The sequence below is a fragment of the Schistosoma haematobium genome, chromosome 3 (assembly GCF_000699445.3).
Source record: "Schistosoma haematobium chromosome 3, whole genome shotgun sequence".
NCBI classification, from domain to species: Eukaryota; Metazoa; Platyhelminthes; class Trematoda; order Strigeidida; family Schistosomatidae; genus Schistosoma; species Schistosoma haematobium.
Window position 1 is genome coordinate 19460927 of NC_067198.1, and position 107256 is coordinate 19568182.

The 107256-nt window shown below is 33.3% G+C and overlaps 2 protein-coding genes across 3 annotated transcripts; one reads left to right on the forward strand and one right to left on the reverse strand.

Annotated features, from left to right (window-relative positions):
- The first annotated feature begins 13373 nt into the window (after positions 1-13373).
- Positions 13374-63302, forward strand: ADAMTSL3 (ADAMTS-like protein 3). Its single transcript, XM_012938980.3, has 9 exons — positions 13374-14095; positions 23722-23754; positions 45719-46003; positions 53602-54046; positions 55158-55385; positions 56934-57533; positions 59362-59532; positions 60989-61142; positions 62195-63302. The coding sequence occupies exons 3-9, from the start codon at positions 45786-45788 to the stop codon at positions 62362-62364; spliced, it is 1986 nt and encodes a 661-aa protein (XP_012794434.2). The 5' UTR covers positions 13374-14095; positions 23722-23754; positions 45719-45785; the 3' UTR covers positions 62365-63302.
- A 608-nt stretch (positions 63303-63910) lies between these two features.
- On the reverse strand, positions 63911-93569 carry ADAM10_1 (Disintegrin and metalloproteinase domain-containing protein 10; the record flags this gene model as incomplete). Of its 2 annotated transcripts, none has more annotated exons than XM_051218982.1 (11): positions 63911-64829; positions 73388-73669; positions 77878-78423; positions 78550-78768; positions 81629-81808; positions 82719-82886; positions 85222-85407; positions 86823-87056; positions 87146-87631; positions 90549-90841; positions 92665-93569. In XM_051218982.1, the coding sequence occupies 10 exons, from the start codon at positions 93335-93337 to the stop codon at positions 73589-73591; spliced, it is 3066 nt and encodes a 1021-aa protein (XP_051069183.1). In that variant the 3' UTR covers positions 63911-64829; positions 73388-73588. The 2 variants fall into 2 exon arrangements, with proteins under 2 accessions (XP_051069183.1, XP_051069182.1); XM_051218983.1 differs by having other exon boundaries at positions 77882-78423; positions 92665-93337.
- Positions 93570-107256: the final 13687 nt, after the last annotated feature.

Consider the following 107256-nt stretch of genomic DNA (forward strand, 5'->3'; position numbering starts at 1 on the left):
AGGTGTCTTTTCAACAGACTCGACCGTATTTGTACCAATGACGCCATTGATGATGATGTAAAGTTGTTAAATAAAACGTTAATAGAAAATGGCTATCCTCTGAAATTCATAAATAGATGGAAAGTCCATGGTTCAGCGAGACCTACTGTAGCCTCGGTAGAGAAAAAGCCTGTCTACATCACCTTACCATTCAGAGGTGATTCAAATAGCCTTTTACTGAAACAACGACTTAAATCAGTCATCAATAAAACCTATTGCGCAGCAAAGGTCATCATCAAAGAAAGAACAAGGTGCATGCTTCATTCAAAACCTAAAGTACATGGAAACGATTGCGTCACATCCCACTGTGTTTACCAATTTAAATGTGTGTGTGGTCACACATACATAGGGAGGAGTAATCGTGATCTCAACATTAGGGTGAGTGAACATGTACCCAAATGGCTTCAGAAACAAATACAATCAAGTGAACCGATAAGAGCAGAGGATAAACATCCATCATCCTCTATTGCTAAACATATAATTGAAACAGGTCACAAGATTGATCTAAATTCAGCTTTTGTAGTGCTGTATAAAAGTGTAAAAGGGCGTATACTAAGGTTCATTGAAGCCTTAGCCATACGAAAATTCAAACCCCCTTTATGTGTTCAAAAACAGTTTGTTCTTACCTTAAACCTACCCTGGTAATATTGACTTATTATCCAGAGTGATTAGGTTTCAAATTGTGTTCACATTATTATTATTATTACTCTTATCATTATCCTTATCTCCTCTTACCCCGTTTCCTGTCTAGTTGACCTTTTATTTTTATATATAAATGCTCTTAACAAGTATATGTGTGACCAGATTGTTCGAAATGTATTGCGCTAATATATCACATAGTTCTGATAATCTTCGTCTTCTAATATCATTATCGAAATTTATCAAAGGGACTAATTGTTTTAAATTTCTTAACAAAAATTATTCATGACAGCATTCTTTACATTAGAACTAATTGATTTCAGTATTGACTTATTCAGGTATTGAAATTAAAAACCCTTGATAAATAATTTTAGTGACTTCAATTTCCGAAGCTTTCTACCAAGGTAAGATTTCAATAAAAAACTAGGTAAATATTTTTTTATAAATTGCAATCTATAGTGACAGGAACACATGTTTCCAGTGATTTTACATTGAGGCTTTGTATTAAAATAAATGAAGTTAAGATTCATAATTTAATTTATCATTAAAATAATGTATCGACATATATTTGACAGTTTAGATTACATAATGAATATACAATGTTTTATTATCCTAACATAATGTATCCAAATCATAAGTTATATTTCAAAGTTTATTCTTTTAAATATCATCTTATATATTGATTGGTTTGCAATAAATTAAAATACCCCTCTATTCTTAAATATTATTCTATTCGACACAAAAAATAAGTTCTAATGAGAAGCAGTGACCAGTGGAGTTCAACTGGGTCTGTTATGAGATAATAACTTACTGAAGACAATGATGGACGGTAGCTCAATTTCGTAGGCTAGTTGAAATTAAACATTAACATCATTAGATACCGGTCAGCTCAGTGATCTAGAGGTTAAGCGTTCGCGTAAGAGACCGATAAATCCTGCGTTCGATTCTCATGAAGTGGGATCGTGGACGCGCAATGCTGAGAAGTTCAACAATAGGACGAAACGGCTATCTAGTGCTTCTAGGTTTTCCAAGGTGGTCTAAGTTCAATTAACTAATGAACTCAATTATTAAAAAACTAATTCCTTAAGAAATCGTTGACAGACGGAAGGTTACTTTCAATACTTTCTTTTCTTATACTACTAAATCATTTTGAAATATTTTGTAACTATCTATTTTTTTATTTATTTGTATCTTGTATACATTTTTGTTGTTGCCATATACATTGACATAAGTCTATTCAAATAATACAAATATTTTAAGCTACTTATCAGGATATAAATTTTATTTCGAAAGATGTGTATATGTTTTAGATAATAAGTGTTGAATAGTTTGAAATATATACATCTTTCTATTCATCAAAAGTAGTCATATATATTAAGAGAAATATTTGTAATTCTTGTTATATAGGCTGACAGAGTAAAATAGAATTTTGTAAATACCTTGTCAACTATTACATTTATCTCTTTTTTGTTTTACTGATTAGAAACAAATTTTCATTCATTAAAATTCAATCGATAAATAATTTAGTGATTATTATCCATCTAGAATGTTTGATCATTTTCTCAATGATTACAGTTATAATGTAATTTATAAGTAACATAACCTCAAATCGTTTATTAATTTTTATTTATTTGTTTAAACATATAAACATTGGCGCAAAAACGCACCAAATGGATATGCGCCTTATAAATGATTCGATTTGTGTAAGGGCTAGGATACTGTCCGGGTGCCCAAACCGAAGTAGGTGGTTTTCTTAAAGGGTCATACCCAGAACCTTCAACCTAAAGGTCTGGTCCACAATGTAGCGGGGCAACCTTAGAAGATGCAGTCCCATGGTAGCCGGTGACGAACAATTGGTTCATACGCCATTTTTTCCTTTACAATCCTGGAGTCCATGTACACCATTGGTTTGGAACTAGGGTTTCCCAACTCTCCTAGGTGGATCCTCCATATCTACCAACCCGGTCAGAGCGTCGGGCATTCACTTTCCGTTCTCTCATTTTCGTAAACAACACCCGCGCCGCGAGAAGGCAGTGAATAGGACTTCTTTGGCAGTGGTTGTATTTCGACAGGGAAGGCTGACTCTCCTCACTCTCGGCCGTACCACGGCACTTAAGAACCATTTATTTATAAAAGTTTATAACATTCTCTATACTACACATGTTGAAATTATTCCAATAGCAGTGAAAAAATCGATGAACAGGGCAACTAAAAATATTGTCGGCTTGGAAGTGTAAATTCAGAAACACGTAAAAGTGGTCACACGCTGATAACTTGGATTAAACAACCTTATCGAAAATCATCGCGGATGACTTTTATATTGCTAATTGAAGATTGTTCGCCACCGCATACTCAACAAGTGGCCTTCATCTAGACTACATGAAAAACTTTTACAATATTTTTGTCGATGAGAGTCCTTAACAGTTGTCGATTCGTGTATCATGTTTGGCTACCGTATCGTTCTCCCCAGAAATCTTCGACACCAAGTCATTAAGCAGTTCCAGAGCGGGCACTCGGGGATAAGTAAAATGAAATCACTAGCTCGCAGTTATGTATACTGGCCGTCAATGGACCGTGATATAGAACAAAAATGTCGTAGTTGTTAGTCCTCTCTAGAGACTGCGAAGAATCCAACGAAAGCTGAACCACAACCATGGCCCAAACCGGATAAGGTTATCGTACCAAGATGTCATTTACCTTTGAACAATTTGAAGCCTTGCTGGAACGCCAAGAAAAACGTTTTGAACAGTTCCAGATTCGCATGATAGAGACGCTAACTCAGAAAATGAACCTGGATCAAAAAGAAGTTACAGATGACCCCCTCAAATCTCATGTTAACCAGATTGTTAATTCTATCCATGAATTTAATTTTGATGGTTCAGCTGGCATTACTTTTGAAACTTGGTTCAAGAAATATGAAGATTTGTTCAAGGTCGACCTCAAAAAACTTAATGACGCCGCTAAGGTCAGAATACTCCTGCGAAAACTTGGAACTTTTGAACATGAACGTCACAGTAACTTTATCCTTCCAAAGAATCCAAGAGATTTTTCTTTTGATGCAACGATTGAAATTTTGTCGCAAATCTTTGCTGAACAGTCATCCTTGTTTAATATTCGTTATCAATGTCTCAAGATAACAAAAGCAGGTGATGATGACTGGGTGAAGTATGCGGGGTTAGTACACCGTGAATGTGAGCGCTTCAACAACCCAGTTAGCTCATAGTGCATCTGGAGGGAAATTAAATATTGTTGGAGAGGTTTGTTGTATAGTTTCAAAAAGAAACGCGAAGACGAATGCAACGTTATATCTCACAGAGAACCCAGGACTAGATTTACTAGGTCTAGACCTGATAGAAACACTACAATTAACAAATCACCCCATTAACCACATATGCAGCGCCGTGAAAACCAATAAACCAGTGGAAAAGGATCTGAAAGATGTTGTGTTGAAAAGACATAAATCAAATGCAAAGAGACGGCTGTACAGTGGTCCCAGAAAGCTGACTCCCATTTCAATTGCTCATGGATTCATCTCAGAAAAGCCCTCAGAGGCGCAAACATAGAAGAGATAAACGACGCAGGGGCAAAGCAGTGCAACCCTCGAGAGTGATGGACCGCAAGAGGAGTGCGGCAACCAATTTTCAGGTGGATCCGGGAAAAAAGTCTTACACAACAGAGTTTAAAGGAAGGAGGTGTGACGACGGACCACAGGTGAACTCGAGGAAGTTGTAAGAGGCTCAGAAGGAGCCGAAGATATTCCATTCAACCACCCTTTGGAAGAATATTCCAGAGTTCCTACGTGTAGTTTCCCGATTGGACAATGCTGATAACCCTCTGTATGCGGATTGGAGGACTGTAATGATGATTTCGTTCTTACTAAAAACTTTAAATACCTGACAATTTTGTACTGTAATTGACACTGTCTGAGAATGATATTTCTTTCACTAGTCTTCTGTCTTCTCATTGCGACTTGGAAGGGTTCTTGCGTTTTAGTGCTGACGTTATACGCGGTATATCAAGAACAACCTTCTAGATATAACAACTAAATTATGGGTTAAGTTTATTTTTGACGGTTATACTGTTAGTGTTGTGAAGTTTGATAACTGATAAATTATCATCACATTGAGTTAGAGATGACTCTGAAAAATGAGTAACTGTTAGTACGATCGTAATTTGATAATTAATCGCTCCAAGTTTATCGAAATAGCTACTGTTTGTCTGCAGAGTTCTTTCTTAGTATATACAATTTTCAATGTAACACGAAGTTTAAGTTATTCTATAATCAGGTCACTTAAAGGTCATCGATTGATATTTCAAAAGACTTCATAAAAATTTCAATATTCAAATGTACTGGAAAAACTATTTTTATTACTCTGAACTTTATTTAATACAATCTACCAAGTACAAATGGAAATACATAGAAGACTTCAAATTATATTGAAGCATATTTATCGATAACTAATAAACAAATACCAGTTTCCATTTGAAGAGGAAATTCAGGAAAGACTGTGGAAGTGGATAGGATATACATTATGGAAATCACTAAACTACATCACTAGGCAGGCCCTAACTTGGAATTGTGAAGGGAAACGAAAAAGAGGAAGACCATGAAACACGCTACGCTGACAATTGGAAGCAGACATCAAAAGGATGAATAGCAACTGGAACCAACTGGAAAGGATTGCCCAGGACAGAGTTGGATGGAGAGTGCTGGTAGGCAATCTACGATCCTCCACGAGAAGTAACAGACATAAGGAAGTAAAAATATCAATAATCAACCACTTAAACTTTTAAATACAACGAATTTAGATAAAATTCTACATGGAAAGTACAATTTTTATGAGGATAATCTAATTGCATGTATTAATTAATATTCTAGTGAAACTTATTTTCAAATAAATAATCAGATGTAGCTTATCGAATAATTCGAAACGTAGACGATTGAAAAGATACCGTTTTTTCAAGTAAAGGTGATGTTTTCTTCGAGAATCGAATTCATTTAGTTTAGTATTAGAATCTTTAAAACTTCAATATGAAGTGGAGTAGCGTGCTTTAATGCAACACATCAAGATCTAAGAATTTGCACATATTTTATTAAAATATATTCATCTGCCATTATCTAGGCTTTCAAAAAATCTAAAGTTGTTGGGGGTTTCGGTGTGTAAGGGTTCGAACTTGATACATTCAATAATTTTTACTTGTATTGTGGTAGACTAAACAAACAATGGGTTTCGTTTGTTCAAGGGTGCTGCATTTATTGACACTAGGTTATTTGATAAATTCTAGTTAGCTGCACACTTCCATAATGAAATGCTTTTATAGGATAAACGTCAATAAAGATGTGCTTGTTTCAAACCAGATGAGAAGAATATTTTAACAGCTTGTAATTTTATAGAAAAATAAATATGAGCGATATTTTATTATATAAACTAGTAATTTTGAAATGTGGAATATTTGTAGTTGTAATTGGGTGATTATAATGGAGTTTCATTTATCAATCAATAAGAAAGATCATGGGCAAATACAAGATCAAGAATTGGATCTAAATGAGAGACAATCAGAATAAATATGCATACAATGACAGACTAAAGGTAAACAATAACTAATCAAAATCAAATCGTCTTCTGCGGAGATATTTGGAGGCCTGACTTCTACCTAACGTTTATGCTGATGATGCTGTTCAAAAGACGAAGCGGTGAGACTATAGTTTATGGACGACCTTTGAGCGACGGTAGACTGACCTTAAGAGTGTCCACATATAAATTAGTATGAGGAATTCAAATTATGATTTACAGCTGATGGTTAAGGTTAGGAATTAGATTTAAGTTTTTCATCACGAACGGACATCAGCTACAATGTCAAGACTCTATTTAGTCAAATGGATGAGTAAATTTCGTGCCGAAATTCGACACCTGTTATCTTATACCTGATTGGTTCGTTCATAAATCATAGTTTCACCCAAAGCTCCACCTAAAGCAAAACAGTAACGATTAAAAATCAATCTAGAAGCAGAATATTGGATAAAACACTCAAATGGATTATAACAATCTGAGGATGAAACGTTACTTACCATTTCTTTTATTTTTATTCATACATCTCAAAAGTACATTCTAGAAAATAATTCATCAGAAATGTGAAACCTTTAAATCCTTCCAAATTTAATGAAATCACAGAAAATGTTATCATTGTGTATTTATCTCAAATAAATAGATCCATCTAAATTATCAAACCGAAAATTATCTAATTTATCAATTTCTTTATTAATGTTTATCATGTCATCTTTTCCTGACATAATCTAATATATTTTATTTTTACTGTGATGATTGACAAATAATTAAAATGTTGTGGATATCAAAAAAACAAAAAACGATAAAACTCTTTAATAAATGAATAAAACTTAACATTCCGGAAAAAATATATATGTGAACTTACACTGAATAGATTCTCTGAAAGTAATCTGAAGATATCTTTCACCCCAGTTAGACAGCATGAATGGTTGTTAAAATATATACAAATAGTCATTCTTCGTATAAAGTTATAGACTTAACTCGCGTTGGTGAATATTGAAATTAAATAAGTCAAATACGAGAATAGATATTTAAATACATATATTTCGTACACTCATTGGTCTGGACAGACAATCAGAGGAATGAACCTCATCAAAATGAGGCGCAGTGGAGAAAACATGTGAGCCAACTCCGTGTAATTAAGCGTTAATCGATATTTATAGTCACACGAATATATAAGTTACAAACGTGTGATGAATAGCATAAGATGTTTACACGCATACGCTCATATAAAAGCAGTCAAGATTGATAAGTGAATAATTAACAAGGTCAAAACGTGACTCAAGAAGAATGGATAAATTGGCCTGTCCAGAAAATAGAATAAGTTATATGGGCTTAACAAAGTAACTGACACTAAAATAGACTTAAAACATTTTGTTCTACATGTGTTCATTGAATAAACAATTTGTAATATAACAATACCAGTTGTTTGAACTTTCGACTAACGTTATCTAGGATGTTCTATTGATCTATTGAATTGTTTTTATTGAGATCATGCCAGAATAAAAGTTTCAATTGGCATACGTTATGAAATAGGGCTGCGTGATATATGTTTATAAGACTAAATATAATAATTTTATTAACATAGTAATTTGAAAGAACATTCAGAGATTAGTTTATATCTTGTCCATTTGGAATTTCCCGTATCTGTCAGAATTTGAACAATAATATACCAATCATATAAGCCTAGAAAACTAATTCTTAATAAAAAAAAAAGAGTTGTGGAGTCGCTCTTATTATGGTGGAGATGATGGAGTTTTGTTCTCCGAGCTGGATGGTTCGCTCGACTAAACCATCCAGTTCAGAGAACAAAACTCCATCAAAATAACTCTTAGTATGTATAACCAAAATCGACAAAACCAAGTGAAAATGAATAAACCGTTTTCTGTATCAGTGTTAGTTTTTTTATTAATAATAGCCTGTAACTTCAAAATAAGACTATCAGATATCAGAATGTGTTTATAGTGTGCGGAATGACAAAAAAATATGTTGAGATTCCAAGTTTCTTGAAATGATTTCTCGTTAAACTAATTGACATTATTTAGTAATGATCATTTAGTTTAGAACATAAAGAAAATCTATTTATAGTTTATAACTTGAAAATACCACTGTGTTAAGTGAAGTTAACTTTCTTGAATACACTTCTGATAAAATTCTGAAATACAAATACACCTAATTATCAAATGTTTAATTTATCATATAATGTTATATAGTGTTTTACCAGTGTACAAGTATTTGACAAATAAACATGACAGATAATTCCCATTTAAACATTAAAAATTAAACACATGAAGTACAGCGCAGGGATCTTTTCTCAAAGAATAAACATGATATTTAGTCTGGAATATATGTTGAACGTCCTAGTAACAACTGAAAGTCTCTTAAATTACTACCAAAAACAAATGAATTTATGGCGATAAAAATATTTCGATAAATTGTTTTAAAACAATAGAGAATTTTATTGAACTTTTTCACACAGAAATGTAGTACTTCTCTATTTCTACTATTCTCAACATATATTTTTGTTGAGATCATGATTCAATTGAAGCTAAACCACCATAGAAAACCTGGAAGCCATGTCACTCAATTTCACCAATTAATTGAAGCTAAACATTTACACCGTTGGATGCCAGTCAGCTCAGTGGTCAAGTGGTTAAGCGTTTGCGCGCGAGACTGATAGGTCCTGGGTCCGAATCCCGGGAGGCGTGATCGTGGATGCTCACTGCTGAGGAATTCCACAATAGGATGAAACGGCCATTCAATGCTTTCAGGTTTTCCATGATGGTCTAGCTTCAATTGACTCATGATTTCAACCATTGAAATTAATATCATATCCACAAAATCCCTCCTGATATATTTATGTATATGGAATACGAATAAATGTTAGAAATGGTTACCACTTATTTTATCTCTCTCTTCATAAAACACCAGAAGAAAAACATATAGAACTAACTAAAATGATTAATTAGATATAAAACATAACAACTTCACCTATATGCCATGGCGTCAACTAAATATTCTTGAGAAAGAAGAAAGATAAATTATAACTTTACAAAATCCATAGTAGACATGTTCTTCCTTTATAAAAAAACCAATTAAATTGATGATAATCAAAATATAGGATTAACAGTTTCACATGACTGATTCAAAATGGATTTATTTACTGATTCTATTGACTGAATATTAAAAAAACAAAAACAAAATTATTTTGATAAATGACCAAACTTATTTACTTTAACTTAGTTACTAAACTTTATGATATACAAAATCAACAATGTAATTAATATCTAAAACTAGATCATTCAATTTCAAAATTAGCGCGTAAAAATTATTGAATTGAGTTAAATAAAAATAAAGTTATACGTTTATATAAGTTTGTTTTGATTTTTTCGTTCCTAAAAGCATGAAATTTGAGATAGAATTCAATTTTAATAAAATATGTCAGTGAAAGTTAATGAACTTGATCTGAATACTTGATTACACAGTTTCAATTATTATTATTATTGTAAAAGTATTGTGGTGCGTGCTACTTATATTGACATAAGTAGTATATGACGCGAGTCAGGAATGTAATGTCTGGCAGCAGAAGATTAGAAAGATCAAGAAAGGAAGAATGGGAATAGAAAGCATTTGGTATGAAAATGCAAGAACAATGCAGTCCGAGAAAATTATTGAATATTTTGCAAATTGGGTATTATAGTATGGTTTTTGTATTTTACCAAGTAACTCTGCAATTTTGTACTAAATATAATTCGGTTATTCTCACCTATATTCTCCTTCACTACGGTATCATCTTGATGTTAGTTAGTTTGGGAAGTGATATGTTTTTAGTGTTATGAATAAACTAAGCATTTGTGCTGAACAAGTAATTATCACTTGACCATATAATGAATCTGTTAACATTCAACTGATATTAAGGCAACATAAACCACTTTTACAATTGAAGTGATAATCATTCACATATGACTTATTTGAAGCTTCATAATATGAAGATAAAATCAAACTGGGACATGTAATGTATCCGTATCAATTATATATATTGGTTTATTAATGAAAACAATCTCCATCGAAACTCCCAACCTTTATATTACTTAATAATTTTATTCATATTATCATAGTATACTTTTCAGTAACCATATTACGATTGTTCTCTTGTTAAAGTTACAAGCAACTTAATATTCAACTTTATATGGATAATCAATTTTGATAGTTTGTTTATTTCATTAAAATAACAATAAAACGAACTGTTTCACAAGAAACAACTAAACATGCTGATTATCCACTTACACTGTACTGTGGCATAGAACAAACTAGATTCCAGTGAAGGAAAAAATTAGGAAGAAGCGCTGAAAGTAGATATAATACACATTGAGGGAAGCACTCAACTGCATTACAAGGCAAGATCTCACATAAAATCTTAAAGGTCAAAAGAGAAGAGGAAGACTAAGAAACACATTACACTGAGAAACGGAGACAAACATGAGAAAAATAAACAAAAATTGAATAGAACTAGAAAGGAAGGCCTAGGACAGAGTGGGTTGGAGAATGCTGGTCGGCGGCCTATAATACAGTGAGGGTAACAGCTGTAATTGAATAAGTACGTGTAAATTCAGTAAGTTATTACATAGACATTTTTCACATTATCACAGTGAAATAATGCCAGACAAATAGAATTGATTTATTTGATATTGAGTAATTTGTAATAACGTTATATGTATATTATATTTCTAATTTATTTGCATATAATTATCATTCATTTTAATGAATTAAAATATATTTGTTAATGTCAGTTAATCTCAGTAGAATATTTACTGTTGATCTATGAGTTATACATTTTTCTCATGCTTATCTTACTGACCCATAATAGATGAAGTCAGAAAAAAGACATGTGCAGATACAATGAAACAGGAGGAGACCGTCTAGACAGAATAGACTTATTAATTACTGCGCAGTTAAATTCAAGACTTTTCTGGTGGATCAGTTCATTATATTCACGTTAGCTTCATTTAGATAAATTTTACTTTCTGAGATAGATCTTTGACTCATTTGTTGAAAATAAACCAATACAGTATAGAAGATCGACTTTTTTTATCTAATTCCATTATGACCCCGTCCCAATCCGGTTGAATATTGCCGTATTTTGAAATCAACCTGAATTTGATGATCCGTGGATCTTTACTAGATGGTTTTCGGTAGGATTAAATGTAAATTCCTATAGCCAGGTTATTTAAATTTTGTTTGTTGGGTAATCTTTCGCAAATTAAAATAAAGAAAATTCGAATTAACTAATCTTTTGTAGTAAACATCATAAATGACTGACAGTATTACTAGTTTGATAGGTAGTATTACGAGTAACCATACTGTAACAGTATGATTCTTGTCGCATGTAATTATAAAACATAACTGTGGAAAACATACAGCGCTTTGTATTAGTTTATTTCAACATTGGAAGACCTGAACAGTTTACCACTAGGACGACGTACGAAACTTAAAACGATAGAATACTAGTCTGCTGAAATAGCAAGTAATATCAGTTTATACCAGGTTACTCATAGGAATAAAATAATGTGGTATTTATACTAACTGATGTTTCTTTCGTATTTTATTCAGCAGCCATTTCGACTTTCAAATATAAAACGTTCTGTCGCGTTCGTCGAGTTCTGTTTGTCTTAAATTGGACTATTCTGGGAATTATGAGTTAACAAGTCAATTCGAATACTTGTAATTGCACACATAAGTAATCAAGTGGATGGTTTTGTAGAAAGTTGTTCATTCTTCTAAGTCGACGCCTTTACAAAAAACAACAACTCAGCAAACTCCCTCCTTCCTTGGAAGATGGAAATGTCATCTAAGCTGTAAGTGATACAAGTTGGTAAATGCCAATATAACCTAGTGAAACCGTCAGACACCAGATCATCAGGATTGATGAAATTCCTATGGTCGATGAGGAGACTAGTCCATTCAACTACTTTACTTCCCATCATTAATCGAGACTATGACTCAAGTTAATCCTGAAGCAACATTTGCATTTGAAGGAAGAGAATCGCATTACAAAACATGCTTGTATCTTTCTATTATCCTCACTATTCCTGCAATAACCAGACATTGCTTTTATTTTTAGCTTGATTATTGATGACCTTCTGGAAACAAACCTGAAGAAAATGCAATTAAGAGGGATACATCTTGTTTATGGCGCTTATCGTCAGTAAGTTTTCTGTCAGCTACCACTACGTAGTTGTAAATTTTCCTTTATTGAATTGCAAGATGATGTTGTGATACCTCGGATAATTTACGTTCCACAGTTGACGTTGAATTTACTGGAAACATTTCATGAGTTCTCGTATCTTAGTAGTTAAATGTTTCAGAAAACGCTGAGTTAATTAAGACCATCATCAGGGTCTCCGGTACAAACAAGTACTCTGTAAATTTGTGACTCAGGATGTCTGATATGTAACAATATTCGGAGGCATTTCACCTTCATTTGTTGTTGCATCAAAAATATCTTTTACATTCAGTGATATTGACTTTTCTGGTTAAAACCAAAGTCGAAGCCCTATAATCTTTCCAGCATATCAATACATTGATTTCTATAACTCTCGTAAATTTGAAATTCATCAAAGTCTTATAAAATTCTGACAATAACTTTATATCAATAGTTAAAATCATGAGTCAGTTGAAGCTAGACCACCACAGAAAACGTGGAAGCACTGGACGGTCCTCTTGTCCTACAAACTATGTTCTGTAAAGGTTAAAATATTTCTTTGCGAAAACTTTTAGAAGTTTTACATCATAAATACTTATCATACTGTTCAGGTAGTTTAAATCACAATTACATAAACTTATCAAATCTAAACGTCCTTAATTCATTTGAGAATTCGAAATATTTCTTCTGATCTACGGTAATTGTGTTTTTATAAATTTAGTAAGCACACTATATTCTTGTTAGCCAATCAACAGTGCTTATTTATTTATTTATTTCAATTATCAATGGATGACGTATTGTTCTAGTTGTACTACATGTATACACTCTGATTAGTATCCATATTAAGAACAAATTAAATCTTGCTATTTCACTGATTGGTTATTTCGTACAAAACTATTATCGTTGTATTATTATACTTGATGCCAAATAACTAACCTTGAGAATAAAGGTATAACCTTGGACATTTATTAGTAGTTAATGTTGTGGGGAATACTTTTCTAATCAGAGAAACAAAATTAACTATAATATAATCATAATCATATATTGTTTTTACATTACAAATATTGGCTAACTGTGTTCATTTTTTGTCATGAGATAAAGATATGATAACTCGTGTGATTTCAGCATAATCTATCTATCTGCCCACGTGTTGTCGAGTAAGAGAAACACATCAGTGAAGTTTATTTCAGTTTATCACATGAATATCTAAACATTGAATTGAAATAAAACAATCAAGTAGTCTGTATTCATTAGAAAAGGATAAATAGTGGAATTTGGTCTACATGTGAACTACATCATATCCTCCGTGATGAATTTCAAATATCCAAGCAGAAAATGTATGTTTTCAGATAACTTTTGTATATTCACTCATCTTATTTCTAAAATTATCAAAGAATAGATGAATGCTTGACTGCTGAATTAATCATCTTTTGATTTATAAAGACATATTATTAGAATATATCTAATAGGCAAATTTATTTTTTAAAGTATTGGAAACAGTAATAAACATAGCAAAATACCTAAATATTATTTAATTCAAGGAACTATTTCGATCAGTGAACATTTTCATAAAAATCAACAGGAAATCACATCCATTTAGATTAAAATCTTGAAATCGAGATCTCCATTCAGAAGTATCCATCTGCTGGTAAGTCACACTTATTTGTTCATTAATAGTGACTTATATACACTAAATTTCATTTTATGAAATATTTCCCAGTGTTCAGTTAAGCTTTTTAATTATGACCAATATTATAATTGTGTTTAAACATAAACTCATAATTATGTCTCTATTGTATTTGTTAATTGTTGATATACTTCATATTACGTACGTGTTTGTAAATAAAAGCGAATTGTGAACAGTCAGTAACTTAATATTCCACAAACTGTACTAAATTAATGTTTGGTGGATCTATTATCGTACATTTTCCTCCCTATGTTTTAATAATTCTAACTACTAAGTTGATTCAATTCATTCTGTAACAAATTCATTAGTTCCTCAGCTTAAAAAATTATCATTTATAAACGTTATTCCGAAAATTCTCTGAAGAAGTGGCTTACACTAAGTCACGATACGTGAGAAAATCAGATTTTTCTACTCATTAGGATATTAGAAATATATTATTTATTTATAGATTACCAGACAATTTTTTAAACAACAATTTACTATTGTTTTCTACATTCACTGTATAGTAAATAAAGCAGGTTTTTCATAATCACTTTTGTAATGAGTTTGGCCATTTTTTTACATTTTGATGCCTTTCTCTTGTAATTAAGTAAATATCAACTTGTTATAAACAAATTTTATATTGGCTATCAAAATTTCTAAATGATGAAATATGCCATAATAATCGTTTATTGATTAGAAATTATAATCACTGTCATCTACATTGAGTTAACTTCTTGTAAATCATTGTAAACAAAAACAACAACACGAATAGATACATAATAATCATTTTATGATCAGTAAAACAACAGTGTGCTCTGATGTGTAAAATTCAATGTCAATCTTCTGCTCTTTAACAAGTTTTTCATCCGGAGAATTTTTAAGTATAATGTAGGAATTTTGAAGTGGACACAAAAATCCTTTGAGTATATTTATATGTGTATTGATTCAATGACAAAGCAGAAATGTATCTCAAACACCTCAGATGTAACATAAGTCTATTACAAAATATCCATAATTGAAATGTAGTATTTATCTATTCAACTTCCAATCATACGCTCTATGTAAATAATGAATTAATACAATCTATCATATATTCAGTTATTGAAAAATGTACAAATCTATTAAACATTTTAAATGATTGTTACTTTAGGTTTCAGATCTTATATATATAGATAAAATTTATTTGGTGATACAAATCTCGAGCAACCAAAAATTGTTTACTTGTATGATGAGAATAACAACTACTCTATTAATTTAATGACCAAAAATAGCTTAGAAGCACAAATAATCGCTGAAAAATTCCCATTATATTAAAAACACAATTGTATGAACGAAGAAAATTCTTTTCAATGAATTTCCCATCAGGTTCTACAATTATAAAACCAAATTAATAATCCATAAAATTGGTCAGATTTAAAGCAGAGTACATCATTTGAAAATTGTAATAAACGAATCAAGATTTGTTGTTTGTCATATAAAATCAAATCAGATCGTCAATTTTGGGACTGACTAATATGAAGTGTTAACTTGTATCAGTTTATAATCGAAATGAAATTGTGAGATAAATGACCAGAATATTTATGATCAACATGGAGTGAGAGAAAGAGAGAGAATAATGGAATATCACAGGTTGAAATCATGAGTCGATTGAAGCTAGACCACCATGGAAAACCTGGAAGCACTGGACGGCCGTTTCGTCCTAGTATGGGACCCCTCAGCAGTGCGCATCCACGATCCCGCACCACACGGGGTTCGAACCCAGGACCTACTGGCTTCGCGCGCGAGCACTTAACCACTAGACCACTGAGCCGGCATCCAACGCTGTTAATGTCCAACTCCAGCCTGTGGAATTTCTAAAACTCTCCACAAAACCCATTCTGATAATAATGGAATAAAAATAAAAAAATTACATAATAAATGGAATAATATGAATTAGGTCAGATATAGTAGATAGGGGTGAATGCTGAATAAATTTCTCGAAACAGTTATCAAGTGTATTAAAAATAACATTGATAAGGATAATAATAATAATAATAAGATAAATTTGTAACATAAAAACGAACATTAGTCAAATTACGTCACCATATTATAAAATTGATTCATAACTAGTTGGCCCCGAAGTTGGCCAGGGTAAAAGGACCGGCTGAACATATTTCTTTTGGATGCAAAGCTCTGGCGTTTTGATCCGAACAGTATTGGCTTCAGCTGTCTGAAAGATTCTCAGTCTGGCGGAATTAGGTAGACTGATGTTAACACGATATATTATTGTGAAAGATTGCTCATTGTTGGCTGAACACATGTTGACTGAATTAAGGTTTTTGATAAGGAAGTTTATTTTGAGCTATTCTTATCGTATAAAGGAATATTCTGTCAACTGGAAATGTCAAAAATATCTCACTGGTACATTTTACTTTCCAAAAAAAACAATATAAATTAACCATTCAAGCATTTAAAAGTGATTTTATCATAGATAAGAGATATCATATTAATTCAATTCTCTATTCTATCTCCATTAAGATATAAGAATATTGACATATTTTTAATCATTATCATTTAAAGTATATAAATATTTGTGTTAAAATATATTACCGATATAATCTCTAAAACTAATTATATATGCACCTGTGAATTTGTTGTTATTCAAATAATTGGAGCAATACAACTATTTTGACATTTTAATGAGAGATACTAGTTCCAATGTATGTGATTAAGTATATTAACGTTATTTCAAAAAGAAACACTAGTAAAAGTATTCAAACATATACAACTTAATAGTTGAGATCATGAGTCGATTGAAGCTAGATCACCATGGAAAAAACTGGAAGCACTAGACTGCCATTTCGTCCTATTATGCGACTCCCCAGCAGTGCGCATCCACGCTCCCGCTTCGTGGGATTCAAACACAGGACCTATAGGTCTCGCTTAACCATTACATCACTAAGCTGACCGGCATCCAACGGTGTTAACGTCTAACTTCAACGAATCCACAAAATTCAATGACACATTCACTACTGTCATTTGTGAGTTACTACCTCACAACTGGTCCGATTGAACTCCAGTGATCACTCCAGGAAATCACTCTTGAATCCATTCATTGATGAGTATATGTTGATTAATATCAGAAGGGGTTTTATGGAGATTTTAATAATTTCAATAATTGAGATCATGATCCAAAGCAGTCTAGCTTCAATTGACTCATAATCTCAACTATTGAAATTACTCAAATCTCCACAAAACCCCTTCTGATATACACCTTATTTACCTCTTTTTTGTTATATTGTTAATAACCTGAACTTAGTTTTCAATTCACTATTCATTTTAAGTTATACTATCGTATATGTTTATTGTAATTAATTAAAATTTACCGATTATTTATTGAAATTATCAAATGAAATTATATAACTGTAAAGTGTCCTTTGATATTTTAACTTCATAATTATATCATATTCTATCATTATTTATTATTATGGTTTAAAACAAATACCATTACAGTAACAATATTATATGTCTCAAATCAGAGTTTATCTTATATGAAATATAAACACAAATATTATATTGAAATGATCTAATTCATTATTGTATACTATTTCCTTGATTCATCATGTATCATATATATCAAATCAATAAAACTAACCCCATTTTCAAATCATTCCACCTGGTTATTTGTATTATCATTAATCATAAACTCACTACTTGTTTTCATAATCTATGTACATGAAATATGAATAGCTATTTAAGGGTACATTTGTTATTTTCCAGTATTTAATTGATATAAAATTAAATAAATTTTTGTTTATTTATAATTTCCGGTCATTTTTTTTCTGTTTAAAACAAATCTATCCATTTAAGTTTTAATATTCACTTTATGGATTTTATAATAAAAATCATTTGATAGTGATTGATTCTTTTAAACAATAAATTAGTTTCAAAACGGGGTTTTGTAGAGATTTTATTAATTTCAATCGTTGAACTCATGAGTTAATTGAAGTTAGACCACCATGGAAAACCTGGAAGTATTGGATGACCGTTTCGTCCTGGTATGAGACTCCTCAGCAGCGAGCACATTAGCTCAGAAATAAATGAAGATTTGAATTAAATGCTTGAATATATCTGTATATGATAGATTTTTAACAGTAACTTCAACTGGTGAATAGCTAGAAATCAGGAAGCGTTAAAATGATGTTTCACTATGAGATTGAACTTATAAGTAATATCAGTCGAAGATCGTAGTAAGGATTAAATCCAGAAAATTTAAGCGGAGTCCAAATTTTTAACTTTAATTATCTAATGATATATGCTTTATTCCTAAGATGTTTAGACTCGATTGAAATGAAAACTAGTAATCATAAAACCAAGGATAAAGTATTTAGAGTTTAACTGTTTATTATCTGTCTTTTTGTGATACCTATTACTAATTGTCAAATTTCCTATTTTAGGATGTTTTATTTGTCTTGAACAGATATCTTTAAAAGAAACTAAAAAACGAGAGAGTTTAGGGTAGAACATGCATAACAACATTTTAAGAGTAACTATAAACATCTGTTTATATATTTTTAAAAATTGATGCATACATTTAATGTGTTATAATCATTAAATGATACTTAATCAATAAGATTATATTAACTAACTTCAAGGATATGAACTAATCAAACTCGTTGATCATCTTAAATGAAACTAAAAAAACAGAACATGAACACTCTATGATATTATATCTACAGTAGTACACTAGTATGCATAAACCCTATCAGTGAAAGTATAAATGTTATCATATATGCAAGGAAAAATTTTTCATATGGTAGAAACAAATTAGATTTATGATTATTTCATGATTGAAATATAGTGTACTAACATTTAGATAATTTAATTAACCTTTAACAGACGCTGGAATAGATTAGAAACGATTATGTAAGCCGTAGCTAACATTTTTTTCATAAATAGGTTTTTAAAATCTTATTGAAAGGATACAGGACAATCTCTAGGAAAAGTAGTGATTATATAATACAACTTGAGTGGCAAGTCTTATTATTCTTGAAGTCTTATACCTTCCATACAATACATTCTATTTGTAAGTGTACGAAAAACATTATGTAAACACAGCTGTATATGGTTTTATAACATCAATAATATTTTAGTGGATGATACTCACAACATTGTTTGTTGTATGTATGTATGTATTGAACATGGACTGAAAGTTGTCTGATGGAATGAAGGGTTTCATTATAGGGAAAGCACGGCGTTGTCATAATAAATGGATATTAGACGAGTAAAGAAATCAGATATCAGAACACGGAAATATGCAAATGAACAACTGTACCCAGTAAATACACATTTCTCCTGACTATTGCTTTTCTTTTACAAAATAAATATAACTTGTTTTTATAAATAAAGGGTTTATAATCTGAAGACTAAGTAGAAAAGTTGCTCAAATCAAATAATACAGAACAATCAGAGTTATTTATGTAACATTTAACAAGATAAATTACTAAATAAGTACTTTCACCTAAATTTGATGAATTAGTTGCACAGTATTTGGGCGCCGAGTTGATATGAGACATTATTGAGGAAGAATGTATTTCTAAAATCTCAGCGAATGAATATGAAGTAAATCCAACATTTTGCATGGCAATCTGGTCCAAGCTTTTTCAAGGAAATATAATCAATTATCAAAATTATCGATATTCGAGTTTTTACAAATACATTCTTCCCCTTTAACGTGACTTATTATTTACAGAAACAAAAATGGAACTTTCTTCATAATGAGTAATGATTTGGTCTAGTTGACATATTTAATGAAATAAATACAATAATCAGTACAAAAGCCTAAAGATTCATCTTCTAGAATGCTTTACTTTCCACATTCATGCAGAGGATTTAACAACTCGAATCTCAGGCACTATTCATTAAAATTCTAGCCCTTTTTTTAATTAATAACCATTCATTCGTCTTAATTACATTTAACAATAATGCAATAAATTACCTTCATAACTTAAAAATAAATAATTTTTATTCTAATAAATACTTGAATTCACAAGTCAATTGGAGCTAGACCATCATGGTAAACCTGGAAGTACTGGACGACCGTTTCATCCTAGTAGAAATTCAATTATTCAATTACTAAAATCTCTATAAAGCCCCTTTCTAATTTTAATAAATACATTTATAGTCAAACCTAAAATTGTAAACATCATTTTAACACTTAATTATTAAAGTTACACTGAATGCTTTTCATTGTTCATATGATGATTTATTCTGTATTTTATTGTTGCTATTGTTGTTATTGTTGTTTTCATTAAATGTTATTGTTGTTTGGCAAAAAAGAAGTTTTTATTTGTTTTTAAGATCAGTTTAGATTATTCTCTCCACAACAGAATAATAATGATGAATAAGTAAATTTTATTATTTTCATAACTATAATGTTACTAATGTAAACATGAATCAATGGAACGTTTAAATAAGAATATTAAAATCGAACATGTGTCCAATTATTCACATTAATGATGAAATTTAAACTTTACTATGGACTAAGGTATGTTTTTAATTGTGATACATTTAGGCGCCAAATTAATATATCTAAACAAAATTTATTGTAAATGGTTAAGTTAAAAATGTACTTCCTTTGACTGTTATTGTTTTGTTGCTAAAATATTTATCTATTATTCAAATAAAAGATTAGAATAAAAATACTGTTATTATATCTTAATTTATTCTAAAATATTCTCAAATTAAAAAATATCATTCTGAAGAAGTGAGCCTAAAATCCTTTAGTCTATAACAGAAATAAGATATGAGACAATTTAGCATAATCACTAAGTAACGGTGAAAAAAGTTTGTTAAACGTTTTACCTGGGAACTACATCAGTATTACTTATGTTAATAGTACATATATTTGACAATGGCACATGATTTGTCTATGTAAGTATTATGTTTAAACATGATATCAGCTGATCTCATTTTTATTGATTTTCACTAATTATTAACCAGATTTATTCATTGATTAGATCATTGAAAAGATTAGTGTTATTATCATTTCAATAACATTGTTCAATGTAAATTTATGAATTAAGCTAATTAGCTTTTCGGCAATCATCTCGATAGCTGAAACACTTTTATATACTATATTCTGTTAACATCCTATTCTCATCAATAAAGAATTCAATGGCGATTTGAGAAATCCCACATAAACCCATTTCGTATTCAAACTTGTATATCAGAGTTACTTTGTTGGACGAATGCAAACTATTTACCATTCCACGGCTATTTAATTATAGTTTAGAACAACTTCTAAACACAATTTTAGCCAAGATATAACCTGTAACTTTTACATTACGTTGCTAGCACAATACCTTTAAACCGATAATTCAGAATTGACATTTGTCCATGATTTCAGCCAAAGTGAAAGAATCCAGCGTTTATAAACCAATTAACCTATTCTCTGTACTTGATTATTACAAATGTTACTGATATTTAGTGAACAGGGATATGACGAAATTGTTCCAAATAGCCACGAAGCATTACTACAACACAATCCAATGACTCTTTTTCATTTCATTAATAATAAATATTGTAACTTTTAAGACAATAACTAAAATATATGAAAACAGTTTTTTATCAATTACACGTAGTACCACATGTGAGTAACCTTTTTCCCAGTAAAACCACTAGAAACCAAAAGATAATTTTTATGAAAATCTTGATAAGAAAATGAGTATTAAAAATCCAAATAAAAAAGAAAGAATGGAATGCATCTACTTCATCTATTCATTTTACAATGAATTCAGTTTTGCAAACCAGCAATAGTTTCTTTTCTACATTAATTGAGTTGGTATTTATGTAGTTAAAAGTGGATCTTTGTTAGCACACGTTTGCTGATGTATATGTTACGTTTTATCCTTAAGTATCTCTCTACTCCAAGAGTAACTAGTTAATCAATACTAATACGCAGACAGTGGACAAAATAGTAAAATAATCTAACTACTCCTAAACAATCAGTAAATTTGGTAAAGCGGAAATTCCCATTTGAACATAAGATGAAAAGTAAACGTAACAAAGAAATGTTTCTCTTCAATCAGTTCTTCGTCATGGATCTACACTAACGTGTATGTATTTCACAATAATAATAGAATGGCAATCATGTAGTATTGTTGCATAAAAATATTATCATTTCACAATTCAATTAAGGAATAACATCGAATGATAGCCCAAATAATTAAACAAAAGATGATAAAGTGAATATAATATTTAAAATAGTTATTCGTAATGTTGATCAGTTGGCGAGTAAAATAATATATAGGATAATTAAAATAACCCATAGTGTCATTGGATTAGAAAAAGAGAATTGAGCGAAGAAAACTTTCTTTTCGACGAAATCATTTACTTAAGATGTACATTCGTATATATCTAAGAAGAGAATTACTACGATATTTTTCTTAGCATGTCGAGAACTCATTATCGCCATATTGGAGTAAAAAAACGTAATGAATACAAAACTGAAAGAAATTTAGGAAGGGAGAGAATACAAATTCTGTTATGAAAAACTCTGGTATAGCTTATAAGAGTGACTTGAAAATAGAGATGGGCTGTGACAGTTTCTCTTGAACACAAAATTTCGATCTGTGTATATGAACTCCGATAGCTTCAAAAGATGAGCAAGCAAACTATGCGTTTCATTTAATGTAAAATGTTGGATAAATTAAAAGCTTTCTTGTCTAGCTGATACCATAAGTTATGTAAAAGAAAAACAATAAAGATAACAATTTATCTCTAAGTGTTCTTTTGTTCATCCAAATTGGATTGTATTCAAAGATTTTATGAAGGACATAAATAACTCTATGCCCTATGTAACTGGATTCACTAAAACAGTTACACTAATAAAAACACATAAATGCAGTGAACGTAAGCAGTTTGTCTTCGTTTGGAGACTATTGTAAAATACCACAGTTTGGCTTTAATTCACTATCATTTTAAATGGGTTTGTTTTAGTTTTTTCGTGTTAATATTTCATAGGCAACAATGTGTTTTCACTACGGTCTGAGAAATAATGAATTCTACAAGACATACACTATTCTCAGGTTTATTTTCATCTAGTTCATGTGTTTATAATTGAGTTTGGTAAGATATCCGACCGTACAATTCAGGTTATAAATATTATTTTATTATTATTTATTGTTATCGGTTACCAACCTATTCAAGGGTAAATTTATATTCAACTATGATATATGTAATGAAGATTATGTTAATATTGTAGAAATTCAAAATTATTTCACGAAAATCCATAAGCTAATAGCAGATGAAAACGCCAATCTTTCCTAATTGTTAAAATAGTAATTATAATCATCATTGTAGGAATTCTACACACACACACACACACACACACACAAAAGGAAACAATACTGTGAACGACCAGATGTCTACTATAAATAGAATTCAAGTGAAAAATAATATTGTCGATAATTACTGGCCAGTATTACACTTCAAATACACAGTGATAAAGAGAACATAAATACAAAAAAAATTGAAATCTATTTCTAATTTCTATTTTGAACAGAATTTATTATTGATTGTTGATAGAATTTTGTTTTGTAATACTCTTTTTTTTACATTTTTAGGTGGCTAGTTGTTTAAAAAAAGAAGGATTTGTGGTAGGTACTTCTTTTTATTTATTTATTTATTTAAATTTATTGTACATTTACAAATTGATGCTAAACTAAACTCATTAGACTAAATAAGTACAGTGCATGGGATGTCTAGTTGTTTAGATTTACATTGGAATTTAAATGATTCAATTTATTCAACACTCAAAAAAGAATAAGATAAACTTAATTCTAGTCCTACATAAAGTTAATCACAACTTGAATAGCTCAGCGGTAATGTATCAAACTGAGAAAGTGAGTGACGTTGGATTGAATCCATCAGGAAATATCGGTTCTCACAAGAATAGAGGTATAACTACGTAATGAATACCAGTCATTAAGAAATCTACATTCACAAACATTTAATGCTAAACTATTTTAAATCATTTAAAATTTAAGGTTAGTCTTTGGGAATTAAATATATATCAAAAGAAAACCACTCAATGTCGAAAGCACGGGTTTAAAGAATCTGTCACGGATAATTCAGTTTTGATGAAGAAGTAATAACTGTAGATGTATATTTATTATACATATGAATGTCTCAATCTTACTTGTTGACAATGATAATATGTTAACTAGGATTTTTAACGATAACAAAAATTATAATCTTAGAAAAATTATATTAAAAATTATAGATAAAAAAAATATATATTTGTAATATCCCAATGAGTAGAAACATTAGATGTTCTGACGTCTCGTAACTCAATATAATCCACTTCTTCAGAGAATGAATAACCAAATTAAAATTACTCCAATTTCAGATAGTACAAAAAAACAACGCAAAAATATTATGTTCGATCAATCAAAAAGCAGATCTAAACAAGTCGAAATCCAACTATAAGAGTATAAATCGTTTTACCAAGGAATGTCTTGAATAAAATCATGTTTCTCACTAAACATTTTAGTAATAAAGTGATCCTATAAATAGATAATCATATATATGTATTTATATATATGCCGGCTCAGTGGTCTAGTGTTTGAGCGCTCGCGCGCGAGACTGATAGGTCCTGGGTTTGAATCTCGCGAGGCGGGATCGAGAATGCGCACTGCTGATGAGTCCTATGAAAAGGCAAAACGGCCGTCCAGTGCTTTCAGGTTTTCAATGGTGGTCTAGCTTCAATTGATTCATGATCTCAACTATTGAAATTACTATAATATCCACAAAACCCTTTCTGATATATATATATATATATATATATTACGCAGAAAACAAACATGTAGGAAATCTTACTATCACTTATTTTCAATCAACCATTTATGTTACATTTTTACCTATACAATGATTTTTTTCATATTGGTATGGAGAGTGTCATGTATCTAGGATAACAAAATTTTATTTGTCTTCGTACAATAAGCTAAGATATTTCGGATATTTCAAAAAAGTCACAGATAATCAGAAGTTATTTTCTGCATACTTTTAACAGTCACAGTTGATTTTAAATTGTTGAACTGAATGACTGATAGAATGTAACAAACTATTTACAATACAGTAAAACATTAAATGTCCAATTGTCATAAAAATCATTAATTTTTTGTGAGCTTTGGGTTTTTATATGTAAAATACATACCTTATACTCTTTTTATAAAGTGAAATATTTCAAGTTATCGATCAATAAACTATTTGTACTTGGCAAAGATGAGTGGTGGCTAGCAGTAGAATCCAGGACGCGCGTTTCGTCCTATTTGGGACTAGTCAGCTGGATGTACCTGCATCCCAGAGTTAATGATTACTCCGGGACTCGAACCCAGTACCATTTGCTTATAAAGCTTGTGAATTAAGACAATATCGAGGCAGTCCTCACAGGATGCACATATGCCAACAAGATCAATTGCAGCCCTAAACAACAACGGAAAGATACATATAAACAATACCAAATGGATTTGTTTTTTCTTAGTTTAATTTGTAAAAGTTGGGATCATCTGGTTCCTGATATATTTGGACTGAGTTTTTATGAGTCCTAGTTGACCTATGTGCATTCTATGAGGATCGCCTTGACAAATTTGTTGTCTCGCGAACGAATATAGCTGACGGTGAAATCCAGGACAAGCGTTGCGTCCTATTTTAGGCTCGTGAGGTTAATCTTTCTGCATCTCAGAGATTATTTTCACTTAAGGATTTGAAAACAGTACCTTTTTACTTAAAATTCCAATTCAATGTCACTTAGCTAGTGAGTTCAGATAACCACTTTCATCTATTCTACATAAATGATTGTTCTTAGGCTCAATTATCTAAGCCAACAAAATATTAAAATTTAATGGAAATCTCACCATAGTTGTATCTTTGATTTTTTTTGTCGCATTACTTTTGAAATGAATATGTAAATGTTTGCATTTAGTGCGTTCTTTGATAAGCAGTGGTTAATGCATAATAATAATAGTTTAATAAATACCTAACAAAATAAGGATTTGTGGAGTTGTAGTAATTTTAACAGTTGAATTCACGCGTCGATCAAAGTTAGTGGTCTAGAAAGAATTCAATAAAATCGCAGTAATGTTTCACATCCAAGTGTTTGTTAAGAAATTCATATAGATTAAAATTAACTAGTATGAATCGCATTTGTACTTTGACATATAAATCCTAAATCCATCGACAAAAATCGATATGGTTCCATCTATAAATAGACAATTAGATAATAACTTATTGGATAAGGGTTGCTATACATTGTACAATGTATTCTAGTTTTTATAATTAAATATATATGCCGCAATTGCTGCTTTCGACGTAAAATATTACTGTGTAAAAGTACGAACAAATTATTACAACTTTTTAAACTAGTACGAAATAATTATTGAGTAATTTATTATCTTAAATTAGTTTTCAATATATGTCCATTGGTTATGAACACCTTTTTTCCCCTGTTTGATGAATATAATCCATACATAGTATAAGATTAAAATTAAACAATGTGGTAGGCAGATAATTTTTATTTTATTTACTCTATATACCAAACAATAAACCTGAGTTATTTATTCATATCAATTTGACAATGAATAATAAATTGTAGGCAAAACAATTTTTTTCTTATACTAAATGACATATTTAGTAAACAAATCTGTAATTTATATTGTAACTATGCCTAAACGTGTTTATTTTCTTGTCAATTCACTAACTGAATGAAACAAACAGTTTAGAAAAAAATAAAATAAAATCGTTGTATTTTGATTTATAGTTATGAATAATTGATTCACTACTTAAATGCCTATCCATAAGTTGTTACAAACTATATGAAACTTAGTTTTTGTCAAATTGATCCAGATTATTTATTGTAAATGCAATTATACAAATATTGTTACTTTAAAGTTGTATTAAAGTAGGTTATAGTTACCGTGAGATTACATTTTCATCCTGTCAAATGAGTCAAATTGAAATCTGGTATATTGCCATGACAACAGCAACTATAGGAGTTTTCTTTAACTAAATGGTTACTTAATAAATTATTTAAAGTATAATTTCTAAACAAATAACTTTCAGATGTAAACAATCAGTTGAAACTTTACCGTATATACATCATAAAGCTTTCATCATTTTAAAGATTTTCTCATATTATTTTGCCCAAGTTATCTGGTATTTGAGTCAAAAGAGACTAACGTTTTACATAAAACCAAATAATAAATTTGTAATGTAAGTTTGTACACAGCTATTCTCACTTTAATCAAATCCTATGGCAATGAGTGAAGTTGTAATTTCGATATTTGTGTACTTTTGACATACTTAGTTACTTACACGTGTTACCCCTAATGAGTAATCCATTCCAGCTACCTCTAGTTGTTATTCATTCTTTTGATGTCTGTTTCTAATCATCGATACAATGTGTTCCTTTGTGGCGCAGTTTGACATAAGATAGGTATTATTTCATATTCATTGGATTATTATAACAATAAAGACACTAAATATACTTAGATAATTTTTGAAATATGTCAAAATATCAAGTCTAGTTTCTGGTTATTTATCAGCTAGTAACATGAACACCAACAAATTTATAACCATACATGTTAGTGATCAAAAATATATATCATTGTTGTATAACAGTGTGATTTGGAACTTTGATTATTATTTTAAGCGATTTCCTTTTCAAATACTCAAAATAATTCAGACTGATAGAATAAGGGATGGAGTGCTAACTGGAATTGAAAAAAACGGTCTTTGCAAATGCTTATTCCTCATGTTCTTGAATTCATTTGAAATAACTACGATATTCTTTAATATTTAAAATAATATAGAATCGAGGACTTTTCTTATAAACCAGTATACTATTCGTCTCTAGCCAGTATAATTAATTATACACACTGTTTTCTAGAAATATGATTAGAATGTTTCCTCAATTTACTTTTTCACTCAAAGCATACCGTAAATAGGACATTAAGTAAATCAAACACATTCAATGAAGCACATTATAAGAAAAGTCAGTTTTTTAATTAGAATAACATGGTATTACTATTAAAATTATTTATGGAGTGTTAACAAATGACTGAATTTTTGAAAAAATACATTTAAAAGTCTCTATAGAAATGGAAATACAGACTGACAAAACAAAGTTATTGTTAACTAATGTCGGACTTATAAAACAAAATATCCTTACAATATATGATACATGATGACACTATAATACGTATCGCTAAGATCTTAACAATTATTTCATGAAAATAAAAATAATTCTCCCCAACATATTGTGTAATCAATGTTGTTTTGTATGCAGGAATTTGTGGGCTTAGTGTATTTCGAGGTGAACCCTGGAGCCTGATGAGTTCCCTTGAACATAACTATGAAGTTATATCGATATCCTAGATCTTTTTGATGTAGTCTTTATAAGTTCGATCAATTTTAGTCGAGAAACTCACTTAAAAAGAAAAAAACGAATATGGAGTGTTAAATCAATTTTTATGGTATATGACTGTTAAATTCATTATCTATAAAGTTCAAAATTAATAACGTTAGAGCTAATGTTGAATATTGGAAAGTCGAAACTTTGATTAAGAATACGATTACTCATTATTATAAATGACTTCATAACTAGAGGTTGTTATTTCGATTACTCAATCTAGTTACCTATTCCATGACTTAACCGTTTCTGGACACTATTAATCATCTTTGTATGATATTCACCGCTTTAAAATAATAGAGTCAAATCTCAAAGTCTTCATACCCGGAACAAAACTATATATCATCTATAACTTCTGGAGAAAGAAGATGACAAAATTGCTAGAAATAATTCAAAGAGTAGTTAAAAACATGAATTTCTGTGGTTTCCATACTTATTGAATGGTTAATCGGATATAATAAAAAAAGTTTAAGATTTGAAATTTACTACCTGGAAAACGTCTCTAACTATTGAATAGTTTGAAATTAGTAGGATATGTAGGGCCCTTTATTTCGTCGTCATTTAGGTTGGAAGATGTTTGTTGACGGACTCTCGACTTTAGTGACCCGAGTTCTGACTCCAAGTTGATCATATGAATGGTTGTTACTGAAATGTGTGTGTCGCTTATCCTCGTATATAATCATCGACTTGAATTGCGTTAGTCAATAACGGAATCAAATAAGTCAAACAACGAGAATGGACTTTTGAATACATATATTTTGTATATGAAGCGAATGGAACAGATTGAAGCGAAACGACGCGCAGTGGAGTTGGCGGGTAAACCAACTCCCATTTCATCATGCGTTAATTAACACTTATAGTCACACCAATATAAGTTACTGACATGTAATGAAAGGGATGGGAAGTGTACACACATATGCGTTCATATAAAAACAGTCAAGATTGATAAGCGGATAATTAACAAGGTCAAAATGTGATTCAAGTAGAATGAATAGATTCGGCTGTCCGAAAGCTAGAATAAGGTATATGGGCTTAACATAATGACCGACACTACAGATACAGTAAACGTAGAACAATTTTCATTATCGTTACTTTTTTGACAAGTTTGTATTAAGTCCGTTTCATGTGCTGTGAATCAAGGCTGTATCGTTTTTTGTAGTAAATGTATACTCTTGTTGATTTTTCTTGTGGTCTGATATTATGAAGTGTAGTTTAAACATTCCCAAACATTTTAATCACTAATATGGTTATCCAGTTTCATCTCTTCAAGGAGCAATTTCAAGTGCGGTTTACATTATCAATATAGCAATCACTTTTTAAAAACAAAACAACTTAGGTCTCTTAAGTGAACCGAAATACTGCGAAACATATATTCTGTTCTACAGAACACTCAAATTTTTTAGTGATTTGCATTTCTCAATAATTTTCGAGGTATCAACACTGTAAAAATTAGCCAAACTCTATAGTCATGAGAATGCGAAAATTTCTTCTCTTCACTTTAACACTTTTTTAATTGTGCGAATATATATATTTCATACAACTCAACCTCAGTGCAAACAATCTGGTTCGGTTTTGAAAATCACTTAGCGCTGCCTATTTTTTTCAAATGTCTGAATTCTCTCATAACCTACCTCTCCCTTTTAGCGTTCACCTTTAACGGTTGTTGTGTTAATTGGATTAAAAAGAAAATTAGATCTTAATCAAGAGCTGAATAACTTAGATTACTAATGTGAACTTTTAATAGGTTGGTATGTTAAGCATTCACAAGATATAGCACTTCACAAATTATCTACAATAGTAATAATTTAATAATACAGCAACTATTTATGATATATAATTACAAAATTATTAAATTGTCAAATAATTATGTCATTGACTACTACTTGGCAATATGAATAATGTCCAAAATTTAGTTGCCTAGGTTAATTTAAATGACAATTAAAATGTATAGTTGAAACTATTTACAAATGTCTATGCTTAAATATGATTGAAAATGAAATATAATATTAGTATCTATCAAGCCGAAACAATTTCAATACTGATTAACTTACTACATCTTTTAATACACGTTTATATCCTGCTGATAAAAGTAACTAATAATATTTATTAATCATCTATACATTTTACAACCTATTCACCTTAGAATATATATATCATATAGAACTGAATTTATCTATTCTTGTAAAGTATAATTAAATGAAATCCTTAACGAAATGAAAATAATGGCAAAAATTGTAGCATATTAAATTCACTTGGTGTTGTTTACTTGTATCTTCCCATTGTTATTTAAGACTGCAAATAATTAGTCTCTTATTGGAATATGTGCATTCTGTGCGGACTGCTTCGATATTGCCTTAGGTCAGAAGCTTTATAAGCAAAGATGGATAATGGCTTGCACTGGAATCCAGGATGAGCGTTTCGTCCTATTTGGGACAAGTCAGCTGGATGTAGCATGTTATTTTGGGTTCAGGATCGTGATATTGATAAGTATTATTCTTGATGTAAAAATAAGTTTTACTTTTGTACTACAAATTACATTTATTCATCACTGACATTTTGAAAATTGTGGTGATCAACTTTAAACGAAAACACCAAATGGCTAATCATTATTAAAATAATACGATAAATTTTCTTAGCAAATGAGTTTTTTTTATTTTAGTGATAATGTATCACCAAATCGTTACATCATCACATCGTTCACACATATTCCTTAACTTTTGGCTTTGTTGTTGAGCAATCTTTAAATGATCCGGTCTATTGTTAAAGCTTTTTTGTATAGAAAGTAAATGAATAAACGTAATATGATATTTGTCTAAATTATATTCTTGGGTTTTATTTTAAATGTCACATTCTATTTAGAATGAAGAACGATAAAAGAAGAAAACAGCGGCAAATTAACATATATATATAATTAGTATCTTATTGGCTATTCACATGGTATTTTAACACAACACGAACGAAATTAAAATCTCTGTGGTAATGAGGTCCTGTAGTTTATTTAGTAGATTATTACCTAGATCAATTGAAGGTTGCCGGTCGAAATTTTGTTGCGAGCCACAGTTTTGTCTTTGGTCATCTTTCCCGAATATATATGCATATACATATATGATTCTGCTGACAATTTATAAATTATATTAATCGTAAATGTTCCCACGTCATTTCATAAACATGTTCACTACTGATTATTTTGTTAGAACAGAACTGTGAATTAAGCTTACCCATAAAATATCGCACCATGTTTTATTATTAATACATGAAAAACCTAAGTAAACTATAATGATTATGAGTTGAACATTTAACTAAAACCTGTGTTAACAGAGAAACAGAACTCTTTGGACATTTAATTAAACATAATATTTACAACTAATTATAAACAGAATGCATTGACTTTATTAAAGTTATTTAGATATCCAAATACAGTTTGATCTGATTGGCTTCAAAATGATCATCACCATATTTAATGTTGATAATCACAATACAACTGAAAGCTCCTCAGCTTTGAAATATGCTTTATTATAAGCTGATTTTGGCAACGAGATTAACTGAAAATCAATGACTAGCGAGCAACAATATCATTGTAGCTTGAAACTATCCAGTATTCCTCCCTCTGAAATACTCTAGTAATCCATTCTGGGACCTAGGAGTTTCATATTTGATTTTTACACATATTGGAGATAACATTTTATAACGAATAGTATTTGAAAGCATACATTCGCTCAAAGAGCAGGCGATCGGTCTAAAACCTGATTTCAGAAACAAAATAATTTTTGTCAGAAATCTAAATGAAATACACACAAGAAAGTATGAGGAGTTCAATAGGTTTTAACTAGCATAATAATGTAACGATATGTTAAACGTTTACCATGTCAGTGTTTTGAAAAAAAAGCAGGTTAGGTTAAAAAAGCGCTTTTATTAAAGCGCATTTTCTAACATTAAAAATCACATGAATGCAATTGACATCATGTTATAGTTTGCAGAAAAAAAACTTAACTTCATTCATGGTTTCTGTGGTAACGTTTCAATTTTTTAAAGCTTCCGTTCTGTTTTAAATGATGTAACGATGTCATTAATCAGTACACATTTTAACTGAAACATGACTTTGCAAAAGGATAGAATAGATGTTTTTCTCATTCACCTCCATTTTAATTTCAAAAAAATACCCTTAGCAAAATCAACAGTAAAATGTTAACTTTGTTGATTTTGCTTTTCTGAAAGATGAAATAATTTTTAATTTTATTACAATGAGATTTGTAGAGATTATAAGATTTTCATAGTTTAAATAATGAATCGACTTTAGCTAGATTATCATTGAAGATTTGGATGCACTGAACGGCTGTTTTGTTCTAGTAAAATACATCCATAACACACGAAAATTCTACCATTCCCAAAAATCCCCGTATAATAGCCTCAAATCAACTCTCGAAGTTCCACAGAGAAGCCATGACAAATGAAGTGTCAGGTGAGGGTTGTTCCATATCATGAGTTGATTGAAATATGGCATTAACACCTTTAGACGCCAAATATTCGCGTGTTAGACTCATGGTCTTAGATTTGAGTTCTGGATGTGGTGTCGTGGATAAGCACTTTTAAAGAATCCCATACTGGGATGATATGACCGTTTAGCGCACCCTGGTTACCAGTAGTGTTCTAACTTACATCAATTCGTTATTCACGAGCAACGTTTTGATTCGTTAAATAAACAACTGTACCAACTATAATACAGTGAATAAATAATTAGTGTTGGAGTGACTGGCAAGATAATTGTTTTATAGTTATAATACTAATAGTAATAGATATACCATAACTCGAGTCCCTAATAATTTGTAAACATTCAAGTAGATATAATAATGCTGAGTTAATTTCAGAATTGTTTATTACAAGAATGAACTGAGAACTAGTAGTCTCTTCACTTAATGCAAATAAATTAAATTCTCAAAGTTCTTGAAAATTGATTGTAACTGAGTGCTGTCTAATAATGTTAATGCAAAACCTCCATACATTTTAGTAAGCAGACCTAACGCAAATCCCAGGGGAATTATAAGTTCATTCATCAAACCGAAATTGTCAACTTTATTTTCTGATTACATTTATTGCATAGAAAAACAAATTCTAATATCAATCGATCCAGGTTAACAAATGGATTACTTTATAATTAAAAAAATGGAAATAATGTAAATGATTTCAATATTCTTAGTCTGAAAGAAAACAAATTACAAAGTACATTGCATTCTTTGTAAAATAACAAACAAACAAACAACAAAACACATGTCATTAACAGTTTAATAAATTGACATTACTAGTATAGGGGTTGTGGAGATTATCAAGTTTTTTTTATTGAGATCATGAACCGATTGATGTTAGACCACTTTTGGAAACCTGGAAGCACTGGACGGCCATTTCGTCCTGTTGTGGGGCACGCACTGCTGAGGAGTCCCACAATGAGACGAAACGGCTGTCCAGTGCCCTCAGGTTTCCAAAGGTGATCTGACATCAATCGGTTCATTATCTTAATAAAAAAAAATTGACATTAGTTTAAACAGTGCAGACGTTAAAAATAGTTTGTCACTTTATAATTTAACCGACTATCATTAAAATTGTGTTGGTTAAAGTTTCATAAAATGAAGAATAAATGATAGGTACGATAAAATAATTTATATGGTATGATAGTACAAAAGTCGTTAGTTAGTGACTATCTAACTATTATGTTAAAAAAATTATTTTTAGTCAAATTACACGTACAGTTTTATGGTAAAATTAACAGACATTTTGAAATGAAGAAAAAAAGTATGGTAGAATAGTTTTATTTCCCAAATCTTATAAACTATAATTACTGATAATCTTGATCATATGACATTTAACTCGTTATATTGCTATTTCTTATTCAATATCGTTACGTAGATACACATTTAAATAATAATAAAATGCACAAAACATTTGAATGAATCAAATACTCAAACAAATGTTAAGTGTAGAAGGTCAACTTTCCATACAACTTCTTACAAAACGAAAATAAATATCACGTTACATGATCATGTATTTCAATGAAAACAAGATAAGACTAACGTTAGCACATTTGAAGATGAATATCCGTCGATCAGGATTGATTTGTAGAAAGAATTATTTTCGAAATTGCCAAAATCGGATTGGATAATTCAAAAAACGCATTAAAATACCATAAGTTTTCTAATATCTGTATTTTTATACTCTAGTTTTTTAGGGAAAGGTAAATGAATGCTAAACACTGAAAGTTAAAACTTTTGGCAAAAAAGTTGCAAATGATCCATATATATATTAAGATAAGTATTAAATAAATAGAAATAATTTTGCCAACTGGTCTACGTTTATTCACCAGTGGAAACATAGAAACGGTGCAATCGCTTCATCCCAGTCTTTGACTCTTTAGCAATGTGCATCCATGACCCCTCACACAGGGATTAAACCCACCATCGTCGACCTCGCGCGTAAATGCTTAGTTTCTAAACTATTAGGCTGCCATCCAATGATGTTAATTTCCAACTTTAATCAATCCACGACATTGCGCCACCATATTCCATTGTATTTGGTTGGTAATTGCCGCACGCAATGATAGTCTAACGTAAATCGGTTCATTATTTCAAAGACATCTAACCATATCTAACGATTTTACTAAATGCTTAACACTATTGAATACCATCTCGTACATGAGACTGATATAATATGAAACGTGCTCAGAAAATGTAAATTTGATTTATTAGTATATACAATTGAACTTTTACAAAACTAATTGTTGTATACAGCCTCTAAGGTGGTAATGCACTGAATACAATAATATAGAATAACTGATAGTTAATATGTGAAAATTACTTCATAAGGCATGAATTCTACATGAACATTTGTTGTATACCACCAATTAATTCCTAATGTATGATACTTGTTCAAAGTTTAAACACCCAATTGTAATGATCTTTTATTACCTTTCTACTTCAAACCTTATTAGTGTTTGGTGACTAATTTTTAATAGTTATTATATGTTGAATAAGAGTTTATTTAGAATTATTTCTGTTACTGACCAGTTTCTAAATTACCTTACTCTATCAGGATCTAACATTATTTTAAAGCATTAAATTATATGCGAACTTAGGAATGTTCATCTGTATTTTTTACTCTTAACTATACATAAATTACATTAAACGTAGTAAACTGTTGCTCACTAAGTTAATGTTTCATGACAAATGTTCTTGATCAAAGAAATTTAGTTGTAACCGGTAAATCGAGTATTGGCGTATTCAAAAACATCTCTAAAGATAAGAAGATAGTTTCCGACATCTTTTTCTAAGCACCAAGAAGTTGTGTTCTCATAAAATAATGTGCTAATTGCCATGATATGGAGCATTAGTTAATATAAATTGATTAAAATTAAAGAAAACAAACAGCTTAACAGTGATTACCATCCACTGAGAATTTAGCATACTAATTACTCTGTTTAGAATCTGAAAAACTAACTGATTCTGAAATACTAACAAATATAACCACACTACTTTTTAACATTTGACTGAATAATTATCAAGTAAGTGCTACTCGTTCTATTTTAACGTCAGCCAAAATAAATATGACCTCAGTTATCACTTCCGGCAATCTATCCACATTCTTATTACCAATATTAACAAGGAATACGTATATAGAGTCAAACGTAATTCACATTGGTATTCGTCATACAACAATAATCTGACAGCTAACTTCCTTCTAAGTACATCTTTGTGCGAAAACCTATATTTACTTTGACAAATTTTTCAAGATAAGTTGTTATGGTTACGACTGCTTAAACCCAACCATAATTCACGTAATCAAAAAACAATAAAAATTGTTGTGTTTAAAAGAATGGATTATACAGATAGAGGGAAGTGTGAAGATCTAAAGTTAAAAAAAACTAGTGGATTAATATATGCCTCTATATAAAAGTTTTAAAAATTAATTTTGATTAGAAAATGTGAATGTCATAATAATCGCTTTATCAAAAGGGATTTATTCGCACATCCAAAACGAGTCTGTATCGAAAATCACATTTTTAAGCTAAAAAGTGGATATACATTTTTTCTGAGTTCAGTGATTCACAGTACACTGTAAAACCTTTATAGTGATTCAAAAAAAGAGAGAATTCAATTTTCAATTCGCAAGCTTGATGTAAATCGGTATGTATGCGTCTCATCCAGGTGGCCTCTAAAATGTAATAGTGCCTGGACAGGATGCGAATATGCCAATCAATTTTAGTTCTTAAAATCAACATCTAGATAATTCAAACACTTGAAAGCCATAGGTTGTCCACGCTCATTATCTGGATGGATAACACGATTGGTACTTGAAGTAAAATGCTCTGGGTTAAAATCTCAGTGTGAGCACTAACATCGATGCAAGTATACCCATCTAGCGAATCTAAGACAGGATGGAAGAAGCTTTCAAGATACCGCTGCTAGCCACTGTCCAACTTTAATTAAACTTCATTTAGATTAAAAAGAAAAGGAATTTCCATAGTTTAACAGATGCGCCATAAAAAAGGTCCAGTGAATATTCTAAACCTTTTCTCAATAAAACAAAATATCTTAATTCACCAAGAGCATCATGACATTAAGCTTTGCGTCATATCCATGCGGCTACAAAGAACTTCAAAGTTAAATGAGACGAAAGTTCAGAATTTTTTCTGGTTAGCGTTTTTCTACGGGATAAGGTGGCTAACCACATGCCCAAACCTCCTCCTTTGGACCGGTAGTAGCCTCAGAGGGGCTTAAAGTGGTGTTAAAAACAAGATGAGAAACTAGCATGAAAGATTTCCTTATGTACTAACACTAACTGTAAAAACTAACGGTATAAAGTTCAATCACACCTGGTATATTTGATAAATCTAGTTTAAAATCACTAACTTACGGCTAAACAGTTGTTAAGCACTCTTTAGTTTTCAATGATACTTTAGCTGATGATGTTTCTTCAGTATTGAAAAAAAATTTCAAAAATAACAACAATACCAAACAACCAATTTTTAACTAGAAATAGGTTTCTCTCATGAAAATCTGTTTATTTAGTCAACAGCTATTCTTAATATATATGATTGGAAACATGATTTAAATAACTACCATATCATAGTTTTATCAAATCTAAATCTCTCATCATTATTCTCTCTTTCTCATTCCTTGTCAATTGATCAATTGTTGAACTAAATATATGAAATTATTTTCTAATTCTATTGAATTCATATTAACATAAATGTAAAAGACCAAATATGATGGAATGAGTATAAAACAAACTAAATGTGAATTTATTGTCGAAATTTTGTAGTTCATCTTTGTTTTGATTTGAGTTGACTTCATCTCACTGTTTGATACCGGATTTCAAAAGGACTGTTATATATTGTGATGTTTCTCAATGAATTCATTTTACAAGTGCGTGTATGCTGTTTGTAAGATCCGTAATTTTCTACCACAGAGTACATCAAGTTGTTTGCAGTGTATAAAATTATTTACTTTGGTAATTAACTTGTAATAACCGCATTCGGTATTGATTTACTATATCGATAAGAACAGCTTTGAATATACTGAATAAATATTGTGTTTATTTATAATAATTACATTTATACTAAATGAAAACTATTCCACTTTTCATTTCATACACCTATTTACTTGATCGGTAAGTTAAAACTACTAAAACGCTCAATTATATCTCTTTAATTTATATTTAAATAAATCTATAAGATGTATATCGTCCTATGAATATTCTCTTTATCATAGAATTTACTGACTTGTGTTACACACTTCCTTAAAATGTGAAAATTGACAGTTATAAGCAATGGTACCTAACTGCCACTTTCTAGTTTAGGGAGACCACTCTTGAAGTAATTATGAAGAATTGTTTATACATTTAATTACAATCGTAAATTAATTCACAACGCAAATTCACAAAAGAAAACTCATGTATTAATAGGTTAATAATACTGATACAATGATTACTGCATGATAACCAGTAAAAATCTGAGAACAAAGGACAACTATTTCTTCCTTCAGTATGCGTGTGACACTTCAGAAGAGTTAAATCACATTCTACAGGGATTTAAGCCTGAACATTTCAGACTTTGAAAAGATTTCATTAACTTAATGATGAAAAGCTGTCATTCAATGTTTCAAATTTCTAACTTAAGTCATTGACCTATGTAATATTTTTATTTATAAATTGGACTTAACTTATTTACTCAGTTGACCTACTTTCATAATTCTACAGGAAGACTTCGGAAATGCATAAATTTTCTCAAAATGCTCTATAAAGATCGAGCTTATGGTTGTAATATAAGACCAGTTAACCTTCAGATTATTTTTTCTTATGCAATTAAGGTATATTTATACTGATAACAATTTGCTTAATGAAACGCAGATATATCCATCGATTGGTTGGCTGAGTGAATGTATCTGTTTTCGATTAATGTAAGCTGTTCATCTTAACTATAATTTTCATCAAGAACAAACATCAGGTAAAGCATTATTGAAGACCAAAATACAATGAATAACTTACTGATCTTCATTAGAGAAGCTTCAGTAGGATTACAGTCAACGATATTCAGGTACAACAGCCTAGTAAAATTCGATAGATTTATTCGACAAAATATTGAAATCAGCCAGTTGGCGACTTTTAGGGAAATTTTCCACGGATGACGTGATTAACTTTACAGGTTTCAAAAGGTTTTGAGATTTGCGCGTAATTCATCCTTTAACTACACTTCGAAATATTGATTTAATAGACATTGTTTAGTCGAAAGTTGATTTCCACCATTAAATGATAACAGAAATGTTTACCTCATTTATAAATAAAAAGATAATAAATATTTACTAAATATTAGAAAACGTATCAACGACGAAAATCTTATCGTTTTAATCATACTTATCAAATACAGATGCACACGATCTCTTAGGCAATTATAATTATAGCCATTTTCATTGAAAATGATTCTATTTAGTGAACGCTTTATAAGTTTCCTACTTCTGTTGTAAATGACAAACAATATATAGTAAAGGCTACAAGTGGTTTAAAATAGTCAACAGAAAACCCAAGACACCGGTTTCGTGTTATGTGATGTCAGTCAACAAAGTGTTTTTGTAATTTTGACAGAAACAGTGCTGTCTAGCAGATTTGACTCCCAGTCATTTGAATGCACAGTTTGACACGTATCACTGAGTTAATTATCCTGCGACTGACCTCTTGTAGGACTGGGAGATATTCAAAATTATTCGACTACTAAGTAGTGACCAATTTAATGTTTGTCCGGTCCTTTTTTAGTGGTTATCAAATCTTGCCAATCACCTTATAAAATGGACGATAATCTAAGTGTCTCGATACAGCGTGCTTTAAGGTGTGATGGTTAAAAATTCTAATATCACTGTAATAATATGAGAGTATCAGAAATCCGCTGAACTGCGTAGAATTACGCTTATGACACAATTATGAAGTATTAAATGGATAGAGATCATGGTTAGAACGAATTTTAAGAGGATATAATAATTAGAGATTCAGTCTATCTTTACAGTATTGAACACTGCAGTGTGGTATTACACCTTACAATTATTTGCACTTCTTTGACAATCTAATCTTCTCACAACACTTTTCACTTTCCGCTTTTATTTAGATTAATAAAATCAAATTTCATCTCTGTAAATAACCATTTGAATTTTTAAAAATAACTGTTAAATTAATCCAATTGTGACAAATCATGGAAGAATTTCATTCAGCCAAGTAATTGTATGCAACCTGCAAAACACCTAAACAATACACATACATTAGTTCCATTACGTACAGAAGCTAAAACGTAGTATGAATTTTATTTCCATAAAATAAAACCATGAGCCAAATTCCTAATTTCAGTATCAAATAAACAAAATTTGATAAATTCTTTTTATCAAACTTGAAATAATGTATCCTTTATAAATGGAATGTTAACAGAAGTAACCAATGGGAATCAAGTAATTTATTTAGCTATTCACAATATTCATTTACTAGGTTATATGAGTTTAAGTAATGAACTATTTTCTTGAATTCAGAACACACTATATCATAAACTAATCTCTATGAGTAATTTGAAAAACCTAGTTGATTGACTAAGTTTATATATATATATCGAGAGTGGGAGAGAGTTGTATTCACATACGTTGGAAGCAGTATTCGATTGAATATATTACATAAGCATTGTCAAACTAGAGAGTATGTTAGTCATTTTATGTCACATGAATCACGAACAATTGGTATTTGTTGAATAACAAGGGATTATTGATTCAGTTTAAGTAATGTCATGTTTATTTAAGTTTGAAATAGTTCAATCATAGAAATATTTAGTAAAATAAAGTAAAACTTTATTGATATTTGGAGCTTTTCATTTACTGTGAAAAGATTCAGTTTATAATCAATTGTATTAAGATTACAATTAAATAAATAATGTAGTTCGTTTGATGAAATTTAGAATGGAAGTTTGAAATAAAAGAGATAATGGATCAAGATAATTAAACTTAGAAATATGATATTCAATAAAGTAATTCAGATTGAAGTAGACTTCTATGCGTACGATTTAACCAATTTAAAGATAATCAGAGACACAAGTAACCAGTCTAACAATACATGAAATTGATTTATTAGTTTGAAAAAATATTGTAAAAATCAAATTAACTTGAAGAGCAAATGTCGGTAGATTTATTGTAATTATCTAGCAAATAAAACTTTCTATGATGAGGGTTTCAGCTACATAGGGCAATCACAGGCTAGTCACGATTTCCTTCTCCACAGATAGTTCAGATGAAAAAAAAACATGTGAAGAGAAAGGTGAATGAGATGCTCATTGTATGTTTATTTTAAAAGTTCTAGATTCATTAAATATATTCAACATCCTCTCGGTATTTAAGACTTACACTTATTTGTTCAATTTATTCATCAACTCCGTTGTATTAATTTTCTACTATCAAATCTTTCACTTATCAAAATTAGTGATGAAACTTATACACCTATAAATATCCTATATCACATCTATTCAAACCTGAGCATTTTTACTGATCGAATTTCATCAGTTAGGAAGAAGTAGTGTAATGAACGAAAATTTGGTTAAAGTAAACCAATGTACTGTAGTGTGAAAAATTACACGCTGCATTTGCAGTTGTTCCATACAAACTCCATTGTCCTACCATCTATGTCTTTATTTCGACTATTTTTAATTTTTCGTTCTTTCCTTTTCACTGTACTTTCAACTCCTGATAAATACTACTTATATTTGTCCGTACCAGTAGTACTCAGTGCACTGGTGTAATCAATATTCTATGAATTACATCGATCATTCTATCTATATCAATTTGCAACGAAATTTATTCCCCTGTCTATATAGTAGGACTATGATTGAAATAATATATTTTGAAAAACCGTATATAATAATGTAAACTACCTACCGCTTACATATATTCGTTTACTTAATCAAGATTTAGTTAAGAATTTTGAAAACGAAAAGTAGTATCACAATTTTCTGAATTGATAAAAGAAACTTTAATTGTATAGTTTACTTTATGTGCAATTCAGTAAGTTGAGTTTATGTAATAAAGAAATTTTCGACAGAGAATTTTGTTGGTAAAATTATATTTGAGACAAACGACGGTGCTCTCGATCACGTATAACGAAAGCAAAGCTAAGATATAAGCTCAATTAGCTTTTAACAGTAAAAAAGTTTGTGGAGGATGTAACAGAAATGGTTTGCTGTAAACGCATGAAATATTCATTTATGTTTGATTCAGTTATGTATTATAATAAAGATATTTTACAATATCATGTATAGATGAGGGTATGTTTCTACTAATTATTAGTTTCCATATTATAAAACTAGTGATCATTGTAGGCTGCAAACTGTCGTTCTTACACATTTTTTTCATTTACACAGTGTTTTATCAGTGGTGTTTGACTTAATGAAGTTGAGAGTAAAATATTTTCCAAAATTTATTGCTGTGAGAGTGTCCAGATTTTAGTCTAATCTCAACTAATGCATTTTAGCAAGACTGATGCATGTTGGATATCCGCTAGCCGAAAATATGTAACACAATCATACATAGGTTTAGCCACCGATAAAAAACTAGATATCCAGTTATTTTATGTATATTGTTTACAAAACGTACTTTACGAATAAATCATATCTGAAATAGAATTTTCTTTATGAATCCAAACAAGGAAAATACTGATAGTATTGGCTTTAGACTTAGAATGATATATGTGATAAATAAGTGTGAATTTTGCAAAAAACGACTACTTACTTATTTCTATGGTGTTTGGAAAAATTAACTCGTATATGTTGGGCTTCGATCTTAAAGCCATGTAGCTGAGTTATTAGAATACCAACGAAACTTGTGTGAACACTGACCTTCCAATACCTTACAGCAAATTAGGTACATTTATTCTGAATAAACTAGTTGTTAAGTCCGTAATATATTGCACATTTCCATGACTAGTAATAACTGAGAGTATTATATACATACATTTTGACTGGTTCACTGTAATTTATACAAATGGCATAAAAGTATCATCACCTATTCGTTGTCTTTATGAATTTGAGAATAGCATACGGAAATAACTAAAACTGCTTAAAAGTTGATTGAATTACTAACAGTATGAAGATATTGTTCAGCATTTTTAAGTAAGGAATAACTACTGCTGTAAAGAGTTTCCAAATTGAAAAATAATCGACATATGTTATGTCTTAATAGTTAAGATGTTCAACTTTCATGTATGAATTTCGAATCCTACCTTATCTACTACAGTATGGACAACTAAGTAGTTCCACCAACCCTAAATATTAACTATGACTGAAAGCCGAGTGCATAAATCTGTGCTCGATAGACCACCTCGTGGATTTTTTCAGCAATTTACCAATTCAAACTTTATACAATAGTATAATAGAGAAGTGTGAAAACGTTTTCCCTAATGCGTAAAACGTGAATATCAGGGTAGCTGAAAATTACATTACATATTATCCCTCAGCTATTTATTGTTCTTTTTAATTGATTAATTGACTATATCTTCAAAAATATACTCGACAAATTTCAGAAAGCAGTGATTGTGATAATCGATGAAGTTTTTGTTTTAGAAATTTACAAAATTTCCCAGGATCTACATTTTTGAAAGTTATACAAATTTTCTTTAGTTTCTTCAATAAATGTAATTATTGTCACGCAATATTTATACATTTTCTAAAAGTTAAATGGTATCATGACAGTCGATTGCCAAAATCATGATTTGAATGATGTGAATTTATTTTTTATGAAACCTTTTTTAAAGAAATGATAACTGGTTCAGTAAACAATATGATAATAATTTCAATGGTTGAAATCATGAGTCAGTTGAAGCCAGGCCACCATGGAAAACATAGAAGCATTGGACGGCCGTTTTGTCCTGTTGTGCGACTCCTCATCAGTGCGCATCCACGATCCCGCCCCACGAGATTCGGACTCAAGACCTAACAGTTTCACGCGCGAGCGATTATCCACTAGATCACTGAGCCATCCAGTTCTTCCATGTTTTCCATGGTTGTCTAGTTTCAACTGACTCATGATCCGAAACATTGCATTTACTATGATATCCACAAAATCCCTTCTGATATTAATGTAATAATATACAATAATGTTTAATGTAAATTTTATAAATTTAATTTCATGAGTTCATACTACTGAAAAGTCTTAAAATAAAAGGTAACAGTTATTGAATTCCCCTCAATAGTCACTAATTCTCCAAATGTTTTTTACTAGTGATTAAACTAACTTTATGTAATGAGCTTAAACAAACTGAAATCATGAAATAAAAAGATCTAATTTAAAATAATTGGCGTAATGTATATTAACGCAATATAGTTTGAGTAATTTGACCATGCATTACCTCTTAAAGAAACTTATATATGAGAAATAAAATAATAAAACTAGACGGATCCGAACACAAAGAAGAACGAAGATCACAAGTCCAATTTATAATAGTTTTGTATGGTGCCGTCTCTGATATTGTCGATCAAGTTATGACCAATCTTAATTGTTATATGTGTATCTTTTGTTCAGTATTTAAAACGAAAGGTTGTGAGGCTCAATTCCCAATATAAATATCAAATTAGATGCAGGCGCATCCTGCTGACGAGTCTCAACTGGAACAAAACGAGTGTTTTGCGTTAAACTGTCAACGATAATCCGCTTGTACTATAAAAGACAGTAATAAAACACAATTTAAATCACACCACATTGGATATAAAAATTAGATCAATATTAGTAACAATAAGTTTGGCGAAATATTATATTCATCTACATTTACTATCCATAGTTTTGTGCTTTATATTTTTTTTCTCTTTACCCGTCTTTTCCTATATTTCTATATCTTTCCAGTTTGACATTTCCAATTATCATATATGGGTATTCCAACAATTCAAAATACATTGCTCTAATGTGTAATACATCAATTCCGATAAATTTCGCCTTCTGAATGGATTATCTAGACTTCATATATCCATTTTAGTTAAGAATCAAATAGTATTTTTGAACCTATTTATTTACTGAATTCATTACATAAATGTATATTCCTGAAAGAATTCAGTGTTCTTTCTAAGTAGAACTGAACTAACTTTCCTATGGATAATCACAGTTTATTGAATAATAGCGAGAAATTTCATTATTCATAAAGATTAAAAAAACTAACATGTGAAGAGGCAGTCATCAAAGTATAGTTTCAAATCGTTTATTAATTAATCCACTTAGAAGTGTCCTGTTATTTAATTTTAACTGAATCGTAATAAATTCATCGTGATATTTGTTAGCTTGTCTAGGAAATGCTGGATCTGTGTTAAATGCAAGTTAGCACCCGTTAGAAGTCTTGTGAGGACTGATGATTCCAGAAGGATTTGAACCCATCTTATCCAACTTCACGATTTGAGACGTTAACACTAAGCTATTCGGCATGCAAACATGTATATACCATTATAATCTCAAAAACCACTTATTCGGTTCCTAAAAAAAATAAAACATTCATAAGTTTCTATTGCATTCCTATTCATTCAGAAACTTTCAACAAATACGAACAATAAATTCCCCTTTAAGCTTTATTATAACTTGTAATTGTTTTTTCTTGATCTTTATTCATTCATTTTGTAGAACAGATCAGTATACAAACATTAGCAAAACATATATAATTGAATTCTTCCTGTTGATCATTAGAATAATGTATTTTCAATTAAACATTGAGTCAGTTCTATACTCAATTATGGAAAAATTCAAAAGAACACTTAATATATTTATAATGTTTCAGTGGAAATATCCCATAAAAAGATCTTTATATTCATATCAGAAAATTAATCATTCAAAAAATGCTTCTTTAATTAAAAAATCATTTATAATATCAATGTTGGTGAGTTTGATTCTGATGGAAATTTCAGCAATGTAAGTTCATTTTTAGTTAGTATATTAATAATAATATTTTGTAATGAATCACTTTTCGTAAACAATCGTAATACAAATTTATTTATCCAGTTATCGAAAGTTTATTAAACTATATAGTTTGTATCAGAAGAGGTTTTCGTGGATAGTATAGTAATCTCGCATGCGAACGCTTAATCTTTAGACCAATGAGCCGGCATCCAACGGCACTAATATTTAACTTCAATCGATCCATGCTCTTGCATAAATTTTCATCAATTGTTTGAGGTGGATAACTGTCCCATATCCGACACGGACTTCACTGGCTACGACTTCTCACTAGAACTCCAGGAAATCCAAATCGAAGCTAGTCACTAGTGAGCACATGATTATTATCAGTATGGGGCTTTGAGGGGATTGTAGATGTTCCATACTAGAACAAAACGGCCGTTCAGTACTTCCAGGCTTTCAATGGTGTTCTAGCTTAGATTGACTCGTGAATTCAACTGTTAAATTACTTTATTCCTCACAAAGTCCCATACTGAAAACATACAATTTCAACGCAAACTCCATAAAAAATCACGATAATTTTTACAGAAACACAAAACCTTAATTATTTACATAATTCACAAGCAATAAATCACGATATGTACCTGTCAACCAAAAACTCAGTGAATTTTTAGCAAAACATTTGATAGAAATATTTCAATGTCTGAATTCTATCTCAAGTGAATTCTAAACATATCCTAAGGTATACAAGTATTCATGATAATAGTTAAAACATTGAAACAAAAATTATTCATATCTGTATTCCATTGTCGGTGTCCAATGGCAATTTAAGTAGGTTGTTTAGATCCCTTGAGAACACGATTCTTAAACGTAAGAATGTGTTCAACTTTTACAAAAATATTTCAATTCCTATGACATTTTCTAGATGAAACATAACAATAGTGACAATAAAGAAATTAAGATTATTTTTTTCTGTTTTGGATAGGATATTGAATTGATATATTAGTTCGGCTCCATTATAGTATACTTTCAAAAGATTTTAAATTGTTTTATTATGTAAGTTGCATTATTGAAAATCATCTTAAACTATTAAAGAACAATGAATGTTTATTTCTTGATTTTATTACTTAACTTTTGATGAAAAAATACAAAAACAAGTACTTTATGGAAATATAATTTCAATCATTGAATAGTTTTGAAAATGCAAAGTTGTCATGACAACTATCTCACATTTGAATTTAACTGAAAAGTGGGTAGTAATAAATGAACAACCGTATAAAACATTATATTTTGTTGCTAATTACCAAAGTTTTAAGAAGTATATTGAATAATGTACATCAATAAGTTGAAAATTGGTTTGTTTTTTCAAATGCTAGAAAAGATTTTAGACTTTTAAAAACTGTTAAGTAAACTAGATACATACATCTATTGGAATATAAAAACAAGAACCAATTTTTTTTAAAAAAAGTATCAAAATGAGCTAATCAAAGAACTGACTAGTTGGAGACATGAATTCCATTAATCCATGGGAAAAATGGTTAAAAGAGCACCAACTAGGTTTATCGTTATTGATATTATTATTTTCAGTATGTTTTATTGGCTTCCTCACTAAATTTAATACTGACTTTTTAAATTTATTTCATAAGTAGTGTTAAACTAAATTTGAATGTTTTTTTAAACTAATTACTGCTTAAGATCATATCAGAAATGCAGTGACTCTTCATTTTATTCATATGGATTAAAAATACTTGTTATGTTTCTTCTTAAATGTCGAATTTCTAACAAATAGCTGCTAAGAAATCTGAAGTCAAACATACTGGTAAAATAGAGAAATCAGAACTTTTTAGTGAGTTAGTTTTCTACTGGATGAGGTCACTAATCCCGTACCTAACCCACTTGGGGCCGGCAGTAGTCCCAGGGGGCTCCAGGCGGAGTTAAAACAGTAGAATAAAAAGTACTAAATGCGACTGTTTGTATTTTCTATTCAAAATCATTGAGCTGATTTATATTGTACCAATACTCAGTACGACAAGCTAATGATATTCAGTTACCTTCACATAAAATGGCTTTGGTTGAAGTTAGGTAGCTTTCAGAAAAGAAAAATATTTTGATCTTACAAATCAGGATAAGGGTTATTCAAAGATTAAAATATCTTTTGGTTACTGAGACTAAATTTCACCCTCAAGAAGTTTCAGTATGACGTTTTTCATATTTATATGTCATCATCTTGAGAGCCGTTTGTAAGCAAGAGACGACGGACAGTTAATATATCATAATTTAGGCCTGTTTAACTCATGAATTCACACTAGATTTGAAGGAAGGAATTTAGATCATGGTATTGTTGAACCACTGAGGCGATTCACTACATCCAGAAAATTAATTGCTACCATCAGTAAGGGAAGTGTTTCATTTACGAAATCATTGCTTTAAGAGGATGTTAGTTGAATGAAATCGGTAATGTGGATCATTGAATTCCAACTCACTAGTCTAAAGGTATCACCTGTATGATGAGACTTGGATCAAAACCTATGGAAGTTTATAAGTGCCCTCTGCTATGACATCTTACACCAATCCTAGGTCCAATTTCCTCAAACAAATCATTCAAATGAGTTGTAATACATATTAACAACTTAAAACAATGATTTGTGTGTTTTGAAAGCACTCTGATCCCTATTGTCATTTCTAATTAGGAATCAAATGTAAACAAGTAGGATTTGTTGAGTCAAATCATCTATTTCACCACTAACAAAAATTTAAAATAAGTTTATGTTATGGATGTGCTTTACCATGAAATCCTGGTAGATGTTGACATAAATTACATATTCGTATGTCTTCTACTTATTAACTTTATTCTAACTTTCATTTATTAAGATTGTGACTTTTAGCCGAATAAAACATGATATATATTTCGACTGTATTATAGTAAACAATAACATGGCGAATATATGAACGTCAATGACCGAAGATAACTGAACCCCAAAGGCTTACAAATCTTATTTTTATAAAATTCGTTCAATGCCCTTAACAAAAAGATGAATTGTCAACTAGATGCAAGTAGCATCACATACTATTTATCACGACGTTTCAAGTTACACTTGAGAAGTCTTAACCACAATCACAGAACATAAAAATAATTTAGACTTCGGAATCGTGTGTTTTAAAGATTATCATACGGTGGATGAGCGATCAATTTACTACACCGAACAAATGAAAATTCTGCTAATTAAAAGTTACGGATAAATAAATCCCAATCGCTCAGTACAGAATTTCAAACTTGTTTCTTAATATTTACTATCGTTAATATTCATTAGATATACACAGCAAATTACTCGGAAGATTTCTTCACTATTAATCATTGCATAAGGTGGTCATGATTCATATATCAAAATTATTAGTTGTAAACAGAGAAATTTGGCAGTTTCGAAGCGGAACGACTCTACTACTTAGACGTTAAAGGCTTGTCTAAATACGAATGTTGGAGCCATTGAAATTTATAACTTCAAATGGGTTCTTTTGATTTTCATTTACTAACTTTTACCACAGAACAACATTGAAGTATATTAGTTCTGTTATTCATTTCATTGTTTAATATAATCGGTATAGATTTTAAGGTGTTATTGTTTGTTGGCATGCGTAAAACAGCAGTAAACTATAAATAATTATTTTATATAGTACCGATATGAATAATTTCAGCTTTCGGAACTTTGAGAAAAATTCACTAAATCCGCAGATTCTTGAAAATAATTGGTCATATTAGAATAATTCAAAATAACTGAAAGATTGTTCAGAATTTCGGGACGGATGGTTTCGGGGATGCAAATAATGAATCACAGAAAGCGATTTATTCAAAATAATCCGAGAGAATTTTTTCGTTTTACGAATTATAGTAAACCACTTTACCTACTTATAAGTAGTATAAAACGGATTGTTAGGCTCATGGGTTAATGCATTCGATGGTATTTAGATGACAAATAAACATTTTAATGATTGTTTATTGAATATTAACTCCAGAGGGCTGTAGCGGTTATTTCTAATTCATCCAGTAAGTGATTTTCTTTGAAATTCATATTTTGCAATCAGGCTGAAAGAATTGTCTTTTTAAGTGAATCATGTGGATTTCACATAGCTTTTTCTTCATTCACAGAACATTTTCTTCAGAAAATAATGTTAATTTGATTAGTGTTGACAACCGAGAAACATTGAACATCTACTTCATCCATGCTTAGAAGTTCTATACATCGTAAACTATTGACCTTATATGTTGAAGCGAATTCTTAGAGGTGGCAGTGAATGTGGTAAGTACACATGATATGTCCCGAATTCGGATTAAACAAGTATCTAATGCATCCAAATTTTTCTTCCTCTCTTATCTATACTAATCAATTAGGATTCCTATAGGAACTGATAAAAGATATATAAATCTATATTTATTTACTAACTAAGACTTAATTTAAAACAAGTATCGGAATATTATCAATGCCTCAAAATTCACATTAAAACAAATATTCAAATTTAACAAATAACATTCATTAGTTAAAAGAATAAAATGATCATTGCATAATATCTGAACTTCTTCGAGATTATTACCCTGAAGAAGTCTAGACAAGTTAGCTGGACGAAACTATGGAGTTATTTAAATTTCAATCGCTGAGATTATTTCACATGGAATTTTCACACATAATAAAATGAAATAGTTACGTACTAAGATTTCATTTAATTTCTGTTCCGATAATTAGTGTTTTATGGAATTTTTCTGCTAATTAATTTAATTAGTACAAAAGATTTATGAAAAATTACATTAGTTGGTATTAGTTTGTTTCTTTTTTTCATTCTCTTCCGATACATTTTTTGTCAGACAGAAATTTTAGGAAGTGTACAATGAATCGATTGTTTGTTTATTTGTTTTTTTTTTGAAAAAAAAAGGTTACTCAGAATCAAACTTGATGTACCGCTAATTATGAATGAGAAGATTTAGTTCATTTCGTTATCAAAATGTATTTAAAAGTTTTTTTTCTTCTGAATAATACACTCCTAATTTATTAATTAAACTTTTAACTGATATTATTTGGATACAATATGGCTGATAGTCTGTTGGTATGATTTGATACCTTTTTTAAAGGAGCTTCTAAATTTACTTTTTAATTAGTTTTTCATCATGGCTCTACACTAATATATATGATTTACAATAATGAAATAATACTCATCGAGTGGATACGTTACGTAATGACATATCTGTTATAAATTAACATTGACTAATTGGAAGAAATAGGATTAATAATAATCAAGGTAATTATTCGCAAAATCAAGAAGTTACTACGTTACATAATATATGAAAAAAAGAACGAACAGAATATGTTGATGAATGGTTAGTATAATAATAGTTATGTAAGAATCAAGAGATCAATGTTGAGAATAAGTAGAATACGAAGTTCAAAAAAAAGAAAAAACAAAAATGGACAGTTTATCAATGTTCTACTACAAACGCCCCTATACCGATGGCCAAGGTAGCGAGCGTGGTTGTACAAGTTTCTTTTGGATGCAAAGGATAGGTTTGTGAACATGGATTGCAATGGCTTCAGCAATATGCAAAAGACGCACTCATAAACCATGTGGCAAATTTGATGGGATGTAGCAGATAACCTTAAAAGCTTTATTCAACTCTGCTTGATAATCTGTGTCATCCAAGTGTGCGAGAGTAGAACTCTTAATCCACTCTTACCTGTCCTTCGCTCAACCACGACGGATGGTGTTCTGTTATACGATAACGAACTTGCTGAATTGTACGCCTTACATAACTAGCTCCACAGGAGTAGTTAAAATCGATAAATACACATGGATTTGGCGAATTCAGGCAATCGGTCTTTACTGGCCGTTCTTATTGTGGGGCGGTTGTAGAAGATAGCACTCAGTCTGGCTGCATTAAATGTTTTTTGTACCGCTTTTCTCAATCTCTGAGTCACAAATTCCTAAGTAGTATCATTTAAGAATTGTAATTTTAAGAACAATACTTTCTTAGGAACGGTAGGTACCTTTGTCCTTCTTTTCATCTCCTTCATGTGTTTTTCTATGAATTTCATATATATTAGTGTAGAGCCATGATGAAAAACTAATTGAAAAGAAGTTTCTTCGCTCGATTCGTTCCTTCTTTATCTACCAAATGTCAAAATGGAATTTTCACTGTTTTAAATTAACATTAAATTTTGTTTATGTTTTTAGTTTTAGTTTTTCTGACTGTCAACTAGGTGCACATCTCTTAATGTCATTTCTTCTTAAGTATCCTAAAAATTATCTAACTGGTAACAAAATAATTTATGAGTCAACCAAACTTTTATAAAAACCACCCTAAGTTTAAATTTTCATATAAACTATGTTAGAGAAAGAATGTTATGAGACATAATTAATAATATAAAGACCGGAAGATTGTGAATTCTATCACATATTGCTCCGCGAATACTTACTAGTCACAAACTTATATGAAATAGTTATTCAGCACTCTCTAGCATTATCTAGTTATTCTGTGGGAAAATAAACTTCAAATAAAGGGATACATATTTTCGCATTTACTTTGGAAAAATACAAGACTTAGAGAAAAGGGAATTGGAAAAAGGTTTTTTTATTGATGACAATAATTCAACCAATAAAATTTGTAAAATTAATGAATACAGTGAGACACATTACATTGCAAGCTAACATTATCAAATAAGCTAAAGAAAATATTGAAGTTATGGACAGCAGTTCCATCCTTGTCTAGAACTTGTTCTACACGTTAAAGGATATCATTCCGAGTTCTTAACTCTTCAGTTGGTACTCAAATCATTAATTAAATTATTGATTGATCGGTTTGATGAAACAAAGTTATTCCTCTTTAGTTATCTATTTCACTCGAACCGCCTATCACAAAAATAAGCGCCAAAGTAAGCTAAAATTGCTCATGTATTGACAAATCCAAGGTAATGACAAGAAATATTTCTTTGTATGCTGAGTCCAGGTTACATCTCAAAGAATCCCAAATCTACCATTTCCAATAGATAAAAATGAAGAAATCATGACAGATTTGTACGACCCCATAAACAACCGTACACTCAGTACATGGGTTAGTCGACTGGACATAGTTAAATAATCAATTCGACAAATACCTTCCTCAACTATTATTCATCTAAACTGTTTAATAATCTACCTTTTCATTTATTTTACAATCTTATTCTCTAACTTACTAAATTGGTTCCACAAATACTCCCCTCTCTCACGCTCTCTGAATAATACATTTTACTGTAGTAGATAAGAATGAATTGGGAACAAAATATATTCCAAAAAAGGTACAGGAAAAAAAAGAAATGATATAAAATTACAGGAGAAATTTTTAGCACCTTCTGTATCCATATGTAGTGCTGACTGGTTGAAAAAAGATCAATAAGTTTGTTTGGAATTATTTCTTACTCAAAATGGAACTGTTAGAGATTTATCCACTTAATATTTACCACTTGGGAATTGATAAGTAAACACATGAAAAAACTCCTTGCTCTATACAGATTGCTTTTTTCTCACCTATCTTTACAATTATTACGCTATATGCTACATATTTTTAGGTATAAAAATCTGTATTTTTTTTCCAGTGTTACTCCACCTTTCTGGATGCCTTCGGAGAGTTGGTCTAGTTGCTCTAAAGAATGTGGTGATGGTGTTGAAACACGTCGATTTTTATGTGTTCAAAATGATCATTACAATGCTACGACACTGTTAGATGAATCACAATGTGAACATTTACCTAATCCAAGTGCACAGAATACAGAAAACAATCAAAGAGCATGTAAACTCGGTCCGTGCGGTAAAGGATATCGATGGAGAGTATCTAACTGGGGACATTGTTCACAAACATGTGGTGGACTTGGTATAATGTCTCGTGATGTACAGTGTGTTTATTCAGGCAAAGATGGTGATCTTGTGATATCAGATTTCGATGCATTCTATTATTGTGGTAATTATCGACAACCTGAGAGACATGCATCGTGCAATCGATTTGCATGTAAGCCTGAATTTGTCCCCGAAAAATGGGGTAAGGTGAGTTATAAACTATAAGTTTAAAAGAAACAGTTGTCTCTGAATAACTTACCATTTAGCTAGTTAGAATATATGTTAACTTACGGTCATTTTTGTTCTTTTTATACGTTTTGTAAATTAATTTTCAATATACTGCAAAATATAAATTGATGACCTCAGTTTTATGTTTATATAGTCGTTTTCTCAGATAGAAATGCTTTGTGCGATTAAGTAAAAAGATATGTAGTTGTTCAGTTATTCTAGCTCAATTGAAATAAGACTGTGATGTTAAAGTATCCCATCTAATCAACGTTATCAACCTAAATATCTTTAGTTAGCTAAACTGTGTCAGATAGTTGACAGTGTTTGTATAATCTCGTTAAATATTTTAGTTTTCTAAAGAGCAGTCAGAAGAGACCGTTTATTTTAGTTGAACTTAAAACTACTGTTTCCGGTCAATGATAAAACAGTGGGAAAAGGATAGCTAATGGATTTGTTCTTATTAGATCAGGTTTATATTACAGTTTGAACTTTAAATACAATCAAATTAGTCATCACAAGAGGATAATTCCAAATAAATTTAGAATGTCATCATAGTATGAAACACTATTATGATTGTGCCTTACTTTGGGCTGTATGTGAAATTGTACGCTAATAAACATGGAAATACAATAACTGAGTTCATTGAATGGATTAAATTCTTAATAAAATTAGTTATAATATATGACTGGCTAAAAATCTTATAAAGACACAGAAAATATGTTCGATATTCACTAAATTATGCTGAGTAAAACCCGAAAGAAACAATAAAATCTCTATCAAATAATGCACGTCAGTTAGTATACTCTTATTACATTATTATAAAATCGACAAATCAGATTTTTAAAACCACCGTCGAAAACGCTCTTCGAAAGAGTACATTTTATTTGTCATAATTCTAATTTCTCAGTGATTACTTTTACAGATTACTGGTTTTTAATAAGTTGTACCATACTACTTACTTCTATATATTGTTCAGAATTGATTCGCCTTCAGTTCCTAGTCTAATTAAGTGGCCCTATTTTATTTATTTAAAGAGTAAATGTAATACAAATATACATCAGAATTTTTGCAATGATATTTTTTTCATTAGTGTATCCAAAGTGATCCATGTCGTCCAGGCAGACAAGTACGTCAATTATCGTGTATTTCCGTACAAGTCAATGGATCACTTCGCGAACTGCCAATGGCAGCTTGCTATATGACTGGGAAAACGATTCAACCAACATGGCGTCGATGTTTTGAAGAAAGTTCAAGAAAATGTGACAGCAAACCACCAATGATTAATACTGACACTTTAACTATTGTTCAGATGAGAAAAGTAGTTTCTTTAATTTTCCTACTTGTTTACTTTTTTGTGTCTGGTTATATTAAAATGTAGTAAAATTCTAGATAGAATTAATCGGATTATAATTTCTTGATTATTCAGATATTTCAGGTTCCATTATTATACCGCTCAATGTTTGGAAATTGATGAGAAATGCTCTTAACAACTAATTAGACATCACTCTAAATTTTTTCAATAATATCCAATAAAATCTGATTGATCTGCATATTCACTTTGTATTTTATCAGATCTTGAACTGATAAATTCTTATGTACATATGACTTTATGAGAATTTATCATATCCAGGTTACAGATTACCCATAACCTAATACTCTATGAAAATAACTGAAATGATTTAGTTTAACAGTATATCATAAACAGAGTAGCTTTCTAAAAGCAACCAATAATTAGGACAAATTGTCACAAATACGCTAAAGCCTACAGAGTAATAAATACTAACTAGTTTTTGAATAAATATGTAAATTTGCTGGAAAAAAACTTTAATTAGTACATAACTGAGACTTTTTTCAATCCATTTCATTATAAACCGCTATACTAGTTTATATGTAGCAATCTAATAGTCGTAACATTTTGATTAGCCTTACAGAGTAATTCATAAATTTCCGTATATTTATTAAGCTAGTTTATTGTGGTAAAATATACAAACATTCAGCTTGAAAAACTCATAAAACTATCATGAAATACTACAGTCTGTGACTATACGCTCTTCTCTCCCTCTAAATGCAAGTTGTTGCTCCAAGACTGGTCTGCATCGACACCTGAACAAAGGATAGGGAGTGAAGTAGTCGAACGCGTCGACAACTTCACTTACCTTGGAAGTCTGACCAGCCCTAATGGTCATATTGTACACTTGGAAAAATGTTTCTTACGAACAAAATATAAGCTCAACAAAGGAGTTTGTCTTTTTTTACTGTAGATATGAACACTTGGAAGATACCATGCACAATTGGTAAATATATGAAAACATTTTCCGAACTGTCCTGTCCATAGAACTTAATAATTATACCACTAGATATACAATGGATTTGTTGTGTAAAATTGCATAAATTAAAACAGTTTTGTCCAGCCTGTAATTTAAACTAGATGACTACTTTCGGTCGACAGATAATAATATTTAATCGATTACCTTATTATTCACTCCTGATAGAAATTTTAAAATTCGATTAACCAGTATATTTTAGTTACCTTGATACATTTCACAAATGTCTTCCACGAACTTTGCAGAAGTAATTCCCCTAAGAGTGGCGATCATGAGATGTCCCACGAAAGGAAAAATTAACGATAGCAATTACAAGATGAAATACGTTCGTGTGTAGCTGTTTTTTTCAAGATATTAATCGTCTATTTATTTAAATATCTCACACAGCTACCTGTTGTTGAAGCAAGGGTAAATTTTCCAAATTTATTGTCAAATCTATTTCAACGAATCATTTAAGGAAGAAATAACACATTTTACTGTTTATCCTTTTAATAATGATTTTAACAAGTTCTAAATATTTTCGTAATTTATTTCTACTTTAGGTGAAAGTGATTGATTTAAAAGTTGGCCAGCAAGCATTCGTAATACCATTTACCCGTGTAACCGTACGATGTCCTGTACAGTATTTCACAGCACAAGAATTACAATGGGCTAACCCAAACCATGGAATATTAGCCTATACAGGAGCAATATCTGATAGGATAAGGGTGGATAAACGCGGAAGATTACACATACGAAGTTTCCGTCTCATCGACGAAGGTGACTGGACATGCATAGCTGGTTCAATGAATGCAACAGTCACGCTAACAGCTAGAACTCCGGCAGCAGGATTCCATGATTGGGTGCAAAGAAATAGATTATGGACCAAAGGTATGCTTAGTGATGATCCTAAAGCAATAGCTATAAACCATGAAATTATTCAATGGGTTGTTGGACCATGGAGTACATGTTCTACAAGTTGTGGCCAAACTGGACAACAATTTCGTGTAGTTAGATGTGAAAAAGTTGATAGTCGATTCTATCAAATACTGAGTGATCAAGTATGCATTGATAAGCTATTGCCAAAACCACCAAGTACACGAAAGTGTTTAGAAAGTAACAAATGTCCAACATGGTTCGTTGAAAACCGTGATACATCTGTTGTGAGTTACCATAATGTACATTATAGTATTGCAAGTGAATTAAACCAATAAAAGTGGTTATTTTTTATTGAGATCATGAACAATTGATGTTGGACCACCGTTGAAAACCTGGACGGCCGTTTCGTCCTATTGTGGGACTCCTCAGCAGTGCGCATCCACGATCCCACTCGCGAGATTCGAACCCAGGGCCTTCAGTCTAGCGCGAATGTTTAACCTACTGGACCACTGAGCCGGCATCCAACCAACGGCCGTTCAGTGCTTCCAGGTTTTCAACGGTCGTCTAACATCAAATCCGTTCATGATCTCAATCAAAAACTTAGTAATCTCCACAACCCCTATACTGATAAAAGTGACTATGTTTTTTTATCAAGTTATACTTCAATTAAATACTTTAAGAATGTTTTCTGAGTATATTTTAAGCTTCTTGACATAACTTTATAGAAATTTTCACAGATTGAACTCATGAGTCAGTTGAAGCTAGACCACCGTTGAAAACCTGGAAGCACTGGACGGCCGTTTCGTCCTAGTATGGGACTCCTCAGCAGTGCGCATCCACGACCCCGCACCACCCGGGGCTCGAACCCAGGACCTACTGGCTTCGCGCGCGAGCACTTAACCATTAGACCACTGAGCCGGCACCCAACGGTGTTAATGTCTAACTTCAACCAATCCACGAAGTTGCGCTACCGTACACCATTGTCTTCAGTGAGTTCCTATCTCACAACAGACCTGGTTGAACTCCACTGGTAACGACTTCTCACTAGAACTCCAGAAGTGTCTCCTGAAGTCAGTCACTAGTGAGCAGGTGATTGTTATTATCAGAATGTGTTTTGTGGAGATTTTTAGAAATTTTCACAGATTGACTCATGAGTCAATCTGTGAAAATTTCTAAAAATCTCCACAAAACACATTCTGATAATAACTTTATAGGCCTAAATTTGTATTATTGACAGCAAGATAGAATTAAAACTAATTTAATGAATGAACATCAAGTCATTTTTACATAAAATAATTACGTGAGAATATATTGTCTCATATTACCAAACGAATATATGGATAATGACAGTTACAAACCGAAATATCTTATCTTTATTTTATTTGTAACTACATGGATACACAAGAAAAGAAAAGAGATTTTAACATTTAAGAATAATACATTTTTAAACTCATTTATCATCTAGTATTAGATCAATTCTAGGTTTTGAAGATATAGTGTGAATAAAACAGAATATGTTATACATCCGTTTAAATTGAAGTAGGTACAGAAGCACGATCTGTAACCAAATACTTTGTACATTGGCCAATCTTCTCGTTACCTTTGTTGTATGTTCGGAAATTGTTCTACGCATAAAAACTTAGGAAGTTGAACTACATAGATATATTACAGAAGTAGAATTCGAATCAGAAATATCCATTAAATTGTACACTATTAATCAATAGGGCACATTGTTTGTCCAATTTTCAGTGTTGGTGAGATAAAATATTTTTAGAAAATAACTATCAAATTTATTTCTTCATAATTCAAATCACAGATTGAACATAGCTAGACCAACATTGAGAATCAGGAAGCACTGAACAACTGTTTCTTGTTAGGAAGTTCCTTATTCGTAGTGCGCATGTACGATTCCACCATAGGTGATAGAACTCAGGACATTCAATTTTGAATCTAAGCGACTCACCTTTGAACACTGGACCGAGATCCAGTGGTGCACATGTTTCTTTCTTTTTATTCTTTATATTATATATTCCTTATATTTCGTCGATAACCTAAAGTTGTTTTTTAAAACTAACTCAACCATTTCTTTGTATGAATTCTTAATACTTCAAGTGCACAGATCGGTGTTTAGATGTCGGTAAAGGTTCAATTAGTGGAAATTTAGTCTGTATGATTGGTGAGAGAACAGTCGCCACAAAATATTGCGATAAATTAGATAAACCAAATATGGAATGTGAAAACCCTATATGTCAACTACGATGGAACGTTAGTAATTGGTCTCAAGTAAGTTAGTTGTTCTTGTCGTCACCTAATTAATCTGATTATTGATACAAACCGATCCCTTAAATGTTAACCAGAGAATTTCTAATTTGAAATAACGTAATTATATTGGGCCTTTATACAAAAATCTAATCGTGTGTATGTAGATATAATGTAGAAAACAGAACCAGCCCTATGCATGTTTACCAGTTCAAAAGCTCCTGTGGAGTTCGTTGTACAACCAGAGAAATACATCATCGCATTCCTTAACACCATCTTCCAAGGTTTACTAAAACCTAGATAAAGCGATGAGACTCTGTTCTGGAGTATTTATTTAGTGTCCGTCGAAAAATAGATACCAAGCTAGCCTTGAAATTTCCATCAGATTTGTCATGTTTTGAGATTTCGTCTCTTATCTACATCAGGAGCCATAGGAACACAAATAATCTGGGTGTATATGGATCTATTTTTAAAATTTCATAGATTCTGACCATCTACTTGATTTCGAGAAATTATACATACACTACTTAACTTTGTTAAACTTAAATTTCTAATTTTATGATTAATGGTCCTAAGTAAGCTGGTTTACCAATCCAATTATCCTTGCATCCGTTTCATCAGTACTACTACAAATAATACTAGACTCTTACATTAAGGTCATTTATTTCAAATGTATTCAAATCCTATTCTTAGTCTTGTGCAACCAGCTGCAATAATCAGTCTGTTATGTAATTTTGTCTTCATTTAAATCTTGCATACATTGCCTCAGTAACTGATTACTATATTTAGAGAAAATATTGAGATACCTTAGTAGTAAAAATAGTAAAAAACTTACTGGTTATATCCTAATGAGAAGAAAGCTAAACGTCTGACGTTTCTCAGGTTAGTTTAAGTTACTTCTTCAAAGAGTGAATTGTAGAATTAATAAACTACCATTTATTTGGTATCCATTTTATACTTCTTTTTAAAACCTGTAGATTAGTAGGCAGTCACGACGAGGAACTAATTGAGAAAGAAAATATATTCCCTTAACTCGTACTCTAAAATGTTTCAAATACAGATAATCGTAGTAAGAGTGGTAAAAACAACAAACACTCAGTGCATTACTTTCTTAAGTCAATGAATCAACAAGTTGTATGGTGATCAAATACTTTCTGTTAAGTTTTCAAAAAGGCCAATTCAAGCTAAACCTCTTCACAGATGCTTTCAACCAATTATTCACAGAAAATAAAGTGTATGAACCACAGTAAATCCGTCAATAAATCTGTCAAGATTTAATGATTTAAGCAGTTCGAATATGATGCATTCAGCTACAATTTTTCTAATTTTAAAAAACAATTGAGATAAATTATAGATTAGCAAAAATGCACTATCTTATTTACTTTTCTAAGTCTTTTTCACTGTGTCATAAAGTATCACTAGTTAAATTACGGCTACTTGAAAATATATTATGGAAAAAGTACGTTCATTTTTATTTTAGTGCTCACGTTCATGTGGTGGAGTTGGTGTTCAAGCTAGACACCTTCTGTGTACTTGGTCACATAATGGTGAATTGGCAGGTTCATTGTGTTATTCCCATCAACTTGCTATTCCAGATGTGATACGATCGTGCGAAGTACCTCCATGTAAATTAGGTAAGTGGAATGAATCAGTTCACTCTTTTGTTAAGTGGTAATAAAATCAAAGGTAATTAGTACCGAAACACGTTACTGAATGGAAAGAAACCAAAATTGAAACCACCAACTAATTTTTGAAGACACTGACGTGTTTTGACAGACTTATTAAGTAGTTGCGTTCTGAATTCCATCATCTCATGTGATATTTGAACCAGTTATTCTTACGTCACATCGAAATTCACCGTCTGCATTTACAACTCCGATGGGATACTTAAGACTTATCGATTCTAAATTACGTTTCATGGGAATTAGTGGAAGGACCCTCAAAGAACCAATGTTCGGCCATTTTAATCCCGTAATCGAATCAAATCTTTGGAACCAAATTACAAAAGTCAAATGAAAAACTTCTTTGTGCCCTATCAAGTTAGAGCATCAAATCAAAAGAGAAACTAATAAGAAAAAGTGTCTTGCCTACACCCCAAAGGATCTGATGAAGTACAAATTTTATCACTATGTGAATTATCTCTACAAAACTCGTTCTCCAAGTAATCTGATACAAACTGGACTTTAGTGTGAAGACCAGAGAATTAGGCACGGAGTCATTTGGGTGACAAACGGGAACTAGTTAGTCACAACCTTAAGATTACAACATATTGTTCAACTAATGCAAGCTTCCAGAATAGCTTGTCTACTTATAAATACCCATAAGTTAAAAATTGATTTCACACTCCTATGTTTTCGGACTACGTAATTGAATTGGTCAAGCATAAGAAGTTTAGACGAAGAACCAAGTGCCAGGTTATAGCGCGAGGTAAGAAGCCGATTGCCACCATCATTCGATACATTAGAAACGTTTTATACAGATTACTTCAAATGCTTTCCTTATAGTGCATTATTTGTCGATTTCAGAAACAGGGAAAACTACCAATATATATTACGAATACACCGTATGACAAAACATCTTAGATACACTTCATAACTCATTGAACTCTATCACATTAATGATTGAAATAATTAAACTTATTGCGGTCAATTCTAATCGCTTTCTTCTTCCTTTTACTGTATTCAAGGTTGTGTTGACATGTCTAAACACTGTTCAAAGAGGGTAGAACTATGCAAATTTACAATATATCGTTATCAATGCTGTGAATCATGTCAACGTTATGTACAAATGATTTCATCTGCAAAAGATTCTTTGAAAAACTTTCAAAACGAGAAATTCTCTGACATATTTTCTTAATAAAAAAAAACAATGCATTTATACAAGAACAGAAGATAATCAAAAATAGCACAATAATAAATGAGGTCATTAACTTACACTCAAAACTGTTTGACCTCAGGATTGTTTTTCTAGCGGGTAAAATGAACAAAACAAAATTATTTGTAGTTTATCTTATTGATTTTCCTTTTTTCTAGTTCTGATAACTCTCTTATTCTCTCTCTCCTCTACACAAAGACATATATGCTCATTTTGTTATCAGCATTTACACATGTATTCGAAAAAAACTACTTAAACGCACTAAAAAACAGTAACAAACAACCGGTGCCCAGCATCACTATACTTTATATTATTTCATAATTACATACCAAACTATACCAATGTACAAGTGTCAATATATAAACGAAATATTTTGATAATAAAAGTATATTTACCTGAATACCACTAAACAAATCTTAATTATGAGGAACAAAAATATGATAGAACATTAAAATAAAATCTATACTACTACTCCATTTTTCATATGTTTGTACAAATTGTACATACACAGTAATAAACAAACAACAAACTGTATTTATCACTTAATTAAAAATAATTAACAAGCATGTCATCATATTTACAGAAATATGTGAACATAAACAGAGTAAAATTGTTTTATTAAAAAAAAAAAACTCAAAAACAACTTTTATTTTACAATGATGAATATATAATGTACAACTATCAGTCCATATGAACCATACACATATATGCACACATACAAACACAATACATACAACAAATGAAAACTATCATATTACGCTTTATGGTATGAATAATTACTGAAAAACTACAAATAATATAAACAGTTCAAAAATTGAAAACTTTCAGTCCTGCTCTTCTCTTAAATCAAATTATGTAAGGCTATCGAGAAAAAGATAATAATTCTATGCATACCTTTAGCATTTTCTCTTACCTCTTACTATATATATATATATATATATATATATATATATATATATATATATATATATATATATATATATATATATATATATATATAATGAGGATGGTGATTCAGTTGAATGTAAACGTTTTCAATTAGGTGAATGAATACATGTGATACTGTATTGTTCCGTTTCAAAGTAAATGACTATTTCAAACGCCTAACATACAACTAGTAAATGAGAATAATAGAGGTAATTAGGCACCAGGTAAAAAGAAAAAAAGCAGTAACAATCAAATGGACGAAAGGAGTAAATACCAAATGAAGTATATATTTTATTGATCGATTGGAAAATTACTTAAATTTGCGAATCGTTAAGGTCTGAATCCAAGTGAAGAATGAATATTGTCCCCCAAAAGTTAAGACATACGGATTTATTCACAAAAAAACCAATGACATAATCCATGAGATTCGTCATCAGAAATAATTTTGATTTTGTATATATATATATATATATATATATATATATATATATATATATATATATATCATGCAGTCAAAATCTTATTAGAAACTGGATAGAAGGGATATGATTCTAACAATTACTATGCAGTTTATATTAAAGAGAACGAGATACGAGCATCACTTCTATATTATTTATTTCGTTCTTATGTTCATCATAAATACATAAACTAAACTATATTAAAACAAAAATGGGATCGAACATTAGTTTATTACTTATCACATTCCTATACATACAAATATACAACAAAATTAGAGTCAATATCCAATTATAAGAATCATGAATAATTGTTTTACAATTATTCATTAATAAAAAGATCTACACTACATCATTGGTGCACAGTGTGTATAACTAAAAGAAACCAACCAACTAAAAACAAAAAGTACTCATATACAAAACAAAAATCAGAGAGAAAAAACTAGATGAAATCTTTCCTTCATTCAGTATTTTGAAACTGTAGATTAAACAATAAAACAATTGGAGAAAATAAGAAACAATCCATTTAACTACTTGACAAAAAGAGAGCGGGAAGTGACAAAGATGGAAAAAACTTAGTTATATAAATAGATGAAATGATAGTTCAGCTAGTAAAACATTGAAACACAACGGATTAACTTGAACGAAAAAAATTCTTAAACGCTTTTATTCAAACTCTTGAAATATTTGTATACTTACAGTGAGTGTTGTAGTGTTAGTGTGAATTTTACATACTGAAAGAACTGGTCAAAACGAGAAAAGAGAATAAACTAGAAAAGAATTTTTTAAATATGGTGACAACGAAAAATATATGATGAATTAATTTCGAAAGAAAAACAATGGTGAATGGAAGACTCATAGTAATTAAGTAAATAATTAAAATAGTAGGCAATGACTGGTAAAATCAAGTCATTATTTTAATAAAGAAAAATATGAACTTATAAGATCTAGTATTTCTTTTCTTCGTTGTCGTTTCCATCATATGATTGATTGAAGGAAGTTTTCATTGTCGATTGGAATTAAACAAATTAATGAAACAAATAGCCTCACTTATCGGGTTGCATCCTGAAATTAGAGACAAATAATAAGCAGGAGTAAAAGTACCACATTTTTATACAGAGAAAATATGTTGGGGGATATTCCGACAATCTGAAAACTCACGTGATTAGTGACCATAATTAAACATCTTAAAAACCTCATAGACACTAAACACTTTGAGCCTTTATCATGTATGATAAACATATCTAGTGTTTCAGAAGTCTTTTAATCCTTTCAAACAACACACTTCATCCACTTATACTTTTAATAAGATAAAAACGTGAATTGAAAGTTTCTTTAAAATATTCAAATGATTCTTCTTGATATTTTTTATTTGCACAAAAGATTTAATGATATACAACTCTTGTTAAATGTATGTTGAAATCAATTTATATAAACCGAGACTACACATTGAATGCTAAATTCTAGCCGATTCAACAGTTGTCTGTTACGAAACTACAAAAATGACTAATTTTAACACAATTACATTCCAAAATTAGATAGATTCGGAAATTGACTTACCAGCTTACCATGTACTTTTATTAACATACATGGCTTTGAAACACAATTACGAGTGAGGACTAGTGATATTACTAAGTTGACCTAGCCAACGTAGATGGAATGGGATCTGAAACTGGGACTAAAAGTCGAACGCCTTGACCACTAGGCCATAACTCACAAACGTCCACAATAGAGCAAATGCATCTTTGTCTTTCTCCCCCTTAAAATATTTTATACATACTTTTTCACTCTGCCTTTTCAAACAATAATCTTAATGTCCAGCCATTATTATTGCAAATGGATTATTTTGATTTTTTTTCCCGCTCATCTTAGTAACCTTATCTTGTAGTGCTAATGTGGTATGGCAAGCTGGTGCAAACCATTTAGTTAGCAGGATAATAATCACTAATAATACAACAAAAATGTATTAAAGCGCTGCAAAATCCTTTAAAGTTCAATTCATAATGTTTATATAAACTTATTCATTGCTGAATATTTAGATAGTTTTATAACTGGAATAACCTAGTTTAAGGTTACAAGAGAATTTAAGATGAATTTAGTTGTGCCAGGCTCTAAGTTCATTATAACCTGCTGACTGAGTAAAAAAGCATTGGTCGGCATCAATAAGGCTTAGAGTCAAACAATAAACGTGGGGATTCCGTGTTATCATTTTCATTACCAGTAAACACAAGTTTAGATTGTTTCGTCCTCTACTCGATTACGGTAGGATACGGTATACAACTGTCGGCACTCGAACTTGTGGAACCCTCATAGTCGCAAATCAAAAGACAAAAGAAGCAGAGGGAGCGGTCACTGGGTAAGAATCACAAAAGTACAGAAAAACAGGGGTATTTCTTAATTTTTAGTATAGGCTATAACATCATTATAATCAAGCGAATCCGCAATTAGGAAAGTCATGCAAATGTCTAATCATAGCATCCCACGTTGATATTTCAAAAGGTTCTATCAGGTTCTGATTAGATTAATCTATTTAGCTCCTTTATAGCTTATGGAGGCTTCGTTATGCTTTTCGACGTCGTCCCAACATAGAGTAAAAATAACGTCAAAAATACATAAGTATTTGAAAGGCTAACTCCACCTGTAGCTCTTCTAGAGTTACTGCCGGTCCCAATCCCAGGTAGAGGAGAAAGATTGGGTGTGGTGGTCAGCAACTTCATCCCGTACAAAACAACCTTGATAAAAAAAACCACTGACTAGAATAAACAATTTAAACCATATAAAATCTGCCCTCCGAGTTCAAGGAAGAATTATGACGCCTCCTGAGGAAAGCCGAGATTCTTTGGAAATCATGAGACAGATGCCCCGTTTAATAACCAGAGCAACACTTCTTCCAGGTACATGGAACACCCGGAAAATGTGGAAGACCGGAAGGACCAGCCAAATAGCAAAGGGAATGAGGAGATACAACTTGGCAGTACTCGGAATAAGTGACACACAATGAACCCAAACTGGACAGAAAAGGATAGATTCGGTAGAGATGCTACTGTACTCCGGTCACAAAGAGGAAAATGCTTCACACTTAGAAAGTTGCTCTGATGCTTCCCAAATGGTCACGAGAAACATTTGCTGAATGGGAATCACGTGGATACAGAATCATCAAATCATTCTTCAAAACAAAGGAGCAGGGAATTAAAATGAATACTATCCAACGTTATGCACCCACCAATAATGGCAACGACGACGATAAAGATCAGTTCTACGAAAGGCTGCAATCGATTATAATGAAGAGCCCGAGAAAGGACATGACCATCCTGATGAGAGATCTAAGCGCCAAAGTCGGGATGAACAACAACGGTTATGAAGATATTATGGGACAACATGGACTAGGAGAAAGAAAGGAAAATGGGGAGAGATTTGCAAATTTATATGCATTAAACAAATTGGTTAGAGACGGCACGATCTTCCCACACAAACGCATACACAAATCTAGATGGGTTTCACCAGACCATACCACAAAGAACCAGATAGATCATATTTGCATCAGTAAAAAATACACAAGTTCAATGGAAGACGTGAGAACCAGGGGAGGAGCTGACATAGCTTCGGATCACCATCAACTAGTGGTTGCCAAGTTGAAACTGAAGCTAAAAAATCAATGGACAACTGGACAAGCATCATTACAAAGGTTCAATACACCCTTCCTTCGACATATTGACAAACTCAACCAATTCAACAGAGCTCTCGACAACAAATTCCAAGCCTCACAAGATCTACTCAAAGAAGAAAAAACTAATGTGGAGGACAACTCGAAATTTATCAAAGAAGCACTAACTTCAACGTGTCAGGAAGTTCTGGGCCGCAAAAAGCATCATCATAAGGAATGGATCACTATCGAAACCCAGGGCAAGATTCAAGAAATGAAGGACAAGAAGACAGCAATTAACAACAGCCGAACAAGAACAGAGAACGTCAAGGCAAACAAGCAAGTGAAGAAGAGCATTAGAGTTGACAAGCAGAAATGTGAGGGAGACATAGCAACAACATCGGAAAGGCTGCAAGAGAAGAAAATATCAAACAACTATATGATATAACGAAGAAACTGGTAGGGAAATATAGTAGACCAGAGTGACCAGTCACGGACAAACAAGGCAAGATAATCACATGGATTCAAGGACATAGGAACAGATGGGTAGAACACTTTGAGGAACTCTTGAATAAAGTAGCTCCATTAAATCCACTAAACAGCGAAGCACACTGTTGGGATACTCAGAAGAATATCCCAAAAACAATTATCCGGTTAAGTCTAACGCTACCCTTGAACGTTAAATGGTGTCATTTCCCTACTGATCAATATTTATTTCGCGTGTCATTTTCCTATTGGTCAATGTTATTTAACGTGTCATCTTTCTGTTGGTCAATATTTATAGTAATCCTAACTGTATAAATATGCATTTGTTTGTAAATCATTATTCTGCTGCTCCTGACCCCATAAACGATTTTTCATCTACGGTTCGTGTTCTGATATATTGGAGATTGGGAACAGTATTGGGGTCGAACTGGGATATCTGAAGCTTGTCAATTGGTAGAATTTAGAGTAGCCAACTCACGATTCACAATAAATTTGGCGACGGAGATTGAGCAACAAGTTGGTGATTAACTATGGATCCAGCCAAATTAGAAAAATTGTTCGAACAGCAGCTGAAGCTGATGGAGATGATTACTCAGACGCACATATCTTCTCGAGTCCCAACTGCACCGACAATTCCTGAATCAGTTGATGGTATTACCAGTGGTATTTCAGAATTTCTTTATGATCCTGATGCCAACATTACATTTGATACCTGGTTCAGACGTTATGAAGACCTTTTCAAAGTTGACTTTGCTGACAGAGATGATTCGTGGAAGGTGCGTCTTCTTCTCCGTAAACTTGGTCCATCCGAGCTGGATAAGTATTGCAGCTTCATTCTACCGCAGAACCCACGCGACCGTTCATTCGACGCCACTATTCAGTCCCTTAGCCAACTTTTTGGTGATCATCACTTACTCTTCAGTACCCGATATCGCTGCTTAAAACTGGTCATGAATGAGTCTGATGACTTCCTGACTCACGTCGGCGTTGTTAACCGTGAGTGCGAACGGTTCAAGCTCAGATCCCTCACTGAAGACCAATTCAAGTCCCTAGTACTCATATGCAGTCTTCAGTCACCCAAATTCTCCGACATCAGAATTCGGTTGCTCAACCGCCTTGGACAAGATCCAACACTGACACTTAATGCGATCATAGACGAATACCAGCGTATCATCAATCTGCAGCGTGACACCACTTTGGTTCAATCTGGGGGCCAGGGTGGTTCCGAAGTTCATGCTGTTCAGCACCAGAAAAAATCTTCGAGATCGACAAACTCGAGTCCTTCGAACGCCAGCGCTGTTTCTATCTCTAATCACTCTAAACCGGTTCAGAAGAAGCCCCCCTCGCCATGTTGGCACTGTGGAGCCTGGCATTATGTGAAGTTCTGTCCATTCAAACAGCATGTGTGCGATCGCTGTCAGAAAGTTGGTCACAAAAGCGGCTTTTGCAAATCCAACCGATTCAATAACCGTCGAAATGCACAGACGCAGCGTCGTTTTCACAAAAAGCCGATTACCTCATCAAGGAGTTTAGCAGCAGTCTTCCATACTCATGCCGCGACTCGACGCAAATTTCTGACCCTCTCAATCAATGGTCAGCCTGTTCGTTTGCAGTTGGACACTGCATCAGATATCACCATTCTGTCGAAAAAGACTTGGCGAACCTTGGGTCAACCTCCCATCAAACCATCCTCTCAAACAGCCGTCAGTGCCTGTGGGGGTCATCTCCGCCTTCATGGTGAACCCCATTGCTGTATTTCATTCAGAGGTACAACCTTCAATGGGACATGCCACATCACCAATTCTCCGCTCAACCTTTTAGGTTTAGATTGGTTCGAAGAACTTGGTCTCGCTGATCTTCCTATTAGCGCTGTCTGCAATCAAGTCCAAACTACTGCTTCTACACAACAGCATGCTGAAGACCTTCGAAAACGATTTATTGAACTATTTAAGCCTGGTCTCGGACTTTGTTCCACAACTGAAGCTGTTTTAAAACTGCAGCCAGAAGCAACGCCAGTTTTTCGCTCAAAGCGTCCAGTCCTATACGCATCTTTACCTCTGGTTGACGCTGAACTTCAACGTTTGGAAACTGAAGGTGTCCTAGTACCTGTTTCTTATTCATCATGGGCTGCACCAATTGTGGTTGTAAAAAAATCCAATGGTTCCATACGCGTCTGTGCAGACTTTTCCACAGGACTCAACGCGGCTCTACAACAGCATCACTATCCGCTGCCGATCCCAGATGACTTATTTACTATTTTAAATGGTGGTACCTATTTTGCTAAGCTGGATCTGGCAGATGCTTACCTTCAAATTCCAGTCGCTCTAGAATCCAGAGAGTTGTTGACAATCAACACTCACCGAGGACTTTTTCAGTATACCCGATTACCCTTCGGTATCAAAACTGCTCCAGCGATCTTCCAGCAGATCATGGGCACTATTCTGGCAGATGTTCCTGGTGTTGCTACATACCTTGACGATGTGCTCATTGTCGGCTCAACTGCTGATGAATTGCATACCAGAACCCACTTAGTTCTGCAACGCCTCCAGGATAATGGTTTTCGCCTTCGCCCAGAAAAATGCCAATTCTTCTTACGTTTCGTTAAGTACCTGGGGTTTATCTTCGATGCTTCCGGACGACACCCTGATCCTCAAAATACTTACGCGATCCAACAAATGCCTGCTCCCACTGATGTCTCCTCACTGCGATCATTTTTGGGAATGATTAGCTACTATTCAGCATTTCTTCCATCACTGCATGACATACGATATCCATTAAATCGTCTACTAGAAAAGAATGCTACTTGGAATTGGTTAACGCAATGAGTCAGCCTTTTCAAAACTTAAAGCTATGCTAAGTTCCAATCTTCTGCTAACCCACTACAATCCGAAACTACCCATTGTGGTTGCTGGTGACGCTTCAACACATGGACTGGGTGCCGTAATCTCACATGTCTTTCCCGACGGGTCAGAGAAAGCGGTGATGCACGCTTCGAGAACACTAACACCTGCTGAGAAACGCTACGGCCAGATAGAGAAGGAAGCGTTAGCCCTAATTTTTGCTGTCCGGCGATTCCACAAATTCATTTATGGGCGCCGTTTCACCTTGCTCCCAGACCACAAACCTTTGTTATCAATCTTTGGATCAAAGAAAGGCATTCCTGCCTATTCTGCTAATCGTCTTCAACGTTGGGCGTTGGCGTTATTGGGGTACGACTTCGACATCCAGTATCGACGTTCTGAAGATTTTGGTCAAGCGGATGCACTGTCCAGACTTATCAGTAACCATTCTACCACTGATGAGGACACACTCATAGCCATAGTATCAACCGAAGAGGATTCCGGTGCTACACTATTGGCGAATGCCGTTCGAGCAATGCCTGTTACCGCTGAAGTAGCTACCAGAGAAGACCCGATTATCCAAGAAGCGATCACCTATGTTCAGAGCAGATGGCCAGTTAAACAGCTGAGTGGTGATATGCAACAACTAGCGAATCGTCGCAGCGCTCTCTGTATTGTTAACGATTGTCTGGTGTTCGGTGATCGCGTAGTAATTCCAACAACCCTACGTTCCAAAGTCCTACGCCAATTCCACTCTGGACACCCAGGGATAAACCGTATGAAATCCATCGCTCGAAGCTATGCATATTGGCCAAATATGGACAAGCAGATTGTCGACTTCGTCAAAAGATGTTCACGTTGCCAAAAAGCTGCGAAAAATCCTCCTAAGTTGCCTCCAGTGCCCTGGCCGAAGTCAGAAAAACCCTGGTCGCGAGTGCATATTGACTTCACCGGACCCCTAGATGGTACCACATATCTGATACTGGTTGACTCATACTCCAAATGGCCGGAGATATTGCCGATTGCGCCACCCTCTACAACTCGAACCATCAAACTCCTTAATCGGATCTTCGCTCAGCATGGTCTTCCAGAAACAATAGTAACAGACAATGGTTCACAATTCACATCTAGCCAATTCCGAGAATTTTGCCTGCAAAATTCGATCAACCATGTTCGTTCTCCGCCATATCACCCGCAATCTAATGAACAAGCTGAAAGGTTCGTTGATACATTTAAACGAGCCATGCTTAAAGCACGAGGGGAGGGGACCACAGAAGATATCATAGAACGATTTCTAGTTGCGTACCGGACGACCCCGCATGACTTATTGCCAAACTCCAAATCCCCTGCTGAGATGCTTATGGGGCGAAAGCTACGGACAGTTCATGGTGCGATGAAACCCAAGCAAGTGGCCCAGCAAAGCCCCCAGATGAAGAATACTCGAATTCCCTACGAAGTTGGTACAAAAGTGTATGCGCGAGATTATAGACACGGATGCGATAGATGGGTAGAGGGTGAAATCACACAAAAACATGGGAACGTCATGTATGATGTCAAGGTGAACCAAGAAATCTGGACCAGGCACCACAATCAACTCAGGTCAAGGGAAGCGAAGGAGAAAGAAGCAATTACAAAACACGTCCCACTCGACTTGCTGTTGGACACGTTTCAACTTCCGCCAATACCTTCAACAGAGTCTAAGTCATCTACTCAAGTAGAACATCCTTCTGGTTCTGTGTGGTTGCCTCGGAGGTCGGATCGCAAAAGAAGACACCCAAAGAAACTTCAAGTAAACCCTCGGTTACGTCGCTATTAACTTTTCCAAAGGGGAGGTGTTGGGATACTCAGAAGAATATCCCAAAAACAATTATCCGGTTAAGTCTAACGCTACCCTTGAACGTTAAATGGTGTCATTTCCCTACTGATCAATATTTATTTCGCGTGTCATTTTCCTATTGGTCAATGTTATTTAACGTGTCATCTTTCTGTTGGTCAATATTTATAGTAATCCTAACTGTATAAATATGCATTTGTTTGTAAATCATTATTCTGCTGCTCCTGACCCCATAAACGATTTTTCATCTACGGTTCGTGTTCTGATATATTGGAGATTGGGAACAGTATTGGGGTCGAACTGGGATATCTGAAGCTTGTCAATTGGTAGAATTTAGAGTAGCCAACTCACGATTCACAATACACACACGTACACATTTCTACATATGTCGCTCTATCAACGATCGAAGAAACCTGCATGACCATCTGACAAATCAACAGTGGGAAAGCAGAAGGTCCTAACAATACACCAACCGAAGCACCAAAATCAGACACAGAACCAACTGCAAAAATACTCCACGTTCTATTCAGGAAGATATGGAGGAAATTAGGAAAAGACGTTGGAAATGGATAGGACACACATTACGGAAATCATCAAACTGCATCACAGGGCCATCTTTAACTTGGAATCCTGAAGGGGAAAGGAAAAGTGGAAGGCCGAAGAACACACATTGGAAGCAGACATGAATAGGATGAATAGCAACCAGAAACAACTGGAAATCATTGCACAGGACAGAGATGGATGGAGAATGTTGGTGGGCGGCCTATGCTTCTCCATGAGGGGTAACAGGCGTAAGTATGTATTTGAAAGGCTAACTTACAGATCATCGTACGATGGTGGTGAAATACTGCGAGAATCATCACGAAGATACTGAGATCCAGAAACCCTATTGTCAGGTTGAGGAAGTGCTGTCTCATTCTCTTCATTAAGACGATCAACCCGGATTGAAATTTCAGGGACAGAAACATTACTGTCAACTGTACATTCAGAAACTGGTCGTGTCTTCCTCTTACGTTTGTCATTACTTAGTTTGGATGGAATTTTGGATTTTCTGACATGGTTTGATTCTTTTGCACTTGAAGGGATGAGCACACTGTTTGGTCTAGAATTGGAAGAAAAAACAGACACGATTCAATAAAATAAGAACTCCACTGAACTGAGTCAATGAGACTTGAAAAATAATAGTTTAGTTACTATTCATCTAAACGAATGCAACTCATCCACCCATTATACATTATCTACTCAGTATATATATATATATATATATATATATATATATATATATATATATATATATATATATATATATATATATATATATATATATATATATATATATATATAGTAACCCCAAAAAATATATCTTTAGAGTAAACACACTGGGTATAGGGAGATACTATTCAATCAGTGGATCTTGAAGCCTTTATTCCTATTAATCAACCTCCATTCTTCGCATCCCGAAATAAATGGATTTCAAAATAGTGAGCTTATCAGATGTTACAATAAATTAGTTTCTACAGTAAGAAAGAAATGAAGTCTTCATACAAAAATGCCATGATTTACTTTGACTGGTACAACCTTATTACAATGGAGTAGTGGTTCAGTCGTTACAGCGTTCAACTTTCAGCCACTAAATCACCTGTTCAAATACCGCCCCACTTATTTTGGTTTGGGCAGCCAGGTTAATTAGTTCATAATGATGATAATAATGAATAAATAAATAAATAAAAGATTTATTTAAAGGCACATGCCTCCCATAAATAGCTATTATTGAGTTCATAAACTAACCACCCAGTGATACAAAAGCGTTTCCTTATGTGTTTTGAATTCATAATGCTGATCAGTGAAAATCTAACATGACTACTTGACTACTAGTATCTTTTTAGCATCATTTGCACACATTGAGACTGTAATATTCCTCATACCAAGTGATCAATTCTCAGTCTTCACTATTACATTTTAGTGAACCACAGGAAAACTCGACTCTCAAAACTTCACTAAAAGATTCAAAAGTTAAACAAGCATCCGGAAGTCTATTTATGACATAGATTCACCACTCATATAATTATAAGAGTAGATTATAAGCACAAGATCTAAAACCTTATCACTTTGAATAATTACGCAACTCACACAAAATTTAGTAACACGTCTCTACGGTAACTGAATTATTCTTGAGCAGTAAAAGACATAACTATAATTAATGTTCAAATAAACATTTACACTTAAGACTACTATAAGACATCATCAATCCGCTATTACGTAAATACTTCTTAAATATATAAAAAATAACTAATATGCCACATTTTTTATCTTTCCGACAGGAAATACTCAGTTAAGAAATTGTGAAGTACGGTGTACAATGTTTTAAACAAATTGATCGACAAGTTTCGGGAATAGGTCTTTTTTAATTTGAATTTATATTATATTTTCATGGATTTCAATTTCTTGTCATTTCGAATCATTCGATTGCCAACCATAGATGATGCACTATTTTTATTTTATCTGTATCTCAAATGTAGTCAGTTTTTAGCAATTTAACTTAGTATATTGTATATCTGTATTGTGAAATTTTATTATTCAGGTATGTACATAATTGTGCATTAGATAGTCTTCGCTTCTCTCAGATTAGCATTAATGACTAATGTAGACAATTGATTGATGTTTCTTTCTGTTAAAAATAATATTATTGCAGTTGTTGTACTTTAGATAATTTTTTTAGTTTCCATCTGTTGTTGTCTATAATTCCTTAGCAATAGAAGTTAGAAGCTTACTTACACCTACACTAGACGTTGCATTTTTTAAAGTCTTTTGTTGATCTGTCACAGCTTGTTGTATAAAGACATGAGGTTGTGCTAATTCATTTTTGTATTGGTTGTTTGATTTATTTATTTATTTATTTGAACACATAAATATTGGTACAAGAGAGCGCCAATATATATGCGCCACACAAAACAATGAGAATTCGAAGAGAAAAGAAAAAAAAGGTAAGGAGCGTAAAAAAAAGAGAACAATAACGAAGAGATTGGTGTAAGGTAGTGTGGTAGTAATGAGGGAACGGAAAGGTACAATCGGAAGAAATCTTTCAGTTAAGGGAGACACAACCACTTTTTATGAAGAAAGTAAAAGAAGGTTACAGCAGGATCGCCACTGGCTTCTATTCTGAGCCATATCTGATAACGTCTCTAGCCACTGTGTAGCACCATCTCTCGAACCCCAACCACGGAGTCATGAAGGACCAACAGAAGCCAGTCTTTTGCAGCTTTCTTTCACGCCACGACACCATATCATGCACTGACCACCTCTCCGCTTTTTCCAACCAGTCCGAGTCGGCAAATAATGCACGACGTGGAATTCTCTGGGACGACATTCGGAGAACATGTCCAACCCACCGAAGTCGGTGTTTCAAGATGGTGACACCAATTGAATTATCATCTCTGTGCCCGAACACACGATGCCGAACCTCTGCATTACTGACATGATGTTTCCACTGGATGTCAGCAATCCTTCGGAGACAGCGATGATAGAACACAGAGTGTCGTCTAACGTCCTCAACTCGGAGAGGCCAGGTTTCACAAACATAGAGCAAAACTGCTCTCACCGACGCGTTGTAGATCCGACCTTTTACAGCCAGACTAACATCACGAAGGCGTCAAAGGTGGCCCAGATTGGCATGAGCCGCTCTGGCTTTCACTATACGTGAATTGACCTCATCACTCACACCCCCACCAGCACTTATGCAGCTACCCAGATACACGAACTTCTCGACTACTTCTATCCGCTCACCATCCAGAGTGAGTACAGGATTAGAATCCCGCCAGTCTTGTAGAAGTACTTTGCACTTCGAAAGTGCAAAGCACATACCATAACTACGGACACTGATTGCCAACTGATTAAGTGCTGATTGCATGGCCTTGGCATTATCGCACAGTAAGACAATATCGTCCGCATACTCAAGGTCGAGAAGTCTTTCTCCAGGCAACAGATCCACACCACCATTACTTACATCCATCAGAGCTGTTTCCAGAATGTCATCGATGGCAAAGTTGAAGAGGAATGGTGAGATTGGGCAACCCCGCCTAACCCCTTACGCAAGCTTTGCCCAATTTCCTTACGTAACATCCTTCGTTTATGGTCAAACTCACGGTCACCCGGAGTAGACTGACGGGCTTCAATGAGTTGTAAGGAACCAGAAGAAACCCAGTGCTTATAAGCGGGACGTTTCGCGAACCCACAACTGACTGTACCCGCCACGTTCATGGCGTCTTGCAATTGCAACCAATGCTCATCTATACTTTTCGGTGGAATGGTAGCTAGCCTAGAAACTAGCTCGGTTCGATAAACACTAGCAACAGAAGTTGCAACCAGCTTGCTAACATCAATCCGTTGGTGGCGGTCGCTTCGTTGGCCACTGAAAAGTAAGGTAAGATTGGCGCAGACCAAGTCATGGTCAGAGTCCAAATAGGTACTCCAAAAGGAGCGGCAGTCTTGTACACAACCACGCCAGCGGTAGCTGATCGCGATGTGATCAATCTGAGTCCAGGCTTGGGATGCAGAGGGAGGACGCCAGGTGGCACATCGGCGATGACTGTGCCGAAAGTTAGTGCTAGCCAGAAACAGGTTGTGGTCTGTGCAAAGTTGCAGTAGACGGTCCCCGTTATCTGTCCTGCGACCAACGAGTCCCCATCGGCCACCTAAACGACTCTCTTCTGTGCCTATACGCCCGACCTGAGCATCCAAGTCTCCGGCTAGTACTACAATATCTGTCGAACGCACTTTGTTTGAACCTTCCAATTGATGTTTAGGACTGTAATTGATCAGTCTCTTATTGAAATATGTGCATCCTATGCGGATTGCTTTCAGTCACACGCATTACAAGTACAGATTTATGTTGGCTAGCAGTGGATTCCAGGAAGCGTGAATTATCCTATTTGTAATTCATCAGCTGGATGTACCTCCATTAGTTTCAAGGCTGACCTATTGAATTCACAACACAAATTTTGAGGTCACTTAAAAATAAAGTTTTAATTTTAATATAAAAAAGGACTGAGGACAAGTAACCTAATCATGAGTTTATGATAAATATAATTATGGTCGTTAAAATTTAGGGAATTATTTCAAGTCAAATGTTATTAATATTTCAATACGAATGGTACAAAATAAGCATTCTCATCATAAATTTCTGTGTGATTTCTAATATAAGTAGTAAGAGAAAGCAGATATTTAATATACAATTAATGTCGACATTAAATAATAATTTAAATTTCGAAGTTTTATGGAAAAATAATACGATTTCTGCAGAAAATTACACACTAGCCTTTGATAAAAATTATTCTGTTGCAGAAATTCAGTATTTGAGTTGACACCAACTGGTTCAATATCACTTGGATTTCTACTGTTACATGGAATAGGTTGTAAAGGCAAGTCGACAGCAGACAAAGGATTTGGATGTAACACAGGTAACGGTGTTTGACGTGCATTGGATGGAGGAAAGTCCAGAGGATGTATAGCTGCATTGGGTGTAGTGGAAAATTTCACAGAATTTATTTGGTGGCGAATAACTCCTTTAATATCTTTGGATTTACGAGACTGTCTCCGTGAAGAGCGTGGGAGACGACTAGTACGTGGATTAGGCGAACCAGCCCATCTTACAGGATGACCTGTAACAGTCCAAATAACAGGTTGATCGACAGAACCAGAGGGAATATGACTGGAAGTTAAGAAGGGAGTCAGGTTTGGCGTAGTACGATTCACATTATGTAGACGAACAGGTGGAGTATTATAGGCACACATTTTGACGAAAGTAACTGCACCTATAATAACGGCTAAGGCAATAAGTATAACCGCCCACCAATGAATCTACAAAAGAGGTGGAATAAACGAAAAATAAACCTATTTCATGAGAAACAAACTCGGAAAGTACAAGCAATAATAATTAGTAAATGAGAGATAACAAACCTATATTAACATAAATAGTAAACTTACTATTATCCATGTTTTAACTTTCTGAAACATTTGTGGACTGAATACCAAGTTTCTTAATCGAGAAAGTGGTCCCTCTGCATCAACCAAGAGACAGCGCATGGAAATATCACAGTAGCCCCGATAGTTATCACAAGGAGCTCCAGGAGGCAATTTAATGCCGCGTCCATTACGTAAAACTTCAACAGCCAATTGAGGATATTTCGCTCTTAAATCTAGCTCCTAATGATAATATTAAAAAATCGACATGCAATAATTAACAGTCAAAATACTGTATAAACTACAATAGATTATCCAAACTAGATGGAAAAGAAACAAACCTGTGGCAATTAATGTGGTAAAAAAATTTATTAAAATGCACCTTGACAAACCATGAGTTAGACAAAAACACTGAAAGAGAATATACGTTATCCAATACTTGAGATAGTTTGGAAATTAATATTATTCCAGTAATATGCAACAATAGGCTTTCACGATCATGGATCCGTGAGTATAATGGAGCACTCCTATTTTCTATTCAAAATGTTAATCTCTTATAACTCCTCATTTAGAACAATTCAAATTGATGCATAATTATGAGCACTAAGACATTAAGCCAACGATATCACAAATTTTCCCAACTAGATGCCCAATAAATTTGAAATAATTTTAGCTTAAACACACTAAACTTTTGTTATAATTAGGGTGAACAAAATCAGACACTACTATTTAAACTTTACGTGATCATACTTTCGATTAGGAATGAAGAGATTATTTTTCAAGGCATAAAACGACAAATACATACAAAATATCTAAATACATCAAGCTCAGTGGTTTAACCGGTATCAGTACATGATCTAAGAACTCGAATACGGGAAACCAAGTCAATAACAGTGGTAGAAAATCACATTAACTTTTAGTGAGCCTTCTTAAGACCGTGAGAATCGGTTGATTTTACTCACCATGTAACCATGTTCTTTTAAGTGCTGTCAAAGTTTGGCTACCAGCTAACAAATAATTCAAACTTATTACCGGCAATTCACAATTTTGCACTGAGAAAAATATTTCAGGGACACTTTCTTCAATATTGATCTTGGAGATCAACAACTGTGTAAATAAATATAAAGCGGAAACTATATCCTACAGTATTTTCTATTTCGAACAAATAATATAACTACAAGATAGACGTTAGAAAATCTTGATTATATACAAAAGGAAAAAATACCTAAAATGCATGCTATATAGGTTTTATGATCGATTTTGGTTTCAATGTTCAGAGTATGAGGGAGTTTTAAGTGAAATGTATTTGCCTCATCGCATGATCATGACTTATCTCAGAAACATGATCACCTCGAAGGAAAATCAATTAGTTTAGCTTTCCGTACATGTACAACAAAGACAAATTTTGTAAATGCTGAACAGGAAAGCAAATGATTATACACCAAATTCTATGCATATTTTTTAGTACAAACTCCAGGAACATTGATTATACAATAGAAAATATAACACACAATCTTACATTACTCAAGTGGGTGAGAAACACATCGATATGAAGTGACAAATAATGTAACTACTAGATTGACGTTAGAAAATCTTGATTATATACAAAAGGAAAAAATACCTAAAAATACATGCTATATAGGTTTTATGATCGATTTTGGTTTCAATGTTCAGAGTATGAGGGAGTTTTAAGTGAAATGTATTTGCCTCATCGCATGATCATGACTTATCTCAGAAACATGATCACCTCGAAGGAAAATCAATTAGTTTAGCTTTCCGTACATGTACAACAAAGACAAATTTTGTAAATGCTGAACAGGAAAGCAAATGATTATACACCAAATTCTATGCATATTTTTTAGTACAAACTCCAGGAACATTGATTATACAATAGTAAATATAACACACAACTTTACATTATCTTGTTTCCATACACTATAAACATAAACAGGATAGATAACACTACAGAAAAGTAATAAGCACTGAAAATGGTGGAACAACACAAGTAAAGTTGTAGTTCGTTTGATAAAACAATGTAAGTAAAACTTTCACAATAAAAATAATTAGTACAGTGAAAAGGAAGCTGAAACAATAATATTTATGTTTATGGAAAACTATATCTACAAAAGAAACAGCAAGTATAGTAAGGATTGTGGAAATTGTTGGATTTTCATAGTTTTACATCACAAACTGACCTTTAGTTAGACAACATTGGAAATCAAGAAACAGCTGCTTCGTGACTATCAATATTTATCTAAACTTAAGGTCAGTCTATGATGTGAAACTATGAGAAATATAGTTTAATTGACTGATATAATTTTGTAATGAAAAAGTGGTAGCGTAATGAGTTTTAGAAGATGGAATCACTATTCGACTGACTAAATAAAAGTTGGAAACTAGTCGCGTTATATACAAAAAATCCAACCAAAGTAATATCACTTATTATATGATAAAGATTACAAATAATTTGATGACTGTTAACTTAAAGTTTAAAGAAAAAGAAAGAGTACATACAACTGCGGCCAATTTTGAGCCATGTATCTTAACGACTGGCTACGATTATGCATGAATGCAGTACAAATAAGTGTAATATCAAGTGGATTATCTTACAAACACTTAGTACTATAATTCTGATTAGTGTTAGGTATTACTGGTAGACCTCTGTCGAGTAGGAAACAAGAGAAAATAATCTATATACAAGTTAATTTAAATGAATTAATTTCATCAACTTTAATTATTGATAACATGAAAATTTAGGATTTTCTTTAAGCAAAAATAAAACCGATGAATACGTCAAAATTGACTTATTGAATGTAACAGACATAATTAGAAATAGAAACACAAAAAAACCAAAGGACAGAATAAAGCAATAGTCGGATGATTTTAAGGATTATTTCAAAAACATTAGTAACATCAATATTCAAGATTTCTACATAGTTTAGCATGGCTTTATGAGTATTGAAAACAAAAATAAACCAAAGATTGAGTAAAATAAATGGATGAAAATGTTGGATTGTATAGGAAAGTCTAGAATCAAATCCAATAAGACTGCACCATTATTACTCATATTATGAATCCAAGCGAAAGGGTGAGGAAAACTTACTTTTTCTAACTGAAAAGAACTAATACACGGTGCACCAGAAATATTCTGCTTACATCCGACGAAACACATTAATTCAGGTACGACCTTTTTATCTCGAGTAAAAGAACATTCATGCCAACCAGGAATACGCTCACATATTGAACCAATACATTGACCCTGTTTGCAAACACGTGTACCATCCTAAAAACAAATATGATTTGATACGGCAAATAGTGGCAGTAAAAACGTAAATTTAGAATGAGTTAAAAAGAAAAAGAGTTCAAACGTTACATGACTTGTTCAAATTTGTAATAAACCAATGACTCTTTTAAAGAAAAGAAACCCAGTAAGCATTTTTACAGAAATAATGTTGAAGGCGAACTATAAATAGTTTATTCAGACCGTAACTGCTACCACGACCTAATCAAGATGCATTAGCTGAAACACTTATTCTTCGAGGTTCTACTATGATAGGTTGGTCTATCGGACAGAGATAAGACTGAAAACCGTAAATCGTAAGTCTGAGGGTGAAATTCTACTACCAAATGTAATAGGGTGAAGTGGTATTAAAACGCTTCCCACGGATAACCTAGACCATCAGTAATATTTCTCCAGTATTGGCAGTAAGGCATAGAAAATAAAGAGCTAACACATTAAAAACTAATCATGAAAAGTTGTGAATGACGTCAACCCTCAAGCATTTGTCTTTCAGGTTTTATTGTCACTCTCTTGGTTTGTTAAGACCACCACTAAACCGGATTCTTTATCAAGCACCTCAAAAAGAATTATCTTTTCATGATGTGAGCAACTGGGAAGTGCCAATGGCTCATAAACTCATGATAGCACTCAAGCTCATACCTCTGATAAACAGTTTACTGAATTTCGTTCAATAAGCTTAACTAGTGCTTTTGAAGTTAGATGATTTCTACACTTCCAAACACCACAGTAAATTATACAGTCATCATAAAAGGGTTTGGTGTACAGCATAATTCAAATTAGATGAAAAATTATTTGCGACCGAATGTATAGTATAGTATACACATATCAATAGAATAAAAAGACAAGGTAGAAACTTGGTCAGTATAACAGACTTAAAAGCATAGTTACCTACCTGACAAAGAGTACCATCTGGTAAAATATCAGCAGGTGGACACTTAGACATTCTTCCACTGCAATTCGATGATCGATGGCATTCACCGGCTGGACGACACATATGAGTTTCTGGGCGATATTGACAATTTTCGGTGCAACAAACGCCAGCTGTAGGTGAGCATTGAACCTGAGTAAAAGTTCATTAACATAAATTTTATTTTATTTTATTTGAACACATAAATATTGGTACAAGAGAGCGCCAATATATATGCGCCACACAAAACAATGAGAATTCGAAGAGAAAAGAAAAAAAAGGTAAGGAGCGTGAAAAAAAGAGAACAATAACGAAGAGGTTGGTGTAAGGTAGTGTAGTAGTAATAATAGTAATAATGAGGGGACGGAAAGGTACAACCAGAAGACATCTCTCAGTTAAGGGAGACACAACCATTAACATAAAGATTGAAGTTTGAGTACAACTGTAACAGAATAAAACTAATATAAAAGTTTTAACACCTGAAGTTCGAGATTTTCACTGGACGAGTCTACTGTGACTGTCTTAATTCTGATACTAAACAGTCTTCATATTCTCACTAAACTGATTTTTTTAACCTACAGTTACGATACATCAGATTGGATGTTAGTACTTTTTATCTTGCCAATTACTTTACCCAGAAAGACCATAAATTCGGATAGGGATCCTAATGATGAGTATATACTGATTAGACGGCATTGTAAATTTTACAGAATATCGAGTGGTATTCTATGATGGTTTCATTAATGAGGATAAAAGTTACTTTCAATTAATTACCATGTTGTAAACAAATTGAAAAATCAACTGAGAATCTGTAGATCAAACTATGTCTTCTTTGAGAAATTCGACTAACTGTCTATCTAGGGTGTTTGCCAGGATAATCTATACAGAGTCCTTCCATAGTATTGTTTGAACTATCTCGATATAAATCAGTTTCGTTGGGAATCGTCAGTAGTCACTGGAAGGATAGAGTCAAAACGTGTAAACAATTTTCTACCACACAGAGCTTTTGCTGAAGAAGCGCTATTTGGTAGTTGCGAGTTCGATGTAGTATGGTAGATAAACAGGAACCTCTCTGGTGATCACCTCCCCTTTGGAACGTTTTTGAACATACAAACAAAATCGTTAACTTACCTATTTGAATGAAGATGTAAAAGTTGGATATGATTGATGGTGTTCTATTGGCAGAAATCGGCGAAGGTGGCAGACGTGGGTTATGTTCATTTATTACTAAATATTGTCACCGGATTCCCAATGGCAAACAATCTCTATGGTTTTCTTACTAAAGACCCTAAATTTCGGGCTTACATTAGAAAACTGGAGTTTTAAAATTGTCTTATACCTTTTATTCTCCAAACTCACTGAATCTTCTTGAATCCTACTATTCATACTTAATGCTTTCTACTACTATTGATACTGTTACCGTTTCTACTACTCTGGCATTTTTCTTGATAATTTTATCTTGCAGTGCTCACATGGTTTGGGCATCTGAACCAATACACATAAGTGCCAAGTTCTGCGTTGATTATAACTGAGTAATTAACCTTTGAAATAACTAATACACAATACTTCAACGGTAATTCCCCGTACAATTGAAAAAGACAAGCTTTGTAAGCACGATGCACAAGAAAAACCCTGAGAGAATTGAATTACATTCAAGTTATTGTTATAACATATTCAATTAGTATTAACTACAACATTTATCAACTGGGTGATCATCATCTGAACATAGTGGATTAATTACTACAATGAAGATGATCTGAAAATAAAATAAACTAATTTTATGCTGAGTAAATCGACACACATAAGAACACACTGGAAGAAGGTTTGCTGGATCATACTTTTTTTTCAAATGTCCTTTTTTATCTACAGATTTTGTGGCCCCTCCCCTCTTCTTCTTCATAATGTTGTCACTTCAATTATGAGAAATAATTGAAGTCGTGCCCTAATGGTGGTTGCGTTTAACACTCCGATGAAATATGTGTATAATTCTTACAAGTTTGCTTTCTGTTACTCTCTATGCGCAGAGTAGTTTCATAACCTACCCAGTACATAAAAATTTACTAAGTTAGTGAGCTACATGCTTCAGAGGTCATTTGAATGATGTCATCAATAGGATATGCAATTAAAATAGTAAAATATATCTAGAACTATCATTACTGACAATTAGAAGTTCAATAAACGATTGTAACTAAAGATGTGGAATTATTCCAATCAAAAAGCTAGTTATCTAATCATTGGATGAATTCTATTAGCACAATAATCTATATATAGATCAAATCATTTAAAATAATAACAACACAGAATATTGAGAATTACAACGTAAGAGCTGCTTAAAATTATTCAAAAAAAGGTACCGCAAAACTCGTACTTAGTGACCAATACAATCATAGAAAAAATAGTAAAATTAAATACACGAAAGTAAACTCTCTATTGAAACTAACTAGTGTCCAGTTTAAAACAAACACAAGCGAATATACATAAAACTCACAGTACGTTCGGTATGATCTATAAAAACACTGTTGACCAGCTTGCATGGACTAGTTGAATCTCTTGGATGGCAGCATTTATCATGACAATTAGCTCTGGTGAAACCACAATCACATTCTTCACCTTCTTCAGTTAACTGATTACCACAAAATGGGCCATCTGAAGTTAAAAAACAATTTTTTTCACCCTGAAAAAGTAAAAACATCATCACATACAGAACTTAATAGTGAGTTAATTACAAATTATGCTGTTTACTCAATTAATACTGAGTAATCTAAATAATACAATATTGTTAATGTTGTTATTTTAATTGCTGATCACCTTTGAAATCTGTTCTTAATACTAATTATTTGTTGGAGTTTGCATCACCTAATGAACGAAGAACAAAATAGGAATATACTAAATACTTATTTAGAAGAAAAAAATACATAACTCAGTAACTTAGTTGTATTTTTTACTTGAAACAGTTTAATCTACAGATGTTTCAGATCGTATCTATGCCTTAAATTATTGAATAAAATCGATCACCAATAAGATAAGTAAATGATGTAACTCAGTATTTTGATATAGCTTTGGTCAATAATAAGTTCTGTAGTGGATCTGTTTTTGGTGCATAATAGAGTTTTCATCTGTAGTTATACCTACTTCATTGTGTCGAACCGTATCAGTTTTATTCAGTCATAACAGCCATAGAAGTATATTGTCCAGTTACTAACCTATAAATATCAAAATCTATATGACTAAAAGGTTAAACGTCGAATTTGTTGTGATCTTTTGTTATCACAGCCAATTCACCTGTGCCGACCAAAACTAAAGGTGAGTGGTTTCCTGTGAATTTTTCGAACATATGAACTATGCTAACAGTTAAAATTAAGCTTATTTATGACGTATTTATGTTTCATTCAAACAGTGAGACAGTAACAATCAATGAAAACTCCAACCACTAAAATTTCCGAAAACTTATCATGATTACAATGAACTATACAATTAAGTAAAAAGTCAAAAAGGTTTACTAAAAGCCTGATAACAGTATCTCCCCTACCTGAGTAAACAAAATTCATATAGCTATGCGAATTAAAATGCATAATATTTTCTTAACGGAAAAAACTACGTAAACTGATTACAGACGGAACCAGGTAAAAAAATGTACATTTTCAATGATTCACCAGATTTGTCTGATTGATGTCTCTAATTCAGAAGGTTCAGTTGGTTTTTTGGCAACTTTTCCTACCTGTGGTGTACACAAGATATCCGTTTGCAACTAATGTACGCTCCATATTACTTTATGGCTGTGAAACATGCTTTAGGAAAATTGGAAACATACAAGGCGACAGGTTTTTATCATAGGCATATTTGAAGCATTGCTCGAACATCACAAAATAACTAAGCAATGTTGGAGATTGGGCAAACTGGTTCATGGAGCTGTGAATCTTCATCGACTAAGGCAATTGGGACATATATTACGTATGCCCAACCGCCCCCAACACTTTTAGTTCTATAGATTTTTCAAGGATTTAAGATAGGTACATATTGTCACTAAGTAACAATATTTTACAGTAATACGCACACAAAAAATATTAAGAGGATTTCGATAACACGCACCCGTAAAACACGATCCAATAGTTTGGCAATAGAATCAAGTGAACAACTGGAAAATTTGTTGTTATTTTCTTTATCACCACTTATCGCACTAGCAAACATAATATAATTACCCCGGACATCATCAATAGACGGCAAACATCCATGTGATTCATTTTCATGAAAATTATCATGTTTAGCACCAAAATTATGTCCTAATTCATGAGCAAATGTTAGCTGCGATACCTTTGTGGCTACCTAAAATTAAAAGTCGGAAAAGCAATAATGAAATGTTTTAACTGTGTAGAAGTCATTTCAAATGATAGTTTAAATTAATGATAGATTACCTTTGATCCATAATTCAATAGAGTTACAACTCCAGTATTTAAACTTTTGTAAACATTTTGATCTCCTTCCTGCATTCGCCTATGTTTTTCACAGACACCACCTGCTCCACCCACTTCAGCAACCCATGCCAAACCAATAGTCCCACCTGAAAAGTCTCTGTATGTGAAAATATAAGCTAAGCAGAAGTCATCATGTTTGTTGTATGAATGTAGATTAAGATAATTAGTGACATCAATATTGGGTGCACAAAAAGGATTTTCATCAGTATATGCCCCACTAAAACTCAAGTGATCCGTATTACTTGGCTGATGGAGGGAAAGATGATCCGAAAATGTTTCACGGGGTAGGGCAGTAGGTGAGATATATGAATTATTCCGATCCTGGAGATACGTAGGTTTCCATACACGATTACGACAGTCATGTTCCGTTACATTGATAAGGACACGATCAACGCGAAAACTGACACCACGGAATTCTAAACGGCCCTGGAAAAAAAGGAAACTATTAAATGGAATGGTGCAAAAGCAGGGTATTTGAAAACACACTAAAAGGAACTAACGTTTTGTTAGAAATCCCTAAAAGATACGGTATGATTAACTAACCACCAAATAGTGATTAACAAAAAGGAGACTATCCAGTTTCAACTACAATGTTTATTATCTCTGCATCATCAATGGAATGGACATTATCAGAATTCACTTTTCAAAAACAAAACTTATGAGAGCTGCACAGTTTCATCGCATTTTGCTTTAACATAATTCAGCAAACATAATAAGTGATAAAGACAAAACAATGAGATTTGAAACAACTATCTCAGAAAGTTACCAGTTATGGGAATAACAACTACAGAAACAAAGATGATCTGCAATACCACAATGCATATTACTAGGGTTTTTCAATAAACGAATCATTGTGAAGATAGAGGATAAACTGTCAAAATAGAAAAAAATAGCCCTTAAAGATGAGTTTTCACCCTCTTATTACCTCTGCATGTTACTCCGCATCGACCATAGTTGCCACGAACAATTCTTTGATGATTCTGTCCTGAGCCCTCCATTCCAGTTGCTGTTAAGTCCTATTCATGTTTTTGATGTCTGCCTCCAAGTCTCGGAGCAATGTGTTCTTTCGTCCCCCTCTTCTTCTTTTGGATTCCATATAAGGGTTTGTATCGTGGTGCAGTTTGATTTTCGCAGTCTGTGTCCTATCTACCTCCAGCAACTTTTCGTCATTTCCCCTATAGCTTAAAGCTCGTTTATTCTCTGATACAGTAAATTCCTGATGATGGTATCTGGTCAATGGATATAAAATATCTTGCATAGACAAGTGTTTATAAACACCTGTACTTTTTCGATGGTGGTTGTAGTAGCGTAGCAGATCTCTGTTATCATACCCATGCGATATTTGTTCTAACCTTTGGACAGATAAATCATTCAAATCTTTCGATTTGTCGTATCATTTATATGTTTGTCCTGGCCAGTTTCACTCGTGTAACCGTGAACATGCTTTATACATGTGAGTAAGCTAGTGCGAATGCGCCTGTATACTTACTTGTATCTCTTACATGCTTATAAAGACTGAATTGATTATTAGTCGCTAACAAAGCTATTTCTGCTACTTCAGTTCACGTGCATTGCTTCTAGTCACTTACCGTACGTCTACATTATCGAATATCTGAAATATGTTCCTCAAATACTTTGTATTGGACTTTACATATCGACTTTGTTATTAACAGGATACGTTAAAAGAATATATACGAAGTTAGCAGGACATATATTTCACTAACATCAATATTATTCGATCGCGGATCAATAAGGTAGTTCACCAAGTTTCAGATCTATACAGCACAACTGTCTTGACATTTGTGTTGAAAATTATAATTTTGCCATCGACTGACAGTTGATTTGAGTCGTATATGTTCTTCAATTGTAGGAATGCTGCCCTTGTCTTCCCAATCCGTGCCCCCGTATCAAAATCAACCCAATCATGTTTATCAATAGTGCTGCCCAGGTTAGTAAACGTTTCCAGCTCTTCCACAGCCTCTAACAAACGTGCTTTGGTTGGTGCTCACCGTGCTGTATTTTAGGATTTCACTTTTTCCCTTGTGTATGTTGAAGCCTACTGATTTAGAGGCTGCTGTTACACTGGCTCTTTGTCTGCACCTGTTGCCGTGTATGGGATAGAAGAGCTAAATCATCTGCGAAGTCCAAATCGTCTAGATGCATCTAAGCTGTCCATTGTATTCTATGCTTCCCCTCAGATGTGGAGGTCTTCATAATCTAGTCAACCACAAGAAGAAGAAGAAAGACCAAGAGAAGGCAGTTTTGTCCGAGACCACTTGCAATCAATCTTTCAGGTGTCCTACATGCACGACATCGCACTGTAGTCCGTCCATATGACGGTAACAATACTCTCAGGTACACCATAGCATCTACCAATTTCGCCTCTCAGCTTTTTCGTTGTATCGTATATTTTTCTCATCTTTCCTTCTCTTGCAGCCTGTTCTCATGTCGTTGATAGGTCTTCCACCTTCTCTGACCCATATTTATTCAGATCATGAGTCGTAAAAGTTCACTTAACATATAAGCTAATTCAAATTAACATTCCATATGAATCATATCAACATTAACAAATTTATTTTGCTTGATAATCCTAAATTCAAATGCTATAACTTTGAACGATGCAGTTTGCCCTAAACCTGGTCATTTTTCGGGTTATTTATTTGATATAATTGTAAAACCCTAAGACAGTTCATCGAGAACATTCTTCGTTCATATATCAGTCAGTTATAATCGCTAAGAAAAAGATAGTATAATCAATATTACCAGTCACAGAAAGTAACAGATATAACTATTTTTGTACATGATAGTTGCAGGCAGTCGATCAACCTCATATCAACCACCTTGATAACCATGTCTAGTTAGTATAGCTCAATCATTCTATCCTTATTGCAAACTTAAACAATAAGGAAGCAGTTATGAGCATGTAATAGCATTAAAAAAGCTGAATTAGATTTAGTTATAAAAAGGAAAATTAAAAATTACTCACCTAACCTTACCGAATAACAAAAGCCCTAGACACTAACAAGGCATTACACGAAAAAGTCCATATCTTGTAAAAGAAATAATAATCCATATTTTTTGTTTATTGACTAGACCTTTTGTATAACACGGGTAAAATTAAAAGTCTTAATTGAAGTTTATTGCAATCGTGAAGTAATTTAGAATATACTAGAATCATAAACCACCATTGTCTACTTCCCAAAATCGGATTCGTTTAACTGTAGTTATGTATAGCTGATTGACCAGACAAAAGCTAGTTGGTTGTGTAATTACAGTCGAGTCGGATAAAGAAAATAGTGTAAACAATTTTTCACTCAAACGTACTTCCCTTTAAACAACTTACTGAGTGATCACGGAAAACTGCATCCTGATAGATCAACTGGGCGGCCTGAACGTGTTGCGTAAAAATGGAGGTGATTTCTTTGACAGCAAGCTCCCTGTTGCCTTGAATATGTCGCTTATTTATAACATGATCCCAAAGGTATGTATCTGACTGTAAATAGAGATTACAAACCCGCGTGTTCGGTCCTTTATCTGTATATGGCAAGGAATTATTGGTAACTAGATGTGGAGATTTAAATGAGCGAACAAATTGACTCTGAAGTTCCGAAAAATATGGTTCATGATTCCTGAGGACTTAGAAAGAGAATGAGTTCAGATCTTAGGATACAAACAAATTAGATACATATATTATTAATACTTCGTGTGATCAAATAAGGTCCAGTATAAACTGTACTAAGCTAATCTATGGGCAAAACTCTAACCTATACTAGTATTTATTTATTTATTTGAACACAAATATTGGTACAAGAGGGCACCAAATATATATGCGCCACACACCTATACTAGGCTACCGCATCAATACCAACTAGCCAACTAATATTATGATTCCTAGTATATCATGCTTCTACCAGATATTACCAATTTTTGTGAAGTACCTGTGGAATTTAGTTACATACCACAAGTGACCACTGTCTAGAATTGCTCTGACTGAATTTATGGCTGAGCATAGCTATTCCAAAAGATCGACTATTCTGGTCGATAAGAAGGATAAAATGTTTATTATGACAAGCATAAGAACATCAGCCTGCTTAATAGTTATAGTAATATGGCATACACTTATTGTGTAAGGGTAAATAATAAAATGACGATCTAGGTATGAATAAAAGTTCAGGAAACCTTAATAATAAGTTTTTAATGCCCGTTATTGACTACATTATGACCTTATTGAAATACATGTCCTAGTCAACCTCCTAAATATATTCTCTCGACGAGTCACATCATTACAACACATAAATACGAAAGTATTTTGAGATGTGTACATTTCATGCATACAGATTGGCAGATAGGCGAAGAGAAGTAAATTTGAATTGAAGTGAGAGCAACAAATTACTCAATGAACGAGTGAATAAATCAATAAATAGGGTGAGTTATGGATGCATTATAGGGATATAATTAGAGTATATGGCAGAGACACAATGTAAGCACAAATAGAGGCATCTGAATATAATTAACTAGATAACCAAATTATAGGTCCAAAGGAAGGTTATAAAATACATGACCAGGTTAGAATGACACGTTTATTAAACAGAATCGCCTATATAAAAATAGGTTGAATATAATTAAAGCAAGAACTACTACCACACGTTTCCCTAATGTGGCCCCGATGGTGTCAGATACAGGATAAGATTCTCAGAAAGCAAGTTACATTTCTGAAAGTCCTGAATCTGAACATGGTATTCCTTTTATTTAATTTGGGACACACGGTCACATTTTTCGCAACAGAACTTATTAAAAGAATGTATGAGCACTTTACAGAATTTGAGCCTGCTAGTTATAGAATGTTGCTTCGGGACTAGTTCACGTGTAGCAGTAAATAAATCTAGAAAATCAATAGTTCTGTAAGTCGTGCTATATATCCCTTTTAACAACTAGCCAGCTTAGACCAAACGTTCCTCGACATATCGACAACCTTCCAAATATATCTTCGAACTCCTTCATTTCTGACCTCTGATTTGACTGGGTTGGCATACTTCGATTGTAAAGGTGCTACTGGTAAAAGCGCTGTCGATCTCCGAATACTTGTGGTATATTTACACGTTCACATACAGACTGACCATAAGCGACTAAATAATTTTCCTTCATCTTAGTTTTGATCAACCTTGCTGGGCTTGTGATTTAAAAACTACGAAGATACCGAAACATATGTAAATGATGTAAACAGGCAAAATAAACTTAAAGGGACTGAAACGAAACGCAATACAGATATATGCAGTGATTCGCCTAAGTACTCTATAGATTTTGCGGACCTTGTAAGTCGATAACATAGGTTGAACATGCTTGTCCATGAAGAAAGTAAAGCCTTAGAACAGTTACTCAACATAAACAGAAAGAGTGAGCATTAAACTGTGGCACGTCAAAGTGGGACACGGGGGGGGAAATGTTCCAAGTGGGCTTACCGGTAGTTCCATGCTTTTTACGATCATCAATACAACTTATTTTACTCATTTTCTGAGCAATACTAGGGTATGATAATCCGCAAAACTTAAAGTTCATCTCTTGGACTGCGCGACGCATACGACTCTGACCGACAGTAGGGGTCTTGACATCCAACGAATTATATATAACAGAATGGAACGGAAAGTCTTTGTTAAAATAATATCCTGAGGGTTCAATAAAATAGGTATCATAAGATCCTGGGGCCGAATGTAATAAATTGCTTTTATTCAAGGAAACTGTGCCCCGAAACACTCCATCTATTACACTTCCAAAAACAACACTGTGTGTGAATCCGTCAACATATCCCCGGACAACATGATCAGAAACAGCTGGAAGACCACCAGTCCATTCTCGACCACCAACAACCAACTTGGCATTCGGATGAACTACTTCATAATCAGGATATAAAACGAGATGAAAGGATTTCCCGAATGCCTTTATTGGCAGAAGTATGTTTGTTTTTGAGGTGCTGCGACGTGTTCTTTTATGTGGATGACCGGATGAATCAGGAGAGTAATCCAAGCCATCATACCGCGAGAAATAAGGACTTTCTGGAAAATCATAACTTTGCACGCATATGAAGAAAATCTCAAGAACTATAACCGGGAGACACAAGTGTACTTTGGAAAACATAGCACTCAGTTTGGGAACTAGGAATGAAGAGGCATACAATTACGAGATGCATGTTATCCACGTTTCTCACGAATTCGTGAGAAAGATATTAGGCATCATCCGATTGGAGAATCCTTATAGCAAATGGACTGATTTCTCACTAAAAACGAACAATAGACCTGACTCCCGTTAACCAACAAATGCTCTGCTATGCAATACAATGATCCTTCCATCCATTTGATTGAACAAAGCCAGTGATGACCTTGAGGAACAAATCAGCTAATCAGAGAACAGTGTTATCTTATAAAATGACGAGGGGTAAAGTTACAATGGTTGGATGATTCCGATACGAACGATTAGCTGCTGCGTCCTTAGTTTTTCTTAGTGGTGAGGAAAAAGCGTCGGGTGACACTTTTGAGAATTATTTGGTGGGACAACAACTTGACGGATCAATCGAATTAATGACGGTGCAGCGGTAAATAAATCCCCAAGCCAAATAGCTCCTAAAGTTTTCGAAACACTATTTCGGCGCGAGACCCACTATGGCATCGTGCCACTTTTTTGCGCTTTTTTTAATATCCACTACAGCGGGAAATGAATTCCCAAAATCAGCAGCTCTGTAAGTTTTCGACATCTAGTACTAACCGCATTAGTTTTAAGGGACTCACCTAGCTGAAGGCGCTCGGTCATGCATACGCACCAGATCACGGGTGGGAACGCCGTGCCCAACAACCCCTGCAATCGCTAGCCAGATTAGATCAGACGATCCTCGATATATTGATAGCCTATCAAATATATCTTCGAACCTCCTCGCCTCTGTGGCATCTTCACCACTATTATACGTTGAAACTCCTCGCCCTATTGAAATATCACTAGAAAATTAAGCACTGTAAGCAGTTTTGAGTACTTATCAAAGGAAACAGTTATTTGTTACAAAAATACTTTGCTAACTGAAGGAAGTTTTACTAACATTTAAGGTGGAAGCTTTATATGCACCGGTTATTTTACATTTTGTCTCAAACTTCACGTAAAACAGTGATTTACACAAAATTTGAGATTCTGGAAATCTTGAGTTATTGTTATCACGTTGTTTTCTTAAATCTTATCATGTTTCATACGTATCCGAGACCAATTTACAAAGCGACAACCGAACTAATGCGGACAATAAAGAAACGGGGAAATGTCATTACACGTTCTATGCACTGATTTTTTTGATTCTACTTTAACTAAAAACCCTAACCCAACTTACACATGGCAAGTGAAGTACAGAGCTATCAACTCATACCAGGCAATTCTAGATCAATGAAACAAAACGACGGGTGGCTTTGAGTGAATTTAACGTCTTACTGTCTCGATAGATACTCCACTTTTGATCATTTTCCTGCTCATTTGGCGTGTTAATGCTGCATATACGAGTATGATTTTCAGTGAGGATCTCAGTTTAATTATCTAAAGCTACTGACATATGCATTGCAGAGCATCACATGTTGTCATATGAGAGGCCACGAAAGTGGAAATTGCAAAAGGAATTGAAATCACCTATAGAAGTGGTGCCCTTATATGCATTATCCGTTCGATTGATAGGCGAAAAAATCCCAGGTATTGCACACGTATTAAACATTAAGATGCGGGTGCATTACGACTTCATGAACACGTGTCATATCTCGCCAAATGGTATTTCTGGACTGTAAAACATGATAGGTTTTAACGAATTGTTCAGCCTTAATCATTAGCCATAACCTCAAATCCTCGCTAAAATTTATAGCCCAATTACGAACTGGTAGAAGTGAAAAAACGCGAACGCCCATGACGACTTTTTAGATAACCGAGGGAAAATAAAACGCTGTAAAACGATTTATGATAAAAAGAAGTAATAAAATTATAACTAACTTACTAATTAACGGGTTTTACATAAAAACTGAACATCTGTAAATGGACACGGCCCTAGACGGAGGAGCTTTGTCAAGCATCTACCAGTGGCTGTGAGCTTTAGTTCTCTCTGGTACACCAAACAACAAGCAGGGAGTCTAATTCTTGTGTCAGTGTTATATGCGTATTTTCACATATTGTAATATCGCTTTTGTGTTCTGGAATTTTTTTTCGCATGTTTACCTACTTCATTTTTACTGACATAACCTGAGGGATTAAAGCTCTCACGCTCTCTGTCTCCAAACTTTTGTCAGTCTGGCCTGACAATATCGAAACCTGTTTATGCTGTGCATAGTCTGACTTCTTAGAACACAGCGTAACCGACTCTCTTGTTCAGTCCTTCATCGCCGTGGAAACAACACTGCACGAGCTAAACGGATACATTACACGTACTTTGTTTACTAACGATGCTTCTGAGCCTTTCTATTCTTAAAAATTGCCGTCTCTGAACATGGAGACCCAACTGATCGACAAGTGTTGGATCTACTTTTTCACAACATCTAGCGGCGACATAGTTCGACGACAGTAATAATGATATCAACTGTCGCTGGTGGACGTTATTTACCTACTTATGCTAGCTACCCGTGAAGCATAAGGGCCAATACGTTGAGGCCAGTGACTCTGTCCTAAGCCCTCCTTTCCAGTGGTTGTAAAATGCCATTATTGTTTTTGATTTCTGACTTTAGTTACAGGAGCGTCGTGTTCATACATCTCAACTTTTAGAGGGCTGGTAAATTGATTTTATTCATCCTCTCTAAACCACACTTCACTAGTAGTAACGTTCAGAGGACTTCATGAGGAGTTTGGAGAAAAAAGATATTTGTTACTGCTATCTAATTTGATAAGGGAGGTATGCTGTTTCGACGACACTGGAACAGAGTTTACGTTTTTCCTGACAATGATATTAATCATCTAAAAGTTTACAGGCTGAAAATCGAAAAACGTACTACACTGGTAGTAAAAGTTTTATTTACACTGACGTTAATTTGAAAAAATCTTTCACTTGAGTTTTGTCGTTTCAGGTTTGTCAATTACGATAAACAGCATAAACCTGATACAACGCCATGACTAACTCATTAGTTCGAGCAAACTAAGGTTAGTAGTTGCAAATAATGAGTCGTCCGTTTATGGAGTTTCATCTTCTAGTTGTATGTTATGCCCGGTCACAATTATGCATGTGTGAGGTCCGCGCTGTCAATTGACAATCGATAAGTATCTCCAACTGTGCATGGGAATGAGGATAATCCGAATATCAAAAAGCCTTTGGGCATGCACTTCACGCGCGGTCTTTCAAAAAGAATATATTGCTGACTGACTGATAGAAAATTCGGCGAGGCACTAATTTAAGGGCGAACCAATAAGAAGCGTTTGAGCAATTTCAAGGTCACGGAGCCAAGTTCAACACGTGATGCTAACATACGATCGGTTTACAGCGGATTTTAGGGAAGAAGTGATTATTGAGAGGCTACAACAGAGACTATTAAGAAGTTCTTGTACGTGTGACTGCGGTTATCAAATGACTGCAGCAAAGTGTGCAGACCATCGTGGTAAGATTATGTTTCATTGTTCTTCATGTTGGAGGAAAAAGTCTGCTCGAACGGGGACTTTCTTCGCTTGATCGCGACTGACACTAGGGCAGATCATGGTAATAGTGGCAAATTGGGTAATAAAGACACCAGTAACACTTGCTGCGGCGTTTGCAGATGTTACTGAAACTTCAGCAGTCCAGTGGTATGAGTACTGCCGTGACACATGTGCAAGTAAAATTACACGCCTACGCCAATCATTCGGAGGAGTAGGATGCATTGTGGAGATAGATGAAACGGTAGTATGAGAGCGAAAATACAATAGGGGACGTAGTATCAAGGAAGAATGGTTAAGTAGCATTTCCATAAATATAATTGACAGGTACTTGGAATTTATGACCGATCAACGCAAAAGGGACGTTTTCAGAGGGTCAGAAACCGGCAAGCAAGCACAATGATACTAATTATACAGGAATACGTTCAGCCGGGCACAACAGTATATACGGATGATTGGCGAGCTTATATGTGCCTACATAGACTTGGATATGTGAATCATGTAGTAGTGCACAAGCGCCATTCCGTCGACCCTACAACCGGAGTCCATACTCATAATATTGAAGCTATGCGGTCCAGACTGAAGGAATTTTTAAGACCACACCACGGCTCTAGAGAACGACTGTTATGGAGCCATATGGACGAGTTTCTATACCGTAGGCATTATGATTTCAGGACTTCTGAACCTTTATCAAACCTTAACAAGTTTTTAAATCATGTAAAAGAAAACTATCCACTGTAATTCATTACTTTCTTATAATATATTTTTACTCTATATCAACTGTCCTGATTGGCTTATAATTGTCAATGTCATTTAAGATTCGTTCAAAGGTCTCCCTAAATAAGAGTCTCGCCGAAAATTCCATTCGTAGCATCACGACCTTGTTTTTCGCCAATCCTGAAAATATAGGATTATTTTAAAGACTCAAGGACATCAAATCGGGACCGTCTCCATAGATTTTCGCGGGCATATCCTCGACAATCAACCCAGAGTCTTCCTGTTATGGATGCAGAGGAATGTACCAATCATTATCATGTTAAGTCTAATGATGTCCTTGGACTTTAAATGGACATTCCCTATTGACCATTATTTATTTCACTCGTTAAATATTGTACAGATGTTGTTTTCTATTGTTATGGTACAATGTGGTCTGTTTGGTTGGTATATAAATAGAGTATGTCTGAAATACAATGATTCATATCTCAGAGGCTGTGACTTGTGTTCTGGACTCAACTGGCTGGGTTAGACAGCGAAGCAGGACCAATCAGAACTCTAGGTCGTCCGTACGTGTTTTACGTGTCACTGATCCGGTCGATAAATACGCTGCCCCATAATCTGCAATCCACCCGTTACAACACTTCCAAAACCAATAAAAATCACACATTTTACGCTGACGGATCATACTAAATTATGCGCCCTTAATTAGATCGTTAACAAACCTACTTATGAGAATGCGAAAGTCATCAAACTGAGCGACACTACAAAGAAAGTATTACGTACAGTCAGGTCGACCATACTAGCATACTAAAACAGCCAATAATGTGACCGTAGATACATCCGACTCAGCAAACGTAAGTGCCTGATAAAAATGGGCAAACAACATTTCGCAATCTTCGATATTTTTCTCGAGACGGTTGAGGGAAATTTAGTCGAGATTTAGCTATGTATTGTGTAGTACTAACTTTTAAGCACTTTGTGGAAAACTAAGAATCCATCCTGTTCATCAATCGAAAATCTCCAGCTTTTCATGCTAAACAGCCTTCAGGAAAGCATTTTCACCAAATGTTTTGACAAATGGATATCATCTTTCAGTCTACTCCAGAGACACAACATATTTGAAGGGCAAACAATGTGGTCATATATACCTCATGAATTCCTTTGACAGTTTTCAAGAATTCGGCTTGACCATACTCGCTTACAATACACCAACCTTCAGCTCCAGTTTTTATTGGTAACCCTATAACTACAAATCAAAAACATGGTGAGTAGTAAGTAGACTTTCTTTAGTGACACATCTACAGGTAAGGGATTTTTTCATTCGGAAACACTTTCAGTTCAATTTTGTCACGTCACTGCACAAGTTTTCACATCGATATATCCGCTCAAACATCAAGATTACAACGGAACGATTTTCTATGCCTGGTGTGAATAAAGACGCGGAGGTTTGGGTACCTGCTTGCGCCTGTTACCCCTCATGGAGAAAAGTAGGCCGCTCACCAACATTCTCCATCCAACTCTGTCCTGTGCAATCATTTCCAGTTGTTTCTGGTTGCTATTCATCCTATTCATGTCTGTGTAGGGCCAGTGAAATGTCACTGAGCCCTAGCCAAATCATCCGGCAGTTGGATCACTGAATGTCGAACAGATCATCGCTCCCTGCCAAGGTCATGCACAAGCAACGCGCATTAGTTAATCATACGCCATGGACTGGCCCATGCGGCTGTGGTCTTACTTTCGCTTGTATCTACTTTAACTAATATATTTCTGTAATAACGTCCTTTGTGTTGTACAGTCTTCAAAGCATCTATAGTACCTTGTTACGTCAATGGGGGTAGTCCACGTAAGGTGCTGACCACGAGGTGTGACTTCGACGTTAGTTGGTTCGTCACACTATTCACGTCTAACTCGAGTAGGCCTCCAATCATTTCGACATAGATCATCTACGTTGGTGATTTACATCTGCTTCCAGTGTGTGTTCTTCGGCCTTCCACTTTTCCTTTCCCCTTCAGGATTCCAAGTTAAAGATGGCCCTGTGATGCAGTTTGATGATTTCCGCAATGTGTGTCCTATCCATTTCCAACGTCTTTTCCTAATTTCCTCCGCAGCTGGAAATTGGTTTGCTCTCTCCCACAGTAGTAGGCTGTTGCTGATGGTATCCGGCCGACAGACATTGAATATCTTGTGTAGGCAATTGTTTATGAATACTTGTACATTTTTGACGATGGTTGTGGTAGTTCTCCAAGTTTCAGCTACGTAGAGTAGAACTGTCTTGATACTCGTATTGAAGATTGTGACTTTGATATTGGTTAACAATTGTTTTGAGTTCCATATGTTGTTAAACTGTAGGAATGCTGTACTTGCTTTGTCGATCCTTTCCTTTACGTCTACATCAGATCCTCTACGCTCATCGATGATGCTGTCCAGGTATGTGAATGGTCCAATTTTCTAGCGTTAGCTGTTTCCCGACACAGAGACGTGCTTCAACCACGTTCACCAAGATCTGGTAGGATATGTATCAGATTCATATATATAATGACACCTTTTTACGTTTGTGGATCGTTTCATATGATGGCCTAAAGCAGTACTTATCAAGAACACTACTGGTGAAACAGTGTCTGGCGCCTTCTTTGAACGAATAGTGGCAAACGCAGAATGGTGCTGATGTTTTTGCATGTTATGGCAAGAGACAGTAGTTTCATTATCGAAACTGCAGTCTACGATCGTCTGCACCCTCCCATCAAAAATTTTCATAATTTAACCTTCGCATATCATAATTTTTATTTTGGTTGTTTGGTATATTTTGTCTTCCATTTCAATAACTTTAGGAACTAAATATTCTCAATTAATAATAACGAAACATGTTATATTCCACTACACCCTCAATTTGTCACATAAATTGACAGACGCTAATCTGCATGTCCTTGTTTACTCAAAGCCCACGGTATAGAATGATGTTGTCTCAAAGTCTTTCTGTCTTCATCCTTGTTACTTAACATAATATTATCGCAACAAAACAACTCATAGGTTTATGCATGAACAGAGGGACTTCCTGAAAGAATAACTCGACCGTTTAGGTTTCGTAAGCTTTGAGTCTTATAACACTGGTGTTATATCACATTCACTGTAGCGTATGGTGTACTGAATTTCGTTCGTTCATTGGTTAAATTAGGCGCGTTGAGAAATTACTATACATATGGCTTTATCTCCTTATAGAGAGTGAAATATAGTGCATTTAATCATCCCCAACTGTCAAACCAAGACTCGAGAACAGAGTCCCATAATAATCCGTTTATTCAACAATTATAGCACGTTTGCTTACTGATACAACAATACCGGCAAAATGTCAATCGCACCTATTTGAACAACACTTTGAAGAACAAATGTCTTCTTACTTTCGTTGGATATTTACGCTGACTTTGGATACCAACCATGAACTGCAGACCCATCGCCATTTACCTACAAACGAGGTTCCAATATGGTGATACTGACACCAAAAAATGGTAAGTTAGCACGATCAAGCAAGATAAATCGTTCAGCAGCCCATCTCCATTGATACTATCATCCCTAGATAGATCACGCACCGTTTGTTCAAAAAGCAATATTCAGTTCTATGAAAATATCAACGACGAAGGTATAAACAATTAATTGTTATGTAGTGTCGGTTATTATGTTAAGCCCATATACCTTATTCTAGCTTTCGGGCAGCCTATTCTATTCATTCTACTTGAGTCACATTCTGACCTTGTTAATTATTCGCTTATCAACCTCGACTGTTCTTATATAAGCGCGTAGGTGTGTGTACATTTCTTATCCTATTACTCACCACATATCTGTAACTTATTTTCGTATGCCTATAAATGTTGATTAACGCTTGGCTTACCCACCATCTCCACTCTGCGTCGTTTCTCTTCTCTCTATTCCATTTGCTTTATATACAAAATATATGTATTCACAAGTCCATTCTCGTTATTCGACTTATTTAATTCCGTTATTGACTAACGCGGTTAAAGCCGGTGATTATATACGAGGATGGGCGATATATATATATTTCAACAACAATCATCATTACGATCTCCTTGGAGTCAGATCTCAGGTCACTAAAGTGGAGAGCTCTTTCGACAACATCGTCTGATCTAAATGACTGAAGACCTTAACATAAACAAATCAGATACTCAATCAGTCACAGTAAGGATTCAAAATGCAAATTGCGATTAACGCTGTTACCGTATTACATTTTTCTAAAAAAATTCTGAAGAGTAACTTGTGACAACGGTCAAAATTCTGATGTGTAAGGAAGCTAAATGCCAAATTATACATCAAAAGCTCAAAATTATAGGCCCGATGGACAAATATCTCTTGTCAACATTGTGAATTTGCATACCTAGTAAAATTTTTACGCACTGAAATACCATTACCTGCAGCTTAACTACTAAATGATCGAAAGAGAGTTCAGGTTGACTTGCGAAAATACTAATAATGATGTACATCCTACCAATTGCACACGCCTTTGATTAGTTTATCTAACAGGAAGCAGGAAAATTTGTTTTGGGTGTCCCAAAACCCCAGTATTTCGTGACATACGTTTACCACTATATTTTTCTTAACAAGCGATTTGTCATGACCAACAGTGATCAGAACGTTAATCAGTAATGTACACTTGTGATTTTAGAACATAACATTAGGAGTGGAGTTTTCTGTGTTTACATCATATTAACTTTAGAAGAAGAGTGACAGTTCTGTGACTGTCATTCGGCCACAGTCTTAACGAGTTTTTTCAAGTGAAGCCACCATGTTTCATTGACTGTGTACTATTGACAATTGCCCTGGTTATTAAGAATCACTGCATCTTAACATAGTTTATGTCCATTAAGAGCCTTGCTAACTGGTCAGAGTAACAAATCAATAGCAAGATATGTAGACCTTTACTTGTTCCGCACACTTATAACAGGTCTTCATCCAGTTAGAGACTCGCCAATAGGATCTCTTGAGCAATCTTGTGTTTTGCCTGTGTTCCTGAAATCCGTGACTATTTGTAGGAGAAACAATCATGCAAGAACCTATGCAACTGCTTGTGAATCTGTTATAAAAAAGATATAATTCTAACCAGCTTTACATTTGTGAGAACCAAGGTTTCTTTTCTAGTTTTTATAATAAAATAGACATTTTTCCAACACAACATCGTTCACTAACTAGTCCCGCTAAACTATTTTTATCAACAATAATATTTACTATTACTTAACGCAACTCTAAAAACCTGCATTCCCAAAACTTCAAGAATGTCATTCCTTTAGCTTTAGGGATTTAATTTTTATTCAGTATGAAAAAAACACTGACTTTATTGGGTTTCTGTCATCACAAATATAGTACCTGCTCTTATGAACAATATTTGTTATTCTCTAAAATAACAGTTATTTAACGTTACAAAGTGAATGTGAAATAAGAGACTTGAATTGATAATCTATTCACAAAACGAAATTCCAAACAATCAAATATAAGTTGTTTTTTAGTTGGAAAGTTATAAATATCAAACAAAACAAAACTATCTAGTATACATGGCTCAATTAATTTCATATTGTTTATTTTGCAAATCAATGAATTATAAATAATATTTTTGCTAACGACGCTTGTGTTAAGTGTTGATTTTCTGAAAAAAATATTAATTTACAAACGGTAAATACAATACTGAGGGATGGTGTTCTCTGAAGAAACAGAAATAATATGCGAATGACTCCGTCGGCCTGTAGTTTTAAAAAGGCTTATTAAACTATTCGATGTGACTTTCAAGTATTTATTTGTGTAAATAACATATGATTATTTAAATTATAATAAATCATTCAGTTACATATCTATTGTCAACTTTCTTCTCAAGTCAAATTCATATTATTCAAAACATAGTGGTAAAATATGTAAACGTTTGCCTTTACATTTATAAAATTGTTTTATGAAACCTGTTCATACCGGGTGAATTTTGAGAGTATCTCATGGTTGTGGAATTTTACGTAAACAATGCAGACTAGCAGAGTGAATGATAAACTGACCATCAATACCATAGAAAGAGAGCATTACCAGCATTCCACGTAAAGAGCAGACCTTTCGGCTACAAAATTGCATGTGATGACACTTTTGGGTGGTTTTAACTATGATGCAAATTATAATAAATTTCAGATTAGTGTCTAGAAACTTTTGATCCAGTTATCAGTGTTACTGAATAACGATTAAAAAGGTAGTGCGTAGACCTCAAGGATATTTAGCAGCGCTATGAGAATTTTACAAGCAAATTGTATACAATAGTTTCTTTACGTTTTTTATGTTCTGAAAAACGGTGAAATTTAGAGTGTATGTATGCACTGAGAAAGGAACGAGAATGGCGAGAGATCCGCAAATTTATATGCATTAAACAAATTGGTTAGAGACGGCACAATATTCCGACACAAACGCATACGCAAATCTAGATGGGTTTCACCAAACTATACCACAAAGAACCAGATAGATCATATTTGCATCAGTAAAAATACACAAGTTCAATGGAAGACGTGAGAACCAGGGGAGGAGCTGACATAGCTTCGGATCACCATCAACTAGTGGTTGCCAAGTTGAAACTGAAGCTAAAAAATCAATGGACAACTGGACAAGCATCATTACAAAGGTTCAATACACCCTTCCTTCGACATATTGACAAACTCAACCAATTCAACAGAGCTCTCGACAACAAATTCCAAGCCTCACAAGATCTACTCAAAGAAGAAAAAACTAATGTGGAGGACAACTCGAAATTTATCAAAGAAGCACTAACTTCAACGTGTCAGGAAGTTCTGGGCCGCAAAAAGCATCATCATAAGGAATGGATCACTATCGAAACCCAGGGCAAGATTCAAGAAATGAAGGACAAGAAGACAGCAATTAACAACAGCCGAACAAGAACAGAGAACGTCAAGGCAAACAAGCAAGTGAAGAAGAGCATTAGAGTTGACAAGCAGAAATGTGAGGGAGACATAGCAACAACATCGGAAAGGCTGCAAGAGAAGAAAATATCAAACAACTATATGATATAACGAAGAAACTGGTAGGGAAATATAGTAGACCAGAGTGACCAGTCACGGACAAACAAGGCAAGATAATCACATGGATTCAAGGACATAGGAACAGATGGGTAGAACACTTTGAGGAACTCTTGAATAAAGTAGCTCCATTAAATCCACTAAACAGCGAAGCACACGCTTACACATTTCTACATATGTCGCTCTATCAACGATCGAAGAAACCTGCATGACCATCTGACAAATCAACAGTGGGAAAGCAGAAGGTCCTGACAATATACCAACCGAAGCACCAAATTCAGACACAGAACCAACTGCAAAAATACTCCACGTTCCATTCAGGAAGATATGGGAGGAAGAACAACGACAACAGACCGGAGTGGGGGATACCTCATCATCAAGATACCAAAGAAAGGAGATCTGAGAAAATGCTAGTACCAGGAAAGGTTTTCAACAGTGTTGCTGAACCGGATGAAAAATTCAGTGGACGCCCAAATTCGAGATCAACAGGATGGATTCCATAACGATCAGTCGTGCACAGAGCAAATCGCGACACTACGAATCATCGTTGAGTAATCAGTTGAATGGAACTCGTCACTATACATCAACTTCCTTGATTATGAGAAGGCATTTGACAGTATGGATAGGAGGACCTCATGAAACATTCTTCTACACTATGGTGTGCCTGAGAAGATCGTTCACATCCTTGGAATTCGTACGACGGACTACATTGCAAAGTGGTGCATGGAGGACAGCTGACAAACATATTCCGAATGAGGACCAGAGTGAGGCAATTTTGCTTACTCTCCCATTTCTCTTTCTTTTGGTGATCGACTGAATTATGAAGACCTCCACATCTGAGATCAAGCACGGAATACAATGGACAGCTTGGATGCAGTTCGACGATTTGAACTGTTATAGCTGTTATATCCCATACACATCAACAAATGCAGTCAGTGTAGGAGCAGTCTTCGGTAGTCGCCCTAGAAGAGTTATAGGCAGGGTTATATACTATATACTCTTCCACTAAGTATTTGATTGGCTTTGCAATCTCATTATAATTTCCCTAAACTTATGTTGCCCATATCAATCTCTCAACTTCACTTAACGTATAAGCTGACTCAAGTTGACATTAAATATATATATTCTTTTCACCCATTAAATCTATTTCGAAATGCATGAGAATGATTTAAAATCCATAATGACGTAGCAAGTTAGAATGTGATTGTCACTGGGTTCAGTTCATTTACGAAATATAAGGAATATTCAGCAATAAAAATATGCTCAGTGTTGCGATTTCCGTAAATCGTACATCTGTACTTAGAGGTGATTTCTTACACATGGTAATGTTCAGTAAAATAGAGGGATGTGTCATCATTTAATAACTTAGTGTAAACTAACCGACCTTGGATTCGTAAATGTGTCAAGGACAAGCATGACATTTGACGAAATCAATATGCATCTACAATTTACTCTCTTTTGTGGGGGAGGCTACACTGGTAGCATAAACAGGACTTTTTATGAACACATCTCCTAGTGTTATCCTAATCGTCTATCAAACTAGTGAGACGGTCGACAGATGAGCTCCAGAGGTTCTTGTAAATTCTGACAAAGTTGCTCTACCAATATCATCCTTCACGGTCATCCATGTGCTCAAATGAATTGGTTTAAGGATGAGTCGATTTAAGAATCTATGCAACACAGAGGTTTTAGAAATTTGTCGGTTTCGTATCAAGTATTATGTACAGATGAAAGACGTTTGATTTTCCATTGTTCTATGAACTCAACATATCTTCCTTTCTCCCATATTCGACAACTAGCTGTTATCACATTTCTTCTAACTTCTCAGTTTTCTTCTTGATTTAATCAGTTGTCTTATGTCATTGAACTATTCTTCATATACACACGTAGACAGTTAACGTCTACGTTTCTCCCATAAATTATGATTTCACATTATCTTTAAGAATTCTATACTAATTTCCAACCAAAACATGCGAACATCTGATAAATTTTGGTGATTTGTTAAGTAATGCGACACCTCTCCATTTTATCAATGATACTATGCATGTAAAAATCACCTGTGGATGTGATTGTTCAACTTGAATATAAAGGATTGTCGAAAGAGGTATTTTCTTTGACGAATACGTTCTCTCGAGTAAATCCATGAATTACTTTGTTGTTCCATTTTCGGCAATTACGTATGCATTTGAGAAACGAAGCTCTCATGTGATCAAAGCACATTGAGAACTGTCCCACCAACTGATACTGACATTGACATAAAGTATCAAGTTGACTGCAGTCATGAATTCTATCTTCGATTATTACTCTTTAAATCTATCGAAAACGATCAACTTTCATTTCTAATTTGTTATTCAATCATATTTACAGTGGTGTGTTGTCCCAGAGTAATAACATGAAAACATCCAACTCACATATTGTCAACTGAAGTGAAATAATATAGATTCACTTCATTTCATAGATTTTCATCAGCTGTTTACAACTTCACATTTCTACGTTCCCCGGGTATAACTTTGAGTGATAAATACAAATGAACAAAATAAACGGTGTGAAATATCAACCAACTTGTGTTGAAAAATCGATAACTGAGAATAGTTTCGTAAAAAGTGAGATAAAATATTTTGTACGCTAATTAACATCAGTAAATTTATTCAC

Excerpts from the sequence above, each read along its gene's own strand:
- ADAMTSL3 (XM_012938980.3), top strand. The coding sequence starts at position 45,786 with ATGTATTTTCAATTAAACATTGAGTCAGTTCTATACTCAATTATGGAA. Across the intron at positions 46,004-53,601 it reads CTGATGGAAATTTCAGCAAT|TGTTACTCCACCTTTCTGGA; the intron begins GTAAGTTCATTT and ends TTTTTTTTCCAG. Across the intron at positions 61,143-62,194 it reads AGTACCTCCATGTAAATTAG|GTTGTGTTGACATGTCTAAA; the intron begins GTAAGTGGAATG and ends ACTGTATTCAAG.